The sequence below is a fragment of the Muntiacus reevesi genome, chromosome 1 (assembly GCF_963930625.1).
Source record: "Muntiacus reevesi chromosome 1, mMunRee1.1, whole genome shotgun sequence".
In the NCBI taxonomy this organism is placed as follows: Eukaryota; Metazoa; Chordata; class Mammalia; order Artiodactyla; family Cervidae; genus Muntiacus; species Muntiacus reevesi.
In genome coordinates, this window is record NC_089249.1 from 150,494,717 (window position 1) to 150,631,900 (window position 137,184).

Sequence of the window (137,184 nt, forward strand, 5' to 3'; positions counted from 1 at the left end):
TAATTTCAAGGCTGCAGTCACCATCCACAGTGCTTATGGAGCCCAAGAAAACAAAGTTTGTCACCCAACTCTACCCCATTCATCCTGGCTGAGCGCCTCAATGTCAGAAGCCCAGACTCTGGCCCGTCTTTTCAGTAATGTCCTGCAGAACAGGCTCTCCCCTCTGCCAGTCACCTCCAACCTACAGCAAGGTCATGTCCATGCTTCTGGTCTGGTCTCTTCACAGTCTGCTTTTGCTGGCCTATCTGCCTTGTTTCTGCTTCCTTTTCAACATTTAAAGTATGCACTGAAGCATTATATACATGTCAGATTCCCTGGTGGTTCAAACGGTAAAGAATCTTCCTGCAATGAGGGAGACCCTGGTTCAATCCCTGGGTCAGAAAGATCCCCTGGAAAAAGAAATGGCTACCCACTCCAGTATTCTTGCCTGGAGAATTCCACAGACAGAGCCTGGTGGGCCCCGGTCCATGGGTTGCAAAGTGTAGGACACAAGTGAATGGCTAACACAAAGCATGATATACAGGCAGAAAATCGCACATACCAAGTCAATTTTGGATGACTCTTCACCAAGAGAGCACACCCGTGTAGCAGGCACCCAGATCTAGAAACAGAAGCTACCAGGATCCCAGAAATCCTCCAGTCAGTACCTCCTGCACCAAGGGTAATGGCTAGCCTGATTTCTTACAGATCTTTTAGACTGGCCTGCTTCTACACTTTATACAAATGGGATTATACAGCACAAACTCTTTTGCTTCTGGCTTCTTTGATTCAATATTAAGTTTGTGAGCTTTTACATATTTTTGCACATGGTGGCTGTCCCTTCTAAATGTTGGCTCTCTTCTAGTTTCTTCCTCCTTTTAATCTCTTTCCAGAGCCTCCAGGTAGTTAGTTGTTCTTCATATTTTGTCCAAAGTTCATAATTGTTATCTCTAGGGGGTTGGTCTGATAGGAGCTACCTTGACATTACTGGAAGTAAAATAGAATCTCTCCTCTTTAATATTTTTTCTTTTTTCCTTTCTTTAGGATTACTGATTTTGCCTTTAGGATTACTGATCACTTCTTTTTTTCCCCCTTTTCTATCTGTATGAAATTTACATATTCTATGTCTATACCTTACAATTACTCTAGCCATTTTAATATGCATACTTTAAATAGAAAAATCAAAATTATACTTCAAAATATAACAGATAATACTGTTATCTGCTATCCTCTTTCAGAAAAATCAAGAAACAAGAGACAGCAGAAGAGTTTAATACTAATTAGCCAACTTACATACCATTGTTATCTTTTATTTTAGTCCTGTTCTGATTTTTAAATCCTACCAATTAGAAGTATTGGTAGCTGAAGCGTCAATACTTTGGCCACCTGAAGCAAAGAGTCAACTCATTGGAAAAGATCCTGATACTGGGAAAGATCTAGAGCAAAAGAGAAGGGGACGGTAGAGGATGAGATGGTGAGATAGCATCACCAACATGAATTTGAGCAAACTCCAGGAGATAGTGAAAGACAAAGGACCCTGGCATGCTGCAGTCCATGGGGTCACAAAGAGTCGGACATGACTTAGCAATTGAACAACAACAATGATTAGATATCATGGTTTTATGCAATCAGTGTTCAGATTTAACCACTGTGTGTGCACGTGTGCTAAGTTACTTCAGTTAAGTCTGACTCTCCTCAACCCTGTAGACTATAGCCCGCCAGGCTCCTCTGCCCATGGATTCTCCAGGCAAGAATACTGGAGTGGGTTACTGTGCCCTCCTCCAGGGGATTTTCCCGACACAGGGATCGAAAGGAGGTCTCTTACATCTCCTGCCTTGGCAGATGTTCTTTACTACTAACGCCACCTGGGAATCTTCAGATTTAACCACTATCCCACAAATATTTTGCCTGATCATGTAAGCAGCAGGACTCATCGGGCCTTCCTGGGACAGAACCATCCCCTCCTTTCCCTTCACCTGTCTCTTGTTTATAGAAAAACTTTAGTCTCCTAGGCTACCCAAGTTCCAAAGAATAGTTAATTAGAGAAGTGAGAAAGTGCAGAGGCAAAGGAAAAGCCAAGCAAGATGAAATAATAAGTTTAGTCATTAAACAAAGGGCTTCCTAGGTGGCACAGTGGTAAAGAATCTGCCTGCCAAGGCAAGAGACACAGAGTCTAGGGTTCAATCCCTGGGTCAGGAAGATCTCCTGGAGAAGTAAATGGCAGCCCACTCCAGTATTCTGGCCTGGGAAAATCCCATGGATAGAGGAGCCTGGTGGGCTACAATCCAAGGGGCTGCAAAGAGTCAGATACGACTGAGTGACTGGGCAGATTAAACAAAGTCAAGGACCTTTCATTCCTCCTCAAGGGCTATAGATGATACCCTGAGCCATGTCCTTGGAGCTGCTTTGCAGAGAATAAAACCTCCACCAGGTGGAAGAAGTTAACCCTGTGCTGCCCACAAGCATGAAGACCCCAGACTGCTTGGAACCAGAAGGTTGGTGATGTTGACTCCCCACTACCTCACCATCAACCAATCAGAAGAATGTCTACCAGCTAATCACACACCCCACAATCTGCCTCCCTCACCCTGTCTTTAAAATCCTTCCCCTAAAGCCATTGGGGAGTTTGGGTCTTTTAAACACTAACTGCCTAAACGCCTCACTTGGTGCTGGGTAATAGATACTGCACTTTCCTTCACTGCAACCCACTGTCAGGAGGTTGGCTTTATTGCACACAGCGGGGTGAGTGGACCCAAGTTTGATTCAATAATGATCATTTTTTAAAATTTAATCTCAGATCTCCTATCTGGGATCAATTTCCTTCTGCCTGAAGAATGAAAAGTGAAAGTTTTAGTCACTCAGTCGTGTCTGACTCTTTGTGAGACTGCCAGGCTCCTCTGTCCATGGAATTCTCCAGGCAAGAATACAGGAATACTGGAGGCATTCCTGAAAGACCTGGAGAATAGCCTTAATAAATTCAATAAGAATTTATTAGTGATGGGACTTCCCTGGTGGTCCTGGGGTTGAGAGTCAGCCTGCCAATACAGGGGACTCAGGTTTGATCTCTGGTCCAGGAATATGAGCCCCTGCACACCAACTGCGGAGCCTGCGCTCTAGAGCCCAGGAAGTGCACCTGCTGAGCCCAAGAGCTGCGACTACTGAAACCCATGTGCCCTGGAGCCCCTGCTCAGCTACAGGAGAATATAAGAGAAGCCGTGCACCCCAATGAAGAGCAGCCCCCACTTACTGTAATTAGAGAAAGCCCACACGCAGCAATGAAGGCCCAGCAAAAATAAAATAAACAAATAAAATTTTTAGAAAACAATTTATTAGTGATAAACTCTTTTAGTTTTTGTTTACAAAAAAATATTTTATCCTCATTCTTGAAAATATTGTCACTGCATGTAGGATTCCAGGGTGTCTGTTATTCTGTTTTAGCACATCAAAGTGAATCTCCCACTGCCTTCTTGCTCCCATTGACATATCTAGTTCATTATTCCACTGGAATCATTTCCCAATCTCATCTCCTACCATTTCCTCCTACACAGCTTCTGCTTTAGCAGCACAGTGGTCTCCCTAGACTCACAGTAACATTTCTTACTTTTATGCCTTTTCTCAGGTTGCTCCTTCCGTCCAGAATGCTTTTTTCCTCCCTTTCACCCCCATTTCATCTGTATGATTCCTACTTATGCAAAACCCAGAGGTATCTTCTCTAGGAAGCCCTCCTTGAGCCCCTCCCCACAGCTCAGTAGGACTTTCTCTCCGCTCTTGCAGCATAGATCAGAATCATATTACAGTGTGCTATAAATCTCCAGAAACTTGATTGTTTCCCTCTCTACACTGAGAATGCTTTAAGAATGGAGACCATGACTTATTCATCTTTGCACACCAGGTACCCGAGGCCTGGCCTATACGTGGTGCCAAATATACTTGGCAAGCATTTCAATTCTTCAGTAAGTATTTCCTGAAGAAATGTTTTACTCTCACTCTGGCCTCCCACACCTCACTCCCTGCCCTGTTCTTTAACACTTAATCTGTTCTCTGCCACCTCCTCTCCACTGAGGCTCTGCCTCTGAGGACATGGCTGATTTGCAAGTCTTGTCCTCTGTCTTCATTCTCTGCCTTCCCTAGAGCATCTGCTTTACCATGCTCCAAGTTTAAGCCATTCTCCTTCCTTAGTTCCTGGGGCACTTCACTCTGCTGGTTCTCTCCCTGCCCCAGATTCTTCTTCTCTCATGTCCCTTTCACTGTCCCCATCCTCCCCCTGCCCCCCAGTACTTTACATTTGTGTCCCCTGGGATTTTAGGCTTGGGTCTCCTCTCTCTCACTTGGGACCTTGTCCATACTCCTTCCTTTAAAACGGTATCCATGCTTGTGACTCCTGGTTCAGTCAGGGTCCGTCCTGGAAAATAAGAAACCACACTATGTATTTAAAACAGAGGTAATGTTTAAAACAGAAGAAGCAGGGTCTTCCCTGGCGGTCCAGTGGTTAAGACTCCTGTTTCCACTCCAGGGGACATAGGTTCGACCCCTGGGTAGAGAACTAATTTTGCATGCTTCTTGACCAAAAAATAATTTAAAAAAGAAAACAGTTTCATGGTGATAGCTGAGGAGTCAAATGAGCAGGAGGCAGGGATCCCAGAGAAGGAGTGTGAGCCATTCCTTGCTAGACATGTTCCCTGAAGCAGAGGGAAAGAGATGACAAAATACACTGCCTCTCCCTTTTCCCACCCTCCTACTGACACGGAGCAGGATCTTATGGTCCTTGCCCCCCAGCCCTCACCATGTTCTCTGTCTGCCTTTTGTCTGTGGAAAACTTCAGTATATTATATTAATCAGAGAAGTGAGAAATGCTGAGACAAAGGAAAACAGTCAAAGGAGACTAAATAATAATAACATAGTCATTAAGCATATGACTTATGAGCCCAAGAATCTTCAGTTCTTTCCCAAAGGCTATGGATAATATTCTGAGCCATATCCTGTGAGCTGTCTTACAGATACCAGAACACCAGGTGGAGAAGTTAACTACATGATGACCAGACTATACCCAGGACTTGAGCTGCCACAATTCTGAGAACTGATGCCAAGAAGTGCGGACAAGTGCACCCCGGAACTGAAGACTAACTGTACCTAAAACAACCAAGATGATGCGATGATGCTAGTCAGATGACCAATTTGAAGATGACTGTTAGAGATGACTGTACTGTTTCTGCATGTAACCCCCTCCCCCCACCCTGCCTATAAAAGCTCTCACCCCCTGCTTGCCATGGGGTGAGTTGGCCTTTGGATCTGCCACCCTCCCCCCACCCTCAATTGCCGGCATCTGAAATAAAGCAAACTTTCCTTTCCACCAGCCTGGCCTGTTTACTGTCTTTTGAGAGGTGAACAGCCGGACCCCTCAATGCACACCTTTGGTAACACTACTCCTGCCAGTACCGCCCCTTGGTTGGCACAGCTGGAAGACAGAAACAAGGAGGCAGGGTTTAACTCAGTGCAGGGCCAGGGAAGAGCCAGGAGTGGATCTGTGGATAGCCTGGGCTGAGACTAACATAGCCCCATCCCTGGGCTTCCTGCCCCAGCTTGTTCACCATCTACATACCCCACTTGTGACTTGTCTTACTTGAATCTTCATCCCACAAAACAGTTTTCTCCTCCCAGCTTTCTTATTTCTATCAGCGATCCCTGATTCTCCAAGAGACAAGCTGAAACCTTCCAGCAAAGCTTCTGACTCCTCCCTCACTCCCCTCCTTTCTCCACGTGGTATCAGTTTCGAGGTCCAAAAGACTCTTTGATGAAAATATACACAGATCCTCCCCTTTCCTCACACCCAATTCTGATCTACTCTTTTGCTTGTTTTTTGCATGTGTGTGTGGCATGAGGCTTTCTCTAGTTTGGGCACACAGGGGTACTTTCCCCACAGCATGTAGGAGCTTAGTACCCAGACCAGGAATCAAACCTGTGTCCCCTGCGTTGGGAGGTGGATTCGCAACCACTGGACCACCAGGGAAGTCCCTTTTCTGGCTTCTAACAAGAGCTTCTTCGCTGGCTTCCCTACTTCCGTTAACCTTTTCCTGATTCATCTACACCCTAGCCTGCCCATCTCCAGTGAATCAAATATGACTTTTTCCACCCTGCAGCCTTGTTGCCCCACCACAGGCTCACTCAAACCTCATGACTTAACAGCCTTCTCCCAGTTCCCCTAGGGGGACCTGTCCTCTCTCCTTCTGAGCCTTGGGTCATCCTGCTGGTTATCTGGAAAGGCACTTGCTCTTTGCCTCTCCCCCAGTGGAAACCCCACCCAACCCTGCAGCTCCACATTGATGTAAATCTTAGGGAATGAAATTTTAACAGAGATTCCAAAAGTCTTAAAAATATGTATTCCACTTCTGAGAATCTGGCCTGAGAACATCGTCAGGAATATGGCCAAAGAGGCTCATTGGAGCATTTGCTCATTAGTAAAAGACTGTAAACAATCCAGGTATCCGACATGGAAGGTAATGGTTCCAAAAACTAGGGAAACAGCCATTGAATGAGATTTTATACATCTATTAAAAGTGAAAATTGCGCTTTCTGACCCGCACCACTGCGTTGGTTGCGGCAGGGAGTCCTGACCCGAGTCAGTAATAAACTTCCCTTCCTGCGAGTTGCATTGTCTTGGAAGCTTTCTCTTCCCACTCGGGGATTCGAACATCGGGCATAACATTTGGGGGCTCGTCCGGGATCCCTTTACCGGGGGAAGAGAACACTTCCAGGACAGAAGGGAAAAAAAAAAAAGTGAAAATTGGGGGACTTCCCTGATAGTCTGGTGGTTAAGACTCTGAACTCCCAATACTGGCAGCCCAGCTTTGATCCTTGGTCAGGGATCTAGATCCCACATGCCTAAAAGAAGACGGAAATCCTGTGGGCCACCAGTAAGACCCAGTGCAGCCAAATAAATAAATTTTTTTACTGATAAATGTAATCATATAGGGAAATGCTCATATTATGTATGTGTGGAAAAAAGCAGATTACAAACTCATATTTTATAAATTACGTCATGTACAACAACGCATCATCTTTATCAAGCACTTGGTTGATACCAGGTACTGTCCCGAGTGATTTACATGTGTTTATTCATTTAACCCACACAACAACCCTGCTGCTGCTGCTAAGTTGCTTCAGTCGTGTCCGACTCTGTGCGACCCCATAGACGGCAGCCCACCAGGCTCCCCCGTCCCTGGGATTCTCCAGGCAAGAACACTGGAGTGGGTTGCCATTTCCTTCTCCAAGGCATGAAAGTGAAAAGTGAAAGTGAAGCCGCTCAGTCGTGTCTGACTCTTAGCGACCCCATGGACTGCAGCCTACCAGGCTCCTCCGTCCGTGGGATTTTCCAGGCAAGAGTACTGGAGTGGGGTGCCATCGCCTTCTCCAACACGACAACCCTACAAGATAATAAATGAGGAAACTGATATACAGAAAGGTGAAGTGACTGCCCTAGGTCACACAGTTAGAGGGTGTCAGAAGAAAGGACAGGCAGCCCAGAGCCCATGCATTTAGCCATGCTGTCTCCCACAAGCAGTGGAACCCCAACCATTTTTTTTTAAACAGGCAAATTTAAATATTCTGCAGCAGATTATACTACCTTAAAACCAAACAAGTACGATAAATGTTGGGATGTGGTACAGAACAGTATCACAAGGCAATTCCTTTTTTTTATTCCCTTGTTTTTTTCTTTTGTTTTACATAAGAATTCTTTTTGAAGGTTACTTTTTGGTTTTAAAAACTTATATACTACATATGCCTGGAAAAAATCTAGAACAATATCCATCACAACTTTAACAATAACTTTATCAGGATGGCAGTATTATTATTTTTTCTTTCCTTTTTTACTACCTTTGGTTTTTCTTCAAAATCTACAATATGTATATATTATTAGTTTACTATTGTTTGGTTTCAAAAACAATATACGATCTAACTAGGGCAGCAGCTGTGCCATGCTGGTATCTCTGTCCCCGACATCTAACACAGTGAGTGGCATAGAGTAGGTGCTCAGTAAAAGTGACCTGAATGTCCTTTAGTCGTAGATCCTGCCTCCTGGACAGTCACCCTATAAAGGGATTTCAGGACAATGTGAGTCCACAGAGCTCAAGGATATGAAATGACAGCAGGCAATTTTCACAGGAAAGAGGCTTCTACGTATAGGAAATCATTTCAAAGCTGCATTCTTAGGAATCGGTAACCACGTTTCTCTTTGAAACTAAGCATTTTGAGTGATTTATTACAAATTTACAGTGACAGTTGTGAACACCAGTTGGCTTTTCTTTTCTTTTTTTTTTTCGGCGTGAGGAAAGACTCTATGATTGCCTTGCTGCTCAAAATAAAATAAAAAGGGGAAATAAAAGCTAACCCTTGCCATGGCAGGTAGAATAATGACCCCCCAAAGACAGCCACATCTTAACCCCTGGAACCTGTGACCTTACTTTATATGCAAAAGGAATTAAGATTACAGATGGAATTAAGGTTTTAACTAGCCAACCTTAAAGTGGAGAGATGATCCTGGATTATCTGGGTGGGCCTAATTTAATCATAAAGGTCCTATTATAAGTGGAAGAGGGAGGCAGAAGCAAGTGAGACTGAGAGATGATAATTTGCCCAACCTTGCTGGCTGTGGAAATACAGAAATAAGACTGAGAACCAAGGATGCAGGCCAGCTCTAGAAGCTGGAAAAGACCAGGGAACAGATTCTCCCCTAGGGCCTCAGAAAGAAACTCAGTCACACCTTATGTTGATTTTGGCCTAGAGGGACTGGAAAATTAAAAATGTGCTCTTTAAGCCAGTAAATTAACACAACCACCAAAAAAAGCCAAAATTCTGGTAATAAATGGGCACTAAAAAAGGCTGAAAAAGTCTTGAATTGAATGAAAGCAACCAGTTAAAACTGCTTGGTGAAACTCTTTTTAAAGAATGATCACTTCTTTTAGGGGAAAATTCTCAATAAGAAATCCTACCCAACCTTCACTCAGTAAGTTCAGTCGCTCAGTTGTGTCTGACTCTTTGCAACCCCAAGGACCGCAGCACACCAGGCCTCCCTGTCCATCACCAACTCCCAGAGTTTACTCAAACGCATGTCCATTGAGTCGGTGATGCCATCCAACCACCTCATCCTCTGTTGTCCCCTTCTCCTCCCGCCTTCAGTCTTTCCCAGCATTGGGGTCTTTTCAAATGAATAAGTTCTTCTCATCAGGTGGCCAAAGTACTGAAGTTTCAGCTTCAGCATCAGTCCTTTCAGTGAATATTCAGGACTGGTTTTCTTTAGGATGGACTGGTTGGATCTCCTTGCAGTCCAAGGGACTCTCAAGAGTCTTCTCCAACACCACAGTTCAAAAGCATCAATTCTTTGGCATTCAGCTTTCTTTATAGTCCAACTCTCACATCTCACATTAAAGGATGCTTACTCCTTGGAAAAAAAGTTATGACCAACCTAGACAGCATATTAAAAAGCACAGACATTACTTTGCCAATAAAGGTCAGTCTAGTCAAGGCTATGGTTTTTCCAGTGGTCATGTATGGATGTAAGATTTGGACCCAAACTTCAAGGTCCAGGTCAAATGCCACCTCCCCCAGGAAGCCTCCCAGATGCCTTAGCCTTGGTCAGGGGCAGCCTCTCTTCTCCCACGGCCTTAACACTGCACCCAGATTCTAAACGCCTCAGAGGAATCCATGTCGTGTTCTCCCTGTGTGTCAGGGGCCCCAACTGGTGAGTGTTGATTGTTTAGGAACACTCAGTCATCTTCCCTCACTGAGGGACCTCCAGGCTGTATTTCCCCACTGCCTCTCTCAGGACACAGTGGGCAGAACTCCCTGCAGCACCAGTTCTAAAGATCACTGTTCCACATCTGAAACGCGGGCGCTTCCTCACAACCTCCATTTCTATCCTTACCGTATAGGAGGAAGGTATAAGCAGATATGGTAGGGGAGACATGCCCAGAGAAAGAGAGCTGGGCTTGACTGTCTTGACATAAGAAAAGCCATTTTGTGATCTAAGCCTGGCCACAATGCTTGGCCTTGAACATATCTCAGTTATCTACAATCCTAAGGGAAGTCAGGGAATGTAGGAACAAAGGAAAAACCCTCAAGAAACAATAGTTCAGATAAAACAGAGCCCTAGTTCTCTCTCAAGGGATATGTGTAAACAATCCGACAGGGAATTCTGCCAGGACTAAGGCTTGCACCCAGGTGGAAGATGGGATGATGCTGACCTTCCCTTATCTTCAAGATTTCACTCAACTAAAACTTAGATTCTGTCAACATTAGCCCCAATTCTATGCAGAATTTTCCTCTGCACAAGCCCCTTCATGAATATACTTGTGTCCTTTCTTACTAGCTGCAAATAATAAATCCTTCCTTCTCTGAATATTTGGCTTGGTTGTGTCTTTTGACTTGGCACCAATGAGAGGTGAACCCAGTTTTCCAGTAAGGGGCAAGGTAAATGAAGTAACCCAAGAAAGAGAGGCTGGGCCTGGGTGGACCTGGGTGGTTTTGAGTGGAATGGACTGGGAGGTCATGCAGCTCTGTGGTAGGGAGTGGGAGGATGGGAGGTGTGGAGGGGTGCTGAACCTGGGTGGCCCCAGGGCTAGGGACAGGAGGAGCCCCCTCCAGCCACTCCTCAATAGCAGTTTCCAGAATCATTCTCCAAAATGCAAAGCTGAGCCTGTCTCTCTCCTGCTTATCCCACAGACGAACCCTCCTGGTTGGAGTCAAGCTCTTTATCAGGGTGCCCCAGCCCTGCCAGCCTTTCCAGCCTTCTCTCCCCAGCATCCCTGTCTCCCACCTGGCAGGGTCCAGTCCCACTGCACTGCTGCCCTCCCGAGCAAGCCCTTCTCCCACATGCTCTGCTCCCTCCACACACGCTGCCTCCTCATCTAGAACATTCTTCCCTAGCCCTGGTCCCCTATGGCTCTCCAAGTCCTCCACATCTCCCCTGAAAGCCACATGGTCCACCCAGGAGGCTGGGACTTCTTCTCCCCTGTGCTTCCAGTTCCTCTGTGTCTCTTGATCCATCAGGCTCCACCTCACAGGTCCTGCTATTAACCATCCTTTACAGGCTGTAAACTCACTCCCGCAGCATCAGCTCTAGAACAGCGGCTCCACCTAAGAGATGCTGGAGTCCCTGACAACCCCCATGTTCTCCTCTCCTACCATATGTCACAGGGGGCTGGTGGGTCCCCAGAGCTAGCATGGTAGCGGACACAGAGTGGGGCTCAGTACCATCATCAATTATCTGTCTCATGAGGAGTGTCATAGGCAATGGGGTCCTTTGTGGCCTGAAGACCAACCCAGAGCTCTTCCTCCTGCCAAAAGCCAGAGTTGAATAAAGTCCCTCTTCCTCATGGAGACTTCCCTGGTGGTTCAGACGGTAAAGTGTTGCCTACAATGCGGAAGACCCGGGTTCAATCCCTGGGTTGGGAAGATCCCCTGGAGATGGAAATGGCAACCGACTCCAGTATTCTTGCCTGGAAAATCCCACAGACGGAGGAGCCTGGTAGGCTACAGTCCATGGGGCTGCAGAGCCGGACACGACTGAGCGACTTCACTTTCTTTCCTCAAAGACAGCCTGCAGAGGCCACAGAGCCAAGAGAGGCAGCTAAACTAAGTGCCTCAGAATCCACCAGCATCCTTCCCAAGGGTGGACAATACACAGCCTGCTGGGCAGAAAGACTCAGGTTCATAACCCAGCTCTGCTGCTGACAGACTCTGGCTCCCTTATCTGAAATGTAGAAGTGATGCTTCCCTCAGAAGAGTGTCACGAAGACCAAATCAGCTCACAATTCTAAAGTTGATAGCAAGCAGCACCCTGTGGGACTCTTGGGAACAGAGGCCTTTATGTCCATCATTTCTTACAGGCCAGACCCAGGCTCCATGACCTTGTCTTGGCTCCAGCTGTCAGAACAGCTGCTAATGAAGGGAGGAACGGCAACAAAACCACCTGAGGCAAGATTAAAGGGACCATAGAAGCTTATCAAAGTGAGGAGACCAGACCACGTAAGACCCTTTTGTTGTTCAGTCTCTCAGTAGCATCCGACTCCTAGTGACCCCATGGACTGCAGCACCCCAGGCTTCCCTGTCCCTCACCATCACTGTGTCCACTGAGTCGGTGATGCCATCCAACCATCTCATTCTCTGTCATCTCCTTCTTCTCCTGCCTTCAATCTTTCCCAACATTAGGGTCTTTTCCGATGAGCCAGCTCTCCGCATCAGGTGGCCAAAATATTGGGGCTTCAGCTTTAGCATCAGTCCTTCCAATGAATACTCAGGGTTGATTTCCTTTAGGATCAACTGGTTTGATCTTGTTGTCCAAGAGACTCTCAGGAGTCCTCTCCAACACCACAGTTTGAAAGCATCAATTCTTCCGTGCTCACCTTTCTTTATGGTCCTACTCTCACATCCGTACGTGACTACTAGAAATACCATAGCTTTGACTATATGGACCTTTGTACTGCACACACCCTAATCTTGCCAGCCACCTCACCCTTTTGAAACTTTGCAGAAGAAGAAATGAAGACTGTTACTGCATTGATCCTTATCACATACCCCTGCCTGACTATGTAACCTCTCTTGACTCATCAGGAAGGGGGACACAGTTCTTGAGGTGCTAGCCTTGGGATCCCCCTTTACCAGGCAAAGTAATAAAGCCACTCTTTCCTTCTCCTCAGTAACTCTGTCTCCATATTTTTGTTTGGCATGGTGCACAGAGAGCCAAGATTTTGGCAATAAAATGATGGCTGTTCGTACATGGAGAGCCTAGTTAATTGTACGAGCTAATTTCTAGATTTTTCTTTCAAAAAAGAGATTTGTCTAGTGTTAGATATTGTAACCAAAAAAGTGACCATCTCACTGTAAATGGAGTGTGGACACGGCCCTCTACAACATCACCTTTACTCTTATTGTCAAGTTTGGCAGCCTCTTGCTGTCCTTACGGGCCTCCATCTCCAGGCACAGGTGACCGCCCCTTTCTTCTCTAAGCGACCCTTCTATGGGCTCCCTGAACCTTCCCCACTTCTTGTCATTCTATCCCACAGCACTTAACTGGTTTCTCTTCCCCCACCATCCCTAAGGTCTGTAGTCCCCAAAATCTGCCTCCATTCCCTTCTCTCTTTGCTTTGAGCAGGAAATGATGCTCACAGCTTTGTGTTTTGTCCAGAGTCCTAGACCTCTACATCCAATTCCTTCCTGAGCAGCTCTTAAGAGATGATCCAGAGGAGGCCTGAGCCAAATTCCCTCCCGAGCTTCTCCTTACTTCCCAGATTCCCTGAATCTTCCCACCTGGGTATCCTTCTAGTCACTCCTACATAGACACACATAGACACACTTGAGTAACCAGGGGCTCTACTGGATTTTTCTATGCACCTCTGTAATCCCCAAACCCCATGCACATGACAGGTAATTCTTGCACAGATTTAAATTCCAGGGTCCCTGAAACAGGGACAATCTCTAACTGCCTTCCTATACCAGGGACCGTACGTAGGACACCCTCTGTGCCAGGCAGTGACCAGTCCCTCCCCTATGGACTCAGGAGTGGCCTGCAGCAACCCAGGCCAGCATGCCAGTCTTATCAATTTCAACCCCAGGTAGATAATCTATCTGGGATGGAAGGAAAATTCATGTTCCCTGGGCGGATCTAATCTGTTCCTGTCACTCACCCTTGCCTGAACTTCGTGACTCTCTGGAATAGGGCAGAAAGAAGGAAGGACCAACTAGGTGACTCCTTTTATGCAGGGGAAGAAAACCTCCACGTCTTCAGGAAAGCAAGGTCAAGCTGGGTCCAGATCCCTAGGCCCCCAACTCTCAGGCTGGAGCAGACAGGCAGCAGGTTGCTGGGGGGGAGGGCGGTGGTGGGCTCCATCTAATATCTGTTGCTGTCTCTTACTGTGCTCAAAGGTCATTTTGGAGGTGGCAGGATTTTCTGCTTGACTTGTTAAGATCCTGGGGGAGAGAGAGGAGGAGGAGCACAGGAAGGTAGGCGGGGCCTCCAAAGCTGTCTTTTGGACATTCCAGGCCTGCAGGAACTGTCCTGCCAGGGGAAGAATTAGGTGCTGCTAAGGCTCCTACCTCCCACCTGATCCCAGTTCTCAGAGCCTCAGGAGACACTACCCTTCAAGGGGTATTCTCCCCAGAGGGTCATCATGGCCAACAAGAAGGGGTGCTGGAAGTGGGCGATTGTCGGCGGGGTCAGTGCAGCTGTGGTGTTCGCCATCGCAATGGTCCTGGGCTTCTCGCTACAGAAGCACACCGTCCTGCCAGGTAGGAGCACCCATCATGCCATCTGCTTGGCTCCCTCCATCCCTCACTCTTTGCCCCCAGAAGGTTCTGTCCCCATCAACAGCCCTGATGACCTCCACTCTCCTCCCTGTTGTTGTTCAGTTGCTAAGTTGTGTCCACCTCTTTGTGACGCCATGGACTGCAGCACACCAGGCTTTCCTGTCCTTCGCCATCACCATGTCCATTGAGTCGGTGATGCCATCCAACCGTCTCATCCTCTGTTGCCCGCTTCTCTTCCTGCCCTCAACCTTTCCCAGCATCAGAATCTTTTGTAGTGAGTCGGCTCTTCTCATCAGGTGACCAATATATTGGAGTTTCAGCTTCAGCATCAGTCCTTCCAATGAGTATTCAAGGTTGGTTTCCTTCAGGATTGACTTATCCTCCATCCACAACTCTACTTGCCCCTCCCATCACCAACCCCACCAAGATTTGATCTCCAACAAACAGTCTCATTAACTTTTTTTCCCTTCCTCCTTTACCAGGCTTCAGCTATCCTTCCATGCTCCCAGATGAACTCTCCTTGGAGGTCACTCAGGCATCACACTCAGTAGACTGGGCTGAACTTACCCTCACCCCCCTGCACACTCTCCTGATGAAGGGTCCTCCATCTACATGAGGACCTGGAAGCAGCCTCCTCTCCTGCCTCATGCCTGTATCTTCAGTCCTGTGCCTCGAGGCTTCTTCCTTCCCATCCTCTATCTCCATTCCCTGCTCACCCTAACCTCTCAGCTCCCCCTCTCCTGCTGGACTCCTGCCTCAGCCTGCCACTTCCCACACAGTCTCTGCCACCAGCCTGCTCTTGCCCATCCATTCTTGCCCTGACACTAAGGAGCACTTTCTAAACACAAACCTGTTTGCTATCTCCAGCATATACCCCACATTTTTTTTTGCTGGAACCCAGGGAATACCAGACCACCTTACCTGCCTCCTGGGAAATCTGTATGCAGGTCAAGTAGCGACAGTTAGAACTGGACATGGAACAACAGACTGGTTCCAAATCAGGAAAGGAGTACGTCAAGGCTGTATATTGTTACCCTGCTTATCTAACTTATATGCAGAGTACATCTTGTGAAATGCTGGGCTGGATGAAGCACAACCTGGAATCAAGATTGCCAGGAGAAATATCAATAACCTCAGACACACAGACGACACCACCCTTATGGCAGAAAGCCAAGAACTAAGGAACCTCTTGATGAAAGTGAAAGAGGAGAGTGAAAAAGTTGGCTTAAAACTCAACATTCAGAAAACTAAGATCATGGCATCTGGCCCCATCACTTCATGGCAAACAGATGCGGAAAAAATGGAAACAGTGACAGACTTTATTTCTTTGGACTCCAAAATCACTGCAAATGGTGACTGTAGCCATAAAATTAAAAAACGCTTGCTCCTTGGAAGAAAAGCTATGACCAACCTAGACAGCATATTAAAAAGCAGAGACATTACTTTGCCAACAAAGGTCCGTCTAGTCAATGCTATGGCTTTTCCAGTAGTCATGTATGGATGTGAGAGTTGGACTATAAAGAAAGCTGAGTGCCGAAGAATTGATGCTTTTGAACTGTGGTGTTGGAGAAGATTCTTTGATCTCCTTGGACTTCAAGGAGATCAAACCAGTCAATCCTAAAGCTCCAATACTTTGACCACCTGATGTGAAGGACTGACTTATTTGAAAAGACCCTTATGCTGGGAAAGATTGAAGGCAGGAAGAGAAGGGGACGACAGAGGATGAGATGGTTGGATGGCATCACCGATTTGATGGACATGAGTTTGAGCAAGTTCCAGGAGTTGGTGATGGACAAGGAAGCCTGGCATGCTGCAGTCCATGGGGTCTCAAAGAGTCAGACATGACTGAGCGACTGACTGAACTGAGGGTCACTTACGACTGGATCATATGCCTCTTTCCCAATCTTGTCCTATCCCATTTCTCTGTATCTGTACCAAAGCAATGGCCATTCTTTTATGCAACCACAAATTTCCTATGACCATACCTTTGCTTATACTTTCTCTCTGTCTGGAATAACCTAGATCCCCTCTTTTATCAAATTTACACAGCCATCCTTCTAGGCCTCCCTTAAATGTTCCCTTATCAATGAACTTTCCAATGTCCCCAGGCTGGTCCAGAGCATCCTTGTGCTCAGGACCCCACATGTTTCTCTCTCACAGCACTGATGACTCTGGGGTCCACTGTCTATGCTAGATGGCAGGCTGAACATGGCCCTAGGGCCCAGAGAGGGTTACTAGGATGTACAGACAAGATTCTTGGGCTGGGGCAAGAATTGATGCTAACAGCCTCCTTGGCCTTGATTCCAGACTGTGAACAAGATGGGACCTGCCGCTCTGACGCAGACATGTTGGACTACCTGCTGAGCTTGGGTCAGATCAGCCAAAGGGACGGCCTGCTCGTCACCTGGTACCACCGTGCCAACAGCAAGGAGCAGATGCAGGCTGCCCTCAGCAGTAAGTCCAGTTGCCAGGATGGGGCAGGCTGGGGCAGAGGTGGAGAAGATGGAGGGAGAGTGGAGGCAGGGCTAAGACAGCATTTCCTGTGAGGTAGCATTAGGATTGGTGTGGCCGTGTTCTTGCCATCATCCACTTGAGAAAGTGAGGGCTCACTGGTTATGTGACTGGCTCAGGTTGTAGGGAGATGTTTGGGCCCAAGGTCACATCCTGCTCTCCCTCCCAGGCCTTGCCAGGAGACAACTTGCCTGCTAAGGAGGCCTTTGCTCTCAAATCTGAGGAGCCAGAAGATGTGTTTGAGTTCTAGCACTACCAAAACGAGTGTAAAAGTCTGAGCGAGTTGTCTTAATATAACTCCTGCACCGCCGATCCACAATGATGATGACGGCAACCAGTCAGCCATGCTCCCTGCGGGGACACACTCACTCAGTCACGCTGGGGCTCCTGGAACCACAAGCAGCCTGTTTTGTCGGTGCCATCCCACAGAAGGAAAATGGAGGCTCAGAAAAGCTAAGTTACTTACCTAACTTCACACTAAGGTCACACTGTTTGCAAGTGGCTAAGTCAACATTGTGGGTTTCCATGGTGGTTCGGTGGTAAAGAATCCGCCTGCCAACGCAAGAGATGCAGGTTGAAATCCCATAGACAGAAGAGCCTGGTGGGCTACAGCCCATGGAGTCCCAAGAGTCAGATAGGATTTAGTGACTAAACAATAACAGCAAGCCAGCATCGGAACCCCCAGGGGTTAGCCCCCATACTCTGAATCACTGCATTATGCCTGGCCCAGTTCAACAGAGGAGACCACTTTTTCAGCACTGGGGGAAAGCGTGTTAAATCATGTTCATGAATGTGCGTGTTAATTCTAAAGCAGTGACTATTTGAGATGAAAAGAAGGGTCCCCACTTTGAGCATGCTTCAGAAGAGAGTTTCAGATTCAGTGGCTCTGGGGTGGGGCCTGAGAGTTTGCATTGCTAGTAAGTTTCCAGGTGGCGCTGATGTTGCTGACCCCGAGATCACACCTTGAGAACCACTGCTCTACCCAAACCCCTCAGTTTTAGAAAAGTGAGATTCTGAGTGGGAGAGGGTCTTGTCCAAGGTCACACAGTCGGTCTGAAGCAGAATAAGACCCAGGCTCAAGGCCTCTGACTCTTACCTCCTTCAGAATCACCAGGGCCTGGGAGTAAGTGACTGGAAAAGGTTTGCTGAGTGAATGAATGAGTCCTTAGAAAGACTTCCTGGAGGAGGCAGGCTTGGTGGTCAGCAGAGGGGAGGGCATCGCAGGCTGGGTGGAGCCAGTTTGCTGCTGCTTCAGGAGTAGGAGGCTAATGGTCAGACTTGGGTGAGAAGGAGGAGAGAGAATTCCCTGGCAAGATGAGGACTCTTATCTGGGAGATAAGGCCTGAGGGAAGGCAAGAAGGCTCTGCCAGCCCCAGGCTCATCTCAGGTAAGTCCTGGGGCAGCAGATAGGGATCAAGCCCCACCAAGCTGTGACCTTGGCCAAGAAGAAAGCTAAGGGCCCCAACGAGGTGGTGCCCAACAGAGCGGCCAGCCAGTACCGCCACAGGGGTGGGAAGGACCTGAGGCCTTCCACAGGTCTATGGGAGGAGGGGGGCTCCACAGCTGGGGGAGGGATCCTAAGGGGAAGCAACGGTAGGCCAGAGTGAGGCTGGTGAAGTCACACCAGACATCTATGTGGATGGGAGGGGCCAGAGCAAAGGCCTGGGAGGCAGACAGAAGTGGGCTCCAATTCTACATTTTACCATTTACCAAAGGAGTGGTTTGGGACAAGTGACTTCACCTATCTGCAGCTCAAACCACTTCTGCCAAATGTGGACAGGTAGGATGAAGCCAGGGCACTTTTGGTCATGGAAGAGGTCATTATTAGTAATTATGCTGAAACAACAGGAATACACCAGATTATCCCAGCAAATAGGGACATGTGATCACCCTAGTTAAGTGAGTTGCTTGTCAAGTAAAAAAGATGCACAACTTGAGAGCTGCAAGTGTTCAAGTCCTATTTTGGTCAACACAAGTGTTAACGAAAAAGATGCACAATTTAAGAGTTATGAGTTAAGTTTTATCTGGAGCAAAATGAGAACTGCAGCCTGGGAGGCATCACCGCACATAGCTCTGAAAGACTGCTCCAAAGAGGTAGTGGGGGAAGGTCGACATAAAAGATTTTGGTGGAGGGGGAATTCAGTGCAACCAAATGCTTACTTTACAAGAGGTTTTCTCCTAGTCACGAGGATCTGATGTCATCGTGAAGGGATTTAGTGCTTCTATTGATATGAGGAGATGAAAGGATGGGGATCACAAAATCAGTTCCTAAAAATACCCACCTATCCAAAGACCTGTCAAACCAGGTTCCCTGGAGCACAGGGTAGCTCACTCCACCCTGAACTCCCTCAGCGGGTGTTGAAGGGCCACCAGCTGCAGCAGCACCGGGTTCAATCTCCGCAGAAGCAGAGGGCAAATGTCCTCGTCCAGTCAACGCCAGTGCTCTTGGCAAGTGCCAGTTTAGAGTTGACAACGCCCCCTTGTGGCCATAAACCAGCCATACTTGGTGACAGTTTCCTCGCTAAGTCGGGTCCAACTCTTGCGACCCCATGGACGGTAGCCTGCTAGGCTCCTCTCCTCTGTCCATGGGATTCTTTAGGCAGGAATATTGGAGAGTGGGTTGCTATGTCCTTCTCCAGGGGATCTTCCAGACCCAGGGTTGGAACCCAGGTCTCCTGCATTGCAGGCAGATTCTTTACTGACTGAGCTATGAGGAAACTTGGGAAGGCATTTCATGATCATTTTGTCCCGTATCTAGGATGGCTCATTCCCAATTCTGAAGGTTTTTGTTGATAGGCCACACAATGCACTATTACTGGACTAGGTGTTAATAGTCAAAGATCTCTGGACACCTGTCTTCTACTTATGGTCCAAAAATGTAAGATTCCCTCTCGTATCTTCCCATATCTAGAGTTACACTATTATAATCATTGATCACATATCAAGCTACACATTTGATCAACTGCTTCAAGTTTAGTCAACATTATTTTCATTGGAGGTTCAGTCATACACTTGGTAATACAAGAAAAAATAATCCTGTAAAATAGGCAAAATACAAATAATACAACTAACAACAGTAGCAGAATTACAAATAAATATTTCAGCCATGAGCCTCCTGCACCAAACCAGTTTCTTTTCTTTTTTTTTCCAAACCAGTTTTTTAAAAGATCATCAAGAATAGGGAATGGATCACTTATGGCAGAAAACTGATTTTTCATGTGGTTCATCAAATGTGTTACATTAAAGGATTCATCAGGTATGAAAACACAGCATTCAGTTTGAATTATGGCACAGGTACCTCGCTGAGATGCTGCAATGATGTCAACAGCCGTGGGTTTTGTAGTACCACCTTTCTCATCATTGAGACCTCAGAGTTCAATAGGCTAATAGCCTGGTTACTATCATTTTAAGTTTGTTGAGTGAAAGTTTTTAAGGCTTCAATATGATCAATTACACCCTCCAATCCCACTGAAGTCACGAAAAATAGCTTCTAAATGATCATACCAGTAGAATACAGATGTCTTGATTCATCGAGCTTGCATCAGTGTTAGATTGGCTTGAGTTACCTCTAACTTGCTATGTATATGAACTTGAGTTCATGGTAATCCCAGGCTACACCTTCCTATCCATTCCAAATGCCAAGGCCATTAATTAGAACCACAAACCCACCAAGTTCCATATCAGTCACTCTAAGGGTAATAGTAGGCATAATTCATAAGACACCCAGCCTAGTTTCATAATATTACTAGGTTGATTATTCTTAGAGGAGCTTTTAAACTTAAGTGACCATAGCTTGGTGTTAACCATATAGATCCATTGCATAATTGTGCGAGTTTTCCTTTTACTAGACAAGAGGTTACAATTTTTGATTGAGACTTAGCTTGCCATTCTAATTGGAGTCTGAGTGACCCTAAGAGAAAACTTAAATCTATGGCCAGGGTCAGAGCAGGTATTATTAATTGGCCAAGTGAGAGGATCCCATCTAGCAATGCCATGAATAGACAGAACAGGACTAAATTATTTTCTAAAATATATTTGCTAGGGGGTATCCAATCAGAGCCCTGGAGGGGAACAATCCACCAAGGTAATCCAGAAGTTTTAGACACAGGTAATTGGCTACAAACCCAACAGTTGGATTTAGTTTTAAACTAGCATAGAATCATGTCCATGATAGAAAACATTTGATTTATAGGCAAAGGTCCAAGAAGTCAAGAAAATATTATAACTGATCATATGATTCAGGTCCAGCATCTTGGGCAAGCTGTCTACTTCTGGTGTCACTTTCTTTTCATCCTAGCATACTGCAGCTTCCTCTGATAAAAAAAAAAAAAAAAAAAAAAAAGTCCTTCCATCCAGGTAGGAGACGGTTCCTTAAATTATGTCTTTTTCTGGTCTTGGTTGCAAGTCATGAGGCATCTGATTTTCATTCAAAGATTACTGAGATAAGCTTCAGAAAAGAATTTAGAGTGTCCTTTAAAAATTCAGTTAAGTTTTACACTGTGGTGGTGGTTTAGTTACTAAGTCGTGTCCGACTCTTGCGACCTGTGGACTGTAGCCCACCAGGCTCCTCTGCCCATGGGATTCTCCAGGCAAGAATACTGGAGTGAGTTGCCATTCTCTTCTCCAGGGGATCTTCCCGACCCAGGAAACAAGCCCAGGTCTCCTGCATTGCAGACAGATTCTTTACCAACTGAGTTATGAGGGAAGCCCAAAATTTTACATTAATACAGCATAACAGCAAAGAACTACCAGGAAATGAGTCTTAGTAGATACAGACCTCCATTAACAAATTGGGATTTAACAATCATTGAAACATCTTTTTCTCCCTAAATTTACCCTTGTTTTTACCAAATATAACCGAATTAAGATTAGTTTATTTGTGAAATAGGTGTGGTATCAATAAATTTGGTCTGATGATTTATGTAACCATAATTGACCATAGGCTTTTTTGCTTTGCCAAAGCTTTTGTAGCATCTCAGACTGAACTTTTAAAATAAAACCTTTCGGAGCTAGGAAAGTCACACCAAAAGCTGATCACAGATTTCACCTTTAACCTAACAGATCTAGGTGTATTCGTCCCTTCTCAAGGTCTTCAAAATTCCTTGAGATTTTTGTAGCTGTTAGTGATATAGCTTTCCTAACTTTAGTTACTAGAAGCAGAGTTTCCAATTTCTGGAGGGGTCAGAGAGAGAGAAAAGATAAATGTTTCAATTTGTTTCTAAAGTATAATTTTACCAAATTACTGTCATAATTAATTTGAAGGGAAGGTTTTTCTTACACCTGGAAAACACAGGTTCAAACCAGTAACTTTTCATATGGAAACCATAAAAGTTATTAGCATGTTCGCCAGTTCATTCAGTCCTTTTGTTAACCTTTGTGAAGTCACCAGGTTAGAATCCTTTAATTACTTACCCAGTTTAGAAACTTGTATTTATCCAAAAGTTCTTTTTATAAATCTTCCTGAAGAGGAAGCATTTTTGCAAAACTTGGTTGAGTGCTGTGACACTTTAAGATAGTAGCTAAAATTATGACTGATAACATTTACCAAGATATATCAGAACTTTAGGAACTCCATATAGTTTCTAATATATCTAAATTAGTAACATTTACCATACAATGTAACCTGAGACTTATTACTCACTTAATACTTCCCATGTGATTCTGCACTCAATATGAATCTAGTGTAACATTTCTCTTTGGGATGTTTCAGGGGCCCTCTGAAGCATCCCAAAGTTAGCTAGACACCAAAAGTGCGTCATTAGAATTATTTAGGAAGTTTTGTCAACAAATATCAAAAAGGCTTAGAACATTCAGTCAGGTAGGATTATAGGTCACTGTGAAAAAATAACTATTCTATAATGAAGGATTTAAGAGATAAAGAAACTTAAATTTATTACCAAGGCAGTTCAACATCTGAAGATAGAGAAAAGTCAAATTCAAGCTTTTGTACCAGCTTACTTTTAACTGCATTTAAAAGTAAACTTAATTAAATGTATTTTAAACTTAGTCCTAACCACGCACAAAATTCTTTTCTCAGGGTCTGCTTTCCACAAATCTTCTTATCACTTTCTGTACCCAATACTTTGTTCTCCCATTCTGAAACAGCCACCTGTAAGTCAGACCTACTTGCTTTCCCCTTCATAAAATGCAATTCCGTTCCTCATACCTTCTTTGCTGAAAATACACATCCTACTTTCCTTAAGCAACCAAGAACTGACCTTTATATTATCATTCTGTAGATCAGTGAGCATAAATACCAGTGATAATTTCCCAAAACCTTTTCTTTCTTAGAGAGAACATTTTAGGAAAGCGCCAAACATTATTCATTAATAGTCCCAAATCTCTTGAGTTTTTCTGTAGGAGGAAATTAGTGTTCAGTGATAAATGCTTCAAAATTTTATTTTATTTGGAAATGACCTAGCTATTCAACAGACTCCCATCACTTAGTTTAGTATAGCCCTTAGAATTTCAAGCTACCCCAATCTAGAGGGTATTTTAGACAGACATTCCTAAAGCATAATTATTCTTAATAGAGTTTATCTAAAAGTTCACCTCATTTACACTTTTTAGAAGTTTTTTCACTTGAGGAATTTTGCTTGCTGACAAAATTGTAACAGATATAATAATATTTAACTTAGATTAAACCTAGACACAATGAAAATACTCTGCTTAATGTTAGTGACTCTTAGAATTAGGTAGATTAACAAACAAACATTAATGCCAGGTATTTAATACTTGATATGCCAGCAAATTTGGAAAACTCAGCAGTGGCCACAGGACTAGAAAAGTTCAGTTTTCATTTCAATCCCAAAGAAAGACAATGCCAAAGAATGTTCAAACCACCACACAATTGCACTCATCTCACACGCTAGCAAAGTAATGCTCAGAAGTCTCCAAGCCAGGCTTCAACAATACATGAATCATGAACTTCCAGATGTTCAAGTTGGATTTAGAAAAGGCAGAGGAACCAGAGATCAAATTGCCAACATCTATTGGATCACCAAAAGAGCAAGAGAGTTCCAGAAAAACATCTACTTCTGCTTTGTTGACTACACCAAAGCCTTTGACTGTGTGGATCACAACAAACTGGAAAATTCTTAAAGAGATGGGAATACCAGACCACCTGACCTGCCTCCTGAGAAATCTGTATGCAGGTCAAGAAGCAACAGTTAGAACTGGATATGGAACAACAAACTGGTTCCAAATCGGATAAGGAATATGTCAAGGCTGTATATTGTTACCCTGCTAATTTAACTTATTTGCAGAGTACATCTTGTGAAATGCCAGGCTGAATGAAGCACAAGTTAGAATCAAGACTGCTGGGAGGAATATCAATAACCTCAGATATGCAGATGACACCACCCTTGTGGCAGAAAGTGAAAAACTAAAGAGCCTCTTGATGAAAGTGAAAGAGGAGAGTGAAAAAGTTGGCTTAAAACTCAACGTTCAGAAAACTAAGATCATGGCATCCGGTCCCATCACTTCATGGCAAATAAATGGGGAAACAGTGGAAACAGTGGCTGACTTTATTTTTTGGGCTTCAAAATCATTGCAGATGGTGACTGCAGCCATGAAATTAAAAGACGCTTGCTCCTTGGAAGAAAAGCTATGACTAACTAGACAGCATATTAAAAAGCAGAGACATTACTTTGTCAACAAAGGTCTATCTAGTCAAAGCTATGGTTTTTCCAGTAGTCATGTATGAATGTGAGAGTTGGACTATAAAGAAAGCTGAGTGCCAGAAAATTGATGCTTTTGAACTGTGGTGTTGGAGAAGACTCGTGAGAGTTCCTTGGACTACAAGAAGATCCAACTAGTCAATCCTAAAGGAAATCAGTCCTGAATATTCACTGGAAGGACTGATGCTGAAGCTGAAACTCCAATACTTCAGCCACCTGATGCAAAGAACTGACTCATTGGAAAGACCCTGATACTGGGAAAGATTGAAGGCAGGAGGAGAAGGGGACAACAGAGGATGAGATGGTTGGATGGCATCACCGACTTGATGGACATGAGTTTGAGTGAGCTCTGGGAGTTGGTGATGGACAGGGAGGCCTGGTGTGCTGCAGCCCTTGGGGTTGAAAAGACTGAGCAACTGAATTGAACTGTACTGATTTAATACTGAATATTTCCCAGTTCACATGAACTTGAAATTCTTTTAGGTTGATTTATCTTTTATTTAGAATTGCTTGATCTGTAAGCACTTCTGTTTTTTAAGTTATGACAAACCTAGACAGTGTATTGAAAAGCAGAGACATTACTCTGCTGTTAAAGGTTCTTATAGTCAGGGCTGTGGTCTTCCCAGTGGTCACATAGGCTTGTGAGAGCTGGACCATAAAGAAGGCAGAGTGCCAAGGAATTGATGCCTTCAGACTGTGGTGCTGGAAAAGACTCCTGAGAGTCCCTTGGACAGCAAGGAGATCAAACCAGTCAATCGTAAGGGAAATCAACCCTGAATACTCACTGAACCATGGGGTCGCAAAGACTTGGACATGACTAAGGGACTGAACAACAAAAATGGTTTTTCTAGTAGTCATGTATGGATATGAGAGTTGGATCATAAAATAGGTCAAAAGCCAAAGAATTGATGCTTTTGAACTATGGTGTTGGAGAAGACTCTTGAGAGTCCCTTGGACTGCAAGGAGATCAAGCCAGTCAATCCTAAAGGAAATCAATCCTGAATATTCATTGGAAGGACTGATGCTAAAGCTGAAGCTCCAAAACTTTGGCCACCTGATGTGAAGAGCCAACTTATTAGAAAAGACCGTGATCCTAGGAAAGATTGGAGGCAGGAAGAGAAGGGGACGACAGAAGACAAGATGGTTGGATGGCATCACTGACTCAATGGACATGAGTTTGAGCAAGCTTTGGGAGATGGTGAAGGACAGGGAAGCCTGGCAGTCCTTGGGGTTGCAAAGAGTCAGACACTAATGAGCAACTGAACAATAACAGATAAGTTATCTAGAGAACTCTGGTCTCAGGGCATAGGAGGAGTTATTTCCTCAGGGCAAGAATTCTTAAAGAGATTTTTTTTCTTACGCTTTCTCTGGAGTCTAAAGAATATTGTGACCACACTGTCAAAAATCGTCTTTATTTTTCTGTGATCATAGTTTTATAGCCAGAATTTAGAACTGATATTGCTCAAATTGGCCCTGATAACAAGGGCAGATTGGTCCCAACAGGGATTGTTCTTCTGGGGAAGTGGCAGGGGGGCGGTGGGGGGGTGGGGGGGTGGGGGGGCGGTGTCTTAGTTTGCTTAGCCCCAGGCTGTTGATTATAGGAGAAAAGTCCTGGATATAAAGGAACTTCAGTCCACTTCTCTATCCTGTGTCAATAAAGATCTGTTATTTTTAGGTCATTTTTCTTGTCATTGGATCATAGCTATAGGTTGACCAGTCATTTGAAATTTTTTCCCAAGGGGTTCCCAGGTGGGGTGTAGAACCTTAGAGGAAGCGCTTCCCATATAAGCTCAAGCAGTTTGTACCAGATGTCTGCATGCTCAAACCAAACCAGAACCTCACCAGCCGGGAGTCACACTCCAAATAAAATAATAAGGCAAAAGGATGCCCAGAAATCAAAAGCCAAGTGGTAAGAGTGCCCCCAAAAGATGGCAAACTGACTGCCCAAAAATCAAAAGTCAAATGGCATAAACGCCAAATGTGACTTCCCAGTCCCACTAGACCTGTGACCTGGCAGAGTAAGTGCTAGCAGCCTTTTTTAGTTCTGATATAGTTTCAAGCAATTTCTTGTTGATTTCCTGCGAAGAAATTACTCTATAGTTTCCTTTCTTAGACACTTCTAGATACCAAGCAAAGTAGTATGGCTGGCCTTTTCTAATCGTGAGCACAAAGTTACCAATTTTGGAATATCGAAAGAGCCCCAGTTTGGCCATTTTAGGTTGAGAATTCTTTTAGTATAATTTCCCCAATTAACTAGGTCCTTGCAAATACCAGCTCCATACATATTGTACGTGAATCTGGCTGGAATGTTAGTCAGAGGTTGGCTTTCTGACACCCCTTTGTGTTTGAGATTCTGTTTCCCACTTTAAGCTGAATTTTTCAGGGATAAAAATCACTAGTGAAATTGTGTGGTGGGCCTGTGTGCTGTTTGTGAGTGGAACTCCTCCAGGAGTCACCTCAGAGTCATTTTAGCTCCTCTTATGTGCCTTAGATTTTCCCTCCAGCACTCTAAGATCGCTGCTCAGGTTGCTGAATGGCCAGTTCTTATGTGCGACCCCCAGATGAGCAAGCATTTTAATTTATAAGTGAGTTTCCCTATGGGACCACTGTGCCGTACGAGGACTAGGCCTTCACCACTCCCATAAATTTCTCAGTCACCTGAGAAAACCATAACTGGCCAGTAGAAGCCTTGTCCCTTTTCTTCAGAGCGAAGCTCTCATATATTCTCACTTTTAGCCCGACAAATTCTATAAAGGCAGTCTAATTGAGGTAAAGTGTCAGATCAGTCTCTTACCTAACCACTCAGCCAAGACCACTCAGTTCCCTACAACGGAACGACCTGGCATCTTTCAGCTAAGCCCTGGGTATTCCTCAATTTTTTTTCAATCAAGGCCCTCTCTCTCCCCCAGGACCTTTTCACTGGATGAGTATTCTCTGGCATCTTTCAGCCAGTCTTTCCACTGTGTGGAAATTTCTTGATATTTTTCAGCCGAACCCCAGTCAGTGTCTAGATCATGAGTGGGTATACCCCGAATATTTCACTGGGACCCCCTCCAGTATCTTTCCAACTGGAAGTGGGCAGGTAACATGCTCCACAACCAAATAAAACTCAGAATCTCAACCAATACAGGAGATTTGAAAACCAGGAGAGGCTTACCCAAATTTGTCTGCACTCCCCGAGGAGGCAGATGGGCTCAAGGGGCCGCTGCTGGTACGAAGGCTCTGGTTCCACGTGGAGTTCAGGCGAGGAGGGACGTCCACTCTGGGTCCTTCATCAGTCATCATAACTGTCAGCTAAAAGAGATGCACAGCTTGAGAGTTGTGAGTTAAGCTTTATTTGGGGCAAAATGACAACTGCAGCCCAGAACGCATCACCTCAGATAGCTCTGAGAGATTGCTCCAAAGGGTAGTGGGGGAAGGTCAACATATAAGATTTTGCTGAAGGTGGAGTTCAATGCTATCAAGGGCTTACTTTGCGAGAGCTTTTCTCCTAGTCACAAGGATCTCTTGTCATTGTGAAGGGATTTAGTGCTTTTCTAGATTTGTGAAAGTGTTAGTCACTCAGTAGTGTCTGACTCTTTGCAGCCCCTCGGACTGTAGCCCGCCAGGCTCCTCTGTCCACGGGATTCTCCAGGCAAGAGCACTGGAGTGGGTTGCCACTCCCTTCTCTAAGGGATTTACCCAACCCAGGGATCAAACCCCAGTCTCTTGCATTGCAGGAGGATTCTTTATCATCTGAGCCACCAGGGAAGCATGTCAAATTCCCCTATATGCAAGGATTGGGAACATAAAACCTGTTCCTGAAAATATTTCCCTGATAGCTCAGCTGGTAAAGAATCTACCTGGAATGCGGGAGACCTGGGTTCAATTCATGGGTTGGAAAGCTCCCCTGGAGAAGGGAAAGATTACCCTCTCCAGTATCGGCCTGGAGAATTCCGTGGACTGTATAGTCCATGGGGTCGCAAAGAGTCGGACACGACTAGGCGACTTTCACTTCACTTCAAAGACTTGTCCCGCCAGCGTCCCTGCAGCAGACTGCCTCGCTCCACATGAACTCCTTCAGGGGGTGCTGAAGGTCAACAGCTGAGCAGCACACTAGCAGTCTTGGGTTCAGGGTCTGCACACTCAGCCATGGCACCCCTCTGCCGGATGTGATGTGTAGAGCTCCTGATGTGTGAGGGAAGGGAGGGAAGGCCTGGGAACGTGCTGTGAGCTCCCTGTGGAGAGCAGCACTCTTCACCCGACTGCACCTCTGAGGACCAGGGCTCCTATTGTGGAAGCAGGCACCTGCTCCTTTCCTCATCTCCTCTTTCCTCATATCCCACCCCCCACCAATCCACCCCAAGTTGACTCCCAGATTCAGGATCTGGAAAGCCCCGAACAGGTGTGAGTGGTCTTGCCAAAGGAAGCTGGATCCAGGAGCTGATCACCAGGAGGCAGATTAGGTCCATCCATCTTTAGTCCCCCTCACTGAGCATTTGCTGGGCCCGTGCTCTGCACCCAGCTTGAGAGGCGGTGTAGAAATGAGTGAGATGTGGTCCTGAGTTCAGGGGCTGCCAGCATCTCAAGGGAGGCAGCTGGTGCAGGCCAAGCAAGGCAGCAGCTTCAGACAGTCATCAGGACTGAGACCTGGGTTCCAGCCCTGGCTCCCTCCCAGTGTACCACCGCCTTCCCCAGGCCGGACCTGGACCCTGTTAGGTGAGGGAAGAGACCCCTCAGCACCTATTCTCCTTAGCTACCCTCTTATCTGCCCAGCTACCTGCCTCGGGCCTGACTTCTCTGGGCCTTGCAGGGCCTCAAACCCTTCTGGATCCCTCGAGGCATTTCTGGGTAACCAAGTTAAGACAAGAAAACCATAGAAATAAAGGCTATCTTCATATAGCACCTCACAGTTTACAACCTGTTTTTGTTTTTTTTTGTTTGTTTTCAGTTCAGTTCATTTCAGTTGCTCAGTCGTGTCTGACTCTTTGTGACCCCATAGACTGCAGCATGACAGGCCTCCCTGTCCATCACCAACTCCAGGAGTTTATCCAAACTCAGGTCCATCGAGTCGGTGATGCCATCCAACCATTTCATCCTCTGTCGTCCCCTTCTCCCCCTGCCTTCAATCTTTCCCAGCATCAGGGTCTTTTCAAATGAGTCAGGTCACATCAGGTGGCCAAATTATTAGAGTTTCAGCTTCAACATCAGTCCTTTCAATGAACATTCCAATGAACATTCAGTGAAAAACAACATTTTTTTTAATTTTTATTTTTTAATACAACAAATTTATGTCCATGTGCTGTTAAAGCCCAGAGAGATTCATCGCTATCTTGCCAGTGAGGATGCCAGGGAGTCCGGAGCGCTGGGTCAGAGATATGCGGATGAAATGAGACAGTGTAAAGTGCCTGAATCAGTGCTGGGGACAACCTGGCACTCAGCTTCCTCTCCCTTCTAGAAATCCAGACACCTAGGCTTTAGAGAAATTTGCAAAAATTCTCTGCAACTTTATGCAAGCTCTTTTACTTTTCTGGACCTGGGCTGGTTGAACTTAACTTTTTTCTCTTTTGGCTGCACTGTGAGGCCTGTGGGATCTTAGTTCCTCAACCAGGAATCAAACCTATGCCATCTGCATTGGGAAGACAGAGTCTTAGCCACTGGACTGCCAGGGAAGTCCCTGATCTCAGCTTCTTCTATCATTCATTTATTCAGCCTTTTCAGTTCAGTTCAGTTCAGTCGCTCAATCATGTCCGACTCTTTACAACCCCATGAACCGCAGCACCCCAGGCCTCCCTGTCCATCACCAACTCCAGGAGTTCATCCAAACTCAGGTCCATCGAGTCGGTGATGCCATCCAACCATCTCATCCTCTGTCGTTCCCTTCTCCTTCTGCCCTCAATCTTTCCCAGCATCGGGGTCTTTTTAAATGAGCCAGTTCTTCACATCAAGTGGCCAAAGTATTGGAGCTTCAACTTTAACAACAGTCCTTCCAATGAACACCCAGGACTGATCTCCTTTAGGATGGACTGGTTGGATCTCCTTGAAGTCCAAAGTACTCTCAAGAGTCTTCTCAAACACCACAGTTCAAAAGCATCAATTCTTTTGCACTCAGCTTTCTTTATAATCCAACTCTCACATCCATACATGACTATTGGGAAAACCATAGCCTTGACTAGGCGGAACTTTGTTGACAAAGTAACGTCTCTGCTTTTTAAAATGCTTTGTAAAAAAAAATAATAAATAAAATAAAATAAAATGCTATGTAGGTTGGTCATAACTTTCCTTCCAAGGAGTAAGTGTCTTTTAATTTCATGGCTGCAATCACCATCTGCAGTGATTTTGGAGCCCCCCCAAAATAAAGTCAGCCACTGTTTCCACCGTTTCCCAATTTATTTGCCGTGAAGTGATGGGACCAGATGCCATGATCTTAGTTTTCTGAAAATTGAGTTTTAAGTCAACTTTTTCACTCTCCTCTTTCACTTTCATCAAGAGGCTCTTTAGTTCCTCTTTATTTTCTACCATAAGGGTAGTGTCATCTGCATATCTGAGGTTATTGATATTTCTCCCAACAATCTTGATTCCAGCTTGTGCTTCCTCCAGCCCAGGGTGTCTCATGATGTACTTTTCATATAATTTAAATAAGCAGGGTGACAGTATACAACCTTGACATACTCCTTTTCCTATTTGGAACCAGTCTGTTGTTCCATGTCCAGTTCTAACTGTTGCTTCCTGACCTGCAGAATGTGGTCCACTGGAGAAGGGAATGCCAAACCACTTCAGTATTCTTGCCATGAGAACCCCATGAACAGTATGAAAAGGCAAAAAGAGAGGACACTGAAAGATGAACTCCCCAGGTCAATAGGTGCCCAATATGCTACTGGAGATCAGTGGACAAATAACTTCAGAAAGAAGGAAGGGACGGAGCCAAAGCAAAAACAACGCCCAGCTGTGGATGTGACTGGTGATAGAAGCAAGGTCCAATGCTGTAAAGAACAATATTGCATAGGAACCTGGAATGTTCGGTCCATGAATCAAGGCAAATTGGAAGTGGTCAAACAGGAGACGGCAAGAGTGAACGTTGACATTCTAGAACTCAGCGAACTAAAATGGACTGGAATGGGTGAATTTAACTCAGATGACCATTATATCTACTACTGTGGGCAGGAATCCCTTAGAAGAAATGGAGTAACCATCATAGTCAACAAGAGTCCAAAATGAAGTACTTGGATGCAATCTCAAAAACGACAGAATGATCTCTGTTCATTTCCAAAGCAAACCATTCAATATCACGGTAATCCAAGTCTACACCCCAATCAGTAACACTGAAGAAGCTGAAGTTGAACGGTTCTATGAAGACCTACAAGACCTTTTAGAACTAACACCCAAAAAAGATGCCCTTTTCATTATAGGGGACTGGAATGCAAAAGAAAAAAGTCAAGAAACACCTGGAGTAACAGGCAAATTTGGCCTTGGAGTACAGAATTAAGCAGGGCAAAGGCTAATAGAGTTTTGCCAAGAGAACGCACTGCTCATAGCAAACATCCTCTTCCAATAACCCAAGAAAAGATTCTACACATGGACATCACCAGATGGCCGACACCAAAATCAGATTGATTATATTCTTTGTATCCAAAGATGGAGAAGCTCTATACAGTCAGCAAAAACAAGACCAGGAGTGGACTGTGGCTCAGATTATGAATTCCTTATAGCCAAAATCAGACTTAAATTGAAGAAAGTTGGGAAAACCACTAAACTATTCAGGTATGACCTAAATCAAATCCCTTACGATTACACAGTGGAAGTGAGAAATAGATTTAAGGGACTAGATCTGATAGAGTACCTGATGAACTATGGACAGAGGTTCATGACATTGTACAGGAGACAGGGATCAAGACCATCCCCAAGGGAAAAAAAAGAAATTCAGTCTTTTACCATCCAACAAACATTTCTGAAGCTCCTTTCTTAGGCCTGGTACCATCTTAGCACTGGAAATCCAAATGATGGGCCGCACAGAGCTGCAGCCTGCTCCTAGCCCTCAGGCTCAGGAAGGAAGGTGCTAAATGAGTAGTTACATGGGGCCTGAGTGCTCAAAGGATAAGCTGTCAGCCTGACTTTGACTGAGTGTGTGATTTAGGGATGGCCTCCTTGATATTTTAAGCCAACACCCACAAATGAGCTGGAGGTGGCCTAGTAAAACTGTGGAGGGAAGAGTGTTGCTGTGGCAACAGCCAGGTGTAGGAGCCCAGAGATGGGAGACAAGATATTTGAGCTTCGAGGCTCAAAGTGTGGTCTGTGGACCAGCAGTCTGGGCATCACTGGGGAGCTTGGTAGATGTCTTGGGCCCTACCCCAGATCTGCTGAGTAGAACTTGCATTAGGACAGTCCCTGGCTGGTTTGTGTGCACACTGATGTTGGAGAAAGAGGAGTGGATGGAAGTGAGATATTGAGGGAGAGAGGGACTCCAGGTGAGATGGCAAAGTTTCCCAGGCCTGGTCCTACAGGACCTCACAGACTATGGGCAGGCATTCGGATTGGATTCTCAGGGCTAAGGGCAGGGCTGTTTTGATTTTTTAACAGAAGTGACAGGATCAGGTATGTAGAACACTTACTCTATCGGCTATACGCTGAATGGACAAGGAGGGGAGCAGGGCTGCAAGTATAAAACAGAAGAGACCCCTCTGATGCCAACTGTCTTCGATGGAGCAGGCGCTCTTAGCAACCCCACCCACCCTCCACTTCACTCCTTGATCAGAGAGCCTGGCCTGCTCTTTCCAGTCTGCGTCTCATTCAAAGTCCTTGACTCCCTTCTGGACCGAACTCTCCCAGTGGGCATCACACAGCCAATGGGGGTGTTCAACTGTGTACATTTAAAAGACAAAAATAGCAATTCTCAGTACTGTATGGGTGCCTGGAGATGGACCAGCTTATGTATTTCTGGCAGGAGTATGAGTTAGATGAATTTTTCTAACAGTACTTTGATAATGTGGGCGCTAAAAATGACCCTGCAGACTTCCCTGGTGATACGGTGATTAAGAATCTACCTGCCAGTGCAGGGGACACGGGTTCCATCCCCAGCTCAGGACTAAGCTGATGAGCCACACTGAGCCTGCGTGCTGGGACAACTGAAGCCCGTGCATCTAGGGCCTGTGCTCCACAACAAGGGAGGCACTGCAGTGAGGAGCCCACACACAGCAATGGAGAGGAGCCCCTGCTTGCCACAACTAGAGAAAGCCCGCTCCCAGCAATGAAGAGCCAGCACAACCAAAAATAATGAATTAATTTTTTTAAAAAAAAGACCCAGCATAGCCCTGACTCAGATTCCTCAAGTCATGGTAAAAAAAAAAAAATAACCAGAAAGTCAGAATAAAATATACATCATTATCTGTTAGTATTAAAAACTCAGAGACTACTGAGTCTTCCTAAAAATTGAGCATCTCAGGAATGGCAGAGGAGTGGCTAACTGAAACGGGATGACTGCCCTCAATCAGGGCTTTTGCAGCTTTTTTCTTTTTTCATGAAACAGAAAAGACTGGGAAAATGTGTCCAAATCGAAAGAAAAAGATTAAAACTATAAGTGCTGAGTGGTCTCAACTGTGGAAAAACTATGCATAGGTAAAAAAATAGAAGAAAATGCATCAAAAAGTGAGCTATGATGGAAATGTAGGTGAAGATTTCCCTTTCTGCTTTTCTGTATTTTCCAAATACTCTATAATAAGTGTGTAATAACTTGATGATGAGAAAAATTGCTTTAAAAAGTTTGTCTGTCCAATGCAACAGGTAACGTCATGGTCCTGGAGGCAGACATCACAATAGAAGGGCTTGGCACAGTCAACGAGACCGGAGTCCCCATCATGGCGCACCCCCCAGCCATCTACAGCGACAACACCCTGGAGCAGTGGCTGGAGGCTGTGCTGGCCTCTTCCCAGAAGGGTAAGGACTTCTCTAAGCCCCTGCCCACCCCTCTGATTCTCAAGCCACATGTGCAGGGGTCCCTCTACTAGGAGACAAGTCCAATCCCTATCAGGAGTTGCTCTTGCCTCAGCTTTCCACTCTAGAGACCTGGGCTCAGGGAAGATGGGTGACACAAGGGATGTAAAAGTGCAGGGTAAGCTGCAAAGGGCCAAACACGAGCATTCAGGCTCTGAATCCATGGAACTGGATACAACATGCTCAAAGCCAATTCCACCTTCCCCTCCCATCTCCTTGTCGGTTACAGTCAGAATCCAGGCATCACCCTAATAGCTCTCCCTCATCCCCTGCATTTACCCAGCTGCTGCTTCTGCCAATTCTAACCCTGATGCCTTCCCCCGACCCAGTCCCACTTACATCATCTTTCTCCTGGACCTCCTTCCTCACTGGCTTCCTGCCTCCAAACTCAGCCCCTACCTGGGTGAGTTTTCCAAAATGCTGTCGTGTCACTCCCCTGCTTTAACCCTCCATAGCTCCCCATGTCATCAACATATTATGATCTCCTTGGCCTGGCTTTCAAAATTCTTCTCTAATTCTTCAGCCTGACTTTGTGCTATTCAGGATCGGGTGGCTTAGGATCCTCTGAGCCTGCCTGTTCAAAAATCACAGTCTCAAAAAAAAAAAAAAAAAAAAAATCACAGTCTCTTTTTATCAGATGCTTGACAACATCTGCACCAGCCCCAAGTCCCAAGCCCTTAGCCATCATTTGCTTCCTCCCCTTGGGGATGAGGGATGCAAGATCACTCCTACTCAGGCAAGTCTTTCCAGGAGAGCTCTGCCTGTTTGAAGCCTTCTTCACACCCACCCAGAATTCCATCCCTGTCTTCCCTCCCATCCCTGACACACACAGCATACCTGCTCTCTCTGTCCCAGGAAGTCATGTCTTCTGTTTCCTTCTTCCTTGAGCACAAGAGACCAATTTCCCAAGCCCTTGGCCCTCTCCCCACAGGCATCAAACTAGACTTCAAGAGCATCAAGGCTGTGGGCCCCTCCCTGGACCTGCTTCGGCGGCTGACAGAGGAGGGGAAAGTTCGAAGGCCTGTGTGGATCAATGCCGACATCCAGAAGGGTCCCAATGTGGGCATCTCAATAGAGATCAATGCCACACAGTGAGTGTTTGCCTCTCTGCTCCAGCTGTGTCCAGTCTGTTTTCTTCAATGTCTGGTACAGCAGGTGCTCACGGGACCTGTGCTGAGTTTGCCTCCAGCCACACCATATCCTCTGACCTCAGCCTTCACACATCCTGTTCCCTCTGCCTTGAATGCCCTTCCACCATTTCCTGGTGAACCAGCCATTACCTGCCCCAGAAACGTCCCTGACGTCCAAGACTGCTGAGGACCGTCCCTCACACTTTCTCCTAACAGTCCTGGTTTCACTGCGCTCTCACTGTGAGATTATGGATTTGTGCCCTACTGGAGTGTTTATTCCTGGACGGCAAACAGTGACCAGGGCAACCCTTGGCCTGCTAGAAAAGTCTGAAGCACTAACTCCTTCCCCAGCCTCCCCCTCCCACTCCACAAACAACCCCCAGATCCCAACACTGCCAACAACAGCACTTCCATAGCACCAGCTGCATGGTGCACTCAAGTTTACAGAGGGCTGCATAAAAGGAGAGAATACATTTGAGTTCATCTTCCCATAGAAATGCCAGGTTAGGAGCAATTTTTCCCCCATTTTGCAGATAAGAAAGCTGACAATAATTGAGACTCAGTCTGTTGAATGTTTATTATCTGTCACACACACTGTTTTAAGTAGTCTAGTTGCAGAATACCATTTAACTCTTAGAATGAGAATGAGGTAAGTACTATTATTTTCATTTTAGAAATACAGTATATCCTACTGAGGTTAAATGACCTGCCTAAGTCTAATAATTGGCAGAGAAAACATACAAAGCCAGGTCTTTCTGACTCTAAGCTCCAGCTCTTCACTGTCCATCTCCATTCATCCATCCACCCATCCATCCATCTTTCCAACCAGTCAGCTAACAATCCATCCATCCAATATTGATCAAGTCCCAAAGTGAGGTGCATTTGGTAAGCAGCAATTTGAAACTGTAGTCAGTGGCCCAAGATTAAAAAAAAAAAAAATGGTTGATCTTCTTGTAGTGAGGTTACTCAATAATCTGGGGAAGGGGAGAGGGTAACATTATTTGCCTATTAACATTTGTAAGAGTTCAAAATCTGAATGAAATTTTTAAATAATATCTGAAAGTTCAGAGACTCTCACAGCTGAAAGAGCCCAGATCCCACACCCAAGGCTTTGAATTGCATCTCCACATTCACATGAGGATGTTTGAGAAGCCCTGTCCTGCCTGAAAGGATGCCATTTTTAAGAATCAAAGAGGTTGGGTGAACTGTCCAAGATCATAAAGTCAGGATTCAAATCCAGGCCTCCCCAATTCCAAAGTCCATGCCCTAACATGGGACTTGAAGCAACTCGTAACCCACCCTGTTCTTCAAGACTGTGCTCTAATATCTAGATGTGATAGACCCTGCCTCTTCCTAGCACTCTGATGAGAACTCAGGAGATGAGGAAGGGCCTCCAAAAGACCAGCATCTCTGATTCTCTGCAGGTTCCTGGCCTTGGTCCAGGAGAAGTATCCCGAGGCAACCCTGTCTCCAGGCTGGACCACCTTCTACCTGCCCATTTTCCCAAATGTGACATACACACGGGCCATGGTGGAGAAGATGCAGGAGCTGGTGGGAGCACTGCCACAGAAAGTGACTTTCCCTGTGCTGGCTGTCATGGCGAGGGCTGCCTGGCCCCATTTCAGCTGGCTGCTGGCCCAGTCTGACAGGTGAGGACTCCCAGGCCCCTGCCCTGGCCCCCTCTCCCTCCAAACCCACTCCCAGTCCTGATGTCCCAGCAAGATCCCAGATGCTGATGGTTAGAAGGGTCTTCATGATCATCTGGCCCAACCTCTTCTGGTGCTCACATCCTCTACAATATCCCTGCTTTCTGCTTGTGCACCTCTGGGACAGGCAGGTCACTATCACCTAATGCAGCCTTCCATTGGAAAGTGTTGCTTTTTTATTATTATTATTTTCTGTTTATTTATTTTGACCGCACTGTACAGCATGCGGGATAAACAGGCGTTCCCTGCAATGGAAGCACAGTCTTATCCACTGGACCACCAGGGAAGTTTGAGAAAGAGTTTATATTGAGACTCAGTTTGCCTCCCACAGCCTGCTCCCTTGGGAACCACCCATTCCCTGAGGGTACACAAACTGCACCAGTAGCTCTGTGGGATTGAGGAAGCCCACCCTCCCCCTGGCTCTTCACTGCCCGCAGCTGCCCAGCACCACCCTTCTCAGACTCTCCCCACTGGAGGCCACTCCCTTTCCTCTTCATACCTGACCGCTAATCCACCCCCACCACTCCCAGCCCCATGCCCATCTCTTCTGTCTTTGTCTCCTTCCTAAGAGAGGACCCACAAATAGACACTCCAAGTGAAGAGGCAGGCCAGTCCTTCTCTCGTCCTTCTCAGCCTCTGCTCTCGGTTACCCAAGGCCTCTGTGGCTTCTTCTGCCCCCAGGAAGGGGGTAGTGCCCACCACTCTCCCCCCAGCTCAGGTTCACTTCTGAGCCTGGGAGAGGGGCTGAGGGCTGCTGGGCCCAGGCAGGCCCTAAGCTGACTCTCTGGACCCCAGGTACACCCTCACAATGTGGCAGTCCGCCTCGGACCCCGTGTCAGTGGACGACCTCCTCTACATCCGGGACAACACCGCCACCCACCAAGTCTACTATGACATCTTTGAGCCTTTCCTGTCGCAGTTCAAGCAGCTCGCCAGTAGGGAGGGGTCTGGGGAGGGTGGGAGAAGGTCTATGTGTATGCATGCTCAGTTGTGTCTGACTCTTTGCGATCCCATGGACTGGAGTCCACCAGGCTCCTCTGGCCATGGGATTTTCCAGGCAAGAATACTGGAGTGGGTTGCCATTTCCTCCTCCAGGGGAAAGAAAAGGTGGTTTGGTGGAGTGGATTCTGCCCACAAAAGCACTGAACTAGGTGGGGCAGAGCGTTGGAAAGGGAAAATCCCATATGAGATAAGAGGAAGGAATCATTTGAAGCATACATTGTATGCCAGACCCTGGGATGGAATGAGAAGCTCCATAGATATGAGAAGCAGGGATTCCATTTTACAGATAGATAAACTGAGGTTCAGAACAGTTATGTAATTTATACGAAGTTGTTCAGCTTGAACATGGCACAGCTCCTACTGGAAGCAGCAAATTCCAAACCCCAGATGCTTCCCCTTGCAGTACCGTTCTCTGAGGGTTGCTCTAGCATTTCAGACAACAGCTCCTCCATTGTACCTGCTAATCAGTGATGCTTGTTCCTTTGTCCAAAGCCCCTTTTACCTTGACTCCAAACCCAGGAGAGCCTGCAATCAGGCCATCTCAAGGGGGCCCATCAGACCCAACATTCCTGCTCTAGGAGCCATCTGGGTGAGGGGGAGGAATACCAGCTTTGGGGCCTGACTGACCTGGCTCCATCAGGCTTCAATCCCAGCAAACTTGCCCACTGGCTGTAGGACCTTGGGCAAGTCACCCGGCATCTACAAAACAAGGAACTCCAGCTCCCTGGAAGTTCGCTGTGAGGCTTAGAGAGGACTCATGGTGTACATAAGGCCTCGTGACTGGTGGCCTCTTCATCTTGGCAATCTGACCCACAGTGAATACTTCACGGAAGCAAAGCTACTACACCGGGGGCAGCCTGATCCCTGCTCTCCAGCACCCTGGAGATGAGGGTCTGAGCGTGGAGTGGCTGGTTCCTGACATCCAGGGCAATGGAAGCACAGCAACAGTGCAGCTCCCAGGTAAGGGCTGCATCCAGCCCCTGTGCTCCTAGCTCAACTGCAAGGGTTACCTCGGGGAAGCTACCTCAGGTCTCTGTTACCATAGCAACACGGCTGCAAGGTAGGGGAGCAGTGTTGTCAATAGTGCGGGGCTCCTGGCCGTTGGACCAGCACTTGTGAGGCTTCAGCCACATGGTGCTGCAACAGAGGCAGGCACAGGCCCAGAGCTGAGCCAGCGGCTTACTGGGCCATTCTGATGAGCCCCGGGCACATTCACAAAGTAGCCCTTCCACCTGGAACCCAGATCCAATCAGCACACCCCATTAACCTCCTGCTGTCCCTTTTAACTTCAGCAAGGGCCTCTCACACCCCATGATAACCCTAACCCCAGACACTGTTGCCTCCACTGCCTCTTCCAGACCGAGAAGGCATGATCCTGCTGGACGTGGGCCTCCAGAAGCCTGCAGCTGGGGACCCCGTGCCCATCGTCCACACCCCAGATGGCCGTGCCCTGACGCTGGAGTCCTGCCTGCAGCAGCTGGCCGTGCACCCCGGACGCTGGGGGGTCCACGTGCACATAGCAGAGCCCGCCGCCCTGCGGCTGTCCCTGGCCACGCTGGCCACCCTCTCCACCCTCGGCCGCCTGTCTAGGCCCGTGTGGGTCGGGGCCACAGTCTCCCACGGGAGTTTCATGGTCCCTGGCTACGTGACTGGCAGGGAGTTGCTTACAGCTGTGGCCGAGGTGTTCCCCCATGTGACCGTGGCCCCAGGCTGGCCCGAGGAAGTGCTGGGCAGTGGCTACAGGGAACAGCTGCTCACAGATATGCTGGAGCTGTGTCAGGGCCTCTGGCAACCCGTGTCCTTCCAGCTGCAGGCTGGACCTCTGGGCCAGAGCCCCGCTGGAGTCGTGGCCCGGCTGCTGGCAGCCTCCCCCCGGGCCACGGTCACGGTGGAGCACAGCCCTGGCCGGGGCCACTATGCATCTGTGCGGGCAGTGCTGCTGGCAGCCAGGGCCGTGGAGAAGGCCCGAGTCTACTACAGGCTACCCCAGAGCTACCGCCAAGACTTGCAGGCAGATACTGGCAGACACTGAGCACCCAGGGGTGCTGGCCCGGTGGACCCAGATTCCCTCGGGGGAGGCAGGAAGGAATAAATGCCTCTGCTTCCTCAGTGCACTGCACGCATGTACTTGGGGCAGGATGGAGTGGGAGTGGACGTGAGGTGGCCAGGGAGGATGCTTAGAGGGTCTGGAGGCTGGGGGCCAGGTCGTTCCGGTTGTCCAAGAGGAACTGTTCACAAGCCTTGAAGGTGGTGTAGAACTCAGAGGAGAGGCCGGTCACATTGGTGGTCACATACTTGAGAACGCCCGGGGTGGCCTGGTTGTAGTAAGACACCTGCAGGACAGGGAGCCACAACCAGGGAGGGTGGGGAGGGGTGGGGGGGGGGCACCGAGTGAACATGAGGCAGGGGGACGGCAGCCTTGTTGCCTGCCCTGAAGGCAGCAAACACCAGTCAGCACCTGGGCCACCCAGGACTGCGTTACTGGCAGGCGTGACCAGCTGGACTCCCCTGACCCCTCCTCTGGGGGCTGACGACCCTGGCTTCCCTCTGTCTCCACACACTATACTCTCATCATGTGTCTCCCCTTTCAGCTGGGAGGCTGTCCCCGAACTGAGACCCAGAGTGGAGGTGACTTACCCATGGTCACATAGTTAATTGGGCCAGGCGCCCAACTCCAATTCCAGGCTCAGTCCCTTTCCTGAGGGCTCAGAATATCCTTGACTCAGATACTCACGTAACACACAACCACAGTACCTCCCTTCCCAACCCCCACTCCTAGCTAAAAGCAGGGGCCCAGTGTAGTGGGGGATGGCTCAGAAGGAGGAGACACCTCAGGGCCCCTTCCCCACCCCACCCCCCGGGACCCCCAACCTCACCGGCAGTGCTTGTCCCACTCAGGCCTCCGGCGGAGGTCAGAGAGCAGCAGGAAGGCCTGGGCTGTGTCCACGTGCACCAGCATCTCCATGTAGAAGGAGAGGAACTTGTCCTCCTCTAGAGTGTACAGGCGGACCTGCATGGGACAGAGGGCAGCCTCGTTCCCTCGTCTCCTCCTCAGACTATGCTGGGGACCCGGGCTGGAAGTCAGGGCCTCACTGACTGCTGTGTGTCTGTGAACAAGTGACTCAACCTCTCTGAGCCTTGGTGGCTCGGAAAAAATGTGAAAAACGTGAAAAACGGGAGATTCAGCGCAAAGTGGATAGTCTGAAGAAGCAGGGACTGCATGGAAAAACACTAGTCAGATGGAAAGGTACTCGATGTGAAACGGAACATACTCATCACACAAGTGAATGCACTCTGCCTAAGGAAATTCGTCAAAAGTTACATACTGTATGACTCCCTTTACTGGACATTCTCAAATAGACCAAATGAAAGGTATAGGAAACTGGTTTGTGGTTTCCAGGGATTGGGATGGGAAGAGGCTTGAACACAAAGGAGACAGAAAAATTGGGGTTATTATGGAAATGCTTGTATTTTGATTACTGTAGTGATGAGGTAACTTCATGTGTTTTCCACAATAGTAGGATTACACACTAAAAATGGGAAGTTTTACTGTATGTAAATTATACCTCAATTTTTTAAATGTTGAAAATTTTCTTTCAAAAAGAAAAATATAAAGAAGCAGTAACTAATGCGGAACCAGAATGGATCCTGAGAGCCAGGCATCCAGCCAGCCACTGGTGTCACTGTGGGGAGGTGACCCATCCCAGGACACAGGCAGAAGCAGCAGAGCTCAGCCCACCCCTGCCCCCAGCCCCCATCTGAGCCACACCAGGCCTTGAGGGGACAGGTGGGCTTCTATAAGTGGGTTGGTTTCATGACTCACCCAGGGCCTCTTAGGGAATCCCCCTCTGACTTCTGTGGTTCGAGAGGGTTTCACAGCTCACAGTCAACCCCTCTGGCTGCTCAGAGGAGGAAGGAGAGCTGGGAGGGTGGGGTCCGCTACCTGGTTGCTCTCCGAGGACAGCACCCAATCGTCCTTGGCCACGAGCATCTTCAGGGAGGAGACGTTGTTGTAGCTCAGGTACACCTGCACAGACACACAGCAGCCTCAGCACCCCCTTCCTCGGGGCTCCGTGCCAGGCCCACTCTGATGCGTGGAGAGGGAACTGCACATGAAGGAAGGAGCCCTGGGCTTTGGGAAAGGAGGCCGGGCTGGGCCAGACTCCTCCTCCCCTTGGGGCCTCAGCTCTCTCCTGCCAAGCAGGGGGACACAGCAAAGCCCTTGGCTCACTGAGCCAGTCCTGAGGCAGAGTATCCTGTCCCCTTTGTGCCTCCTGCAAGAAGGGGGGATTGGGGGTCCCCGACAGGTCTGAGGACTGTCCGCACAGAGCAGAAGGCCTTACCTGGTTGCTAGGATCCCAGGGGACAGACAGGGGCATCTCCGCCTGCTTACAGGACACGATGTACTTCCTGGGAGAGAGGGAAGATGACAACCTTGGTCCCTCTGTGGCCCACCTCTTCTCAGCAGGTTTACTGTGTGCCAGGGTTCGATCCCTGGGTTGGGAAGATCCCCTGGAGGAGGAAATGGCAACCCACTCCAGTACTCTTGTCTGGAAAATCCCATGGATGGAGGGGTCTGGTAGGCTACAGTCCATGGGGTCGCAAAGAATCAGAGAAGACTGAGCGACTTCACTTTCTTTTCTTTTTTTCTAAAGTGTCAGACAGGACTTATCAACTCAACAACAACAACAATTAGATATCACTGTTTCATGCAATCAGTTTTTGTTTAGATTTAACCACTATCTCACAAATGAATATTTTGTCTGATCACGTAACTGAGCAGGACTCTATGGGGCTTTCCCAGGAAAGAACCACCTCCTCCTTTTCCTCCACCTTCTCTTGTTTATAGGAAAACTTTAGACTCCTAGGCATTCCTCAAGTTCCAAAGGGTAAATTTAATCAGAGAAGTGAGATAATGCAGAAGCAAAGGAAAAGAGTGTAATAAGACAAAATAACAATTTTAGCCATTAAACAAAGTCATAGACATTTTGTTCCTCCTCAAGGGCTATAGATAACATCCTGAGCCATGTCCTTTGAGCTTTTTTGCAGAGAATGAAACCTCCACCAGGTGGAAGAAGTTAACTGTGTGCTGCCCACAAGCATGTAGACCCTAGTCCACTTGGAATGCTGACTCCCAATTACCTCACCATCAACCTATCAGAAGAATGTCTACCAGCTGATCACACACCCCACAACCTCCCTCCCTCCCTCCCTAACCCTGTCTTTAAAATCCTTTCCCTAAAGCCACTGGGAGTTTGGGTCTTCTAAGCACTAGCTGCCTAAAGTCCTTGCACTTTTAAGCACTAGCTGCCTAAAGTCCTTGCACTTTCCTTCACCGCAACCCAGTGTCAGGAGATTGGCTTTACTCCACACAAGGGGGCAAGTGGACCCAAGTTTGGTTCAGCAGTGATCATTTTTAAAATTCAATCACAGACCTTCCATCTGGGATCAGTTTCCTTCTGCCTGAAGAATAGCCTTCATAAATTCCTCATAAGAATTTATTAGTGATGGGGCTTCCTGTGGTTGAGAGTCTGCCTGCCAATACAGGGGACTCGGGTTCGATCCCTGGTCCAGGAATATCCCGCATGCTGCGGAGCAACTAAACCTCTGCACACCAGCTCCTGAGCCTGCACTCTAGAACCTGGAAAGTGCAACTGCTGAGCCCAAGAGCTGCAGCTACTGAAGCCTGTGGGCCCTGGAGCCCCTGCTCAGTGACAAGAGAAGAGCAGCCCGTGCACTGCAACAAAGAGTAGCCCCCACTCGCTGCAACTAGAGAAATCCTGTGTGCAGCAACAAAGACCTAGCACAGCCGAAAATAAAATAAAATTTTTAGCAAATAATTTATTAGTGATACTCAGTTCTTGTTTACAAAAAAAATATTTTATCTTCATTCTTGAAAATACTGTCACTGCACGTAGGATTCCAGGATGTCTGTTTTAGCACATCAAAGTGAATCTCCCACTGCCTTCTTGCTCCCATTGACATATCTAGTTCATTATTCCACTGGAATCATTTCCCAGTCTCATCTCCTACCATTTCCTTCTACACAGCTTCTGCTTTAGCAGCACAGTTGTCTCCCCAAACTCACAGTAATGCTTCTTACCTTTATGCCCTTTCTCAGGCTGTTCCTTCCATCCAGAATGCTTTTTTCCTCCCTTTCACCCCCATTTCATCTGCATGACTCCTACTTATCTGTCAAAACCCAGAGGTATCTTCTCTAGGAAGTCCCCCTTGAGCCCCTCCCCACAGCTCAGTAGGACTTTCTCTCCGCTCTTGCAACATAAATCAGAATCATATTACAGTGTGCTATAAATCTCCAGAAACTTGATTGTTTCCCTCTCTACACTGAGAATGCTTTAAGAACAGAGACCATGACTTACTCATCTTTGCACACCAGGTACCCTAGGCCTGGTACTTTACCATACATAGTACCAAATATACTTGGCAAGCATTTCAATACTTCAGTATTTCCTGAAGAAATGTTTTATTCTCACTTTGGCCTCCTAAACCTCACTCCTTGCCCTGTTCTTTAACACTTAATCTGTTCTCTGCCACCTCCTCTCCATTGAGGCTCTGCCTCTGAGGACATCGCTGAGTTAAAAGTCTTGTCCTCTGTCTTCATTCTCTGCCTTCTCTGGAGCATCTGCTGTTTACAATGCTCCAAACTTAGGAATTCTCCTTCCTTGATCTCTGGAGCACTTCACTCTGCTTGTTCTCTGCCTGCCCCAGATTTTTTTTTCTCTTGTGTTGTTTTCAGTGTCCCCATTCCCTAGCCAACCCCACCAAAAAAACAAAAAAACTCCTTACATCTGTGTCCCCTGGGATTCTGGGCTTGGGTCTCCCCTCTCTCATTTGGGACCTTGTCCATGCTCCTTGCTTTAATTATGGTATCCATGCAGGGGGCTCCTGAATAAGTCAGGGTCCAAGGTGGAAAGCAAGAAACCACACTACGTATTTCTTCCCAACCCAGGGGTTGACCCGGGTCTCCTGCACTGCAGATTCTTTACCATTCTTTACCAGCAGGGAAGCCTCATTTAAAACAGAGGAAGCAGGGACTTCCCTGGCAGTCCAGTGGTTAAGATGCTTCCATTGCAGGGGACACAGGTTCAATTCCTGGTCAGAAGCGAATCTCGCATGCCTTGCAGCCAAAAAAATGTAAAAAAGAAAATAGTTTCATGATGATAGTGAGGAGCCAAATGGGCAGGAGAAAGGGATATCAGAGTGGGAGTAGGAGCCGTTTATTGCTAGACACATTCCCTGAAGCAGAGGGAAAGAGATGACAAAACACACTGCCTCTCTGCCTCGCCCACCCTCTTACCCCAGCCAATGCCTCCCATTTGCTGACGCAGCTGGAAGGCAGAGACAAGGGGGCAGGGTTTAACTCAGTGCAGAGCCAGGGAAGAGCCAGGAGTGGATCTGCGGATACCCTGGGCTGAGATTAACATAGCCCCATCCCTGTGCTTCCTGCCCCAGCATGTTCACCATCTACATACCCCACCCGAAACTCAGCACGTGTTAGTTAAATCTCCTTCCCACAAAACATGTTCCTCCTCCCAGCTTTCTTATTTCTATTAGTGGTCCCTGATTCTCCAAGAAACAGGCTGAAACCACCTAGCAAAGCCTCTGACTTCTCCCTCCCTGTCTCCTTCCTCCATGTGGTGTCAGTTTCCAGGTCCAAAAGATTCTTAGATGAAAATGCGCATATGTCCTCCCCTTTCCTCACACCCAATTCAGATCTCCTCTTCTCTCGCTTTTTTTTTTTTCTTTTACGTTGCAGCATGTGAGCTTTCTCTAGTTGTGGCACACAGGGGTACTTGCCCCACAGCATGTAGGAGCTTAGTACCCAGACCAGGGATCAAACCTGTGTTCCCTGCATTGGGAGGTGGATTCGCAACCACTGGACCACCAGGGAAGTCCCTTGTCTGGCTTCTAACAAGAGCTTCTTCGTTGGGTTCCCTACTTCCGTTAACCTTTTCCTGATTCATCTACACCCCAGCCTGCCCATCACCAGTGAATCAAATATGACTTTTTCCACCCTGCAGCCTTGTTGCCCCACCACAGGCTCACTCAAACCTCATGACTTAACAGCCTTCTCCCAGTTCCCCTAGGGGGACCTGTCCTCTCTCTTTCGGAGCCTTGGGTCATCCTGCTGGTTATCTGGAAAGGCACTTGCTCTTTGCCTCTCCCCCAGTGGAAACCCCACCCAACCCTGCAGCTCCACATTGATGTAAATCTTAGGGAATGAAATTTTAACAGCAGATTCCAAAAGCCTTAAAAATGTGCAATTCAAAAAAAAAAAAAAAATGTGCAATTCTACTTCTGAGAATCAGGCCTAGAACATCATCAGGAATATGGCCAGAGAGGCTCATTGGAGCATTTGCTTATTAATAAAAGACTGTAAACAATCCAGGTATCCAGCATGGAAGGTAATGGTTCCATAAACTAGAGAAAGAGCCATTGAATGAGATTTTATGCATCTATTAAAAAAGAAAATTGCAATCATATGGGGAAATGCTCATATTATATATGCGAGGGAAAAGCAGATTACAAACTCATATTTTATAAATCATATACATACATGAACAGCAACACATCATCTTTTTTTTTTTTTTTTTTAACACATCATCTTTATCAAGCATTTGGTAGGTACCAGGTACTGTCACAAATGATTTACATGTGTTTTTTCATTTAACCCTCACAACAACCCTACAAGGTAATAAGTGAGGAAACTGAGGTACCGAAAGGTGAAGTGACTGCCATAGATCACAGAGCCAGTGAGTGTCAGGGCTAGAAGGGAGGACAGCAGTGCAGAGCCTATGCATTTAGACCTGCTGCCCCCCACAGGCAGTGGAAACCCAACCATTTTTTTAAACAGGCAAATATAAATATTCCACAGGCCAGATTATACGACTTTAAAACCTAACAAGTACAATAAATGTTGGGATGTGGTACAGAGCAATATCACAAGACAATTCTTTTTGAAGGTTGTTTTTTACATATGCATAGGAAAAATGTAGAACAATATACATCACAACTTTAATAATAACTTTCTCAGAAGGACAATATTATTATTTTTTTCTTTTCTTTTTTACTACCTCTGATTTTTTTTCAAAATCTGCAATATGTATACATTACCAGTTTCCTGGTTTTTGGTTTTAAAAACAATGTATGATCCAATCAGGGCAGCAGCTGTGCCATATTGGTGTCTCTGTCCTCGACATCTAACACAGTAAGTGGCACAGAATATGTACTCGGTAAAAGTGAAACGAATGTCCTTTAGTTATAGATCCTGCCTCCTGGATGGTCACTCTAGAAAGGGATTGCAGGACAATGTGAATCCACAAAGTTCAAGGGTGTGAAACAACAGCAGGCAATTTTCACAGAAAAGAGGCTACTAAGTATAGGAAATCATTTCATAACTGCATTCTTAGGACTTGGTAACCACTTTTCTCTTTGCAACTAAGTATTTTGAGCGGTTTATTATAAATGTACAATGACAGTTGTAAACATCAGTTGATTTGGGGGGGCGGGGCAGGCAGTGGAAGCTTGAGAACTGAGTATGTTGATTGCCTTGCTGCTTAAAATAAAATGAGCTTCCCTGGTAGCTCAACTGGTAAACCATTCCTGAGTCAGGAAGATCCACTGGAGAAGGGATAGTCTACCCACTCCAATATTCTTGGGCTTCCTTGGTGGCTCAGCTGGTAAAGAATCCACCTGCAATATGGGAGACCTGGGTTGGAGCCCTGGGTTGGGAAGATCCCCTGGAGAAGGGAATCTGTACCAGTAATCTGGCCTGGAGAATTCCATGGACTATATAGTCCCTGGAGTTGCAAAGAGTCAGACAGGACTGAGTGATTTTCACTTCATACTTCCTTAAATAAAACGGCCACAGTGCTTGCCCTTGAACAGGTCTCAGTTATCAACAATCTTAAGGGAAGTAAGGGAGTGTAGGAACAAAGGAAAAGCCCTCAAGAAACAATAGTTAAGATAAAACAGAGTCCTAGTTCTTCCTTAAGGGATATTTGTAAACAATCTGACAGGGAGTTCTGCCAGAACTAAAAGACTTCCAGCCAGGTGGAGGATGGGATGTTGACCTTCCCTGATCTTCATGATTTCAATCAACTAAAACTTGGACTTCATCATCATTTGCCTCAATTCTACAGGGAATTCTCCTCTGTTCAAGCCCCTTCCTAAATAAACATGTACCCTTACTTACAACTTCTCCTATTTTGCTGTTCCTGGAGACGTTGCTTTGGGAAAGTAATAAATCCTTCTCTGGATCTTTGGCTTGGTTGTGTCTTTTGACTTGGCACCAACAAGATGGTGAACCCAGTTTTCAGGTAAGGGGCTGGGTAATTGAAGTAACCCAGGAAAGAGAGGCTGGGTCTTGGTGGACCTGTGGTTGTTCTGAGTGGAATGGCCTGGGAGGTCACGTGGCTCTGTGGCAAGGAATGGGGAGATAAGAGGTGTGTAGGGGGCCCCCTCCAGCCATTCTTCAATAGCAGCTTCCAGAATCATTCTCCAAAATGCGAAGCTCAGCATGTCCCTCTCCTGCTTATCCCACAGAAGAAGGTTCCCTATGCCCTCCTGGTTGGACTCAAGCTCTTTATCAGGGTGACCCAGCCCTGCTAGCCTCCCCAGCCTTCTGCCCTGAGCACCCCTGTCTCCCACCTGTCAGGGTCCAGCCCCACGGCTCTGCTGCCCTCCCGAGCAAGCCCTTCTTCCACATGCTCTGTTTGCTCCACACACGCTGCCCCCTCGTCTAGAACAACCTTTCCTAGCCCTGGTCCCACATGGCTCTCCAAGTCCTCCACGTCTCCCCTGAAAGCCACATGGTCCACCCAGGAGGCTGGGGTTCCCAGTTCCCCTGTGCTCATCAGGGATCCATCAGGTCCCACCTCGGAGGCCATGCTATTAGTCCATCTTTACAGGCTGTAACCCCACTCCCACAGCATCAGCTCTAGAACAGCGGCTCCACCTAAGAGATGCTGGAGTCCCTGACAACCCCCATGTTCTCCTCTCCTACCATATGTCACAGGGGGCTGATGGGTCCCCAGAGCTAGCGTGGTATCGGACACAGAGTGGGGCTCAGTACTGTCATCAATTGTCTGTCTCATGAGGAGTGTCATAGGCAATGGGGTCCTTTGTGGCCTGAAGACCAACCCAGAAGTCTTCCTCCTGCCAAAAGCCAGAGCTGAATAAAGTCCCTCTTCCTCAAAGAGAGCCTGCAGAGGCCACAGAGCTGAAAGAGGCTGCTATGCTGAGTGCCTCAGAACCGGTCAGCATCCTTCCCAGGGGTGGATAACACACAGCCTGCTGGGTGGAAAGACCCAGGCTTATACCTCAGCTCTGCTGCTGACCAAATCCCACTCCCTTATCTGAGATGCAGGAGTGATACTTCCCCTACAAGACTGTCACAAAGACTAAATAAGCACACATTTCTAAAGCCGATGCCAAGCAGGGCCCTGTGGGGTACCTGGGCACTGAGATCTCTTTGTCTGTCATTTCTTATAGGCCAAACTCCAGGCTCCATGACCTCTTGGTTCCAACTGGCAGAACAGTTGCTAATCAAGGGAGGAACAGCAACATAACCACCTGAGGCAAGATTCAAGGGACCGTAGAGACTCATCAAGATAACAGACTAGATCACCTGAGGCCCTGAAAACCCTAATTTGCCAGCAACCCCAGCCTTGAGAAACTTTGCAGAAGAAGGAATGAAGACTGTTACTGCCTTGATCCTTATCACATACTGCTGCCTGACTAGGTAACCTCTCCCTAGTCACCAGGGAGGGGAGCACACTTCTTGAGCAGCTTGCCTGCTGTGCTCCTCCTTTGCCTGGCAAAGTAACAAAGCCACTTTTTCCTTCCCCTCCATAACTCTGTCTCCATATTTCTGTTTGAAATTGGTGCACAGACAGCCAAGATTTTGGCAACAAAACAAGGGCTGTTTGTATGTGGAAAGCCTAGTCAATTGTAAGAGCTAAGTTCTAGACTGTCTCCAACATCACCTTTACTCTTATTGTCAAGTCTGGCAGCACCTTGCTGTCCTTATGGGCCTCCATCTCCAGGCATAGATGACCACCCCTTTTTCCTCTAAGTGACCCTTCTATTGGCTCCCTGGACCTTCCCCACCTCTTGTCATTCTGTCCCACAACACTTAACTGATTTCTCTTCCCCTACCATCCCTAAAGTCTGCAGTCCCCAAAAGTCTGCCTCCATCCCCTTCTCTCTTTGCCTTGAGCAGGAAAAGATGCTCACAGCTTCATGTAAGGTCCAGAGTACCAGACTTCTACATCCAATTCCTTCCTGGGCAGCTCTTCAGGGACACCCAGAGTCCCCATGACCCGAGGACACCTGAACCAAACTCCCTCCCAAACTTCTCCTTACTTCCCAGATTCCCTGGATCTGCCCACCTGGGCATCCTTCTAATCACTCCTACACACACACACACACACACACACACACACACACTCGAGTAACCAAGGCCCCTGCTGGATTTCTCTGTATACTTCTGTAAGCCCCAATTCTCCGTGCACATGACAGTTGGCTCTTGGACTGACAAACTCCAGGGTCTCTGAAATAGGGACAGTCTCTGTTTTCCCACACCGGGAACCATAGGACACCCTCTGTGCCAGCCAGTGACCAGTTCCTCCCCTGTGGACTCAGAAGTGGCCTGTAGCAGCCCAGGTCAGCATGCCAGTTCTATCTATTTCAATCCTAGGTAAATAATCTATCTGAAAGTGGAGTCGCTCAGTCATGTCTGACTCTTTGCAACCCCAGGGACTGTAGACCACTAGGCTCCTCCATCCATGAGATTTTCCAGGCAAGAATACTGGAGTGGGTTGCCATTTCCTTCTACAGAGGATCTTCCCAACCCAGGGATTGAACCCGTGTCTCCTGCATTGCAGGCAGACTCTTTACTGTCTGAGCCACCAGGGAAGTCCAAAGTAGGGCTCGTCTGGGGTTTGAACCCGGGACCTCTCGCACCCTAAGCAAGAATCATACCCCTAGACCAACGAGCCACTAACCTCTCTGGGATAGAAGGAAAATTCGGGTTCCTCTGGCAGATCTAATCTGTTCTTGTCACTCACCTTTGCCTGACCTTCCAGACTCCCTGAGTCAGGGCAGAAAGAAGGAAGGCCTCCTTTTATGCAGGGGAGAAAAACCTCCAGGTCTTCAGGAAAGCAAGATCAAGCTGGGTCCAGATCCCTGGCCCCCCAACTCTCAGGCTGGAGCAGACAGGCAGCAGGTTGCTGGGGGGGAGGGCGGTGGTGGGCTCCATCTAACATCTGCTGCTGTCTCTTACTGTGCTCAAAGGTCATTTTGGAGGTGGCAGGATTTTCTGCTTGACCTGTTAAGATCCTGGAAGAGAGAGGGGAGGAGGAGGAGGGTGGGAGGTAGGCGGGGCCTCCAAAGCTGTCTTTTGGGACATTCCAGGCCCGCAGGAGCAGTTCTGCCAGGAGGAGATTTAAGCGCTGTCAAGACTCCTTCCTCCCTCTGGATCCCAGCTCTCAGAGCCTCAGGAGACTCTGCCCTTTGAGGGGTATTCCCCTCAGAGGGTCATCATGGCAAACAAGATGGGGTGCTGGAAGTGGGCCATGGTTGGCAGTGTCAGTGTGGCTCTGGTGTTCATCATCGCGATAATCGTGGGCTTCTCGCTGCAGAAACGCACCATCCTGCCAGGTAGGAGCATCCAGCTGTGCCATCTGGTTGTCTTCCCCATCCCTCACTCACTCTTTGCCCCCAGAAGGTCCTGTCCCCACCGACAGCCCTGTTGGCCTCTGCTCTCCTCCCCATTGCTGCTGCTGTTCAGTCGCTAAGTCGTCTCTGACTCTTTGTGACCCCGTGGACAGCAGCACACCAGGCTTCTGTCCTTTCCTCTCTCCCGGAGCTTGGTAAAAGTCATGTCCTTGAGTCCATGATTCTATCCAACCATCTCATTCTCTGTTGCCCCCTTCTCCTCTTGCCTTCCATCTTTTCCCCTCATCAGAGTCTTTTCCAGTGAGTCCCTCATCAGGTGGCCAAAGGGTAGGAGTTTCAGCTTCAGCATCAGTCCTTCCAATGAGTGTTCAGAGTTGGTTTCCTTTCAAATTGACTACCAAGACTTATCCTCCATCCACAACTCTACTTGCCCCTCCCATCACCAACCCCACCGTTTCCCTTCCTCCTTTACCAGGCTTCAGCTATCCTTCCAGGCTCCCAGATGAACTCTCCTTGGAGGTCACTCAGGCATCACACTCAGCAGACTGGGCTGAACTTACCCTCACCCCCCTGTACCCTCTCCTGATGAAGGGTCCTCCATCTACATGGGGACCTGGGAGCAGCCTCCTCTCCTGCCTCATGCCTGTATCTTCAGTCCTGTGCCTCGAGGCTTCTTCCTTCCCATCCTCTATCTCTATTCCCTGCTCACCCTAACCTCTCAGCTCCCCCTCTTCTGCTGGACCCCTGCCTCAGCCCGCTCCTTCCCACACAGTCTCTGCCGCCAGCCTGCTCTCGCCAATCCAAGCTCGCCCTGCCACTAAGGAGCACTTTCTAAACACAAACTTGTTTGCTATCTCCAGCACATACCCCCCTTTTTTTTTTTTTTGCTGGCACCCAGGGTCCTTTACAACCAGATCACAGCCCTCTTTTCCAATCTTGTCCTATCTCATTTCTCTGTATCTGTACCAGAGCAGTGGCCATTCTTTTAAGCAACCACATTTCCTATGGCCAACCCTTTTTCTTATACTTTCCACTCTGTCTGGAATAACCTAGTCCCCTCTTTTGGTTAAATTTACACACCCATCCTTCTATGTCTCCCTCAAATATTCCCTTATCAGTGAACTTTCCAATGTCCCCAAGCTGGTCTGGAGCATCCTTGTGCTCAGGACCCCACATGTTTCTCTCTCACAGCACTGATGACTCTGGGGTTCACTATTTCTCTGCTAGATGGCAGGCTGAACGTGGCCCTGGGACCCAGAGAGGGTTAGTAGGATGTACAGACAAGAGTCTTGGGCTTGGGCAAGAACTGATGCTAACAGCCTCCTTGGCCTTGATTCCAGGCTGTAAACAGGATGGGACCTGCCGCTCTGATGCAGACATGCTAGACTACCTGCTGAGCTTGGGTCAGATCAGCCAAAGGGACGGCCTGCTGGTCACCTGGTACCACGCTGCCAACAGCAAGGAGCAGATGAAGGCTGCCCTCAGGAGTAAGTCCAGTTGCCAGGATGGCGCAGGCTGGGGCAGAGGTGGAGAAGATGGAGGGAGGGTGGCAGCAGGGCTGAGACAGTATTTCCTGTGAAGCAGCATAGGATGGGCATGGCTGTGTTCTTGCCATCATCCACTTGAGAAAGTGAGGGCTCACTGGTTATGTGAGTGGCTCAGGTTGTAGGGAGATGTCTGGGTCCAAGGTCATATCCTACTGTCATCTTTTCAAGATGAAAGGAAGGGGCCCCAAATTTGTGCACTCTTCAGAAGTGAGCTTCAGATTCAGTGGCTCTGGGGTAGGACCTGAGAATTTGCATTGCTAGTAAGTTTCCAGGTGGCGCTAATGTGGTGAGCCCAGGACCACACTTTGAGAACCACTGCTCTACCAAAACCCCTCAATTTTAAGAAAGTTAGATCCTGAGTGGGAGAGGGGCTTGTTCATGGTCACGCAGTAGGTCTGAAGCAGAACAAGACCCAGGCTCAAGGCCTCTGGCTTTTACCTCCTGCAGTCACCAGCAGAGGGCCTGGGAGTAAGAGACAGGGAAAGGTTTGCTGAATGAATGAATGAATGAGTTCTTAGACTTCTTGGAGGAGGCAGGCTTGGTGGTCAGCAGAGGGGAGGGCTTCCGCAGGCTGGGTGGAGCCAGTCTGCTACTGCTTCAGGATTGGGAGGCTAATGCAGACTTGGGTGAAAAGGAGCTAGAGAACCCCTTGGCAAGAGGGAGAACTCTTATCTGGGAGATAAGGCCTGAGGGAAGGCAAGGAGGCTCTGCCAGCCCCAGGCTCATCTCAGGTAAGTCCTGGGGCAGCAGATAGGGATCAAGCCCCACCAAGCTGTGACCTTGGCCAAGAAGAAAGCTAAGGGCCCCAACGAGGCGGTGCCCAACAGAGCAGCCATCAGTACAGCCACCGGGGTGGGAAGGACCTGAGGCCTTCCACAGGTCTATGGGAGGAGGGGGGCTCCACAGCTGGGGGAGGGATCCTGAGGGGAAGCAATGGTAGGCCAGAGTGAGGCTGGTGAAGTCACACCAGACATCTATGTGGATGGGAGGGGCCAGAGCAAAGGCCCGGGAGGCAGACAGAAGTGGGCTCCAATTCTACATTTTACCATTTACCAAAGAAGTGGTTTGGGACAAGTGACTTCACCAACTGCAGCTCAAACCACTTCTGCCAAATGTGGACAGGTAGGATGAAGCCAGGGCACTTTTGGTCATGAAAGAGGTCATTTTTAGTAATTATGCTGAAACAATAGGAATATCCCAGACTGAGTGATTTACTCCATGTAGATGATAATTAAAACACAGTGAATGCAACACAAAGGATATTTTATTATTTACCTCTAGTAAATGAGGGAAAGGAGGCACAGAGAAGTCAAGTAACCTGCCCAAGGTCACACAGCTTGCAAGTGTTAAAGCGGGGGACTGGAAGCTAGCAGTCTTGGGTTCAGGGTCGGCCATGGTGCTCCTCCTCCCGGATGTGATGTGTAGAGCTCCTGGGTGGGCGGGGAGGGGTGGGGGGTGAAGGGGAGGGAGGGCCTGGGAACTTCCTGTGGGCTCCTTGTGGAGAGCAGCACTCTTCACCTGTTGGCACCCCTTAGGACCAGGGCTACTACTGTAGCTGCAGGAACATGAATCTTCCCTCATTTCCTCTTCCCTCATACCCACCCCCCACCCCCTAAACAAGTTAGCTCCCAGATTCAGGATCTGGAAAGCCCCGAACAGGTGTGAATGGCCGTGCAGGAGGAAGTTGGATCCAGGAGCTGATCACAAGGAGACAAGTTAGGTCCATCCATCTTTAGTCCCCCTCACTGAGCATTTGCTGGGCCCGTGCTCTGCACCCAGCTTGAGAGGTGGTGTAGAAACGAGTGAGATGTGGTCCTGAGTTCAGGGGCTGCCAGCATCTCAAGGGAGGCAGCTGGTGCAGGCCAAGCAAGGCAGCAGCTTCAGGGAGTCACCAGGACTGAGACCTGGGTTCCAGCCCTGGCTCCCTCCCAGTGTACCGCCGCCTTCCCCAGGCCAGACCTGGACCCTGTTAGGTGAGGGAGGAGACCCCTCATCATCCATTCTCTTTAGCTACCCTCTTATCTGCCCAGCTACCCGCCTGGGGCCTGGCCTCTCTGGGCCTTGCTGGTCCCCAAGTCCCTCCACATCCCTCTCTTAGCATCCCCAGGTAATGAAGTTAAGAAAGCCAAAGAAATAAAGGCTACCTTCATATAGCCCTTCACAATTTACAACCTGTTGTGTTTTTTTGTTGTTTTTGTTTTTTTAATTTTTATTTTTTACTACAACTTAATTTTATTTCCATGTTTTGTAGTTAAAACCTAGAAGAATTCATCCCCATCTTGCCAGTGAGGACACCAGGGAGTCCGGAGCGCTGGGTCAGAGATATGAGGATGAAATGAGACAGTGCAAAGTGCCTGAAACAGTGCTGGGGACAGCCTGGCACTCAGCTTCCTCTCCCTTCTGGAAATCCAGACACCTATGCTTTAGAGAAATTTGCAAAAATTCTCTGCAACTTTGTGCAAGCTCTTTTACTTTTCTGGACCTGGGCTGGTTGAACTTAACTTTTTTCTCTTTTGGCTGCACTGTGAGGCCTGTGGGATCTTAGTTCCTCAACCAGAAACCAAACCTATGCCATCTGCACTGGGAAGGAAGGTGGTCCACTGGACCACCAGGGAAGTCACTGATCTCAGATTTTTCTATCATTCATTTATCCAGTCTTTTACCATCCAACAAACATTTCTGAAGCTCCTTTCTTAGGCCTGGTACCACCTTAGCACTGGAAATCCAAATGATGGGCTGAACAGAGCTGGAGCCTGCTCCTAGCCCTCAGGCTCAGGAAGGATGGTGCTATATGAGTAGTTACATGGGGGCTGAGTGCTCAAAGGATAAGCTGTCAGCCTGACTTTGACTGAGTGTGTGGTTTAGGGATGGCCTCCTTGATATTTTAAGCCAACACCCACAAATGAGCTGGAGGTGGCCTAGTAAAACTGTGGAGGGAAGAGTGTTGCCATGGCAACAGCCAGGTGTAGGAGCCCAGAGATGGGAGACAAGATATTTGAGCTTCGAGGCTCAAAGTGTGGTCTGTGGACCAGCAGTCTGGGCATCACTGGGGAGCTTGGTACATGTCTTGGACCCCACCCCAGATCTGCTGAGCAGAACTTGCATTAGGACAGTCCCTGGCTGGTTTGTGTGCACACTGATGTTGGAGAAAGAGGAGTGGATGGAAGTGAGATATTGAGGGAGAGAGGGACTCCAGGTGAGATGGCAAAGTCTGCTGGGCCTGGTCCTACAGGACCTCATAGACTATGGGCAGGCATTCGGATTGGATTCTCAGGACTAAAGCCAGGGATATTTTGAATTTTTAATAGAGGTAACACAATCAGATATAGGTGAATGAACTTGGAGGGGAGCAGGGCTGCAAGTATAAAACAGAAGAGATCCCTCTGATGCCAAATAGCAACTCCACCCAGGCTTTTTACTCCACTCCTTGGTCAGACAGCCTGGCCTGCTCTTGCCAGCCTGCTTCTCACCCAAAGTCCTTGAATCCCTCCTGGACTGAACTCTCCCAAAGGGTATCACACAGCCACCTGAGGAGTTAACTGTATGCATTTAAAAGACAAAAATAATCACAATGCTCAGTGCTCTTAAGGGTGCCCAGAGATGGGCCATCTTATGTACTTCTGGCAGGCATATGAGTCACAAGAATTTTTCTAGACACTAATTTGATAATATGGGCTTTAAAAACGATACTGCAGCCTTCCCTGGTGGTATAATGAAGGCTGAAGGTAGAAGAACTTATGCTTTCAAACTATGGTGCTAGAGAAGACTCTTGAGAAACCCTTGGACTGCAGGGAGATCAAACCAGACAATCCTAAAGGAAATCAACCCTGAATATTCACTGGAAGGACTGAAGCTGAGGCTCCAATACTTTGGCCACTGGATGAGAGAGTCTGCTTATTGGAAAAGACCCTGATGCTAGGAAAGATTGAGGGCCAGAGGAGAAAGAGGCAACAGAGGATGAGATGGTTAGACGGCATCACTGACTCAATAGACATGAGATACTGAAGGAGACAAAATCTTGGCATGCTGCAGTCCATGGAGTCACAAAGATCCACGCATGACTTAGCGACTGAACAACGAGAGTGGATAAGAATCCATTGGATCCAGGGTTTAGGAAGGAAGATCCCACATGCTTTAGAGCAACTAGGCCCATGTGCTACAACTACCGAGCCTGTGAGCTTTTGGACTCGAGAGTCGGGACTCGCTGCTCCACAAGAGAAGCTGCTGCAATGAGAACCCTGGGCACAGCAATGAACAGTAGCCCCTGCTTGCCAGAACTAGAGAAAACCTGCTCCCAGCAACCAGAAATAAATAATTAAAAAACAAACAAAAAAACGACCTTGCATGGCCCTGACTAAAGTTCCTCAAGTCAGGACAGAAAATAATCAGAAAAATCAGGAAAAAAATATGCATCCTTATTTGTTAGCAGCAAAAGTTTAGAGACTACTGAAATGTCTCAGGAAAGGTCGGGGAGTAGCTAACCGCAACAGGGTGACCACCCTCAATCAGGGCTTTTGTAGCTTTTTTAGTGAAACAGAAAAGATAATAAATACTGAGTGGCTTCAACTGTGTAAAAATTATACATAAAAATGGGTGGAAATGTGGGTGACTATTTCCCTTTCTGCTTTTCTGTATGTTCCAAATACTCTATAATAATTGTGTAATACCTTGATGATGAGAAAAATTGCTTTAAAAAGTTTGTCTGTCCAATACAACAGGTAACGTCATGGTCCTGGAGGCAGACATCACAATAGAGGGGCTTGGCACAGTCAACGAGACCGGAGTCCCCATCATGGCGCACCCCCCAGCCGTCTACAGCGACAACACCCTGGAGCAGTGGCTGGAGGCTGTGCTGGCCTCTTCCCAGAAGGGCAAGGACTTCTCTCAGCCCCTCCCCAGCTGCCAAGCCCTCCAGTCCTCAGGCCACATGTGCAGGGGTCCCTCTACTAGGAGACAAGTCCAATGACTTGCTCTTGCCTCAGCTTTTCACTCTAGAGACCTGGGCTCAGGGAAGATGGGTGAAACAAGGGATGTAGAAGTGCAGGGTAAGCTGCAAAGTGCCAAACACAAGCATTCAGGCTCTGAATCCATGGAACTGGATACAACATGCTCAAAGCCAATTCCACCTTCCCCTCCCATGTCTCTTTGCCAGTTACCGAAAGAATCCAGGCATCACCCTAATGCCTCCCTCACCCCCTGCATCTACTCAGATGCTGCATCTGCCAATTCTAACCCTGACCCCTATCTTGGATTCAGTCCCACTCACATCATCTTTTTCTTGAACCTCCTTCCTCACTGGCTTCCTGCCTCCAAACTCAGCCCCTACCCAGGTGAGCTTTCCAAAACGTCAACTGTCAAGTCACTCCCCTGCTTTAACTCTCCATAGCTCCCCACTGTCCTCAGGACAAATTATGCTCTCCTTGGCCTGGCTTTCAACATCCTTCTCTAACTGGTGAAGAATCTGCCTGAAATGCAGGAGACCTGAGTTGAATCCTTGGGTGGGGAAGATCCCCTGGAGAAAGTAACGGCAACCCACTCCAGTATTCTTGCCTGGGAAATCCCATGGACAGAAGAATCTGGGCTACAGTCCATGGGGTTGCAAAGAGTCAAATACGACTGACCAACTGACTCTTTCTAATTCCTCAGCCTCATCTGCTTTTTAGGTTTGTGTGGCTTTGGACCCTCTCAGTCTGCCTGTCCAAGAATCACAGTCCGTTTTCATCAGATGCTTGACAACATCTGCACCAGCCCCAAGTCCCAAGCCCTTAGCCATCATTTGCTTCCTCCCCTTGAGGATGAGGGATGGAAGATCACTCCTACTCAGGCAAGCCCTTTCTCTCCAGGAGAGCTCTGCCTGTTTGAAGCCTTCTTCACACCCACCCAGAATTCCATCCCTGTCTTCCCTCCCATCTCTGACACACACAGCATACCTGCTCTCTCTGTCCCAAGAAGTCGTGTCTTCTGTTTCCTTCTTCCTTGAGCACGAGACCAATTTCCCAAGCCCTTGGCCCTCTCCCCACAGGCATCAAACTAGACTTCAAGAGCATCAAGGCTGTGGGCTCCTCCCTGGACCTGCTTCGGCGGCTGACAGAGGAGGGGAAAGTTCGAAGGCCTGTGTGGATCAATGCCGACATCCTGAGGGGTCCCAACATGGTCAGATCAACAGAGGTCAATGCCACACAGTAAGTGTTTGCCTCTCTGCTCCAGCTGTGTCCAGTCTGTTTCCTTCAATGTCTGGTACAGCAGGTGCTCACGGGACCTGTGCTGAGTTTGCCTCCAGCCACACCATATCCTCTGACCTCAGCCTTCACACATCCTGTTCCCTCTGCCTTGAATGCCCTTCCACCATTTCCTGGTGAACCAGCCATTACCTGCCCCAGAAACGTCCCTGACGTCCAAGACTGCTGAGGACCGTCCCTCACACTTTCTCCTAACAGTCCTGATTTCACAAGGCTGTCACTGTTGGATTACGGGTTTGTCCCCTTACTATAATGTTTATTCCTGGATGGCAAATGGTGACCAGGGCAACCCTTGGCCTGCTAGAAAAGTCTAAAGCACTAACTCCTTCCCCAGCCTCCCCACCCCCGACCCCCAGATCCCAGCACTGCCAACAACAGCACTTATATAGCACCAGCTACATGGTCCAAGTTTATGGTTTACAGAGGGCCGCATAAAAGGAGAGAATATTAGAAATGCCAGGTTAGGAGCATTTTTTCTCACCATTTTGCAAATAAGAAAGTAGACAATAATTGAGGCTCAGTCTGTTGAATGTTTATTGTCTGTCACATACATTGTTTTAAGTAGTCTAGTTGTGGAGTACCATTTAACTCTCACAATGAGAATGAGGTAGGTACTATTATTTTCATTTTGTAATATAGGAATTATCTCACTGAGGTTAAATGACCTGCCTACATCTAATAATTGGCAGAGCAAACATACAAAGCCAGGTCTTTCTGACTCTAACTTCCAGCTCTCTATTGTCCATTTCCATCCATCCTTTCTCCCATCCATCCATTAAACCATCTTTTCAACCAGTCAGCTAACAATACATCCACCCAGTATTTATCTAGTCTTTAACTCAGGTGCATTTGGAAAGCAGCAGCTTGAAAATGTAGTCAGTGGCCCAAGATTGAAAAAAAGGGTTGATCTTGGAGTGAACGTTACTCAGTAATCTGGGAGGGGGAGAGGGTAACATTTGCCTATTCAAGTTTGTAAGAGTTCAAACTTCGAATGGCATTTTTAAATATCTGAAAATTCAGAGACTCTCACAGGTGACAGCACAGATCCCACACCTAGGGATTGGATGCATCTCTGCATTCACCTGGGGATGTTTGAGAAGCCCTGTCCTGCCTGAAAGGATGCCATTTTTTTTTTTTTTTTTTTTTTTTTTTAAGGATGCCATTTTAAAGAATCAACAAGGTTGGGTGAGCTGCTCAAGGTCATAGTCAGGACTCAAACCCAGGCCTCCCCGGCTCCAAAGTTCATGCCCTAATATGGGACTTTGAGCAAGCAAACATGTGCTTCAGGACTGTGCTCTAATATCTAGATGTGATAGATCCTGCCTCTTCCTAGCACTCTGATGGGAACCCAGGAGGTGAGGAAGGGGCTCTAAAAGACCAGCATCTCTGATTGTCTGCAGGTTCCTGGCCTTGGTCCAGGAGAAGTATCCCAACACAACCCTGTCTCCAGGCTGGACTACCCTGTACCTGCCCTTGTTCCCAAATGGGACATATACCCAGACCATGATGGAGAAGATGGAGGAGCTGGTGGGAGCACTGCCCCAGAAGGTGACCTTTCCCGTGCGGGCTGTCATGGTCAGGGCTGCCTGGCCCCAATTCAGCTGGCTGCTTGGCCAATCTGACAGGTGAGAATGCCCAGGCCCTTGCCCTGGCCCTTTCTCCCTCGAAACTCACTCCCGGTGCTTGAATCCGTAGCAAGATCCCAGACGCTAATGGTAGAAGGGTCTTCATGATCAACTGGCCCAACCTCTGCTGGTACTCACAGTGTCTACAGTATCCCCGCTTTCTTCTTGTACACCTCTGGTAATGGGCAGCTATCACTTGAGGCAGCCTGTCCAATGGAAAGTGTTTTTTTTTTCTGCTTATTTGTTTTGGGCCCCACTACACACCAGGCAGTCTCTTAGTTCCCCACCAGGGATCAAACCAGCAACCCTTGCAGTGGAAGCACAGTCTTTCCCACTGGACCACTAGGGAAGTCCCAGAATGTGTTTATTCTGAGAGGCAATTTGCCTCCCACTGCTTCCTCCCTGGGGAACCAGCTATTCTCTGAGGCTGTACAGACTGCACCTATAGCCTCTGCCCCAATAGTTCTGTGGGATTGGGGGAGCCCACCCTCCTCCCACCTCTGCACTGGTCCCAGCTGCACAGCACCACCTTCCTCAGCCTCTCCCCACTGGGGGCCACTCCCTTCCCTCTTCATCAGTTCAATTCAGTTCAGTTCAATCGCTCAGTCATGTCCAACTCTTTGCAACCCCATGAATCTCACCACGCCAGGCCTCCCTGTCCATCACCAACTCCCGGAGTTTACTCAAACTCATGCCCATCGAGTCGGTGATGCCATCCAGCCATCTCATCCTCTGTCGTTCCCTTCTCCTCCTGCCCCAATCCCTCCCAGCATCAGGGTCTTTTCCAATGAGTCAACTCTTCGCATCAGGTAGCCAAAGTATTGGAGTTTCAGCTTCAGCATCAGTCCTTCCAATGAACACCCAGGACTGATCTCCTTTAGGATGGACTGGTTGGATCTCCTTACAGTCCAAGGGACTCTCAAGAGTCTTCTCAAACACCACAGTTCAAAAGCATCAATTTTTCGGCACTCAGCTTTCTTCACAGTCCAACTCTCACATCCATACATGACCACTGGAAAAACCATAGCCTTGAGCAGACGGACCTTTGTTGGCAAAGTAATGTCTCTGCTTTTTAATATGCTATCTAGGTTGGTCATAACTTTCCAAGGAGTAAGCGTCTTTTAATTTCATGGCTGCAGTCACCATCTGCAGTGATTTTGGAGCCCCAAAAAATAAAGTCTGACACTGTTTCTACTGTCTCCCCATCTATTTCCCACGAGGTGACAGGACCAGATGCCATGATCTTAGTTTTCTGAATGTTAAGCTTTAAGCCAACTTTTTCACTCTTCTTTCACTTTCATCAAGAGGCTTTTCAGTTCCTCTTCACTCTCTGCCATAAGGGTGGTGTCATCTGCATATCTGAGGTTATTGATATTTCTCCTGGCAATCTTGATTCCAGCTTGTGCTTCTTCCAGCCCAGCGTGTCTCATGATGTACTCTGTATGAGTTAAATAAGCAGGGTGACAATATACAGCCTTGACGTACTCCTTTTCCTCCAACCACCCCTCCCGTGCCCATCTCTTCTGTCCTTATCTCTTTCCTAAATTTTTCAGTCACTAAGTCCTGTCTGATTCTTTATGACCCTATGAACTGCACCATGCTAGGTTTCCCTGTCCTTCACCATCTCCCAAAGCTTGCTCAAACTCATGTCCATTCAGTCATTGATGCCTTCCAACCATCTCATCGTCTGTTGTCCCCTTTTCCTCTGCCTTCAATCTTTCCCATTATCAGGGTCTTCTCCAATGAGCTCTTCACATCAGGTGGCCAAAGCATTGGAATTTCAGCTTTTCAGCATCAGTCCTTCCAATGAATATTCAGGACTGATTTCCTTTAGGATTGACTGATTGGATCTCCTTGCTGTCCACGGGACTCTCAAGAGTCCAACATCCCAGTTCAAAAGCATCCATTCTTCAGTACTCAGCCTTCTTTATGGTCCAACTCTCACATCCGTACATGACTAGTGGAAAAACCATAGCTTTGACTACCCAGACTTCTGTCAACAAAGTAATGTCTCTGCCTTTTAATGTACTCTATAGGTTTGTCAAAGCTTTTTTTCCAAGGAGCAAGTGTTTTTTAGTTTCATGGCTGCATTGCCCTTCTTTGGGACTTGAATGAAAACTGACCTTTTCCAGTCCTGTGGCTATTGCTGAGTTTTCCAATTTTGTTGGTATACTGAGTGCACCATTTTAACAGCATTTTTTAGGATTTAAAATTGCTCAGCTGGAATTCCATCATATCACCATCATTAGCTTTGTTCATAGTGATGCTTCCTAAGGCCCACTTGACTTCACACTCCAGGATGTCTGGATCTAGGTGAGTGATCACACCATCATGGTTATCCAGGTCATTAAGTTTTGTTTTGTTTTGTTTTGTTTGTAGTTTTTCTGTGTATTCTTTTTTTTCTCTCTGTATTCTTGCCACCTGTTTTTAATATTTTCTGCTTCTGTTAGGTCCATACCATTCCTGTCCTCAATTGTGCCCAATTGCATGAAATGGTCCCTTGGTGTCTCTAATTTTCTTGATCTCTAGTCTTTCCTATTCTATTGTTTTCCTCTATTTCTTTGCATTATTCACTTAGAAAGGTTTTATTTCTTGTTATTTTCTGGAGCTCTGCATTCAAATGGGATTCTCAGCTATTTGTAAGGTCTCCTCAAACAACCCCTTTGCCTTTTTTGCATTTTTCTTGGGGATGGTTTTGATCACTGCCTACTGTACAATTCTACAAACCTCCATTCATATTTTTCTTCAGGTACTCTGTCAGATCTAATCCCTTGAATCTATTTGTCATTTAAGTCTGAATTTGGCAATGAGTTCATGATCTGAGCGACAGTCAGCTTATTTTTGTTGACTGTATAGAGCTTCTTCATCTTTGGCTGCAAAGAATATAATCAATCTGATTTAGGTATTGACCATCTGGTGATGTCTGTGTGTAGAGTATCTCTTGTGTTGTTGGAAGACAATGTTCGCTATGACCACTGCATACTCTTGGCAAAACTCTGTTAGCCTTTGCCTGTCTCACTTTGTAACTGCCTGTTATTCCAGGTATTTCTTGACTTCCTACTTTTGTATCCAGTCCCATATGATGAAAAGGACATCTTGTTTTTCGTTCAACTTCAGCTTTTTCAGCACTAGTGATTGGGGCATAGACTTGGATTACTGTGATATTGAGTGGCTTGCCCTAGAAACAAACCGAGATCATTCTGCCATTTTTGACACTGCACCCAAGTACTGCATTTTGGACTCTTTCGTTGACTATTAGGGCTACTCCATTTCTTCTAAGGGATTCTTGCCCACAGTGTAGATATAATGGTCATCTGAATTAAATTCGCCATTCCCATCCATTTTAGTTCACTGATTCCTAAAATGTGTCTTTGTGGGTCCTCTTTCCTAACAGAGGGCCCACAAATAGACACTCCAAGTGGGGGACAGGCCAGTCCATCTCCCCTCCTTCTTAGGAGAGATGTCCTCTCCTAACCTCTGCCCTCAGTCAGGGTTCCCAAGGCCTCCCCCCAGCTCAGGTTCACTTCTGAGAATGGAAGAGGGGCTGAGGGCTGCTGGGCCCAGGCAGGCTCTGAGCTGGCTCTCTGGACCCCAGGTACAGCCTGACAATGTGGCAGTCCGCCTCGGACCCCGTGTCAGTGGACGACCTCCTCTACATCCGGGACAACACCGCCACCCACCAAGTCTACTATGACCTCTTTGAACCTCTCCTGTCGCAGTTCAAGCAGCTCGCCAGTAAGTAGGGGTCTTGGGAGGGTGGGAGAGGGTGGTGGAGTGGATTCTGCACAAGGCAGCACCTAGTAGATATGGGAGCAGAGCTCGGGGGGACAGGCCAATGAAAGGGGAAAATCCTATGTGAGATAGGAGGAAGGAATCATTTGAGGCATCCATTGTATGCCAGACCCTGGGATGGAATATTAAGCTCCACAGATCCATGAAGCAGATATTCCATTTTACAGATAGATAAACTGACGTTCAGAACAGTTATGTAATTTACACGAAGTCATTCAGCTTGAATATGGCACAGCTCCTACTGGAAGCAGCAAATTCCAAACCCCAGATGCTTCCCCTTGCAGTACCGTTCTCTGAGGGTTGCTCTAGCATTTCAGAGAATAGCTCCTCCACTGTACCTGCTAATCAGTGATGCTTGTTCCTTTGTCCAAAGCCCCTGTTCCCTCGACTCCAAACCCAGGAGAGCCTGCAATCAGGCTATCTCAAGGGGGCCCATCAGACCCAACATTCCTGCTCTAGGAGCCATCTGGGTGAGGGGGAGGAATACCAGCTTTGGGGCCTGACTGACCTGGCTCCATCAGGCTTCAATCCCAGCAAACTTGCCCACTGGCTGTAGGACCTTGGGCAAGTCACCCGGCATCTACAAAACAAGGAACTCCAGCTCCCTGGAAGTTCACTGTGAGGCTTAGAGAGGACTCATGGTGTACATAAGGCCTCGTGACTGGTGGCCTCTTCATCTTGGCAATCTGACCCACAGTGAATACTTCACGGAAGCAAAGCTACTACACCGGGGGCAGCCTGATCCCTGCTCTCCAGCACTCCGGGGACGAGGGTCTGAGCGTGGAGTGGCTGGTTCCTGACATCCAGGGCAATGGAAGCACAGCAACAGTGCGGCTCCCAGGTAAGGGCTGCGTCCAGCCCCTGTGCTCCTAGCTCAACTGCAAGGGTTACCTCGGGGAAGCTACCTCAGGTCTCTGTTACCATAGCAACACGGCTGCAAGGTAGGGGAGCAGTGTTGTCAATAGTGCGGGGCTCCTGGCCGTTGGACCAGCACTTGTGAGGCTTCAGCCACATGGTGCTGCAACAGAGGCAGGCACAGGCCCAGAGCTGAGCCAGCGGCTTACTGGGCCATTCTGATGAGCCCCGGGCACATTCACAAAGTAGCCCTTCCACCTGGAACCCAGATCCAATCAGCACACCCCATTAACCTCCTGCTGTCCCTTTTAACTTCAGCAAGGGCCTCTCACACCCCATGATAACCCTAACCCCAGACACTGTTGCCTCCACTGCCTCTTCCAGACCGAGAAGGCATGATCCTGCTGGACGTGGGCCTCCAGAAGCCTGCAGCTGGGGACCCCGTGCCCATCGTCCACACCCCACATGGCCGTGCCCTGACGCTGGAGTCCTGCCTGCAGCAGCTGGCCGTGCACCCCGGACGCTGGGGGGTCCACGTGCACATAGCAGAGCCCGCCGCCCTGCGGCCGTCCCTGGCCACGCTGGCCACCCTCTCCACCCTCGGCCGCCTGTCTAGGCCCGTGTGGGTCGGGGCCACAGTCTCCCACGGGAGTTTCATGGTCCCTGGCTACGTGACTGGCAGGGAGTTGCTTACAGCTGTGGCCGAGGTGTTCCCCCATGTGACCGTGGCCCCAGGCTGGCCCGAGGAAGTGCTGGGCAGTGGCTACAGGGAACAGCTGCTCACAGATATGCTGGAGCTGTGTCAGGGCCTCTGGCAACCCGTGTCCTTCCAGCTGCAGGCTGGACCTCTGGGCCAGAGCCCCGCTGGAGTCGTGGCCCGGCTGCTGGCAGCCTCCCCCCGGGCCACGGTCACGGTGGAGCACAGCCCTGGCCGGGGCCACTATGCATCTGTGCGGGCAGTGCTGCTGGCAGCCAGGGCCGTGGAGAAGGCCCGAGTCTACTACAGGCTACCCCAGAGCTACCGCCAAGACTTGCAGGCAGATACTGGCAGACACTGAGCACCCAGGGGTGCTGGCCCGGTGGACCCAGATTCCCTCGGGGGAGGCAGGAAGGAATAAATGCCTCTGCTTCCTCAGTGCACTGCACGCATGTACTTGGGGCAGGATGGAGTGGGAGTGGACGTGAGGTGGCCAGGGAGGATGCTTAGAGGGTCTGGAGGCTGGGGGCCAGGTCGTTCCGGTTGTCCAAGAGGAACTGTTCACAAGCCTTGAAGGTGGTGTAGAACTCAGAGGAGAGGCCGGTCACATTGGTGGTCACATACTTGAGAACGCCCGGGGTGGCCTGGTTGTAGTAAGACACCTGCAGGACAGGGAGCCACAACCAGGGAGGGTGGGGAGGGGTGGGGGGGGCACCGAGTGAACATGAAACAGGCAGGTGGCATCCTTGTGCGTTAGCCCCTCAGTCATGTCCAACTCTTTGGGACCACGTGAACTCTTGTAGTCCTCCAGGCTCCTCTGTCCATGGCCTTCTCCAGGCAATACTGGAGTGGTTTACCATTTCCTTCTCTGGAGGATCATCCTGACCCAGGGATAGAACTGGGGTTTCCGCATTGCAGATAGATTATTTACTGTCTTCAGCCACCATGGAAGCCCAGTCACCTGCTAGGGCAGCAAATACCAGCAGCACCTGGGGCCTTTGAGGACTGCATGATTGGTGGGCATGACCTCCTACAGCTGGACTCCCCTGACCCTTCCTGGGGGCTGACAACCCTGGCTTCCCTCTGTCACCACACATACTGTCATCATGTGTCTCCTCTCTCAGCCCAGAAGCTCTGGAGGATTGGGTCTCCAGAGCCAAGCATATAACCCGTTTAAATGAAGGTGCTACTGTTAGAATATGGCTTCCCAGGTGGTAATAGTGGTAAAGAATCTACCTGCCAATGCAGCAGACACAAGAGACCAGGGTTTGATACCTGGGCTGTGAAGATCCCCTAGAGAACCCACTCCAATATTCTTGCCTGGAAAATCCCATGGACAGAGGAGCCTGGCAGGCTACAGTCCATGGTGTGGCAAAGTAGGACACGACTAAGCCCTTGTCAGCAAATCTGCAGGAAGCAGTTAGAATAACCCCAGGGAACACTAAGTTAGCAAATGTCCAAGTCTCTACATGGGGTGTCTCAGGGCCCTAGCAGCTGTGCTCTGAGGAAGGTGCACTGTTTCCCAGCTAGCCCACTTTCATCCAGCCAGGTAACACTGACTGCCCTGATGAGGCCCCTGAGGGCCTTCCTAGACATGAAAGTAAGAAGATGGAGTTTTAGAGACTTTCCTGTAGCTCAAATAGTAAAGAATCTGCCCACAATGCAGGAGACCAGGGTTCGACCCCTGGGTTGGGAAGATCCTCTGGAGTGGCAATCCACTCCAGTATTCTTGCCTGGAGAATCCCATAGACAGAAGAGCCTGGCAGGATACAGTTCATGGGATTGCAAAAAGTTGGACACAAGTGAGCAAAACACAGGCCTGGTTCAACTGTGGCCTTGGACTTGTCTTTGCACAGATTAGGTCTTATTGAAGGCTCCTTTTTAGGCCCTGACACTCCTAGGCTCTCTACAGCTGGAAGAGAGCTTACTGGCCAGTGGGAGTGCTGAGGTCTGGACAGCACTGAGCTCTAGACACAAGTGTGGCTTTGGGGTGAATCCGGGTGGGAAGGGAAAGGAGACACTCTTGCATCTAGGCCTCACCTTGGTTAACTGGTCCCCCTCGCGCCAGAAGCAGAAGCCTGAGCAGACAGTCTCCCCACGCCGGTACTCTGGGGTCTCACGGTGCGTGGGCAGTGTAACTGACCTCAGCGCAATGACATAGGGTTCCCTGTATGGAAGAAGTGTGCAGGAGGAGCACAGGAAAGAGTGAGGGCCAGCTTCCAGAAATCCCCTCCAGCACTGACCAGGGGTCCCGCTGCAGTGATGCCCTCACCAGAGTCTAAGGCCCACAGCCTGGCTCCAGGTCAAGCTGGAAAGGAGGTTCTAGACAGGAGGTGCCTGTGGGTGAGCAGTTCTGAACTCACCAGGTACCAGGGTGACTGCACTGTGGACCTTCTGGAAACATTCCCAGCCTCCCCCTCCCCGCCCCAGGGAAGCAGTGCTGCACTTTGGATTTTTGTGGTTCATCTTTTTGACTGTCTCTAGCATAAGTGATATGCTAGGGCTTCCCTGGTGGCTCAGAGGTTAAAGCGTCTGCCTGCAATGTGGGAGACATGGGTTTGATCCCTGGGTTGGGAAGATCCCTTGGAGAAGGAAATGGCAACCCACTCCAGTATTCTTGCCTGGAGAATCCCATGGATGGAGGAGCCTGGTGGGCTACAGTCCATGGGGTCGCAAAGAGTTGGACACGACTGAGCAACTTAACTAACTAGCGTAAGTGATGCCATTTCTCCAGCATTCTCACCATGGTACAGCTGGGAGCCTTACCACCCTTCAGGCAACATGGGGCTTTGAGAGGCTGGAGGCCAAGGAGCGGGCCATGTGAGAGTTGGCCCGTCTGTGACCTGGGGCACGGCACCCTCACTATGCCAGGGATGGAGACCACCCTGCTTAAGAGAATGAGTGACTGGAAAGGGCAGTATGTCCTCTTGTTCTCCAGTCTCCCCCCAGTAAGACCACGGCCATCAATTTTACACTGAGGTCCTGAGGCCATAGGAAAGAGGGCTGACTCTACACAGATGTCCCCTCCCTGGGGAGGAAGATGAACCTGCCCACCTCCCACCCCAGCAGGCAGGCACGCACCCGATGTCACAAGGCTTCCGTCGAGAGGCCAGGATGATGAAGTCCTGGGGCTTGGGGTCACCACCAAGGGCGGGGCTGATGACATGGTAGATGGCATCATCCTCGTCCACCTGCTGCACTAGCTCCACGCTCCTGTGCAGGGTCCACAGGGGTCACAGAGGCGCCGCGTGTGACAGCAGGGTTGACCCAGCCGCACCCCCCGCAACACGCTTCAGCCATCCTGAGCACATGCTTGGGGGACATATCACCCCCAGACTGCTCAACAGGGACCACAGGAGGGCAGAAAAGCCTGGCCAAAGTGGACATACACACCTGGGCTCGCAGACTCGTACACAAGCAGATAAGCCCCAGCTGTGGGCACATGTGCACAAACACATGGACACCCACTGATGCACACACAAAACTACAGATGTCTGTCCGTGTGTGTGCAAATGCATATACACAGACGTGTGATGATTTAGTAGCCGTACTGAGTATTCAGTGAGTGCCCACCGTGTGCCAGGCACTGTTCTAAGAGCTTATGGGTATTATCTCATTTAATACCACATCAGCCCATGCAGTTGGACTCTGAGGAAGGGGCTGGGACTCAGAGAAATAACTCACCCACAGCCACAGAGCTAATAAGGAAGCAGGTCTGAGATGTGCACAGGTTGGGTGCCAGAGCTGTGCCCTCAGACGCGGGTACGCTACACACCTGTGCCCAGGTAGACACACCCAGGCTTATACCAACACACACAAGGACATCCTCGCAGAGACAAGATCCTGTCCAAACCTGCCACCTTTCCCTGCATATATCCGTATGAAGAACTGGCAAACTTGGTAAATTGAGCAAACTGGACATTCTCTGAGCTACCCTGAGTCTGGGAGGAGTTCCCACCCACCCCTCCACTTTCCAACCACCTCTCTAAGCAGTCCCCAAGCCCCCTCTCAGAAGGCAGAACTCAGTTTGAAAATCACTAACCTACCCCTATGCAAATACACACCCACACCGCAAATACCCAATTTAAGAGGGGGGAAACTGAGGCCCAGAAAGGACATGACTGGCCCACGGTCACATAGTTAGCTGGGCCAGGCCCCCACCTCCAATTCCAGGCTCAGTCCCTTCCCTGAGGGCTTGGAATACCCATAACTCAGATACTCACCTAACACATAACCATACACCTCCCCTCCCATAACCCACCCTTCGATAAAAGCCAGCAAGGGGCCCAGAGCAGTGGGGGATGGCTCAGAAGGAGGAGATACTTCAGGGCCCCCTTCCCCACTCCCACTCCCCGGGACCCCCACCCTCCGGCACCTACCGGCAGTGCTTGTCCCACTCAGGCCTCCGGCGGAGGTCAGAGAGCAGCAGGAAGGCCTGGGCTGTGTCCACGTGCACCAGCATCTCCATGTGGAAGGAGAGGAACTTGTCCTCCTCTAGAGTGTACAGGCGGACCTGCATGGGACAGAGGGCAGCCTCATTCCCTCGTCTCCTCCTCAGACTCTGCTGGGGACCCGGGCTGGAAGTCAGGGCCTCACTGATTGCTGTGTGTCTGTGAACAAGTGACTCAACCTCTCTAAGCCTCAGTGGCAGCCCCGTGAAAAACGGGAGATTCAGCACAAAGTGGATAGTCTGAAGAAGCAGGGACTGCATGGATAAACACTAGTCAGATGGAATGGTACTCCATGTGAAACAGAACATACACATCACTTCACACAAGTGAATGCACTGTGCCTAAGGAAATTCGTCAAAGGTTACATACTATATGACTCCCTTTACTGGACATTCTCAAATAGACCAAATGAAAGGCATAGTAAACTGGTTTGTGGTTTCCAGGGATTGGGATGGGAAGAAGCTTGATCACAAAGGAGACAGAAAAATTAGAGGTATTATGGTACTGTTCTGTATCTTGATTACTGTAGTGATGATACAACTTTATGTGTTTTCCAAACTAGCAGGATTATACACTAAAAATGGGAAGTTTTACTGTATGTAAATTATACCTCAATTTTTAAACGTCAAAAAAAATTTTCTTAAAGAAAAAGATAAAGAAGCAGTAACTAATGCAAAACCAGAATGGATCCTGAGAGCCAGGCATCCAGCCAGCCACTGGTGTCACTGTGGGGAGGTGACCCATCCCAGGACACAGGCAGAAGCAGCAGAGCTCAGCCCACCCCTGCCCCCAGCCCCCATCTGAGCCACACCAGGCCTTGAGGGGACAGGTGGGCTTCTATAAGTGGGTTGGTTTCATGACTCACCCAGGGCCTCTTAGGGAATCCCCCTCTGACTTCTGTGGTTCGAGAGGGTTTCACAGCTCACAGTCAACCCCTCTGGCTGCTCAGAGGAGGAAGGAGAGCTGGGAGGGTGGGGTCCGCTACCTGGTTGCTCTCCGAGGACAGCACCCAATCGTCCTTGGCCACGAGCATCTTCAGGGAGGAGACGTTGTTGTAGCTCAGGTACACCTGCACAGACACACAGCAGCCTCAGCACCCCCTTCCTCGGGGCTCCGTGCCAGGCCCACTCTGATGCGTGGAGAGGGAACTGCACGTGAAGGAAGGAGCCCTGGGCTTTGGGAAAGGAGGCCGGGCTGGGCCAGACTCCTCCTCCCCTTGGGGCCTCAGCTCTCTCCTGCCAAGCAGGGGGACACAGCAAAGCCCTTGGCTCACTGAGCCAGTCCTGAGGCAGAGTATCCTGTCCCCTTTGCGCCTCCTGCAAGAAGGGGGGGTTGGGGGTCCCCGACAGGTCTGAGGACTGTCCGCACAGAGCAGAAGGCCTTACCTGGTTGCTAGGATCCCAGGGGACAGACAGGGGCATCTCCGCCTGCTTACAGGACACGATGTACTTCCTGGGAGAGAGGGAAGATGACAACCTTGGTCCCTCTGTGGCCCACCTCTTCTCGGCAGGCTTAGTGTGTGCCAGGCCCTGTGCTCAGCCCAGCAGGGTGGGAGGCGCCCCTATGTGGCCAGGGAGACTGGGTGGGCACACAGAAGGCAGCAGCTGAGGACACGCACACTCAGAGGTGGGGACTCCCGGGGAAAGGCGTAGACCGCTAACCCTTGCCGAGTGACTTCACCCTTATGCTCAGTGTCCTCACCTGTAAGATGGGATCAGTAGTCACACCTGACCCCTCACGGGGTCATCAGGAGGAGAACAGCATTTGGCATATGGTGTGTTATTCGCTGAGTCATGTCTGACTCTTTGCAACCCTATGGACTGTAGCCCACCAGGCTCCTCTGTCCATGGGATTCTCCAGGCAAGAATACTGAAGTGAGTGCCAAACCCCTCCCTAAATGCACATTTTTCTTATTAATATTAGATGGTAAACCCTGGTGCATTTACAGCACTTTTCGGCATGTAAAGTGCTTTGGTAGCATCATTCACACCTGGATTTGCATCACAAGCAATTGCTCACCTCCTCTCAGAGCCTTTCTTTCTTCATCTCCAAAATGGGCATCATCGGAATCAATGGGAGGTACACAAGATGTAAAATTGGCCACACTTGCCAAATTCTCATTCTGCCAATCATTCCTATCTATGTGCCTGTGGACACCTAATCCCTCTGTCCCCAGCATCCTCACCTGTACAGGGGGCCAGTAAGACCGCTGTGTCATGAGGCCAAGACCAGAGACTGCCTGGATGTAAAGACCCAGCCCAGAGGCAGCTCCAAAGACAGGCGAGTTCCCAGAGGCAGGGAGCAGAGAGGGAACTGAGATAGAACTGACGCCGCGTCCCCTCCCACCACCCACAGGCCTCCACTTGCCTGTCCAGGCGGATCTTCTTCCTGGCACTGGCTTCTCGGTACCGCCGCTCGCCATCCTGGGGAGAGGAGCCCAGACAGATTGTGGTGGGGGCAGGACAACCAGCTTGCCCAGCCCCCATTACCGCCTGCCCTCCTCCCCCAAAGGGCCCAAGGAGACCCTCCCTGCAGTCCTGAAGCGGACTTCAGGTCGCACAGGGGCAGTCTGGATGCACAGTGCCCGGCCACTGAGTTCCAGCCCCAGCTTCCCCTCACACCCCTGAGTGACTTGGGGAACACCACCCGCCCTCACTAAACCTTGCGATGGGCAGGCATGCTTCTAAAGTGGTTTCCACACAAAACTTCATCTAAGTCTTCTGAGAACCCTCTGTGTTTGGCACTAGGACTACACACATTTTATTTCGGCCACACCACGCAGCTAGCAGCTACTCAGTTCCTCCCCCAGGGATTGAACCTGCGTCATGGAAATACTTTGGCCACCTGATGTGAAGAGTCGACTCACTGGAAAAGACCCTGAAGCTGGTAAAGACCGAAGGTAAAAGAAGAAGAGGGTGCCAGAGGATAGATGGTTAGATGGCACTTCCGACTCAATGGACATGACCCTGGAGATAGCGGAGGACAGGGAAGCCTGGCGTGCTACAGTCCATGGGGTCACAAAGAGTCAGACACGACTCAGCAACTGAGCAACAGCATGGCAATGAAATCCTGGGATTCTAAACACGAGGCCATCAGGCAACTCCCAGTACTATCCTCATTTTACAGAGGAGGAAACTGAGGCACAGAAACGCTAAGTGGCTCACCCAAGGTCACAGGGCTAAGGAGTGTGGCCAGGAACAGAATCCAGATGGCCTAGCCCGGGGCCCACCTCTGAACCAGTACCTCTAATGTCTCCTCGCTCGTGGACATTAATTGGCAAAGACCTGAGAGGACATCACAGACTGTTTCCCGTCCCACTGTCTTCAGGCTCCCCACTCCTTTGCCCACCACCCGTCTTGACTGCCCAGCGCCGGGCTCTAGAGCAGAGGTTTCACAGTCCATGCTCAGCCTTGTGAGGCAAGGCAGGGCAGGGGACCTTCTGGGAGAGAAGAGGCAACCTCACCAAGGTCAGTCCCCAGACCCTGGAAGCAAGCCCGAGCCTGGCCCTCAGGAGGCACAAGGGAACATTTTATAGGGCCAGCCTGGACCCCTGGTCCCTGAGTCTCATCCCTACTCCTTTTACTCCTCTGTAACCATGGTCAGAGCAGCTGCCACTTAGTCAGCCACAGGATCAGTGTCTCCCCAACAGTCCTATAAGGCAGGAACTGCAGATATGCCCTCTTTAAAGATGGGAATGAAGCTCAAAGAGGACGCCCGTCAGAACGTGGCCAAGGCGGGGTCCAACCCACCTCTGACCCCAAAGCCAGTGCTTTTACAGCTCTGCAGGCTCAGGAGTGCCGGTTAACACCCAGCAACGAGGGAGGCCCACACACATGGTTCAAGTTCTTCCAAAAAGCACAAGGGGCACCCCTGGGGGTCACAGCAGGGCACTCAGGGCCAAGCTGTGCCCCAGCAGAAGGAAAAAGCTGGGTCCATGCTCCCCAGTCCTGCCACCCCTGGGCAGAGGGGGAAGGGGGCTGCTAGCAGGGCACTCACCCCAGGCTGGGGCCGAATCCAGGGCAGCATCTGAGGCTGGTCATCTGCCCCCAGGACCACGAAAGTCATGAAGGCGCTGTTGATGTGCCGCCGATGGGTCTCAGCCTCCTGGCGGTAAGCCTCCACACACACGCCCACCTCCATGCTGAGGGGGAGGGAGGGATGCTGTCAGCTGGACAGACCTTCCTGAGGCCACCCCTCCCCAACACACGTGTGCACGCGAACACACATACACACATACACACACATGTACTCCTGCCGTTCCTCCCACAGCCTGGATCAGAGACCGCTGGGTGGGAAACTCAGAAGCGTTCCCTTTCAACAATGTTTACACAGTACCTGCTGCACCCCTGGCCCATGCTCATCTCTGGGGGTCACAGAAATGAATAAACCTGTGCAGTCCAGGTTCTCATGCGCTAACAGCGAGGGGATGGGGAAACAAATGTCTATATAAAATATGTTTATGTAAAAATAAAGGGTTATGGAAAGACATAAGAAAGGAGGTGGAGGGGCAGGGCCTAATCAGAGAAAATGCTCATTATAAACATATTCACCAGTGCTCTAACAGCCGAGCTCCCGACAGCTCAGTTGCAGCCGTCTCTGCATCTCCAACCGTCTGATGAATTATAAAATAGCAGCCGCCTCCATTCCCCTCACTTAGGAATGCAGACTTCATGCAGATGGGGAAATCAATGCCTAGAACAGGGCACTAACTTGCCCAAGGTCACACAGCAGTCAGGAAGAGAATCTGCACGAGAAACCAGGCCTCACAGATCCTAGTTCAGGACTTTTTGCTCTGCACAACAGCAGAATGTGTGCTTATCAGATGGAATAGTAAAATGATAATGATGATAATAATAATAAAAATAATAGCAGCAGCAATGGCTGACCTTCAGTGAACGTTCTCTCTGTCATTATACTATTAAACAGTAACTTCTCATTGAATCCTCACAATTATGAGGTAGCTGTGGTGAGCCCCGGTTCTCTAAGGTGAAAGAACTGAGGCTCAGAGGGTTAAGTAACTTGCCCAAAGTCACACAGATGCTAAGAGGTAAGCCAAATTTGAACTCAGGCAGCCTGGCTCCTGATCCCTCACTGTTAATGACTACATATTACTGAAAATCACCACATCTCTGAAAGCATCAAAAGAGATACATACTTTAAGTAAGCTTTCGTTGGGTATCAGAATCCATTACAAAGATAAGGGTTCTGGGAACTATTTGCGGTTTTAGGAAAAGGGTGGGGAAGGGTTCGATAAACAACAGAACACTGGCAAGAGGTGCCCCGTGACCGAAGCATCCACAGTGTGGCAGGCTCAGAGGCAGGAGCCAGGGAGAGAGACCAAGACACAGGGCACGTGGTGTGACCCAGGATGGGGAGCCCTGAGGAGGAACATCAGAGGGAATCCTAGTGATGGTGCAGGGACCCAGCAGCCAGAGCTCAGACCCCACAGACCTCGTCTACAGGGGAAACGGCTCCTGACACTTTGAGGTAATGTCCCTTCTCGGGTCAGGAAGAGCCCTCAGTCCCAGGGGCCCCGTCTCGTCCATCCCAGCCCCTCACCTGTGCTTGAAGGCGTTGTTCACGATGGCCTTGAGCACCAGACGGTCCCCAACCTGGGATGGGCCCCGGAAGTGGAACATCTCAATGGCCTTCAGGGTAGGGTGGGCACGGCAGAGCCGGCTGGAGGAGGCCGGGGGTCAGGGGATAGGACAAAGCACCCTCCAGTGCTTCAGTCACTGGCTTGGGCAAGCCAGCCTTCTCTCCCTGCCCCCATCCCCAGACCCTGCCCAGAGACACATGCACCACCCTCTGGCCCACCCCCTCCCACCCAACCCAGTGACAGCTCTACTCAGAGGAAGAGAACTAAAGTCCCATCCCACAGCTTAGAATACTGAGGTCCGTGTATAGCTGGAAAAAAGCTGAATTTGAGGTGACAAACAGCAGGGCTTGCAATAAACCTTTTCCATTCAATGTTTATATCCTAGCACCTGCTGTTCCTACTACCTGGAAGCCCTCCTCTTACCCCAAAATACTTGTCATTTAAGTATTTGAATGGGAGGGTTGAAATGACAGGTAGTATGCATTATTATGGCTTCCTGGGTGGCTCAGACAGTATTCAGCTGACATACTCCTCCTCTAGGAAGCCCTCCCTGACTATCCACACTCTGACCCTTCTCTCAGATCTTATTGTGCTCATAGTCTAGGCTGCCCAAAATGGCATTGCTTATGCACTATGTCCACAGGGTAAACACAGAGGAAGGGCCACTGGAGCTGGGCTCCAAAGGGTGGAAGAATGCGCCTGGCTGAGGAGGATAAGGATTAGGGAAGGCACTCCTATCAGCAAGTACAAAGTCATGCAGGTATGACAGTGTCAGTTAATAAATGCCAGTTGTCATAACTATAAAAATATGCTCCAATACTTGGGGCAGAATACGTCCCAGACAGGTACAGAGGTTATAGGAGAGGGAAGGAATTCTTTCCACCTCTAGGGAGAAGGGGACAGTTAAAGAGGCTTCTTAGAGGATAGCAGGATTTTAGCAAAGAATAGTGGGGCTACAAGGTGGAAGGTCAGCCAGGAGGGGAGACAAGAGCTGGGAGCATGGTGGGGTGAGTGGGAAGGAGAGGGGCAAATGGCTTGCTTTACAAAGAGTATAAAATCCAGGAAGTGAGTGGGCAGGGCCAGGGCAAGGGGAGGCCCTGGTGCCAGCTGAGGGCTTGACATTTCCCCTGGCGAGCTCACAGAAATTCATTCCTCTCTGGCTCCCAGGGTCTGAAGGCCCCAGCTTACCCTATAAGAACAGTCAAGCTTCTGAAGACTTGAATGCCAGCACAATGCAAGCATAATGCCTGCACAATCAAGTCAGGGTTTCTGCCCCAGAGGGAGCTGGCCAAGGGAAGGAGGGGAAGGAGGGGAAGGAGGGGAAGAAAGAAGAGGAGGCACCTGGCTGCAATGGTGGCCACGTTCTCCATCCAGGCCATGATCTGGCCCCCAAAAGTATTGCCCTGGTGATTGGCGTGGGGGGGCAGGACCAGCTCCACACTCTCCACCCGCGTCTTCTCGGCCGGCACCATGTGGCTACAGTCTCTGCTCTCCAGATCTGACCAGGGATAGAGCGAGGGAGGTGAGAAGATTCCCGAGGGCAGACCCCGCCACGGGCAGCCCAGGACACCCCCACCCTCCATACAGCTTCCCTTATTCACTCAGCACCAAGGAGGTGCCACGTATCTCCCAGGGGGAGAGAGCTCACGGGGGAGGCCTGTGAAAGAGGAGGTCTTTCACTTGGTGTGCAGGCTACTCAGTGATGCCACAGGCAGGGAGGAGAGCAGGTGAAGCCCTGAGCCAAGGTCTGGAAACCAGACAGGCAGGACAGTCATAGGGAGCAGCAAGACTCTGGCTTAGCTGCAGCTGAGGACAACTAAAGGGACAGCATAACATAAGGCTCAGATAAGGGCCCAGACGCCAGGCTAAGGCATCTAGACTGACCCTTGGGTAGAAGGACTGTCATGACAGGAGGGATCCACAGGGGCTGCAGTGGGATGGATGCTGCCAGGGGCCTTGACAACTATAGGAAGAGCTGGGCCTGCCATGGCCTCCAGACTCCGCATAAATAGGGCACATGGAATCTAGAGCATAGCTCACTGCCTTCACTGGGGTTCACTACTACTACCTGCTCTCTCTCCACTCTGAGCAGCTGAACTATCCTTGATGGGTCCTAAAATTGCCTCCTTTAGGTTTCCAGGAAGACTCTGCATTCTCATTTTCTGGAGATCAGAGAACAAAACCAAGGTCACCCCTCTAGACCTTTCCCCTCAGCCTGTGTCCTGTCAGAAAAACCTTGCTTCATCTCTCCACCTGTCAAAATCCTCCCAGTCCAAAGAAGATCTTGTGTGCTGGTATAGGACAATCTGCAGGATATGCTTTTAGGGGGAAAGGAGAAAGATATAGGACAGTAGGTACCATTCCCCTATGGGGTAAAAAGGGAGGGTTGAAATGATAGGTAGTATGCATTAATATGGCTTCCTGGGTGGCTCAGACAGTAAAGAATCTGCCTGTAATGCAGGAGACCCAGGTTTGATCCCTGGGTCAGGAAGATCCCCTGGAGAAGGGAATGGCTACCCACTCCAGTATTCTTGTCTGGAGAATTTCATGGACAGAGGAGCCTACAGGTGGGCTACAGACCATGGGGTTGCAAAGAGTCGGACACAACTGAGTGACCAACACTTTCACTTTGTTTTTATGCATAAATATGCAGGGAATACTTCTGGAAAGATGCCCCCAAATGAGTAATAGTAGCTGCCTTTTTGGAGGGGCAGAAGCGAGTAGAAGCGAGTCTTGCTTTTTATTCTATCTTTTTTTTATCCCTAGAGCTATCTCAATCTATCTACCTATCTAGCTACCTGTCTCCTGAGTTGGCCCAAAGAAGGAACATCTTACAGAAAAACCTAAATGAACTTCTTGGCCAACCCAATATATGCTTTTCTTTTTTAAAGTCCTAGGGTCCTCAAGGCCAAGCTCAATACTACCTTCCCAAATACCTTGACTCCTAGAGACCCAAATGCATTTAGTGGATGACAAAGTGTTTTCCATGTGTCCCAGCTTCATCTTCACAGCCCCTGGGAGCTGGGTGAGAGGTCCAAATGCTCCCTTTTCCCCTAAGGGGCCTTGAGGCAAGAGGGTTATCCAGGCCTGAGGCCATCATTGGGTGATATCCCAGGGAGACTTCCTTCCTCTCTCTCCCCCAGACAGAGGGGAGCACGTAGGACACGAGCTGCCCTCCCCACCCATGACACTCACCGTCCTGAATGACGCAGTTGGCGAGGAGGTCCTTGATGGTGTCGGCGTAGACCAGCCGCATGCGCCGGCGCTCGGCTGCCACGCTGTGCTCTGTCTTCTCCTCTTCGGTCCGTGGCAGGGTTGGCTTCAGCTTCACCTGTGGCAGGGACGGAGTGGGGGGTTTCAGGACAAATTCCCTGAAATAGCATGAGGGCCCGTCCCCCCAGGATTGCAAGGAGATCAAACCAGTCGATCCTAGAGGAAATCAACCCTGAATATTCATTGGAAGGACTGATACTGAAGCTGAAGCTCCAATACTTTGGCCACCTGATGGCAAAGAGCCGACTCATTGGAAAAGACCCTGATGCTGGCAAAGATTGAGGGCAGGAGAAGAGGATGGCAGAGAATGAGATGGTTGGACAGCATCATCGACTCAATGGACATGAATCTGAGCAAACTCCAGGAGACAGTGAAGGACAGGGGAGCCTGGCATGCTATGGTTCATGGGGTCACAAAGAGCTGGACATGACTTAGTGACTGAACAACAACAACTGCCCCCCTAGTAATCATCTCACACCTAGGGTTCCTGGATGGTCACAAGTCTTGTCCCCACTTTGTCCCCATCTCCCATCTCCATGTTGACTGACACATCACTTTCATCCTCCAGGATCCCCCCCGCCCCCCCAAACTTGAGCAAAGGAACTGTGGATGAGGAATGTCAAGGCAGGACATGGAAGGCAATGGAAAGACCTGGAGAATCCTGGAGTGAGGTGCACGGGGAGAGCAGGGGAAAAGCAGAGCAGGGAGGTACTTGGGGTTCAACTGCAGTGGGGGATGGACCTTCTTCTGGAAGCTGTGGATTCCCTGCTGCGCCCCCATCTCTACCACTCCACCAACCCCCCAGAATCACCGCCCTGGAAAGGCACCCAGGTGGCCTGGCAGCATAGAGCGGTGAGGTATAGCCACCTACCTTGGAGAGTTCCCTGTGGGCCACAAAGGTGGCTAAGGCCTTGCACACACACCACTGCTTCTCAGAGCACAGGTCCTCAGAGGCCACCTGGATACCCACCTGGAAATGAAGAGCAAGGTGGACAAGTGAGGTGGGAGGAACGAGAATCCTACAGCTTGAGATGGGACGCGTCACCAGGCCTGGCCTCCGGTATTTCTGTATCACCAAATCCAGGGGGCTAGAGACCTGGGATAGGCTCTGATGCTGGCCCTGGCTCCCTGGGGAACCTTGGGCATGTCAGTTCCTTTCTCTGGGCCTCAGTTTCCTCATCTGTAAAGTGGGGATGATTGTACCTACCCTCACAGGGTTATTGAGAGGATCAAAATGAGAATGTGTTATGAAAGGGCTTGAAGTAAGTTAATATAAGTGTTGGCTAAATTGGAAGGACAGACAGCTTGGGGGTCCATAGGGAGACCTTGAGCACTTATGGGGTGTCCAGAGCTACAGTCAAGATTCTGCTATCCAAGCCTCAGTGGTGCCTCAGCAACCACTGGCCCAGCTGGGTAAAACTGCCTGGGCCTGACATCCATAAGTGGGAAATAGAGGCCCTCCACCAGAGCTCATAGAGCCCTGTGCATCACCAAAGAGTCCTCTCACTAAACCTTCCACAATCCTGCAGCATAGGAATCATGTTCCCATTTTACAGATGTGAAGACAGAGGCTGTGGGAGGTAAGCTAATGGATCAAAGTCTAGCACTCTCACTGCTTCAGCCCACTGACGTCAGGGCTATGCACAGCAGCTGTCCTCCCTGCATTCACCTGGCTGCTGAACAGAGGGTCTGACATTAGGTATAAAGACCCAGGAGGCTGGAAGTCAAGGCCCACAGTGGAAACCACATCGCTCGGCGACCTGAGGCACGTCCTTTCCCCTCCCTGGCCTCAGTTTCCCCTTCTGTGTTACGGCCATTGGACAGTTAGATCCCTAGGATCCTCCCAAACTTGTCAGCTATTTCAGAACTCTGTATCCTCAGCCAGGGCACTGTGAGTGTGAGCATGAGCGCTCCCAGGCTGGGGGCTGAGAACAAAGAGAAAGTGGAAACCACCCACCCAGTGGCTCACCTCCATGCTGGAGTTGAAGGCCCGGTTCACCTTGGCCTTGATATTCACCACTTGTCCAACACTGAGGAGGGAAAAGCAAGAGACTGAGCCATCCAGAGGGACAGATGGAGAGAACCGGGGCCTCAGATACTTGTGGGGCCTCTGCCAAGGGGAACTGGCCAAAGAACGTTATGGCATACAGAGCATATTCACATCTATGATGCTACCAAAGCAAGTTGGTTGGTAAGACAGTGTTAGCACCCCATTTTACAGGTGGGGAAGCTGAGGCAAGAGGAGTGGCATGATGTCATTCATCTCCCCCTTTCCCCTGCTCCCCCTAGTCCAATGAACACTCAAGATTCTCTTTGCTCTCAACTCAACAGTCCCTCCTAAGGAAAGCTCCGCCACCCCCCACTTTCTTGTAGCCCCCAAAGTTTTACCCTCCTAATACAGATCACCATAAAAAATATAATGATAATGAAAAAGTTTAAAATATTGCAAGAATTACTAAAATGTGACACAGAAACACTAAATGAGCCAATGTTGTTGGGAAAATGAGGTTGGTAGATTTGCTTAATGCAGGGTTGCTACAAAATTTCAAGTTGTAAAAAATGCAATATCTGCAAAGTGCAATAATTGCAGTCATGAAATTAAAAGACGCTTACTCCTTGGAAGAAAAGTTATGACCAACCTAGACAGCATGTTAAAAAGTAGAGACATTACTTTGTCAACAAAGGTCTGTCTAGTCAAGGCTATGGTTTTTCCAATGGTCATGTATGGATGTGAGAGTTGGACTATAAAGAAAGCTGAGCGCTGAAGAATTGATGCTTTTGAACTGTGGTGTTGGAGAAGACACGAGAGTCCTTTGGACTGCAAGGAGATCCAACCAGTCCGTCGTAAAGGAGATCAGTCCTGGGTGTTCACTGGTAGGACTGATGTTAAAGCTGAAACTCCAATACTTTGGCCACCTGATGCAAAGAGATGACTCATCTGAAAAGACCCTGATGCTGGGAAAGATTGAGAGCAGAAGAGGACGACAGAGGCATCACCGACTCAATGAACATGGGTTTGGGTGGACTCCAGGAGTTGATGATGGACAGGGAGGCCTGGCGTGCTGAGGTTCATGGGGTCGCAAAAATTCAGACACGACTGAGCGACTGAACTGAACTGAATGCCTGTATTTATCCACAGACAGATAAAGCAAATTTAGCAAAGTGTTAATTATTGACTCTCAGTGGTAATGATCACATCACTATTCAACTTTTCTATAATTTTGAAAGTTTTCATTATAAAATATTAGAAAAAGAACTTTCCTGACCCCCCAATAAAAAAAATCTATTTTTTGCAGTGCTAAAATATGACCCTTCCCCTTCCTCCTCCTCCCCTCTCCTCTTCCTCTCTAGCCTCCCCTAAAGCCAAGCAGTCACCCATTTGGACTCTCAAGCTTCTCTTCCTTCCTGTCTTCCAGTTCAGGTCAAAATTGGCTCCATCCCTAGAGTCACTGCCCAGGCTCCCTGGGGGCCCCTTCAAGCCCCTAGTTTCCCAAAACCCCTCCAGAGGCAGTGCCTATAGACAAATCTGACCTTTTCAGCCAGTTGTAATAGAGCCCTTCCCCAGGACCAATACTCTTGGAAGACAGAGGAACATGTCAAATGACACCACAGTGATGCCAACAGTAAAACCCAGATGATGGAGAACCCTAGAGAGCAAATGACCAAGGTTCTTCAACAAACAAACTTCAAGGAAAAACAGGGAGAGACAGGGAGTGGGAGGAGGAAGGAAAGGGTGCGGGGAGAGGGTGATAGAGGAAATGTAGGGCCTACAGATTAAAAAAAAGACTTGAGGGAATTCCCCGGCAGTCCAGTAGTTAGGACTCAGTGATTTTACTGCTGGGGACCAGGTTCCATCCCTGGTCAAGGAACTAGGATCCCATGAGCCATGAAGCATGGCCAAAGGGGAAAAAAAAGACTTAAGAGACCAAGTAACCAAATGCAACCTTATTTGCATCATGACTTGAACAAAATAAAGCAAAAAACTGTAAAGCAACAAATTCAAGAGACACTGTGGGCAACTGAACGCTGACTAGATATTTAACGTTGGTGAGAAATTGTTCATTTTGTTTAGAGGTAGTAGTGGTATTGAAGTTATGTTTTTTAAAAGTTCTTATTCCTTAGAGATGCATTTTGAGACATTTTTAAATGGCTAAAGCAAAAACAAAAAAACCTTTCCCAGCTTTCCTCGGGTGTGGCCAGGACTTTCCAGGTCACCAACCATGCTCCAGGCCCCTCTCCAGCTTCCCCTCACACCCACACCCTCCTCTGCCCAGACTCACCTCCACTCTACTGGGTCCTATGTCAGGCCCATCCATCACTACATGCCCCACCCCAGCCTTCTCTATCATTGCTCCTCAGGTGTCAGATCATGTTTTGGCAGCAGAGACTCAGAGTGGACCCAGACACAGCTCCACTGGCCTAAAAATTCTCACTACATACAGTACTGGAGCCAGCGCGAATACCTCCTCCAGGAAGCCACCCATGACTACCCTCCGTGGCACTATGGCTGTGCTCAGTCACTCAGTTGTGTCCAGCTTTTTGTGACCCCATGAACCATAGCCCACCAGGCTCCTTATCCATGGAATTCTCCAGGCAAGAATACTGAAGTGGGTAGCCTATCCCTTCTTCAGGGGAACTTCCCAACCCAGGAATCAAACCAGGGCCTCCTGCGTTGCAGGCAGATTCTTTACCAGCTGAGCTACTAGGGAAGCCCCTGTGCCACTATGCATGCATGCTTTCAGTCGTGTCCAACTCTTTGCAACCCGATGGACTATAACCCGCCAGGCCTCTCTGTCCATCGGGATTCTCCAGGCAAGAATACTAAAGGGGGTTGTCACTTCCTTTTCCAGTGCCTCTATCAGTTCAATCCCTCAGTTGTGTCCAACTCGTCACAACACCATGGACTGCAGCACACCAGGCCTCCCTATCCATCACCAACTCCCGGAGTTTATTCAAACTCATGTCCTTTGAGTTGGTGATGCCATACAACCATCTCATCCTCTGTTGTTCCCTGCTCCTCCCTCCTTCAATCTTTCCCAGCATCAGGGTCTTTTCAAATGAGTCTGTTCCTCATATCAGGTGTCCAAAGTATCAGAGTTTCAGCTTCAACGTCAGTACTTCCAGTGAATATTCAGGACTGATTTCCTTTAGGATGGACTGGTTGGATCTCCTTGCTGTACAAGGGACTCTCAGGAGTCTTATTCAACACCACACAGTGCCTTTATATCCACCCTCAAAAACAGAGGCAATGTAGCTCATTGGTGGGGCTTCCCAGGTGCCTCAGTGGAAAAAGAATCCACCTGCAATCCAGAAGACACAGGAGACACGGGTTTGATCCCTGAGTCGGGAAGATCCTTGGAGTAGGGAATGGCAATCCACTCCAGTATTCTTGCCTGGAAAACTCCATGGACCGAGGAGCCAGGTGGGTAACAGTCTTTAGGGTCACAAAGAGTTGGACACAACTGAAGCAACTGATCATGCATGCACGCAGAGCCTACTTGTTAAGAGCAAACTGTCTGAGGCCAGACTGCCTTGCTTCTAGTATATCCTGAGTTCTCCACCAGCTGTAAGACCTAAAGTAAGTTACTTTACTTCTCTGTGCCTCAGTTTCCCCACCTGTAAAAGGAGGGCACTAATAGTCAGGATCTCATGGTGCTGTTTTGAGGACTTAGTAAGTTCATTACCAAAAGTAAAAAGACATTACAGTTATTATAAAATATTGAACATAGTTCCTTGTGTTATACAGTAGGGCCTCCCCTCCCCCCCCTTTTTTAAACTGGAGTATAATTGCTTTACAATGCCGTACACCTGAAACTAACAGAACATTGTAAATCAACCATACTCCGTGTAAAAAATTGTTTGCATGTTTTTAAAAAGGCTTACAAATAACTCATCGGTATGGGTTCATTAGGGCTTCCCTGGTAGTTTAGCTGGTAAAGAATCTGCCTGCAATGCAGGAGACCTGGGTTTGATCCCTGGGTTGGGAAGATCCCTCATAGGTTGGCATGGCAACCCACTCCAGTATTCTTGCCTGGGGAATCCCCATGGACAGAGGAGCCTGGTGGACTGTAGTCCACGGGGTCACACAGAGTTGGACACGACTGAGCAACTACGCATAGCACATGGGTTCATTAACTGTGACAAAGGTACCATATGAATGTAAGATGTTACAGAAACTCTGTACCATCTACAGTGTTTTTGTAAATCAAAAACTATTCTAAAATAAGATATTCAAAAATAAGTACTACAAAGCACCCACATGTCAAAGATCATTATTTGCCCGGAATTTACCCCTTTGAATTGAAATTATGTTTCTATATCTGCCTCCCTGCAGACTGGGAGCTCCTGGGGCGCAGAGACTACTGTACCAGTTGACTTTGTGGACTCCAAACCCAGCATGCGCCCTGGTCCAGAAAAGGCACAGGTAGTGATGAATGACTGAATAAGTAAGTACAGGGACTGGCCAAACTTTTTCCTTAACCACACTCATGGGGTACCAGGAAGTCCTGGATAAGTCCTTGGCACTTGATGTCCCAGGCACTGATAGTTTAGAAGCAGGCCTGGAGGCCATAGCACTGCATGCAGCCCCTGAAGCCTGCCCTGGGCTGAGGGTTCGGCATGCTTCTTGGGTCCTAGCAAAACTGTGCAAAGACCAAGCTCAGAATAGTGTAATGAAAACCCTTCTAAACAGTACAGACATCAAACAAACAAAACTAGTAGGTAATGAGCTCCCCATTCCTGGAGGTATGTGAGCAGTGGCTGAATGGTCCAAACTTCTGGCTCAGGCTCTACCAAGGCACCTTGTCTAGGGACCTCCTTACAGTCTAATGACCAATGACCCACAGAGAAGAGCCAAGCCCCAAAAGGCATTCACTGATTAAGTCTAACCAGCAACCCTGAATATTCATTGGAAAGACTGATGCTGATGCTGAAACTCCAATAATTTGGCCACCAGATTTGAAGAGTTGACTCATTGGAAAAGATCTCGATGCTGGGAAAGCTTGAGGGCAGGAGGAAAAGGGGGTGACAGAGGATGAGATATTAGGATGGCATCACCAACTCAATGGATGAATTTGAGCAAACTCCGGGAGATAGTGAAGGACAGAGAAGCCTGGCATGCTGCAGTTCATGGGGTTGCAAAGAGTTGGACACGACTTAGTGACTGAACAACTTCCATTTTGAAGATAAGAAAATTGAGGACCAGAGAAAGAGATTGACTTCCCCAAAGTCACACAGCACCCTATGCTGCAGCTTGAGCAACATCCAAGACCAAAGCTGGCTGAGGGAGCCCACCCCACAATACCTGGCCACAGGGGCAGCTCCTAGCCCACTGCTGTCCCAGACACCTTGCAGACAGGTCATGGCTCGGGAAAGGCTGTCCCTGTCCATCTGCAAAGGCCCTCAGCTGAGGCATGTGCCAGGCAGCACACAGGTTGATGAGGCAGGAGATGGGGGAAAGCCTTGGGCTCGTGATGGGGAGACCAGAAAGAGAGGCAGGAGGCCACTTACCTAATGGTGTGCTCAAAATAGATGTCATCCATGGAGGCTGTGACACAGGGGCACCCTGCATGCCTCTCCGCTGGCATCAGGAGAAGAAAGCCATCCGTTAGCAGCCTCCCCGTGGCCCAGGCCTCTGATCAAATACCAGACCCTCCTAGCTAAGGCCTGCCTCCTCGCCCACACCCCCACTCTTCTTTACTTTCCTCACCATGATTACGACTCCCTGACCCTGTCTTACTTATCTGGATTTTGTCTGTCTAGTGCCTCTCCCTTCTGCTAGACCGCAAGTCACTCGAGGGCAAGGAATTTCACCCATCTTGTTCACTGCTGCGCCCAGTCCTAGAGCAGTGCCTGGCACGCAGTACTCAATAAACAGCCGTCGAATGAATGATCATGCCATGCTCATTCCACTTCCTGACCTCCTCAAGTGCCTCAACCACCTTTGTCTGCTTGCCTGAGTCACTCTCATCCTGAGGACTCTGCTCCCAGGCCTGAGTTTTTCTAGAATTCCTTCTCTACTTCCAGGGATGGGTCAGGGTCGCCTCAGGTATGTTCTCCTAGAGCCCCAGTTCCACCTCCCTTTCCCAAGCCCTATCAGACAGTGCAGGGGACAGTTAGGTCTCCTGTCTGCCCCCCCCCACCCCCTACCCTATCAGACTGTGAACTCCCTGTGGGCTGGAGAATACTGGGGCATCGAAGGCAACAAAATGAGCTCCATCCAAGCTCCACTCAACTCTGCTCAATGCCAAGGGTTTTGCTACTGCCAGCCTCGGAGCAGCCACGTCTAATGCTATGCTGCATCAGAGCCGGGACCCTAGGGTCCAGGACCAGCCCTCAGAGCCCTGGGGGTTTGCGGGCAAGACGGTGGGCCCAAGCTGAGCATGTGGAACTTGAAGAGGGCATCACAGGCAGGTGGAGCGGCCTGAGTGAAGGCCGGGAGGAGAGAAGAGGGCGGCGCTCAGGGACGGCCTCTCCCCTGGTGTGTGGGGCCAGGGCTGGGAGGGCGGCCATGCCGGGCTCGGCCTCACCCGACAGGCAGGCGGTGGCGTCGATCCACTTGAGCAGCTGCCCGACGCTCAGCTCGCCACGCTGGTTGGTGTGGCAGGGAAGCACCAGCTGGCTCATCTGCACCTCCGTGGGGTTCCGGTAGCCCTCGCCGTCGGCCATGCTGTCGCTGTCCGTGCGTGAGGCCGACTTCCGGGATGTGCGGTTGGAGAACACGGAGGCCAGACCCTGGGGAGCAGGCGGACGGTCAGCTCACAGCAGAGTCTCCAGGTCTGCCAGCCCCCGGGACCCCCAAGACCACCTGCCAAGAGAACCCAACTCCCAGGAGTGGCCAGCACCCTCCAGCCCAGGGTCTCAGACCCCAGGGGCTCTCTGGATGCCCCTACTATGCCCAGCTTCCTTTTGGCCACAAATTCCATGTTCACATATCCTTGCACCTGAGGGAGGTGGGTGGGGAGAAAGGGATGGAGCAGAGTATTAATTCAGCTGTAGACCAGCTTTTTCAAGTTTTGCCTCAGATTCACCCTCGTTCTGATAAGATTTCCCGTCTCTATTCAGGGAGGCCTAGTAAGCCCTATGGGCTTCCCTGGTAGCTCAGCTGGTAAAAAAAAAAATCCTCCTGCAATGCAGGATACCCTGGTTTGATTCTTGGGTTGGGAAGATCCCCTGGAGGAAGAATAGGCTACTCACTCCAGTATTCTTGGGCTTCCCTGGTGGCCCAGATGGTTAAGAATCTGCCTGCAATATGGGAGACCTGGGTTCGATCCCTGGGTTAGAAAGATCCCCTGGAGGAAGGGCATGGCAACCCACTCCAGTATTCTTGCCTGGAGAACCCCCAAGGACAGAGGAGCCTGGCGGGCTAGTCCATGGGGTCGCAAAGAGTCTGACACGACTGGACAACTAAGCACAGCACAACACAGGCAGCCCTACAGTAGTCAAGCCCAGGGGTTTGCTCCTATTTCATCCCATTAGGACCCTTTCCTCGGGCTCTTCATGTTTCAGATGGCATCGGAAGCAGCACCTCGGCTGGTGCTCACTCGTTGTCAACGCTTGGCCCTACTGACAGGGAGGGCTCCAGGCAGTCACTGACCAGCTGTCTGATCCAGACCAGGGCTGGAACAGCTGCCAGCTGGAGAACCAGCAGAGAAAATCCTAGAACTCATGAATAAGAGGAGGAGTCTCTGTCCAGGGTCCAGCTTGGGAGTCTCACTTGCCAGGCAACAGAGGTAGGCGTGCCTGATAGTCCCCTGGATGGGGTGGGATGAGGAAGGGGAACTGACCTGCCATCCTGTCTCTCTGGCCAGCTCTCCCTCATCACGCTGTGAACAGAGCTGGGGACACCTGCCTGTGTGAGAAAAATGACAAGAAGGGATAGGCACAGGGGTTCCAATTTTCATGCATGCGTGCGTGCTAAGTCGCTTCAGTCGTATCTGACTCCTTGCAACCACCAGGCTCCTCTGTCCATGGGATTCTCCAGGCAAGAATACTGGAATGGATTGCCATGCCCTCCTCCAGGGGATATTCCCAACCCAGGAATCAAACCTGCAACTCTTACATCTCCTGCTTTGGCAAGAGGGTTCTTTACCACCAGCGCCAAATGGGTAGCCCTCCCATTTTCATGGCCATTGCCAGTTGTGGTGATAAGTCCCTGCTAACATTCATAAAGTGTTTATTTATAAAGTATCAGATACTCTTCTAAGCACTCTACAAGTCCTAATTCAAATTTTATCCATACAACAAACCTCTGAAGAGGTACATTATTATATTCATTTTAAAGATTAAGAAACTGAAGCTCAAGTAAGTACCAAGCCCAACTGTGATCCCAGAGGTCTAGCCACTGAGATTGAGGTCCTACTCACCACACTACACTGCCTGCAGGGCCTCCAGAAGCCCAAGAGGAGGAATCCAGGACCCTGGATGTGGATTCAGCAGCAAAAACCATGCTATGACCTATGTTGACCCTGCTACTGCTACAGGATGGGGGCGGTGATGGCTCAGGGAAAGGATGGGTCTCATTCTGGGGGGCTATACTCTTTGGATAGCTCCCCTCACAAGAATTCCATAGCTAATTCGATAAATTCAAAACACACCAAGTTGACTTGCTTAAGGTCACTGACCCCTAAGAGGTAACCCTGGGATTTAAACCAAGCTAGTCTGACCCAGAACAGCTTGTGGTTCCTTGGAGAGGCAGCTCCTTGCCAAGGGCCCCTGGATACCAAGTGCAGTGCTGAGGACCAAAATGAGCGAGAACAGGGCAGCTGCCCCAGGAGCTCGCAGCCTGGGTGGGGACCTGCGGGCACCAGGCTGCCAGACTGTTGCAAGCAGCTTCCAGACCACTGCGGTCCAAGCAGCAGGAGCCGTCACCATGGTAACCACTGCCAAGGCATTTCCAGCCTGGTATGTGCTGGGGGCTGCCTGGACGTGGATGTGGGTGGCTGACTTTCTAGGTGTGGGAGACGGTAGAGGGAGGAGGCAGGCAGACTGTGTTTACTGACACTCTTCCCAAGCCCCTCCCACAGCTAGTTCTGGGACAAACATTCCAGAAAAAAGTCCTGGAGAAAGCAAGGTGGAAGCAAGATGCAGAGAATAAGGGGGAAGAAGAAAAGCAGAGTATGTGGAGTTTCCGGGCAGTTCTAGATGTGCACACAGAGAAGACCCCCCCACCCCAACGCAATGTCCCTGCCGTTCAAGCCTGTTCTCACCCACTGCCTCACTGAATTGTCGTGAGGCAGGCAGAGGGTGAAGACCATTTACCCCATTTTACAGATGAGGAAAGTGAGGATGGCAAAAAAGCCATAGACCAGCAGTCAGGACACCTGAGTTCTAATCCTCTCTTCTTCCCACCCAGCCAGTCCCCACTCATCAGTTCAGTTCAGTCGCTTAGCCATGTCTGACTCTTTGCGACCCCATGGACTGCAGCATGCCAGGCTTCCCTGTCCATCACCAACTCCCACAGCTTACTCAAACTTATGTCCACTGAGTTGGTGATGCCATCCAACCATCTCATCCTCCGTCATCCCCACTCCTACCAGCCTCCTATTTCCTGCTCTGTGAAACAGAAGTCCCATCCATTGATGTCTACATGCCTAGAGGCAAGATCTTTGCCTTGTCATTCTGTTCATTCATTCTCCAAGCACCTCTTCTGTATTAAAGTGAAAGTCACTCAGTCGTGTCTGACTCTTTGCAACTCCATGGACTATATACCATGGAATTCTTCAGACCAGAATACTGGAGTGGGTAGCCTTTCCCTTCTCCAGGGGATCTTCCCAACCCAGGAATCAAACCGGAAAGTCTCCTGCATTGCAGGCGGATTCTTTACCAACTGAACTACCAGAGAAGTCCCTCCCTCTGTATTGGACCCTCTCAAACACTGAACTTATGAGAAAAATTGGGCCAGTCCTTTGAGAAGCTCCTACTCTAGTTCTTATGCTTAGAAGTACCTGGCACCCAGTAGGACTGCATCAAAGATTTATAAGAGGATGTCTAGACGCAGACTTGAGTTCAAATCCTAGCCCTGCCCCTCGGAGCGCTATGTGATCCTGAGCAAGTCCCCTCTCCTCTGAGCCTCATCTGTCACTTGCCAGGTAGGGGCCAGGAGAGACTGCCAGTCTTCAAGGTACCTCAGCCCTGGTTCCAGGATTCTGGGGTCTAACCTTGCAGGACTCTGGCATGGCCAGCTGAGCTTCCTAACAAGGAAGCTAAGGAGCTCTGTCACTTGTCAGGCAGGAAATACTGTGCTCTGAGAAGGGTGGGGCTCCCACCCTGGAGCCGGCAGAGGAACAAGTCCCACTGTTCTGGGGCCCCACCTCCCTCAAAGAGAGGAGTGCTGAGCCCCTGGAGCATGGGCCGAGGGGAAAAGCACCACAGCCTCACAGACTCCAACTCCTTCCTGGGGCTCCGGCAGTCTGCCACAACAGGGCAGGTCAGGTCAGGCCGCCTCCCAACCCCTTGGTGGGCAGGCAGCCAGCCAGGGAGGACGGGGCGTGTGTGGACCCAGCAGTATTTGGCCAATGAGGCCCCAGAGCCCAGCCACTCCTCTCAGGGCCAGTCAAGGGGAAAGCAGAGGCCCTGGACAGAATCAGGGCCTGGGGCAGCCAGGCAAGCTGAGCCAGGACAGCTGACAGGGAGGACAGAGCCTGCATGAAGGTGGGGAGGGCATCTAAGGGTCAGAGACGTGTGCTCTCAGACAGCAGCCATGCCAGGCATTGGCGCCCAGCCGCAACAGTCCTGGCCAGATTGAGTAATCCCAGACAAGGCCCCAGCCGGCTACACTGTGGGCTGTGTGTCCCTTCTCCTCAGCCAGAGTCATGTGACAGACCAGCTGGGTCAGAGCAAGAAAGGCCACCTTGTCCAACCCTTTCATGGCTGGGGACACTGGGGGACACTGGGGGAAAGGCTAAAGTAAAGGGCAAAGCCTCTTAGGCTTTACCTAAGGCTCCTTCTGAGCACTGGACAACAGGCCCACACAACAGATTTAACCTGAACTTCTTCTGTCCCCCAAGTAGCCACGTTCCAGGGATCCAACCTCCTTAAACTCTTGGTCTACCCCCCATCCCTCACCCCCCACACTCCGATGCGCTAAGGCCCCTGCACTGCTCACTCACTGGGTTGTTTCCACAGCCAGTTCACAGGCCTCCAGTCTCTCCATCTCCTTCCAGGCCTCTACACAACACTGAAGGGGTCTTTCCAAAACCCAAATACACCAACTTAACAACCACAACCTACTGCATCCTGCCTTCCAGGGAAGCTAGACCAGTCCGCACAACTGGGACCTTGTTCTGACCCGTAGGGCCACACAGACTTTTCTGAAGAGCAAGCCTGAAAAGGCACCTCTCCTGCTCAAGGTTTCTCAGTGGCTCGCTATGGCTCTTAGGATCAAGGCCCTACTCTGTAGCTCCTGCCACTGCCCCACACTGCTCTCCCAGCTCCAGACCACATTTGGTTTCCCAGAGCACACTCTCACTACCTCTGCCTAGGACCCCTTCATCTGTTCTACCTGCCAAGTGAGTCCTTCCTCCTACTCCCTCTTCAGCACCCCTTCCCCATGCCTGCCTCCTCCCCAGGGAGAGTTAGGGCCTCCCTGGACCCCGCAGCCTCACTGTCTCCATCACAGCACTGACCAAGGCATGCAGTCACTGTTTTCACAGCCGCCTGCCCCAGCAGACAGGCATTCCCACAGGACAGGGATGGACATAGGCCTGGCACAGAGCAGGTGCCAAATTAACACCTGCTGCTGCTGCTAAGTCGCTTCAGTCATGTCCGACTCTGTGTGACCCTATAGATGGTAGCCCACCAGGCTCCTCTGTCCCTGGGATTCTCCAGGCAAGAATACTGGAGTGAGTGGCCATTTCCTTCTCCAATGCATACATGCATGCATGCTAAGTCGCTTCAGTCATGTCCAACTCTGTACGACCCCATGGACAGTAGCCCACTAGGCTCCTCCATCCACAGGATTCTCCAGGCAAGAATACTGGAGTGGGTTTCCATTTCCTTCTCCAAAATTAACACCTACAGGAGCAGAAAAGAGCGGTGACAAGGGCAGGCTTGGAGCTGAGACTTGAGGAAGAGGACAGTCTGAGGTACAGGAGGGACTGGAGGACAGCAGAAAACAAAAGTAGGAACAGCAGGGGCTCTGTTGACAGGAGTGGCTGGGGCAAAGGGAAACCACCTGTGTGGGTGGGGACAGAGGCAGGGGTGGGGGGTGGGGCAGAGTCCCCAGAAACCAAAGAAGACCCCTGGAGAAGGGTGTGCCCTGCAGTGATCAGCAGGGAAATGTGGAGACCAGCCAGCAGAGAGAACATCTCAGGGACTTCCCTGCCAAGGCAGTGGTTAAGACTGCATTCCCAATGCAGGGGGCATAGGTTCAATCCTTGGTCAAGGAACTATGGTTTCACATGTCACAACTAGGAGCCCATGCTCCACAAGAGCAGCTCACACGCACCACAACTAGAGAAAAAGCCCACGTGCCACAAAGAAGACCCAGCCCAGCCAAAAATATAAATAAACCAAAGAACCACCTCAAAGAGCAGGCCTGGAACAGAGGAGGCCCACCAGCCCTGGAGGGGAGGAGCTGGCCTGGGTCACCTCTCAGCTCACTCACCATGACCCAGGGCTGTGCACAGCCCCTGGAGATCAGCCTGGCCTGGACTCAAGTCAACTAACAGGTGACTTCAGGCAGGCTGCTCAGCCCACCTCTGTGGGCCTCAGTTTCCGTAACTGCAAGAAATGGGATCATAATACCTACATCCAGGGTCATCATGGGGATGAAGTGTTCACAGCTCCTAGTACGCACCTGCCACGTGGCTAACATTTACTGAGCACTGAGGTTAGCATTATAAAGCTGAGTTTGGGCTTCCTACCAAAATATAGCTGGGAGGCCCCTAAACAGAGTTCAAACCAGACTGTTTACATAGTACTTTCTCATGCATGACTTCACCAGAACCTCGTGGCAACCCCGTGAGGAGGCAAGACTGGTAGCCAGTTTGAGAGGTCCTGTGAGAATTCAAAGAACCAGTGATAGAGTAGCAGGGCACGAGACCCCACATGGCCCTGCTCCTCCCACTCTCCCTCCCAGGCCTCTCTCCAACGGGTGGGGACTGGAAGGCGGGCCTGGGGGGCTGGGGGGTAGGGAGAAGCACCTTGGCCCACTGCCAGCCAGGCCTCAGGAGAGCCAGGCCCTCCTAGAGTGTAAGGGAGCTGCCCAAGTTGGTTCCCTGTCCCCACAAAGGTGGCTCCAGGCTCTCAGAGCCACCAGTCGCCTCCCAGCAGTTTTCCCACCAGCAACACAGAAGCCTCTGTCAACCTCCTAAACACCCCTTCAATCCTATTCCCTGTCTTCTTCCCCCAAAAGGCTCTGAGGCAGCCTGCGCAGGCATACACACTGAGTATGTACAGAGGCCCAAAATGTAAACAGAGCTAAGGAGCCAAATAAGGGAGGAGCGATTACCTTAGGAATGCGTGTGTTGTGCTAAGTCACTTCAGTCGTGTTCGACTCTTTGCGACCCCATGGACTGCAGAGTGCCAGGCTCCTCTGTCCACGGGATTCTCCAGGCAAGAATACTGGAGTGGGTTGCCATTTCCTTCTCCAGGGGATCTTCCTGACCCAGGGATCGAACCCGGGTCTTCTGCATTGCAGGTAGATTCTTTACCCCCTGACCCACTAGGGAAGCCACGTGAGGAAACCAGTTGCACAAAGATGCTGCCATAAAGAATTTCATTTGGCCTTGAGATTCCCAGTAGACAAGGGTAAAAAGGGTAGTAGTGGGTACCAAACTCTGAGATGAAAAGTGGGTGCACTTGTCTGTGAAGCCAGCATGAGGGCTGGGAGGACACTGGTGTTCCATAGGCTTCTGATGGCCACACATCATCAGATGACACCTTCATTCTAGAAGATAAATAATGGTCTCCAGTCCCTATATGCACATCCTCATTTTGCTTCTAGCTACAGGGTGTATTGGCACTTGACATTTTTCAAGATTTGGGGGTGAGGGAGGTAGAGAAACCATTATTTCTTACTAAGAAACTCCTAGATGCCATTCATTTGGTTAGCACTTACTGAACACCTACTATGTACCAAGTTGTATGCTAGGAGCTTTCACATGTATTCATTCTCTCAGTAATTCTCATATATATCCTACAACACACTGTTATTCTACCCATTTAACTATGAACAAACCAAGGCTGTGAGAGCCAGTATATTGCTTCTGAGCACCTGAGAAGTGACAGACAGAATTTAAGACAATCCCAGAAGATGGGACTTCCCTGGGGATCCAGTGGTTAAGACTCCATGCTTTCACTGCAGGGGGCGTAGGTTTGATCCCTGGTGAGAGAACTAAGATCCTGCATGCTGTACAGCAAAAAAAAACAAAATAAAATAAAAATTTTATTTTACAATTCCAGGGCAGTTCCCTGGTGGCCTAGTGTTAGGATTCTAGGCTTTCACTGTTGTTACTTGGGTTCAATCCCTGGTGGGGGGAACTGGGATCCTGTAAGCTGTGTGATGTGGCCAAAAAAAAAAAAAAAAAAAGGCAAACCCACACCTACCACCCAAAGCCCACACTTGTATCTCCACAGGCCTTGGAGATGAAGAGATTCTTCCATCTGAAACTCAACAGAGGGGAGGCAAACTAACCCATGTCACACAGCCAATCAGTGACCAAGGAGAGAAGGGAGGCCAGTACCCTGAGCCCCTGCCCAGAGCCCACAACCTAGGGCAGGCTGGTCAGCTTTTGTGCTCTTCCAGTGAGGACAGAGGGGGATGGGAGGGTCTTCAACCTGTTCATCCTGCCCCGACCCTAAATCTGACAAGAAAGGAAGTGGGGTAGCGGGCATAATTGAAATTGTGAGCTAAGCCCATGTCTTTTGGAGGTAGAGCTTCATGAGGCATTTCCGGTTTAGTGCCTTCCTATAAAACTGAATATAAGTGGAACTTATATCCATAAGCTTATCATCCTCAGGAGACCTTGGATAGGTTATTTTGCCTCTCTGTGCCTCAGTTTCCTCATCTGTCAAGTGGAGCATTTAACTAGAGAGTCTCCAAGAACTCTTTTCAAACCATGAAATTGTTTGGCTTACGGGAGGACCTCCTTGACAAGACTCAATACTTAGGCCACCTGATGCAAACAGCCAACTCATTGGAAAAGACCCTGATGATGGGAAAGATAGAAGGCAGGAGGAGAAGGGGACCACAGATGACGAGATGGTTGGATGGCGTCACCAACTCAATGGACATGAGTTTGAGCAAGCTCCGGGAGTTGGTGAAGGACAGGGAAGCCTGGTGTGCTGCAGTCCATGGGGTCACAAAGAGGCGGACATGACTGAGTGACTGAACAACAAAGGACTTCCTTGATCACACCACATACCCCCAGACAACTGACCGTCTCTCGGTTCCTCATACCCCTCAGGCCACTGCTTACCCCCCATCTGGAGCACTCATCCTCTCCTCTCCACCTCCATATTGACTACCCGTCCCTCAGCTCCATCATCTCTCCCCTTATCCTCAGGCTCCTGGCCCCAGAAACCTCCACTCTGTAATGCTCTCCATTGTGACAACATTCATTTAACTGTGGGAGTATTTGGTGGACACTGGACACAAAGATCCATCGGCAGGAGCCTTTTTACTCCTGGTGTCCACGGGGCCCAGCACAGAGCCTGGCTCACTGTGGACCAAATGAATGAGTTGGTTCAGAGGGGCTCCAGTTCTCAATGTCACCCATGTGGCAGAGAGAATGTAGGCCATGAAGTCAAAAGAAGTTCCCCACTAGAAGTGCTGACCTTTCACCGCATCCTAGAACAGTTGGAACATCACCTGTCTGCCTCCACTCCCAAGGGTAAAAATAGCTTGTCTGAAATCTGACACCTGAGTCATCTGGAGAATTCCTCCTGCCCCATTAAGGAGTCAGCCAGGGGCCAGAGAGGGCAGGGAGGGCATTTCCTGAATGCTTAACCATTCCTATCTCGTCTGATTCACAGGAAACATTTGAGGTGTTATCACTAGCGAGGTACACAGGCGATCCAGAGAAGTCCCAAATCCAAGGTTGCCCAGCACCAAAACACAGAGCAGGGGTTAAGTGAGGCCCCCTGCCTCTGTCTACAGGGCAACCCTCGCCTCTGCACCAAGCGTGAAAAGGGTTTGGAGACAGAGAACGACTGCCTGCTGGTATGGAGGGGGAAATTGAGGCTCACGGGCTGTCTGCCCAACATCTTAGGCAAAAGGGCCTGAACTCTGGCAGACCTTAGGTAAATTAATGAGAAGTAGAGGACAATCCCCACCCCATTTTCATCCAAGACTAGTAAAGGTTAAAGGAGATGCCAGGGATTTCCCTGGTGGTCCAGTGGTCAAGAATCCACCTTCCAATGCAGGGGACATGAATTCAATCCTAGTTTGGGGAACTAAGATCCCACATGCCACAGGGCAACGAAACCCCCATGTCATAAATACTGAGCCTACGCAGCACAACTAAGACCCGACAGAGCCAAATAAATGTTTTCAAAAACAAAGGAGATCCTGAAAATAAAGCACCCAGTTAGCTGTGAAGTGTGGTGCACATGTGAGGGAGGCTGGAGAAGATGGAGCAGTTGGGCAGGACCAGACTTGTCCTTCCTCCAGCAGGCTTACCACTGCTGGGAAATGAAATGCAGAGATGGGAGGGAACATATGGAAGGTGCCTTGTAAACTTCAGTGGCTCAGCCCTCCTTTCATTTCAGCACTTCTTGAGTCTGAGTAGGGCCTGCCCACAGGGACAGGACAGCCCGCACAGAGCAAGACAGGGGTTACTTGGGAAATGCTGCTATACGGAGGGGTAGCAGGGGCCCGGCAACCAGGCAGCATCTGCAGGGACTGGCTGTGTGGGACCAGGATTCAAATTAGCCTCAGCCAACATCCTCAGTTCTGCTTCTCTACACTGTTTGAGCATGGTTCCTGCCACATTTTGCAGAACAACGGATGGCACGTGAGCAAGTTTTTAAATCTCTCTGGCCCCAACTTTCTTGTTTGTAAAATTGAAAGGTATGCAGGGGAGACTGACAACAATCACGCTCCCTTATTTAATTACTTGATATGTGCAGGTGGGCTGCTAGGCATTTTCTGCGCCTTCTCTCTCAATCCCCACACAGCCATAATAGTTAAATGTTATTATTCCTATCTTACAGATGGGAAAACAGAGGCTCAGAAAGGGTTAGTGTCATGCACACACACACACACAATCGTTACAGCCAGTAAAAGGGCAGAGTCAGGGCTTGGACCCAAGTCTGTTTAACTCAAGCGCTAAGGCTGGCTGGGCGCTTTGCTTTAAGTGCCTCTCTCTTGTCTGACACAGCAGAATGTTTACTGCTGTGTCCCAGGCATTCAGGCCCTTTCTCACCCACACATGCCAGGCAGGACCCTCAGGGAAGCTTCCTCCCCATGGACCCTCACATCCTCTGCAGGAAACAGTGATGGTATCATGACCTCCTCCCAGCACAGTCCAGCATCCAGGCACTTGTCCTACTAGATGCTCAAAGTCAGCAGCCTATGAGGGAGAGAGGTGGCTACCTCCAGAGTGGAAACTGCAAGCTGTCAGCCAAAAACTCCTTTGTAAATCCTCAGCTCTCTGGAGTAGGAGAAAACCTCATGGACAGCTACATATACCCCTCTCAGACACAGACATCTCAGTTACCACCACCACCACCACCCTGCCCAGTGACTATCCAGCATGAGCTTGCTTGCTCTCTGAGACAGGAGGCTCACTCCCTGCTGATATAGGCACTTCCCCTGTGTCTACATCCCCTTCTGCCTGACAGCAGGTCCGCCTGTCAGAGTTCTTCTATCTACCCCTCCCTAACTGACAGCTGCCTCCCTGCAGCTTTCTTCCTTGAGCTGTTTGCCACCTCTACCCGCTACCTCCAGCAGATTCCAGAAAGGTGCAGGAGGGGTCAGCACACAGGCAGTCTGACCTCAAGTGTGACCGGTCCCCACTTTGTGGCCTCTCAGGCAACCCTCTCCAATACTACCCAGCTTGGAACCCACATTCACAGGCAATACCCCTCCATGGGAGCCCCTGGCAGTGGGGTGGGTCCTTCAGGGTGGTGAAGAGCAGGGCCAGCCTCTCTCCTTCATCAGAGCCCTTCATGCTCCCCCTGCTAGACAGCCAAGGCTCCCGCCTGACACCGCCTCCAAGTCACCATGGTAACGGGTAGCCAGGCGATAGGCCAGGTCCAGCCATCCTACAAACAAGCCCGTTTACCTTGGAGCTGGAAACACCGGTTACAGGGACCACAAGTCCTCTCCAGAAGGACAAAGTGGGGAGGGAGAGAGAAGGAGAAGAGGGATGGAGGGGAAGAGAGATGGATTACAAAGAGAAAGAGGGAAAGAAGGGAAAGAAAGAGAGGAAATAGAAAAAACATGAGGTCAAAGAATGGATACTGGTAGGGAACAGAGCAAGTAGAAGACACACACACACACCAGAGACAGAAGTGAGGACGGCAGGAAAGGGGCCCCCTCCCAACCTCCCCCTCTGCTCACATTCCTCAAGCCTGAGCTGCTCTCAGCCCTTTGGGATTCTGGCCACAGCTGGGACTTCCTGCCCCAGGAAGCTAACAGCCCCATGGCCCCTTGGAGGCCCCAGCTGCTGCTCTGGCCCCTGCAGTCCCCTCCACTGAGGCACCGTGTCTGCCCTCCCCAGCAGGTGGGGCCCCTGTCCCAACCCCAGGCAGCACTTACAGGCTCAGTCCCCTGCTTGGGTCCCCATAGTTCCCCTGAGGCCCAGCGGGTCTCCGGTCACCAGATCTCCTGCCCCTCCCCTCATATTCTGACTCTGACCTCTTTCCCCCAGAGTGTCCAAGAAATCAGTCCCAAGCAGAGCGGAGTGGCGATAATAGGTGTGACTTCATCCACAGAACACATTTCCTTATACTGTGAGAGGAATGGGTCACAGAAGGAGGTCTACCCAGAGGACACCAACCCTCCAGGGGCTGCTTCTGAGGCCCCACGTCTGGAGGTGGAAGGGTGGGAGTGAGAGCGGGGCCTGGCCTGCTCCCTGGTGGGTCTGCTGAGCTGAGGCAGATGGCCCAGCGGTTCTCTGCTGGACACTTACCATGTCCCAGGGCCTTCCTCAGCCTCAAGCTCTTTGGCTGTAGGACGGCCTCATCATTCTTGGCCTAGTCTCACTCCCACCCCATGTGCCCTGAACTGTCTCAGAGGAATCTGAGCCCACAGGAAAGGCTTGTTGAAGAGGGATGATCAGGGCAGAGAGAGAAAAAGGAAAAACAGGAAGGCACACGGGGCTGGCAAGAGGAAAATAGACTGTGCTAGAATCCTGGCCCAGCCTCTGTCTCCCTGAATAATTAATTAAGCCACTCTAAACCTCACTTTGCACATCTGTAAAGTGGGAATAATAATATCATAGTGGGGATTCAATGAGATTATACACAAAATGCTTGGACCAGGATCTGACCTGAAGAGGTGCTTAAAAAGTACCAGCTCTCCATATTGTTAAAAAGTCAAGGCATTTGTATCATTTTTTTAGATTCCATGCAAAACAGAAATAGACCCATAGTCATAGAAAACAAATTCATGGTTACCAAAGGGGGAAGGCCTGGGGAAGAGGGTAAATTAGAAATTTGGGGTGAACAAATATACACTAATATTAATATAAGAGTCCCTTAGACAGCAAGGAGATCAAACCAGTCAATCCTAAAGGAAATTAACCCTGAATATTCATTGGAAGGACTGATGCTGAAGCTGAAGCTCCAGTCCTTTGGCCATCTGGTATGAAAAGCCGACTCATTGGAAAAGACCCTAAGGCTGGGAAAGATTGAAAGCAAAAGGAGAAGGAAATGACAGAGGATGAGATAGTTGGATGGCATCACCGATTCAATGGACATGAGTTTGAGCAAACTCTGGGAGATAGTGAAGGACAGGGAAGCCTGGCATGCTACAGTCCATGGGGTTACAAACAGACACTAGTTAGCGACTGAACAGCAACAATTAATATATGTAAAATGGATAAACTATATGGACTTACTATATAGCACAGGAAACTATATTCAATATCTTATACTAGCCTATAATGGAAAAGAATCTAAAAGTATAGAGGCACTGTCTAAGGACACAGGAAATCATCCTAACCGAAGGGCCTGCACTGGTCTGGGGTAAGAGATGCCCACTCTAAGTGGCCAGGCAGCCTTGGCAGAGCCCACAGAAAGCTTCAGGGCAAGGACCCAGGCTTTAGGTGGAGTGGAGAGCTGCAGGAAGCTCCCGGCAATGGTGGGGATCAGATGGGCCTTTCAGCCCCACCCTGGGACAGTCACTTCCAAATAAACACGCCATCTGTCTATCATCAGGGCTTCATTTCAGCTGTGGATCAAGATATTGAACAGGATGGCGTCTGTGGCACTCCATAGGGGCCTCCCCCAGATGACCACTCACAGTTTAACCAGACTCAACAAATTCTCATCTCCCAGGCCCCTGAAAGGCTCAAGATGCCTCACTAAGGAAATGGTTTCTTGGAATAGAAGGCAGTGATCACTAGAAACCAGCTTGAGTTTACGGGGAACGAGGCATTCTAGGCACAAGGGAAGAGTTCACCAGGGCAGGAACAGACATATTTTTGTGTCTGCAAAGACCGAGAATATTGTGAGTGTTCAGTAGACATGAGTTAAATCGAACCTAGGAGCCATCTCCCACATTTGTGTGCTCTGTTCAACATTTGGTTAAAGGATTCGAATGAAGACACACTTGGTCACACATGGCCACCTGAAAGGTTGTAACTTTTAGACAGAAAACCAAATAGATGAATAAGAGTCATGCTATCAACCTGCACTTAAGTTTTTCTGTTACTGTCACTTTGCCCTAAGATATATGGGTGCTTGAGCCAACCGCAGGTGGCTCAGTGGTAAAGAATCCGCCTGCCAATGCAGGAGACGCAAGAGATGCGGATTCGATCCCTGAGTCGGGAAGATCCCCTGGAGCAGAAAATAGCAACCCTCTCCACTATTTTTGCCTAGAAAATTCTGTGGACAGAGGAGCCTGGGGGGCTACAGTCCATAGGGGGTCGCAGAGAGTCAGACACAACTGAGCACAGATCACATTTATGTGTGCTTGGGTGGCTCTAGCTTAATGGTTGTTTCTGCAAAGATGGCCTCATGGTTTCCTCCATCCACAAGCTCAACAGTGACAAGTCTTTCTGCATCCAGGTGGGGCGTGGCTGCTGGAGGCCTCTTTGGAGGTGAGAGGTGGGAACGTGTTCAAGACAGGAGTGACTGGGTGGCAGGGAAGAGACAGCCTCTAGCTGGGGTACGGCAGGCAGTGTGAGGCCCAGCCCGGTGAACAGAGGGGACAGCGGGTGGCACAGGGTGGACAGTCAGGCAATAGGAGGGACCGTCAGGGGTCCTGGGTGACAGGCCTCTGGCTACAAATGTGAGGGCTGGCTGAGTCAGGACAGGAGGGTCCTGGTAAGGAATAAAACCCAGACCAAACAGGAGTGGACAAGGTTAAACAGAGGTTAATTCTGGCTGGGAATCAACAGCAGTCTTTTTTAAAACTACACTCCTTCCTTCAGGAAGATACTGGGAGTACAGCACTGAACACCAACCCAGACTCTCCACTCACGAACAGACAATAAACAAAGGAACAAGATCATTTTAGAGTGAAAAGTGATTTAAGAAGGAAAACAGCGAGTGGCACTATTTACAAGAGCCAAGTCATGGAAGCAACTAAACGTTCATCAACAGAGGAATGGCTAAAGAAGATGTGGAACATACATACATGGAATGTGAGTCATAAAAAGGAATGAAATAATGCCATTTTCAGCAACATGGACAGACCTAGAGATTATACTAAGTGAAGTCAGGCAGAGAAAGACAACTATCACATATCATTTATATGTGGAATCTAAAAAAGTGATACGAAGGAACTTATGTACAAAACAAATAGACTCACAGACATAAAAACAAACCTAAAGTTACCAAAGGGGATGGGGGTAGGGTGGGGATAAACTAGGAGTTTGGGATTAACAAATACACACTACTATATATGAACTAGATAAATAAACAAGGCCCTACTGTCTAGCACAGAGAACTACACTCCATGTCTTGTAATAACTTATAATTAGAAAAGAATCTGAAAAAGAATATATATGTATAACCGAATCACTTTGCTATACACACCTGAAACTAACACAACATTATATATAAACTATATTTCAATTCTTTTTTTTTTTTTCATATTTCCATTTTTGAAAAGAAGAAGAGGACTTCCCTGGTGGTGCACCTGTCAAGGGACATGGGCTTGATCCCTAGTCCAGGAGGATTCCACACACTGCATGCAGAGCAACTAAGCCTGCACTCCACAGCTGCTGAGTCCTCACTCTAGAACCCACAAGCTGCAACTGAGCCCACGTGCCTAGATCCCATGTTCTGCAACGAGAGAAGCACTACAGTGAAAAGCCCACACACAGCAAGGAAGAGTAGCCCCTGCTCACTGCAGCTAGAGAAAGCCCACACAAAGCAAGGAAGACCCAGTGTAACCAAATAAATAAATAAAAATTTTAATGATAACTAAAAAGAAGAAGAAAAACAGTGGATGTGAAAGAGAGACAAGGTGGTGGACTGGAAGGGGTTAATTTAGATTGGGTAATCAAGGCGGGTTATGGCCAAAATCTGAATGAGACAAGTAAGAGTGATTGGGCAAGGCTCTGGGGGCACGGGGTCCCAGGCAGGGGAGCAGAGAGTGTAAAGAACCCAAAGAGGAACACGGACAAGCTTGGCTGCCAGAGGAGCAGTATGGTGGGCAGTGAGCCTGGAGCAGTGTCAGGGAAAAGGGAACAAACTAGTCCCACATTGCTCAAAGCCTAAAGTTCCAGTGGAATTTGGATTCTACTCCACATGTGATAGGAAGAACCAGAGGCTGTGAATGGGGAGAGAGATGATCTGACCTGCATTTTAAAATCACTTTGCTGTTGTATGGGGCTTCCCACGTGGCTCAGTGGTAAAAAACCCACCTGCCAATGCAGGAGACATTGATTCGATCCCTGGGTCAGGAAAATCCCCTAGAGGAGGAAACGCACTCCAGTAGTCTTGCCTGGAAAAATCCCACGGACAGAAGAGCTTGGCAGGCTACAGTTCATGGGGTCAAAGAGTCGGACACGGCTGAGCACCCACGCCTGCTGCTGAGTGGGGGCAGATTGCAGGGTGAGGGAAGCAGCAGGGAGACTCCTCCGTGGGCACCTGCAGTCCAAAGAGAGATGACGGACCAGGCGTACTTGGGAGGTGGGATCATCATGACTTGCGGATAGCTTCCATGTGTGAGAGGGACAGAACAGGAGGATGCAGGGAGGACATGACTGAGTGACCGAACAGCAAGGACAAAGCTGGTAAGAGAGGGGTCTCCATGTGCCAGAGAGCCACCTGTGTATGGCCCAGGGGCTGCCCCAAAATTGCTCTCCCAGAAGCTCAAAGACCACTGTTTAGAATCTATGGCTGATACTTACTGTGCACCTTCTGTGTGCCAGGCCTAGTCCTCGGAGGTCCTTTAATTCTCAAGTGCACCTTGAATCAGGAGTCCTTTTACCGTCGAGGAAAAGGAAACTCAGGGAACGTGGAAAGATCCACACAAAGACACATGACCAGTAAAAGGCAGAGCAGAGACCCCTGGACATGGGTTCTTCTGAATCCAGAGCCTGGTAGGGGTGCTGCCCCGGGGGATGCCAGCCCTGGAGGGGGGTCGGATCACTCAGCCCGCAGGACTTTTCAGACAGAGCCTGGCACTTGGGAGACCCTCCATAGGTTGCCTCCTGGCTCTCCTGCCTTCCAGGTGATATGAAGAAAGCTGGAGAGGGAGTGGTCCCTGGCTAGTCCATCCCCCCTGGGTTGTGGAGATCACCATTTCCCCCCACCACGGCCTCATCAGCCGACCTACCGGGCTCAGAAGTCTCTCCCCAGTCTCACTGAGAATCAGTCGGAGGAGGAGTAAGACACACCTGCTCTTAGTCTGGAAGCCTGGATGCTCCACTTTTATCTTCCAAAGCCAGGGCAGGTGGGTGGGGACCAGTTACTCTCAGCCTCAGGGTGTGGGCGGAGGAAGCAGTGCTGTGCTGGCCCTCTCCCTTGACCCAGAGTTATTCATTCTTTGGGTCCCTTCCTCTCTCTGGGCCCATGTGTCCCACATGCCCCACCGCTCTCAAAGCCTATAGGCAGGCCATCCAGCCTCTATGCATCATGGAGCTACCCTCCTTGACACAAAGCAGGCTCAAATGACAGGGACCATTATTACCTCCAAGTCCACGTGTTACTGATGAGAACACTGAGGCTGGGAAAAGGTAGCCACTAGCCGCTAGAACCAGCCAGAGCCTTCTGACTCCAGACCACCATCCCTCCCACAGCTCTGAGGGGCAGTATCACCAGAGAAGGAGAGGAGATGGATCTCTCCACAGCCCCTCCAAGAGATCAAATGGAAATTGAGACCCACCTGGTTTGGCTTAGCCCTGAAGTATGCTGTAAATCTGAGGCTGCTTTAGGAAGACTTGAAAGCCACTCCCCTTCCTGACCTCTGACCTGGATTCCAGGCCTGAGAGCAGGGCCACACCCCAGGGCGGATCAGAGCCGGTTTTAGAGATGGAGAGGCCAAGGTTCACATCCCGAAGGATGGGCCTCCAGGGGCCACATCAAGGGTGCTGCCAGCCAGTCTGCTGACTTTGCACTTTTGAACAACCAGACCAGGTAAAACACATACAGTCACTTTCTAAACTGTAAAGTGGGCGTACATATGAGGAGATAAACTCCTTAAGAATAGGAACCAGGTCCCATGTCTCTCTAGAGTCCCAGGGCCTCCCTATAATTTTTTTCCCCCAACTCTATTGAGACACGGTTGACAAATAAAAGTTGTACACATTCAGGTTGCAAAACGCGATGTTTGGATGTATGTATATATTGTGGAATGACCACCACAGTCAAGCTAATCAAGACATCCATCACATCAGTTTCCCTTTCTGGGGTGAGGAGCAAGGACATTTATGATCCACATTCTTAGCAAATTTCCAGTACATAAGACATTATTATTATTAACTACAGTCACCATGCTGTACTTCAGGTCTCCAGAATTTATTCATCTTACAACTGAAAGTTTGTACCCTCTGACCAACATTTTCCCTTTTCCCCCACCACCACTCTACTATACCTTTTTTTTTTTTTTTTGGCTGCATGGTGAAGCATACAGGATCTTAGTTCCCCGACCAGGGATCAAACCCACAGCCCCTGCAGTGGAAGCTCAGAGTCTTAACTACTGGACCACCAAGGAAGTCATCTACTATACTTTTTTGAGCACCTACCATGTTGCAGGAATTTATATACCTTATATAATGGCTTTGTATCCACAAGCCATTTAATGCTAGAGATGGTGAAGGACAAGGAGGCCTGGCGTGCTGTAGTCCATGGGGTCACAAAGAGCTGCACAAGACTGACCGGCTGAACAACAACAACACCTGAACTGAGTGAGGGCCAACACTCCCTCTCGCACAGACGAGGGAACTGGAGCCAGGCCACCTGAGGCCACTCCGCTCTGGGTGGTGGAGCTGGGACTTTGCTTTTCTCACTAACAGAGCTCTTTCTACTCATGCACTAGGCTTCCTCTCCAGAAGAGAGGCTTAACACTTAATGTCTACTCACATTAATTACTATTAATTACTGTCTGATTTGCTGAGAGCAGATTATTACTACCAGAGGAGGCCCAGGCAGGATACATATTATATAGGCAAGGGGGCCAGGGAGGGAGGGACTCAAGGGGTCACTGCCAAATGCTCTCCCTATTCCTTTGGAAAGACTTTTTCCCACATCTTATAAACCTCCGCCTGGACCATGCTTTCTAACCTGGAAAAGTTTTCAAAGCTGAGCTACCCCATCATCCTCTGCAGGGAGACTGCCCTGTCCCATAGGCTGTGAGGGACAGGGTGCTTCCCTCTGTCACAGCCCAGCCACACCGTGGTATCATCGTAGGTTTGAACCTCAGTCTTTCTATCAGTTAGGGGGCACCCGAGGACAGGTCCAGTCTGACTCAGCCCTGTGTCCCCCAAATGCTGGACTCTGGTCCTTTCCATCATTGCCTGATGCCACCTCCTACCCACAAGGAGGCTGCTTCTGGGAACAGCAGGAACATGCAGGCCCACAGCCAGGGAGCTGGCAGAGGACCCAGCCAGCAGCACCATCTGTCCCTGGAGCCACAGGACACAAGGCAGAGGTCTCAGTCCCTCGGCTCAGCCAGGTCAGCCCGGGACAAGGAGAAGAGCCACAACACCAGGGCCTCTGCCCAGCTGCAGCTCAGCATCAGACAAGACCGAATTCTCTAACGCACTCATAGTGACTCGGCGCCAGAGCTTTGGTTTTCTCAGCTGTAAAGATAGATGAAAACCAGCAGCCTTGCAGAGCTGTTGGGAAGTTTAACTAAGCTTGACACTCAGTAGGTGTTCAACAGAAGGCAGCATGTATCATATCACCCAACCCACTGACCCTGTCATTGACCCACTAAGGAAACTGAAATCCAGAGGAGACAGAAAGAAAAGAACCAATATTTACTATAGTCAATTATGTGCCAAGTTCTACACTCCTCCAATGCCTTTAATCTTGCCAGCGATCTAACAAGATCTGCAGGAACAGACCTGCTTCACGGGAAAAGGCCTACAAAGATGACGTGAGTGAGCATCTCAAAGGCAGTCAGCACTTAGCACTGTCCAGCTTGGCCCCAGGCTCCTGAACCAGACACAGGTGAAGGGCAGAGGTGCAGCCTCTCCAGGCCATGGTGTGTCTGAGGTTAAAGCAGGAGGTCAGCTCTGGATCTGTATTGTCAGTGTGTGAAGGTAGGCAGAGGAGGTTGGCATGGGTGAGTCTGGGTGTGAGAGTGAGGCTACTTACTGAGTGGCCAAGTCAAAGGCTGGGAAAGGGGTCCCACTTAGCAGGTAGGGGTTCTGAGTCTCTTGCCAGTGATACAAGCCCCGCACATCCCCTTACTTCTCTGTGCCTTGCCTGCATCAGGGTGCTGATCCCACGGTCCACCTCCCAACTGTGAGCGGTCGGGGTGGATGGGAAGCAGTGGGGACCTTCACAGCACTGGCCATTCAGAGGAGAGGAACTCCTTTGATGTGTCTCCCTGGGCTGAGCTCAGCTTGCAGGGACTACACACCTTGGCACCAAGCCTGGAGTCTAGAGAGCCCCAAGGAGCACACAGCCTGGTGGGCAGGGCAACAGGACTCACAGCACTCCAAACCCCAAACCCTGCTCACGGGGCCCAGACCCCCAGCCTGCAGCTCATCGTAGTCTTGTCTCAGACCCTTCCAGCCGCTCTGCCCTCACTCACTCCACTCCCAGCCACGCCAGCCTCCCTTCAGCAGCTTGCCAAGCTCCCCCCACCTTGGAGCCTGCAAATGAACACTATTCCCTCTGCCTGGAATGCTCTCCCGCCAACTCCTCCCATGGCTGCTTCCTTTTCAGCCACTCGGTCTCTGCTCAGCAGTCACCTGGTCAGAGAACTCTCTTCTGACCTCGCTCATTATTCTCTAACAGTTCTCTGTTCCCCAGAAAACCTGAGCTTAATCTCAGCAGCGCCACTTACTAGCTGTGTGACCTTGGGCAAGTTACTTAACCTCTCTGTCTCAGTTTCATCTTTAATATGAGCACAGCACCACAATCTACTTCACAGAATTGTTACATGGAATATACGAGCTAATGCAAGCTTGTCACCTAGCTCGCATTTGTGACATGTATTATTACTATTCACAGCTCTTATCACAGATTTTCATTGAATATTTCTTTGACTACCTTTTCACTGTGTCTTCCTCATTAGCTGTCAGCTGACAACAGCCTGGGTTCATCACAGAATACTCAACCCTGACACAGGCTAATCGCTAGAGAGGAAACACCCGAGGCAAACACAACATCCCAAGGAAACACCATTAATCCTGGGAGCAGCAGGATGGAGATTTGAAGGGGAATGACAGCTGAGCCGGGTTTTGAAGGATGAAGACGAGTCCTCCAAGCAGGCTGAGAACACCAAGGCTATCCACCCATGGCTGAGACTGAGGTCCAAATGTGGCTCCCAAATAGGCTGAAGCTAAGAGTCCATGTTTCATCTCCTCTGGGAAGACTTCTGGGAACCCTTCAGCCCGCTCTGAGCCGCCATGGCCGCCCATTTGTTCACAAGTTTTTGTGTTCCTGCTACATGACAGACACATTATTTTATGTCTAGGGTTTCCTCTTCCCCCACCACTCAGTGGGGTAGTTGAGGAAGCCAGGCCCCTGCTTTGCACTATCAGGACCAGTCTCAAAGTGGGGCACAAACCCTTCGCAAACATCCAGACGCCCAGGATGTCAAGGCTGATGGAGACCTCAGAGAACAACCAGAACAGGGGAGCACCTGGCTTAAGGTTAAACGTGAACAATGGGTTGAAGATGAGATGTTAATCCAGAGGTGACCAAATACTGTGTCCTAAACCTCCCCACACTTTGAACTAGACCCCAGTTGAGGCTGGGGGTGGGGGTGGGAAGTGGTTCCAACACCTGTCCTCAGGTTCAAGGTGAAGCAGGGGGTTACCACGGGGGGTCGGAAGCAGCAGGCAGGTCTGTGGGCTCGTGAACACATGCACAGATGCCCACAGCTGTATCTGGTCTCCTACCACCCTGTCAGCAGCACCACCAGGGGCAGGGCTCCTCTGGGGGAACTAGGACAAACAACCCCATCCTCATCCCCAGGGTAAGTGAAGTCCTGGGCCCCGGGGGGAATTGCCTAGACAGGGCTAGAACCCAGGTTCAACAGAGGTTCACAGCCTCCCACAGAGTGCCCGCAGGTGCCTATCAGCCCAGGAGGGCGGGACTCAGTACCCAGTACAGACTGACCGCTTGCATGGGGAAGAAGGGTCTCCACTGAGAGAAACAGGACAAGCGACCCTTTCAGCACCACCATAAGGGCATCAGTGCTCCTCCAGCCTCGTCCCCCCAGGCTGGCAGCAGACTTGCAACCGCATTCACTCACTCACTCACACGTGCCGAGTGCTCACTGGGTACCCAGTAACAGCTGAGAGCCAGGACCAACTCCAAAATGGTCACTGTTGGCAGTGCCATGTGATACTGACAAGGGCCCTGAAACCCTGTGAAGCAGAGCTTGTGGGTTATCTGAGGGCTCTGTTTAACCCAATTCTCTTTGTCCCCAGGGAAAAGTGTGGTGGGGTTTTTTAGTTTGCTTGCTTTTCATTGAAAACCGCTCTGGTAACAAACTCAGAAAATGATCTCCTCCTGTATTCCGGGAGAACTTGGAGAATTCAGGAGGAAACAAGGGGAGTCCAAGGAGATCTGCCGTTCAGGCAGCAATCCAAAGGTGATGATCAAGGGCACAGTGTTCTCAGCCAGGATGAGGTCACCCATGTCACCCTGTGAGCCCAACTTCCATGCCCCACCCCCACCTCTACTCCCAGACTCAGGGTGCCGGCGGGGGCAAATGTGGGGAAGAAGAATGCCAGCTGGGCTCCGAGTTGGGACATGTGGGTGGGAATCCCACTCTGGGATTTCATCGCGCCTATTCTTAAGTTCTCTAAGAGCTCAAACTCTAGAGCCAGACTGCCCAAGTTCAATCTCCGCTCTGCCACTTTCTTCCAGTGTGATACTGGGCAAGTCTTCAACCTCTCTGAGCCTCAGTTTCCTCATGGAGGACGTGGAGATGATAACTGCACCTATCTCACAAAGAACTGCAAGAGTTATAAACACAAAGCAACTAATATGGTGCCAGCATGGTCAGCCGTAAAGGATTTGCTACTACTGCCATCTCTGTGATAAACATACCTTGCTCCTCCCCTGCCTTCTCCCCAGTTACTGACGAGGATCACCGGGAAAAGAGTCATGAAGGGTTAACAACAACAGGGCACAAGAGAAGACACAGACAGCCCTACCCACCTGCAAGAGGCTCTCTGCCCTGCACTCAGCGATGGGACCAAGAGGCCCTGATGCTCAGATCCCATCCTTGATCTGAGATGCTGCCTGTGCCCACTGGTTCACTAAGCCTTCCCTCAGGCCTGGCCATGCCCATCCCAGTGCTGGGCACACCAAGAGCAGCCTCGGGTGGTGGGAGAGATGGACATGCAAATTCAACACACAATCCAGGGTGGGAAGGAGCTAGGACAGGGAATTGTCATGTCAAGAGAAATCTGGAAAAGCTTTCCAGAAGAGGCAGCATCTGAGCACAAATCCAAGAGCTCAGAAGAAACTTATCATGGAGACAAGTTCGCAGGAAGCTGGTGGGGAGTCTGGCGGTGGCGGGGTGGGGGCCACTTAGCAGAGAGCACTCTAGCAGAGGAGGGAACTAGGGTGGTGCACTGAGGCAGTGGCAAGCTGTTTGGTATGGTTGCCATACTAAATGCAGAGGCGTGGGGAAGGGGAATGAGGAGGGGAAGGGGGCAGAGGCAGATGACCAAGATCCTTTTGTGTCAGGTAAGGAATGTGAGCTTGATACCAAAGGCAGCCTTCTGAATAGGTGAGGAATAATTACATTTACCTTTTAGAAGCATCTCTGTAGTGGAGGTTGAGTAGGAGGGGGTGAACCTATGACCGGGAAGCAAGGAAGGAAAGGTGCTGGGCCAGTTGAGGATCGTGAGTGGGCTGAGTGGTGGTCGTGCAGATAGAGGAAGGGAGTGGAGAATGGAGATGTGGAGAGTGGAGATGTCTTTATTTACCGCTTTTTAAAGGCTTTCCCCCAAAATGTCTTCAGAGGACACTTACTCTATGCCCAGTATAGCACGTCTGCCAGTCTATCCTGAACCTTTTTCCATTTACCAGATAAAAGACCCCCACCACGGACCGCTGAGTGCTTGGGTCTGTCTGGTGCCTCAGCATCCAATCTCAGCTCCAAAGTCCCTGTTAAGAGGTTCAGGGAAACGTTCTCTGCAAGGCTGCCTTGCAGAACACCTTCCCAACAGCCCTCACTTGGTCCTGCACATGCTCTCCCAAAGAGGTCACTGTCCCCAAGAACCCTTTGGTTTCAGTCAGCCACACTCACCCACACGCACACCCCTAGCCTGTAACTTCTAGCAGCCCCGAGCCCTTCAAGCCCTGCACCCTGAGAGTTAAACACCACAGAACCACAGAGCTCAGTCAACCGGCAGAAACCAGCACGGAACTCCGTGGGGAGGCACACACACCCCCAGAATAGAATCCCAGATGCAAAGAACTTGCCGAAGATGATTCTACTCAACCCGGCTAGTCGGCCTAACGGCCCCTGGGGCTCGTTTGGTGATTGTTGCTTATAATGAACCAGCCCAGGAGTTCTGAAATTTCTCCTTGCAGAGAGAGCTAGAAAATGGCCCGTGGAAAGGGAGAGAGAAGATGTAGGACTTCTAACTTCAAACGGAAACGTCAGTTCTCTTTGGGGACCCCCAGACTCCAGTCCCCTCCCTTCTGCCTCCAAGCCTCCTCCCCCGCCACCCTCCATACCCTCCGCAGGTGGTTTCCGACAGTCTGGATCATTGCTGGGGAGGCCCGCTAGCTGGTCGCACCCTCCTCGGAGAGACTGGTCAGAGAGACTCTGACAGCCGGCTCCAACTCCGGACGAACGAACGCAGCGGATCGCCTCGCCTCCCACTCCTCCTCTCCCTCCGCGCTCTGGCCCTCCTGAGCCAGCCCTTATCACCGAGCCTGGGCCCTTTCTCAGACTGCCCCCCTCCCCTAGAGCCCGGCACAGAGGCTCCTGTGCCCGCCCGCTCAGCGCAGAGGAAGGAAAGAGGCTGCCAGCTGGGCCACAGCCACGCCAGGGGCCCTGTGCCCGCCCACTGGGCACCCAGCCGGACGCTCACTACACCCCCAGCCACCGCCAAACTTGGTCACCCCCACTCCGAGCCCCTGACGTCCTCCCCACAGGGACTCTGGCTCTGGGATCACTCCCGGTCCCAGCCAGGAAGACTGACAGAACGGGAACCAGGTTTCCATCCGTCCACGAAGGGTCAGGCCAGAAGGTGGCAGGAGGCCAGGGAGCTGCCAGCAGCCTCCCAGAGAGATACCAGATCCACCTGCTAGGACTCTTCACCCTTGGGGTGCCGCTTCGCGCTCCGGCCTGCCAGCATCAAGCAGCTGCTGGCCGGGGACAGGGCACACCCCCTCACTTCCTTAAAATAGGCAGTGTGACTTTTCTAAAAGTGACACCTACCGAATTCCACCCACAGGCACCACAGAGTTCAGCCCCCGGGCACCCACGCCAGCCCCTCTGTAGCCACTGCTGACTAACAGACCACCAGATCTTCCCTTCTCCCTCTCACTTCTGCAAGAGACACGGTGAGGCAGACTTGACACACACGGGATTTCTCACAACAAGCCAACAGAATCAAGTGCTTGGAGCTTGGGGAAAGAAGGAGGGGAGCGGAATGCAGGCAGGGGAGCTGGGGTGGACAAGCCACAACAAGGAGCACCTCGCAGCCACCTAGCCCCACTGTGCGCTGGGCCTCACCATGTCCTCATTTCAACCCCCGCACGGTCACCTGGGGAGGGCAGGTGAGCTGTCCCAGGTGTCCCAGCTATTGAGTGCAGAGCTGTACTGGAGCAGAGGTCAGCCTGACTCTGAGGCCTCTGCCCCTCACTGCCTCTAGTTCACTTACCACGCGCCTAATGTCTCCCCCTGGGCCTAAGGCAACTGGGTTCCGGCCTGTTTTGTTTTTTTTCCACTAATGTGCTGTGTGACCCTGGGCAAGTTTCTGGCTTTTTCTGGGCCCTCTTGTTCTAGGAGTCAAGGACTCTAACGTCCATCACTATGAGCTCAGGCCTTCCCTTCAAAGAGTTTATGTCTGTCAGTAGGCTTCAGTGTCAACAAATGAAAAATTAAAGTCAAGCCTTAAAAATGGCAAGATGGGGACTTCCCTGGTGGTCCAGTGGCTAAGACTCTGAGCTTAATGTGGGGAACCTGGGTTCGATCCCTGGTCAGGAAACTAGATCCCACATACTGAGACTAAGATCAGGGGCAGCCAAACAAAAAAAATTTTTTTAATGGCAAGATGGTCTAAGGGTGGCACTGAGGGTTGGGGTAACCTGGGAGGCTTCGTGGAGGAGGTAGCACTAGAGCTGGACTGGAGACTGAATCACCTGAGAAGAGGGATGATGTGGGAGGCCTAAAGGGAACAGGAGAGGATGCAGTCATAGGCAGTAACGATCCTCATCTTGTAGGGAAAAGCTGGAAATCCATCATTGAGGACCCTGAATGCCAGGAAACAGGGTTCAGGCATCGAGGAGCCTCTGAGTTGAAGTTTGTGCTCAACATGATAAAAAGCCATGTGAGGTGAAGAGGACAGGTCTCACGAGAACTTTCTGGACAGGTAAGAAAAACAGCTCAGAAAGAGGGCAGTTCATCTCACTAGATAAAGCAAGCAAGAGGACAATTTCAGGGTCTTCCTTATGCAGATGAGGTGAAGGAAACCCAGAAAGCCTCTGGTCCCCAACCCTACCCTCTCTCCAGAGATGTCTGGACTCAGACTCACTGGACTCAGTCTAGTGCCCTTATCTTACAGATGAGCACATTGAGACCCAGGGATGAAAAGTGAGCCAACCAGAGTCATACAGTTAGGAAGCTGTCTAGAATCACCACTCCTGACCTCAAACCTAGAGTCCTGGCCACCAGTACCACCACAAGGCATAAAATATGAAAGGCTTCATTCAGTTAGACTTATGAGAAGACTTCCAGCAAGGCTGAATCAACGTACTATCAAGAACTAGGTCTTTTTGCAGAGGCCCCGGCAGCCCACAAAGGTCTCCCTCCCCTTTGCTATTTATTACAGAACTGACCCATGTGTCTCTTTAGCAGCTCTGTTTGGGCTATTACTCCAGTGAATATTTCCATGGGTGTCTGTCTCCCCTATCCAACTTGGGAGCCCCCTGATGACCGAGATCCCATCTTACTGATCTTTGTACTTCTCCCACAAGCCCCCAGACCAGGGCCCTAAATGCGGACGGCGTGAGACACACCTGATGAATCATAGTCCTGGAAAGGCGAATTGAGAAGAAATATTCAGTGATAGCCAGTCAATGGTTCTCCAACCTCAGCCTGCATCAGAATCAGCCAGAGGACTTTTTTATTTTTGGCCACAATGACAATGAGAGGCATGTGGAATCTTAGTTCCCTAACCAGGGTTTGAACCTGCACTCACTGGCTATTCAGGAGACTCAGGTTCAGGAAGATCCCCTGGAGAAGGAAATGGCAACCTTCTCCAGTATTCTTGCTTGGGAAATCCTATGGACAGAGGAGCCTGGCAGGCTACAGTTTATGGGGTTGCAAACAGTTGGATAAGACTTACACGACAGAGAACTGAGCATGCATGCACTGCAGTGGAAGTGCAAAGTCTTAACCACTGGACCACCAGGGAAGTTCCCAGAGAGCTTACTGAAATACAGATCACTGGGACCGACCTTCAGCAGAGCTGCAACAGAGCTCAAGAATTTGCATGTCTAACAAGATCCCAGATAACCACTATGGTGTGATCACTCACCTAGAGCCAGACATCCTGGAATGTGAAGTCAAGTGGGCCTTAGGAAGCATCACTATGAACAAAGCTAGTGGAGGTGATGGAATTCCAGTTGAGCTATTTCAAATCCTAAAAGATGATGCTGTGAAAGTGCTGTACTCAATATGCCAGCAAATTTGGAAAAATCAGCAGTGGCCACAGGACTGGAAAAGGTCAGTTTTCATTCCAATCCCAAAGAAAGGCAATGCCAAAGAATGTTCAAACTACCACACAATTGCACTCATCTCATACACTAGCAAAGTAATGCTCAAAATTCTCCAAGTCAGGTTTCAACAGTACGTGAACCGTGAACTTGGAGATGTTCAAGCTGGATTTAGAAAAGGCAGAGGAACCAGAGATCCTATTGCCAACATCCACTGGATCATCAAAAAAGTAAGAGAGTTCCAGAAAAATATCTACTTCTGCTTTTGACTATGCCAAAGCCTTTGACTGTGGATCACAACAAATTGTGGAAAATTCTTAAAGACATAGGAATACCAGACCACCTGACCTGCCTTCTGAGAAGGTGGGTATGCAGAAGAATCTGTATGCAGGTCAAGAAGCAACAGTTAGAACTGGACATGGAACAACAGACTGGTTCCAAATAGGAAGAGAAGTACGTCAGGCTGTATATTGTCACCCTGCTTGTTTAACTTATATGCAGAGTACTTCATGCGAAATGCCGGACTGGATGAAGCACAAGCTGGAATCAAGATTGCTGGAAGGAATATCAATAACCTCAGATATGCAGATGACACCACCCTTATGGCAGAAAGTGAAGAAGAACTAAAGAGCCTCTTGATGAAAGTGAAAAAGGAGAGTGAAAAAGTTGGCTTAAAGCTCAACATTCAGAAAACTAAGATCATAGCATCCGGTCCTATCACTTCATGGCAAGCAGATAAGGAAACAACAGAAACAGTGACAGACTTTATTTTCTTGGGCTCCAAAATCACTGCAGATGGTGACTGTAGCGATGAAATTAAAAGACACTTGCTCCTTGGAAGAAAAGCTATGACCAACCTAAAGAGCATATTAAAAAGCAGAGACATTACTTTGCCAACAAAGGTTCGTCTAGTCAAAGCTATGGTTTTTCCAGTAGTCGCGTACAGATGTGAGAGGTGGACTATAAAGAAAGCCGAGCACCAAAGAATTGATGCTTTTGAGCTGTGATGTTGAAGAAGACTCTTGAGAGTCCCTTGGACTGCAAGGAGATCCAACCAGTCAATCCTAAAGGAAATCAGTCCTGAATATTCATTGGAAGGACTGATGCTGAAGTTGAAGCTCCAATACTTTGGCTACCTGATGCGAAGAACTGACACACTGGAAAAGACCCTGATGCTGGGAAAGATTGAAGGGGAGAGGAGAAGAGGTTGACAGAGGATGAGATGGTTGGACGGCATCACCGACTCAATGGACGTGAGTTGAAGTAAGCTCCAGGAGTTGGTGATGGACAGGGAAGCCTGGTGTGCTGCAGTCCATGGGGTCGCAAAGAGTCAAACACAACTGAGCGACTGAACTGAACTGAACTGAATTGAACAAGATCCCAAGTGAGGCTGATGCTACTGGTCCAGGGACCTCACTTTGAGAGCCAGTGAGTGATGTCAGTCTTCCCATTTTAAGCTGGGAAAAATGAGGCCCTGAGGTTTTAAAGGCAAACACTGACAGTATATCACTGTCGTCATCATCATAATCATCATCGGCATCATCACTGTCATTTAAGCCCTTCATTATAGCCCTTCTCACCTGCCCAGCACTGGGTAAGCACTGCATGTTTGCTACCATATCTGGGCCTCACCTTAACAGGAAGGTACTATGATTATTTCTCTCCTGCAGATGAAATGACAGAGGCAGAGTCTAAAGTCACACAGTTGGTAACAGCCAGCACCACTTGCACACTGATCTAGGTCCAGAGCCCAGAAGTTTAACTCCCACTCTACACAACCTGCTTACAGCTTATGCTGACCAGGAATTCTCTGCTGCTGCTGCTGCTAAATCGCTTCAGTCATGTCCGACTCTATGCAACCCCATAGATGGAAGCCCACCAGGCTCCCCTGTCCCTGGGATTCTCCAGGCAAGAACACTGGAGTGGGTTGCCATTTCCTTCTCTAATGCCTGAAAGTGAAAAGTGAAAGGGAAGTTGCTCAGTCGTGTCTGACTCTTAGCAACCCCATGGACTGCAGCCTACCAGGCTCCTCCATCCATGGGATTTTCCAGGCAAGAGTACTGGAGTGGGGTGCCATTGCCTTCTCCACGGAATTCTCTAGAGGCTCCCAAATCCAGTGGGCTCATTTCCGGTGAGGGATGAGCTTGTAGCACCCTCAGCCCAAAGGCTTGGTCCTCAAGTGGTCCATGTCTAGAGGAAGCCTGCCTCTTAAGTCTCGCGAACCCAGAGAATTTTCTACCTCAAACACTTCTTTTCCCACCATTACATCCTTCTTCTGGCCCCACCAATGGGGGCTTCCTGGCTGGAGGACGAAAGTCTGCATTAATTCTTCAGGTCCAAGTATCAGCTCTACCCCCACTCAGCGACAAGGTAAATGAAACAGTCTCTATTCCTACTCCATGACGCCACTGGGTTGTCACTGTCAGTCGTGGGTATGCTCCCCCATCAGACTGGGAGCTCATCTGTGTCAGCTGAGTCCTCAGTACAGGATCTGCCCAGACCAGGATTTAGTAACTAAGTGATGAATTAATGAATAAGTGATTGGGTACAGGGGCAAATGAGGGAATGAATCAGTGAATAAATGACCAAACTCCCAGGAAGCCCCTCTGCTGGACCCTCTGGCCTTCCCAGATAGGGGACTCTTTAGGTGGGAGGGGACCTCTGACGTCATCACTCCAACTCATTTTCAGCATTGTCCTAGCTGAACCTCACCAGGGGCCAGAGCCTGCAACTCTCCCCTCTCCACACACACATCTAGTGTCCTAGCCTCTATTTACATACCCCCAAGATTGAAGAGCTCACTCCATCTAAGGCTGCCTATAATACTAAAGAGCTCTAGTATCAACAAGGATGTTACTATTACTCTTAGCCATGAGGAAAAGGCCACTACCTCTTCACCAAGGATCTATATCACCCAGAACAAGGTTGTTCCCATGGCCTGTGACAGCTGGCAAAGACAAGGGAGCACGTGACTTGTCCTCTGCCTACCCTAGTCTACCTGTCCAGACTTCTTTCTTTTTGGCTGTGCCAAGTGGCATGTGGGATCGTAATTCTTTGACCAGGGATCAAACCTGCACTCCCAACAGTGGAAGCATGGAGTCTTAACTACTGGACCACCAGGGGAATCCCAGACTTATCTCTTCTAACTCTCTCAAGCCATGAACAGAGCTTCCCACTGTTCCCTTACATACCTGGGCCTTCCTTTGTTCCTGCTGTTCTATCTACCCTGATGCCCTCTAATAACACAACATCCAAACCCTCCCCTCACAGTCAAGGCCTGGCTCAAATGGCACCACCTCCAGGAAGACTCCTGGGGTCTTCCTAAGTAGAAATTACATTTTCCCCGTCCTCTGTATCTTCACTGCCCACACATAAACACACAGCCACACTTCAATCCTTTATTTCTCTCTCACGCTGCTTTTTCTCTTAAATTGGGCTGATTTGTGTTTGTTTCTCCTTCTTCACCTTGAACAAACAGGTAGAAGCAACGATGTTGATTCATCAGACTACCCTTCCCCCCTCTCACCAAACACGCAGGTACTTGAATACAGTAGACGCTCAGTAAGTGTCTAAAGAATGGGGGAGTAAGTGATGGAATGGGAAAGAAAAGGGATTGAGTGAACGGAAGTAAGTGCATGTGTGAATGAATGATCAAATGAGTGAGTGAAAGAATATCCTGTTCTCAGAGCTAAGACTCCCAGTTCTTTCTGGGGACCCATTGGGCTTGGCATGGCAGAATAAAGGAAGTTGTGAGATAACTGCAGAGAGGGCAAGAGAGGGGAACAAAGGACGGCAGTAGTGACAGCAGCAGGAGAGGAAGTGGAGGTGACCACGTTGTTGCTTCAAGACCAGGCCCCCCCTTAGAACCACGGCCATTGTGGAGAAGCTGGGCCAGGAGAGCAGCTGAGAAGCCCACTGAAAGGGGAGAAGATGCAGCATGGTGGGGATGGAGGGGAGGGAATGCCTACAAGTTCTGAAGGCCAGATCCAGTTATGTGTGAGCAGAGTACTGGACCTGCCCAGCCAGCCCTGAAATCTCTCCTGCCCAAGGGACTCAAATATGCTCTCTCTCTCATCACCTCCTCCTACTTGGCCCAGCTGCTGGGGGTCAGGACCCAGCCTGACTTCCAGGATTGAGCCCTTGCCAGTGACAGGCTCCCCGACCGCACCCCGGGGCCCCAGTGAGCAGCAGTGGCTGCGCCCTGTGAATTGAGTTTTGCGCCCTCAGGCATCTCCAAGGGCCAGGCTACCTCGGCTTAGTGAGAGGCCCTGCCCATCCAGACTCAAGTCCCGCCCATCCCAGCTCACATCCCAGCTCGCATCCCAGAATGCCTGGTGCCCCAGCCTGCCCAAGCGAGAGTGCTACCAGGCACCACCTGCCTTATCTGGAGCGCTCCCGTAGGGCAGAGGCAGACAGGCCTGGAGAGGGTGCTGGAGTCGAGGAGGCGCCAGCAACAGAAGGATCCCAGGGAAAGCGGCCCTTCCGGAGAGAGGGGGTGGGGGAGGGGCTGCGGGCGGCCGGGGTCTTACCCAAGTGGTGGAACACTGGGGACCCAACACCTTGCAGGGCGGAGGCCGGGGAGTCTCCTGGGGACGTCGGAGATGTGGGGGCGTGGGGGAGGTCCCAGAGCAGACTCCGCTGGGAGAGGCTGCGGGAGGCTGGAGGGGGGCGCAGGAAGCGGGTAGAGGCACTGGCAGGGGCGGCCCAGACCGGTTCCTGGAGGAGTCTGGTCCCCTCCCCTCCCCTCACCAGCGCCGGCGAGGTGGCCCCGGGGCCGCCGAGCCTGCGGATCATAAAGGGCCAAGGCACCCGGACTGGAGCCAGACACTCCGCCCCTCGAGGCGTCAATCCCTGGGCGCCAGGCAGAGGCGGAAACGCTGGGGACCTGGCGGGGTCGAGGTGGAGCCTGGCGGCCTGCGGGATCCAAACACGTCCTCCCCGTCCTTGTTAAACCAGCCCCTCACAGCCTTGGAAAGTAATACCTGCTAGTCATTCACACCTTTTTGGGCACCTATCGGGTGCTAAACGCGGCGCTGGGTGCTGGGATGCAGTTTTGAGCAGGACACACTGGCCTTGCCCTTATGGGTATTGATAGAAAAAAATTTTAATGGGCAGTTCAGAAGAGAACAAAGAAAATAAATACCACCCAGGGATCTCTTCACCGAGAGAGAATCAGTTACTGTTTTCCTGGAGCTGGAAGCCAGCTCCGCTAGAGCTGAAAGAGGTAAGCATGCTGACCAGGAGGGATGGAGGCTTCCCTCTCCCCCCACCAAGTGAGTACGTATGTTATGTTATATAGTATGAAATGTGTGATGTGATCATAGACATGAAGGAGCCGCCTAGAAGAATCTCCATCAGTGTACACATTTGGGATACAGGCTCATCTGGCAAATTTGGAAGAGACTTGACAGAGGTGTCGTGTTCCAGGCACAGGTTGGAAAACAATTTCCAGACATGAGACAGAATGAGAGGAAAATAAAGTTTATTTAGAGTAGGAGACGCTGTTAGAACAGCAGGCCAGCTCAAGGGAGAACCGACGTTGAACAGGTGTCTTTAGTCCACTTTTACACCCAGGGTACAAGGAGTGAGATAGGGGTCTTGCAGGTCATTTGCTGATTGGATAAGGCACATATACTGGGTGGGGGAAGAGTAAGGCAAATACCTTCTCCCTATGGGGTAAGAGGGGAGACAGGTTATACTGCTCAAGAGGACCTGAAATCCGTTAATAGTTACAACATGGGGGAGGGAAGGACAATAAGGGTCTAGTTTTTCCGTTCCTGCATTCCAAGACCCTTCTGGGTTTTATCTGCTCTTTCGTCCTTGGGTCACCACAAGAGGATGTTGGTGGTCCCTGAAAGATAACTATCACAGGAAGAGGAGCTTGGCAGTGGGAGTGCATTCCATACCGGGGCCAGAGAGGGGGAGGGATCATCATTCCAGACACTTCACAGGGGCTGGTGGTTGAACTCACCTGCCCAGACCCTCTCAGTGAAGAGAGAGTTGCCATGCTGAACACACCATCCTTGGGGCCCAGGCAGCCCTCCTATGGGGACCCCTGGCTGGGTAACAAGATGGGGGACTTCCCTCACCCCATGCGTGTGGCTGTGGCAGCAGCCTAGGTGATAACAGAGGCCAACTTCTGGCACAGACAGTGGTGTTAATGCAGGAGCCTCAGCTCAGCAGAGGCCCCAGGCATCTCCTACAGCAAATGACATCCAACATTGCTTTCCAAGTGCAGTGAGACACATTTGGGAACACCCAGAAACATATGGGACAGGTGGTCTTTGCAGAGAAAGGGAATTCCCACACAGGGGATGGCACTGGGCTGACATAAACTATGGCTTAATTTTTTTTCTTTTTATGGCTTAATTTTAATGAGACGTTGTTCACAATCAAATTGTGACTCCTAGAGATAGTCAGGTTATCTAAATAAAAGTGGCCATATTGGATATACTGTTTTGTAATCTTTTTTTTCCTTTCAACAATTATCATAAATACCTTTCCATAATTTTTATTGCTACATAGCATTTCTTTCCATATAGATCTACTCAAATGTATTTACTCTCTTTCTGCTTGCTTTTGTAAGCTTTAATAAAATATCATTATGTACAATAAACTGCACATATTTAAAGTATACAACTTAATGAGTTTTGTCATATATACATATATATTCATGACAGCATGACTACAATCAAGGTAATGAACATATTCTTCACCCCCAAAGTTTCCTGATGGCCCTTTATAATCTCTCCCTTCTGCCTTCTACTGCCCCCTGCCCCACATTCCCAGGCACAGAATAAGCTGCCTCTGTCACTCCAGATTAGTTTGCATTTTCTAGAATTCTGCATAGATGGAAACATATACTATGTATTGTTTTTTGTCTGGCTTCATTCACTGGGCAGAATTATTTTGGAGTTCATATACACTATTGAACACATCAGTAATTTGGGTTTTTTTTTATTGTTGAGTAGAATGTCATCTTATGGATATATCACAATTTGGTTATTCATTTACTTATTGATGGACTTTGAGTTGCCTGTAAGTACTATTATACAAATAAAGGTGGTATGGATGTTTATGCTCAAATCTATGTGTGCACATATACTTTCATTTCTCTTAGGTAAATACCTAGGAATGGATTCGCTGGGTCACATGATAGATGTAGGTTTAACATTTCTTTTTTAGTATTTATTTATTTGGCTGCACCAGGTCTTAGTTGTAGCATGCAGGATTTTTAGTTGTAGCATGCGACCTCTTAGTTGAGGCATGTGGGATCTAGTTCCCTGACCAAGGATCGAGCCCGGGCCCTCTGCACTGGGAGTTCCAAGTCTTAGCCACCAGACTACTAGGGCAGTCCCTTAATATTTTTTACAGTATCAAAAATTTTCCAAAAAGCTGGTATCATTTCACATTCCCACCAGGAGTGTATGAGAATTCTAGTTCCTTGGTACCTTCACCAGCACTTATTTGGTCAATCAGTTTAATCTTAGTCATTTCAGTGAATTCATAGCAGTATATCCCTGTGGGTTTGAGTTCTATTCTCCTGTTCATTGATGTTGTTGAGTATCTTTTTGTATCCATATTTGCCACAATCTGTGTATCTTCTTTGGTTTTAAAAAATTGGATTGACTTATTATTGAGTTGTAAGAGTTGTTTGTATATCCAAAAGAATTGGAAGCAGACTCTCCAAAAGATATTTATACACCTATGTTCACAGCAGCATTATTCACAATGAGCAAAATGGGGAAGCAACCCAATCAACTGATGAATGGATAAGCAAGAAGTGATATATACATACAATGAAATAGTAATCGGCCTTAAAAATGAAGGAAATTCTGACACATGCTACAACATGGATGAATCTTGAAGACATTATGATAAGTGAAATGTCAAACAGACAAATACTGCGTGATTCCACTGTATAAAGTATGTAGAGTAGTCAAATCCATAGGAACAAAGTAGAATGGTAATTGCCAAGGGCTGGGGGAGAGGGAAATGAGTTGTTCTAATGAATGAACTGTTTCAGTTTTGCAAGAAGAAAAGTTCTGGAGATTGATTGCAAAATAATGTGAATATACTTAACACTACCAAACTGAACGGTTAAAAATTGGGAAGTTGAGGAATTCCATGACATTCCAGTAGTTAGGGCTCTGTACTTTTCACTGCTGAGGGTGTGGGTTCAATCCCTGGTCTGGGAATTAAGATTCCACAAACAGCATGGTGCAGCTGAAAAAAAAAAGTCATGAGTTTGGTAAATTTTGTTATGTATATTTTACCACAATTTTTTTAAAAATTAAATAAAAAAATTCTTGACATATCTAAATACAGTCAGCTGTTCCATATCTGCAAATTTTGCACCCAAAGACTCAGCCAACTTCAGATAAAAAATATTCCAAAAAACCCCCCAAAATTCCAGAAAGTTCCAAAAAGCAAAGCTTGAATTTACTGCCTGCTGGCAACTATTTACATAGCATTTATATCATATTAGGCATTATAAGTAATCTAGAGATGATTTAAAGTATACAAGGGGATGTGCCAAAGGCACATACAATATATACAAATATTACACCATTTTATATATATGTGTGTGTGTGTGTGTGTGCATATATATATATATAAATATAAATATATATATATATATATATATATATATATATATATATAAAGGACTTCAGGATCCACAGATCTTTGTATCCTCAGGAATCCTGGAGCCAATCTTTGGAGGATACTGAGAAAGACTGTATTGTCAATTGTCTTTTATACTGATCTATTGCTAAAATTTCATGGAGAAGGCAATGGCAACCCACTCCAGTACTCTTGCCTGGGAAATCCCATGAACGGAGGAGCCTGGTAGGCTGCAGTCCCATGGAGTCGCTAAGAGTCAGACACGACTGAGCGACTTCACTTTCACTTTTCACTTTCATGCACTGGAGGAGGAAATAGCAACCCACTCCAGTGTTCTTGCCTGGAGAATCCCAGGGACGGCGGAGCCTGGTGGGCTGCCGTCTATGGGGTCACACAGAGTCGGACACGACTGATGCGACTTACCAGCAGCATTGCTAAAATTTCATAAGTGCTGTGCCCCTCCTTTCCAGTTTCTTCATTATTGGGAGTTTGTACCTTTTTATTTCTTTTACTGTCATTTTAATGGATTCTTATTAATGAGCAGACATTTTTTAAAAATAAATAAAAATGGTCAGTCTACCATCTCAAACCCTGAGTGAGTTAGTAATAACTATTAAAGCATCCTAAGATAGTGTTTTTTGTTATCTTAAAAAAATGGCATTACACTTTTGTGCCTTTTCTAGGATGCCATATAGTTGGAACTCAGCCTTTGCCGATTGGCTTCTTTCACTTAGTAGTATGCATTTTAGTTTCCTCTATGTCTCTCATGACTTGATAGCTCATTTCTTTCTTTTGCTGTGCCCACTTTTCATTGTGGTATGCAGGATCTAGTTCCCTAACCAAGGATCAAACCTAGGTCTACTGCATTGGAAGCAGGGAGTCTTAACCGCTGGATTACCAGGGAAGTCTTAATAGCTCATTTCTTTCTAGTGCTAAATGATATTCCATTGTCTGGATGTACCACAGTTTATTTATCTCTTTGCCTCCTGAAGGGCATGTTGGTTTCTTCCAAGTTTGGGCAGTTATGAATAAAGCTGCTATAAACATCAATGTGCAGGTTTTTGTGTGAAGATGAGTTTTCCACTCCTTTGAGTAAATACTAGGAAGCATGATTGCTGCATCATACAGTAGGAGTATGTTTAGCATGGTAAGAAACCAAACTGTCCTGCACAGTGGCTGTACCATTTTACATTCCCACAAGCAATGGATGAGAGTCTCTATTGCTCCTCATCCATCCCGATATTTGGTGGTGTCAGTGTTTTGGATTTTGCCAAATCCAAGAAAGTTTTTGGATTTTCCCTTCTAATGGGCATGCAGTAGCACCTTGCTGTTTTAATTTGCATTTCCTTGATGACATATGATGTGGAGGTTCTTTCCATGTGCTTATTTGCCATCTGTCTGTCTTCTTTGGTGAGGTCTCCGTTTTCTCCCCTGTGGCTTGTCTTCTAATTCTCATCAGCCTATTTTTTTTCTTACTTTTAAAACCGCATTTATTTATGGCTGTGCTGGGTCTTCATTGCTGCACACTGACTTTTTCTGGTTGCAGCGAGCAGGGGCTACTCTCTATAGATGTGTGGGGCTTCTCATTGAGGGGCTTCTCTTGTTGCACCTCTCGGGCTCTAGAGCACAAACAAGCTCAGTAGTTGCGGTGCACAGGCTTAGTTGACTGGTGACACGTGGGGTCTTCTCGAGCCAGAGATTGAACCTACGTCCCCTGCACTGGCAGGCAGATTCTCAACCACTGAACCACTAGGCAATTCCCTCATCAGTTTATTTTTGATAATATAATGAAGACCTGTGAACTACCCGAATTTTAGAGTATTCGTGGTAACTTTCATCTGCCTACATTGTCCTCACCATCCTGTGTCCCTCCCCGACTCAGGGAATCATCATCTTGAGCTTTGTATTTACCATTCCTTTGCGTGAAGGAGGAGGTTTGTCATTGTTTTTCTAATACAAATTGCTATTATGAACTTTCTCCTATCTGATTCCTGTTGTGGTACAAGGAGTATATACCTAGGAGTGGGGGCTTCCCTGATGGCTCAGCAGCAAAGGATCAATGCAGGAGATAAGGGTTCGATCCCTGGATCGGGAAGATCCCCAAGAGTAGGAAAAGAGTTGGACATAACTTAGAGACCGAGCACACACATACCTAGGAGTGGGTACATACCTAGTAAAATTGCAGGGTATAGTGTATGAAAATGTCCAACATTACAAAATAATAACTTGTTTTTCAAAGTGGTTGTATCAGTTTGGACACCCACAAACCACATGTAAGCAGTCCCTTGATTCACACTCACTCCAATTGTCAGGCTTCTGATTTGGGACACTCAAATGTAAAATGACATTTGATTGTTGTCTTAACTTTTGTTTCCATGATTACTAATAAGTTGAACGTCTCTTCAGATGTTTATTGACCACATATGTTTCCTTCTCTAAGAAATGCTGCTGCTGTTTATTTTGCAAAGTTGTGTCCAACTCTTTGTGACCCCACGAACTATAACCCTCCAAGGTCCTCTGTCCATGGAATTCTCCAGGTAAAAATACTGGAGTAGGTTGCCATGTCCTTCTCCAGGGGATCTTCCCAACCCAGAGATCTAACCCACATCTCCTGCTTGGCAGGCGAATTCTTTACCACTGAGTCCCCAGGGAAGCCCTCTCTTAAGAAATACCTGGCCATATATTTATTTCCTATTTTTAGTTTGGGCTTATTTTCCTTATTAACCAGTTTTGCATGTTCTTGATATTTATCTTTTAGCTACTATATGCATTGAAAATATGTTATTGCATTTGTAGTACTTTACTTTCTTTAAGATTTCTTTTGAGGAAAAGGAGTTCTGGGTTTTAATATAGTCAAAGTTTTATGGTTAGTACTTTTAGGTCTTTTTAAAGAACTACCCCAAAATCAGAATGATGTTCACTTACATTTTATTCTCAACATTTCAGAGTGTTGCCTTGGACATTTAAGTATTTAACCCATTTGAAATTGCTTTTGATAAGAAGCTGGGTGTAAATTCAACTTCGTTTTTCCATATCTACAACTAAGTTGTCCACTTCTATTTATTGAATAGCCCTTCTTTCCCCCTGGGGAAACTGAGACCAGAGATTCGGCAACTTGCCCAAGATCACACAGTTTTGCTGTTGTTCAGTCGCTAAGTTGTGTCCAACTTTTTGTGACCCCATGTACTGCAGCATGCCAGGCTTCCCTGTCTTTCACTATTTCCTGGAGTTTGCTCAGATCCATGTCCACTGAGTCAGTGATGCTAACCAACCATCTCATCCTCTGCTGCCCCCTTTTCCTCTTGCCTTCAATCTTTCCCAGTGTAAGTCTTTTCCAATCACACAGTTAATAAGTGTCAAAGCCAGATTCAAGCCAGGGTTCAAAGCTCTGGAATCTGCCATAGCTTGAACCACCCTGGTACCTGCCTGTTGCTTCTGTCATGCAAATTAAATGCAGCGTTCTGTGCCAGGCTCTCAATTCTATTTCACTGGTCAATTTGTCCATTCCTGAGCCAAACCACACTGTTTTAACTATTGGGGTTTTATAATAAATACTGATATCTAGTAGGGCAAATCTACCCTATTCTACAGAAAGGGCTTGGCTATTTTTTTATCTTTCTTCTTCAGTATATATATATATCAGAATCAATACATCAAATTTCATAGAAATGCTTGTTAGAATATTAGATTGGAGTTACATTAAATATATTTATATATTAATATATTATTCAGGGACAGTTTATACCTTATCAATGTTAAGTCTTTGCATTTAAGTTTTCTTTAATATCCCTTGATTAAATGTTAAAATTTTTTCCATGCTAGTCTTATACATTTTTTGGTCTTTAGACACTTTATTCCTTAGATATTTCTTTTGCTGCTGGGGTCTTTCTTATTACATTTTCTTAACTTCGGGTCCATGGCCACCAAGGCATCCCTGTCTGAGTTCCAGGAGTTCTGCAAACCTTCTGAAACTATATACACATTTTGTGGAATCTGTGAATAACTTCTGTTAGATTCCCAAACTATTGTCAAGAGTACTGAATGTTTCTTATGTGCCAGGCACTCCCCCTGAGCACTTTATAAGTCCCACAACCACCTTGGGAAATAGATGCAGTTATTCCCCCATTTTATGGATAAGGACACTGCTTCTCAGAGAGGTTAAGTGCTTTGCCTGAAGTCACAGAGCTAAGAAATTAACAGCCAGCATTCAAGTTCAGCCTGTCTGAAAGCTATACACTGAAGTATACCCCAAAGCTATACACTGAACTTCCGTGACCTGTTACGTCCAAAGAGGTTGGCACTTGGCCCCCCTGTACTACTGCTGTTTACTCATCTGTAAAATGGGTGGATGAAGGTTACTGCTCCACCCCCCTCTCTGGCTGTTTGTAGAGACAACCGAGGCCATGGATAGGAAGGAGACTCTGCAAACTGCCAAGTGCAGCACACGAGGCAGGGGTGGCGGAGGAAGCAGGGGCTCAGGCATCTCTCCCACCACCGCCGTCAGCTTCCCCAGCAGCCTCTTCCTAGGAGATAGAGGACATGCCGGCTGAGCTGGGGAGGAGCTGTCCTGCCCAATCACCCACTCTGCAGCAGGCCCTATGTGAGGTGGGGACGCAGAATCAGACGTGATTCTGTGATAATGAGGTCCGACCGTGATAGGTGGTGACAAGGGGTGATAGTGCCGTGGCAGTTAGGGCTGGGGGGTGGCATAATCACAGAGAGGTTCCTGGTCTAGCCTGGGGAGCCATGAGCTCTCCTTGCACCATGTTAGCCAGGTGCCCTCCTCTAGGTGACCAGTTTCCAGCTTCCCTTAGAATCCCCTCCACTGGCCCTTCAGAGCATCCGTGCAGCGTTGAAGATGTTTATTCATGGTACCACACCTCTACTGAGGCCGCCTCAGTCACCTCCACCACTCTTACCACAAATCCATAGTCCTCCCCTTGGCCTCTCCATCAGGCCCCTGCCCCTCACTTCCTGGCCTCACCCTAACACTTACCACACCCAACTCAGAAGACTCACCAGCTCTTGCCAGCCTCCCGACCTCGGTGCCTAGAGCACCCCTCCCCCACTCTCTTTCTGAAGGGCTCATTCTCCCTTGGGTCTCAGCTGGAATGACACCTCCTTAGAAACACCTTTTGTGGTAGCTCAGATGGTAAAGAATCTGCCTGAAATGTGGGAGACCCAAGTTCGATCCCTGGGTCGGGAAGATCTCCTGGAGGAGGAAATGGCTACCCACTCCAGTATTCTTGCCTGGAAAATCCCATGGACAGAGGATCCCAGCAGTCCACAGTCCATGGGGTCCACGGGGTCTCAAAGAGTCAGACACGACTGCGCGACTAATACTCATCTAAAGAAAGTCTTCCCTGGGCTTTTTATTCTGTCTCAGCCCCTCGTTGGTTTCTTTTATAGCTCTTATTTCTTCCAACGATTTGTGCATTCATTTTTCTCTCTTTTCTCCCTCCTATCCTCTCCCATTACAAATGCTTCATGGGGGCAGGGGTCACACCTGCCTATTCTTGGTGGTCTCTTAGCCACAGAGGGCACTCAATAAATATTTGTTTGATGAATGAATGCATTAGTAAACAAATAAATGAATGAACTGGATCTTAAAGAATCTAGAGCTATGCTGTCCAATAGCCACAAACTACAGGTGGCTATTTAAATGTAAAGAAATTAGAAGTAAATAAATTTAAAATCCAATTCCTCAATTGCAGTAGTCACATTTCAATCTCTGTATGTGGTTAGTGGCTACTGCATGGGACATTTCCATCATTTCAGAAAGTTCTATTGGGTGTGCTGCTCTGGATTACCTCAAAGGCCAAGAAGGCGGACAAGGGCATTTGGAGCAGAGGGTCCAGCATGTACACAAAGCTGCAGGTGTGAAAGAGCAGCATGGTGATGCTATGATTTGGAACAAGGAAGGGGACACATCGCTGTACCTTTGCACAGGCCTGTTTGCATTAGAAAGTTTGGCTTAAGGTCAGGAAGAATGTCAGAACAGGGAGACTTCTAAGAGACAGCTGGTTCCATCCATCTCCACTCTTGGAAGTGGAGAACGTGGCCCAGAGAAGACACCCAAGATCAAAGAGAAAGTTACATGAATGGGGCAGGAACCCAGGCCTCCTGACTCCCAGTGCCTTAGGAATCAGTTTCTCCCGACCAGGTTCATGGATACTTCTTCCCTCCTTCCTGGACCCTCTCCCCACCCACAGCCAGGCCACCAAGCCTGGCGAGGCACCCAGGCCCATCCTCGTCCTCGACACTCACACTGGCCGCTTTTATTTACTCCTTAGAATGTCACAAACCCTCCCTCCCCAGTGTCTGACCCCTAGAAATTTTAGACATCCCAAGGAGAATAGCTGCTTATAACCATTTGCTAATTACACGTATGGATGTCAATTAATTCATTGAGCTAATTACCCACTCGATGAGCACCACGCACCAAAGAACTGTAAAAGACAGACATATGGTGAGAGAGGGGGGTTTCCGGGTGCTCAAGCAGCATGCAGGGGTTGGGGGGAGGGCGCCAAGGCTGCAGCAACTCCCTACCACCGGATGAGTGGAGGGAGGCAGCTTAATGGCTGGGGGAGCAGAGCTGCTGCTGCTGCTGCCATAAAGCATAATTACGGTTTTCCACTAATAGTGCTGGGAAAACACGGAGGCACTCATGCGTGCAGATAACCGCACATATGTATATGCACATCTCTGTTTATACACACACTCATGTGCTTACAGACACACCATGCACATACCCATAAGCATGGTACACGTGCACACACACACACACATGAACGCATGAGGTCATGTGGCATCAATGCACAGACATTTTCTTCAAGTCCTACCTTCGGTGGAGGCTGAAGGGTGGGAATTCTCTTTTTGCACCCAACTTTATGCCAAGTACTGTGCTCAGCCCTTCCACGTAAGTCATTTCATTTAATCTTCACATAACCCCACGAAGAATGAGTTATCTACACGTCACTGATCAGGAAACTGAGGCTCAGAGAAGCCAAGACACTTGTCCAAGGCCACACAGCTGGTAAGTGGCAGAGGTGGGGCTAATCCCTGCACCTCCACAACCACAAGCAGCAAGGGGCAGGGGAAGGGAAAGGGGGTTTTCATCTGCTTGCAACTGGTGGGATCTTGGGAAAATAACCTTTCTTAGGGGAGACTCTACCACAAATGTCATTCTCCCTGGAAAAGAGATCGGGATCTCCTGTCAGCTTCGGCCGCATCCCATGAATCTGCTCTGAGGCCACCTCTGTGCTAGGCCTGGCGCTCAGGACACAGCATAAAGATCTGAACTTACAGCCTGGTAAGGCAGATGGAGAACATAGGCTGTCATCAGAAAAGCAAGCATTTGATCTGGCTGTCTGGGTTGAGAGCCCAAGTTTTTCCCATGTTCCACGCTTCCTCTTTCTTCCTATCCTGGAGGGGCTGGGTCCAGAAGCCTAAGGTGAACCCCTTGAGCTCCCTGCAAATGACTCTCACCTCCTCTCTGAGGGCTTCTGCCTGGGGTCCTGCCCTGGCCCTTCACACCCTTCCTCGTCATCATAAGGACAACAGCTTTGGTCTACCCCACCAAACAAGAATGAAAGTTTCTCCAGTTTCAGGTAAAAACAAGAAACCTCTCCAACACCCGTCTTCCAGCCTCTCCATTTACCAATCCTCATGTCCATTCACCAAAGTAAATAGGAAGCCACAGTTAGGTGACTCATTTATCCATCTGTTTAATAAAATACTCCAGAGAATTCCTCTGGTCTAAGAATGGATGGTCTCAAACATTCTTTCAGGCCAGCAAACAAGCAAAAAGTAGTGGCTCTGCAGCTTCTATCAGTTAAAAATCTTTCTGTTGCAAGTGACAGAAAATCCAACACAAATAAGTTTCAACAGAGGGAGTATACTGGCTCAGATACAGAGATGACAAGGGGTATGGCAGCTTCAGGAACAGCTTGATTCAGGGTTTCAAGCAAAGTCATTAGGACTTGCCTCTGTCTGTCTCTTTATTCTTACTCTCTCCCATGCACTGGCTTCATTCTAAAGCTTCACTTGGTAATAAGCTTCTGTTGCTCTGACTCTAGCCCACCAGAGACAGGAGCTTTTCCAAGAGCTCCTACACAAGCCCTGGGATTCGCTGTGGTAGGATGGGCTCCAGCACATGCCCACCTCTGAGCCAGTCTCCACAGCCAGTGGGATGCCATGCTCAGATTGGCTGGATCCAAGGGTGGAGTTCCAGCCAAACCTCCTGAACAGAGTGGGGAGAGTTGGGGCCCCAAATGTTGTCAGAAGAAGGGGGGATTGATAAAGGACTAGGAGGCAAGGTACCAATACCCACTACAATGTTCTTTTATAAAATTTCATTTATTTTATTAATTTTTGGCCATGCGGGGTCTTCATTGCTGCATGCGGGCTTTTCTCTATTTGTGGCAAGTGGGGGCTACTCCCAAGTTGTACTGCATGATCTTCTCTTGTTGTGAGACAGGGGTTCTAGGGCATGTGCTCAGTAATTGTGGTACATGGAGTTAGCTGCCCTGCAGCATGTGGAATCTTCCCAAACCAGGGATCAAATCCATGTCCCCTGCATTGGCAGGCAGAGTCTTAACCACTGAACCACCAGGAAAGTCCTACAGTGCTCTAAGCATTCTAGGTCAGAAGGGTAGGGAGTATCAGCCCCGTCTTGGATCTAAGGAAACCAAGGCTGAGAAAGGAGATAAGCCTAATAAAAATTATCCAGTGAGTAAGGGGCTGAGTCAGAATTTGAACCAATTTCCTCTCACTTCCTCCTTGAGCCCTTCCCCCACAAACAGGCTCCCAGGAGCACTCTCCAGGCATTCAAGCTACAATGAATCACTTTCCTCAGCTCTGCTGTCCACTGCAGATCAGAAGTCTGGGCCAGCAGGGCCTCCTGATTGCCTGGGAAAGGCCTCCCAGGCTGGGAACTCTGTGAGGGCCAGCCTGCTCCATCCACGGGTGTCCTACTCCTACCCCTCTGAGCTCACTGCAGGGCAGGTGGAAAGCCTGCCACGTCACTCTCCCAGACTTCTCTCTGGCCAGGTGTGGTGAAGGACAGTCCAGGAGGGCCTGAGAGCAGCCCCAGGCAAGGACCAATGGGAGCTGGAGGATAAATGCCAGCTCCCTGGCCTCGTGGTGGCATGACAAGGTGGGGCCTGTTCCACCCAGGTGCCCACAGCAGTGACTGGCCTGATAACACACCCTTTCCCAGCTGCCTTCTCTGCCCTGTCTCACTCCCCCACTCCCCTCCCTGATTCCCGCAGTCAGTTCTCATACAGGCTTGCCCTTCCAACTATTCTCTCACGATCTGTTTATGGGAAAACACAACTTAAGGTACCTCCCATTCTCCTATAAAAGTAGGGTATGGGAAGCCTGAGGGCGGTTCAGCTAAATCAGTGATTGTCAAATAATTTTTTTTGTAGAATGCTTTTACAAATGCTTTTCTTTCTGTCTGGTTTTCACCCCCTCCTTCCTAAAATCCAGGCCTCTCCCCTCCCTGCCCTGCCCCGTGCCCCACTGAATCTCAGGTGTCCCACAACCCTTTCTTTTCACGTGGGATCTTAGTTCCCAGACCAGGGATCAACCGTGCCCCACCCAATCCCCACTCCCCCAAGCCCCACGCCTCAGCCCCCTGCAGTGGAAGGGCAGAGTCCTAACCAGTGGACCACCAGAAAAGCCCCTCTCACAACCCCTCTCGAGTCTTGTGCATTCCTCAGCCCCTGGCATCTTCTCAGTCAAGGGCATTTTCTTCCCTGCCAGATCCTGTGCTGAGGGGAGGCAAGAACTTTGGATCCCTTGTTGAGGAAGGGCAGGAGGGAGGTCATAGAAATCGTTACAATTCACTCCCTCCCGGAACAGCTAAAAAAATCACACAGATTGCACACCTCAAAAACGAGCTTCCTGTTCAGTTCAGTTCAGTCATTCAGTCGTGTCTGACTCTTTGCGACCCCATGAACTGCAGCACACCAGGCCTCCCTGTCCATCACCGACTCCTGGAGTCCACCGAAACCCATGTCCATCGAGTCGGTGATACCATCCAACCATCTCATCCTCTGTTGTCCCCTTCTCCTCCTGCCCCAATCCCTCCCAGCATAAGGGTCTTTTCAAATGAGTCAGCTCTTCGCATCAGACGGCCAAAGTATTAGAGTTTCAGCTTCCTGTAGAAACCCCTTACTGTGTCTGTATAGTCTTTCTGATAATGTAACTCTGGCATAAGTACACTACAAGAACTCTAGCCCCACTCACTGTGGAAAACTGTACAAAACCCTCTTATATTAACCTGACATTGGAGAGTGCCAGGTCGCAGGGTCCAGATTGGTCTCTCCCCCAGCTTCCTGAGGGGATGGGAGAGCTGTGTCCATCTTTCTGTCTGCTTTTATCTGCCTCCCACTCTCTCTCAAGGACCGTCTTCCCGTCCTCCTCTGGAACGTATGAGGTAGAAGGTAACCGTTATCAGATGCTGTGTAGCAAATCACATCAAACTTGGTAACCCTACACAATAACCTATTACACTCCCAAATTCTCTGGATTAAGATTTCAGGATGCTGGGCCATTCTCACTTGGGTTTCCCACGCAGCTGCAGACACGTGAAGGCTTGATGGGGCCCAAGGACCCACCTCAGAGGTGACCCACTCCCTTGACTTGCAACAGTGCTGGCTGTTGGTCCAGGCCCTCACCTCCGCCCTGTGTGGGCTACTCCAGGCTGCTGAGTGTTCCCACCGCCTGGCAGCTGCCTTCCCTGGAGCAGGAGAACCAAGAACCCAAGGCAGACGCTGCAGTGCCTGTTGTGAACCAGTCCCTGGAGCCACATTGTCACTTTCATCTTATTCTGTTGGTCACGTAGGGCCAGTCCTGATCTGGCACAGAGAGAACCACACGGGAGGTGTGGGTCAGTGGGCCATCTTGGAAGCTGCCTACCGTGGGAAGTTTAACTGGAGCCCTGGCCACCCCCAGGCAGTCCGTGCTGCCTGCCCCCTGAGTTCCTGTCCGTCCCGACACACCCCACCCTGAGCCCCCCCACACCATGAGATCGTGGTGTCTAGCAGTACATACAAGAATCAGGCAGCAGAGGCACAGGGGCCAGAGCAGGAAATGTCTCAAAACCCTCATCAGCCATCGCTGTCTTGAAGTTCATCAGTCACTGCCCTCTCAGGCCAAGCTCCTCTTACAAGCCCACCAGGCTCCTGGGGGCACGGAGGGGAGCCCTCATCACCTGGGGGACCAGGAGCTCCAGGAGGCCCAAGGGAAGACTCAGTTTATTGCTGGTGAGGTGAGACTGAGGAATGGGGTTGGAAGTGGGGGGTGTCTTCTACCTACCTGTACTTGTTGGCAAGATGATACTCCCCATTTCTGCCAAAAAAAAAAAAAGAGAGAGTATCTGCCCCAGACTGTCACCCTGCACTCCACTGAGAAGACCCCGAACAAGAAGTGCCCAGAATGTGATCCACAAAATCTCTGAGTGGATACAGGATTGCTTTATGCCACTTAGTTATGGGACAATTTGATATAGAGCATTAAACAACCCAACACCCTCTATCTCCAAAGACATAGAGGTTCTGCCCCAGGCTAACCTGGTTCGTGGATATCAGGCTCCATGTGGTCCCATCAGTAAGATGGGTCACTCCCCCAGCCCTGGAGGCCAAGAGTGTTCATTCCAACACACTGCAGACAGGAGGAAACCCTCCTGCAGCTCACATCCACACACCTGGGCCTTGTTTTTCTCCACCTTTGTGTCCAGATGCCCGTGCACAACCCCAACTCCTATTGCTTTTTCTGACAGCTTAGCCCTTCATCCTCTCCCCTCCCCACCGAGGCCTCAAGCCAGCTTCTGTACAGATGCAGAGCCT

General features: G+C 49.2%; 3 protein-coding genes and 1 non-coding gene across 4 annotated transcripts; 2 read left to right on the top strand and 2 right to left on the bottom strand.

Moving 5' to 3' along the window:
* The first annotated feature begins 14,140 nt into the window (after positions 1–14,140).
* LOC136151320 (protein FAM151A-like) lies at positions 14,141–40,303 on the top strand. The gene is made up of 8 exons (XM_065912338.1): positions 14,141–14,259; positions 16,585–16,731; positions 34,224–34,376; positions 35,365–35,524; positions 36,988–37,212; positions 38,065–38,204; positions 39,088–39,231; positions 39,630–40,303. Exons 1-8 carry the CDS (start codon positions 14,142–14,144, stop codon positions 40,301–40,303), a joined length of 1,761 nt encoding a protein of 586 aa, XP_065768410.1. The 5' UTR covers position 14,141.
* A 10,918-nt stretch (positions 40,304–51,221) lies between these two features.
* On the bottom strand, positions 51,222–51,293 carry TRNAP-AGG (transfer RNA proline (anticodon AGG)). The gene has a single exon. It is a non-coding gene; the product is annotated as a tRNA-Pro (tRNA).
* A 415-nt stretch (positions 51,294–51,708) lies between these two features.
* Positions 51,709–67,088, top strand: LOC136151313 (protein FAM151A-like). The gene is made up of 8 exons (XM_065912326.1): positions 51,709–51,954; positions 53,313–53,459; positions 58,238–58,390; positions 59,542–59,701; positions 61,159–61,383; positions 64,979–65,118; positions 65,873–66,016; positions 66,415–67,088. The coding sequence occupies exons 1-8, from the start codon at positions 51,837–51,839 to the stop codon at positions 67,086–67,088; spliced, it is 1,761 nt and encodes a 586-aa protein (XP_065768398.1). The 5' UTR covers positions 51,709–51,836.
* On the bottom strand, positions 60,269–95,905 carry ACOT11 (acyl-CoA thioesterase 11). Its single transcript, XM_065912311.1, has 16 exons — positions 95,824–95,905; positions 88,579–88,783; positions 87,560–87,629; positions 82,020–82,080; positions 80,922–81,020; positions 79,973–80,108; positions 78,119–78,275; positions 76,738–76,857; positions 75,175–75,319; positions 73,542–73,601; positions 72,564–72,626; positions 72,164–72,247; positions 71,107–71,240; positions 69,809–69,940; positions 68,768–68,894; positions 60,269–67,389 (listed from the first exon to the last, which is right to left on the bottom strand). The coding sequence occupies exons 1-16, from the start codon at positions 95,896–95,898 to the stop codon at positions 67,234–67,236; spliced, it is 1,824 nt and encodes a 607-aa protein (XP_065768383.1). The 5' UTR covers positions 95,899–95,905; the 3' UTR covers positions 60,269–67,233.
* Between the last annotated feature and the right edge of the window lie 41,279 nt (positions 95,906–137,184).

Bases quoted from the DNA above. Each gene is read 5' to 3' on its own strand.
- ACOT11 (XM_065912311.1), bottom strand. From the start codon at position 95,898: ATGGAACACCAGTGTCCTCCCAGCCCTCATGCTGGCTTCACAGACAAG. The intron at 82,081-87,559 runs GTAAGTGGCCTC...TTCCCTCCTCAG, and splicing joins TATTTTGAGCACACCATTAG to TGTTGGACAAGTGGTGAATA. The intron at 71,241-72,163 runs GTAGCGGACCCC...TGTCCCATGCAG, and splicing joins TGTCCTCGGAGAGCAACCAG to GTCCGCCTGTACACTCTAGA.
- LOC136151320 (XM_065912338.1), top strand. From the start codon at position 14,142: ATGGCCAACAAGAAGGGGTGCTGGAAGTGGGCGATTGTCGGCGGGGTC. The intron at 14,260-16,584 runs GTAGGAGCACCC...CCTTGATTCCAG, and splicing joins GAAGCACACCGTCCTGCCAG to ACTGTGAACAAGATGGGACC. The intron at 38,205-39,087 runs GTAGGGAGGGGT...TCTGACCCACAG, and splicing joins GCAGTTCAAGCAGCTCGCCA to TGAATACTTCACGGAAGCAA.
- LOC136151313 (XM_065912326.1), top strand. From the start codon at position 51,837: ATGGCAAACAAGATGGGGTGCTGGAAGTGGGCCATGGTTGGCAGTGTC. The intron at 53,460-58,237 runs GTAAGTCCAGTT...CCAATACAACAG, and splicing joins GATGAAGGCTGCCCTCAGGA to GTAACGTCATGGTCCTGGAG. The intron at 61,384-64,978 runs GTGAGAATGCCC...TCTGGACCCCAG, and splicing joins CTGCTTGGCCAATCTGACAG to GTACAGCCTGACAATGTGGC.